Source organism: Scyliorhinus torazame, chromosome 17 (assembly GCF_047496885.1).
Source record: "Scyliorhinus torazame isolate Kashiwa2021f chromosome 17, sScyTor2.1, whole genome shotgun sequence".
NCBI classification, from domain to species: Eukaryota; Metazoa; Chordata; class Chondrichthyes; order Carcharhiniformes; family Scyliorhinidae; genus Scyliorhinus; species Scyliorhinus torazame.
The window spans coordinates 160,369,135-160,513,313 of NC_092723.1; the positions used below are offsets into that span (position 1 = coordinate 160,369,135).

Below are 144,179 nucleotides of genomic sequence, written 5' to 3' on the forward strand. Positions count from 1 at the left end.
AAAATATTATGTGCAGGGGTACGCACCCCTTGAGTTTTCTGGTCCTAGTATTCCATTATTCTGGTTTCTGAAGCTATTTAACTATCTAACTGTGTGTGTGGGATCCACAGAGCAACATTTTTCAGTGTTTGTCAGAGGCCACACTGAAACCCCCTCGAAGAGACAGGTATATTAAAACCTCATGGGACGCTTGATTTTAACTCTGTTCAATTGAGCGAGTTCTGAATGAGTTACAATCTCGCCCAGGTGAGTCATCATAGAATCATAGAATTTACAGTGCAGAAGGAGGCCATTCGGCCCATCGAGTCTCCACCGGCTCTTGGAAAGAGCACCCTACCCAAGGTCAACACCGCCACCCCATCCCCATAACCCAGTAATCCCACCCAACACTAAGGGTAATTTTGGACACTAAGGGCAATTTATAATGGCCAATCCACCTAACCAGCACGTCTTTGGACTGTGGGAGGAAACCGGAGCACCCGGAGGAAACCCACGCACACACGGGGAGGATGTGCAGACTCCGCACAGACAGTGACCCAAGCCGGAATCGAACCTGGGACCCTGGAGCTGTGAAGCAATTGTGCTATCCACAAGGCTACCGTGCTGCCCCAGTCAATTGAGTCAATGACTCAATTCAGCAGGAACCTGCTTTCTCTCATTCTCTAAACTCTCTGGCCAGAGTTCTTTACAAATAGAGCCTGGATCCACCCGGATTCTCACTCATACTGCACTTACTAAAGTTGTCTGCTGGTTTTTATTTCTGTATTTTCTGTTGAACTCCAGTGCAAGGTCTTTGCAAACTTGGCTCTTCTCCTCTTCGTTAGGCTGTGGGCAGTGGACAGAAAACAGTTAGACACAGAAGGGGAAGTTGGAGGGAGAAATTGAGAAAAGAAGATTTGCATTTTGGTTGAGGCTTTCACAATTACCAGACACTTTGAAATCAATTAAATACTTGTTGCGTAGTCACTGTTGTAATGTAGGAAACATGATGGCAATTTGTACAAAGAAAGCTCCCACAAAGAACAATTTGCCAATGGCCAAATAATCTGTTTCAATAATCTTTATTAGTGTCACAAGTCGGCTTTATTAACACTGCAATGAAGTTACTGTGAAAAGCCGCTAGTCGCCACACTCCGGCTCCTGATCGGGTACACTGAGGGAGAATTCGGAATGTCCAATTCACCTAACAGCACGTCTTTCAGGACACTGTGGGAGGAAACCGGACACCCGGAGGAAACCCACACAGAATAGGGGAGAACGTGCAGACTCCGCACATACAGTGACCCAAGCCGGGAATCGAACCTGGGACTCTGGAGCTGTGAAGCAACTGTACTACCGTGCCGCCACGTGTGACTAAGGTCAGAGCTTGCGCTGTCAGGGACAAGCAACAGGATGGATTGTGAACTAACTTCAAGACAGAAAGCCGTGTGTAAGGGGAAGGGATATATATTCAAAGTGGCAGAAGGTGGGAAATGGGGGTCCACAAGGGTTCATTGTTCACAGTTTACAATTAACAATTTAGACTTTGGAGTGAAAAAACACACTTTCTAAATTTGTGAAAAGTACTAACATGGACAGGATAGTTCATACTAAGGATGATTGCAACACATTAAAGAGGACATTATGAGTTTAAACACAAATAACTCTGAGGAATCATATTTTAATACAAAAAATAAGGTTCTGTTATGATCCCAGTACGGACTGATCATTTTTAAAAGAAAGGAATCTGCACTGAAGCCAATGGAAAGAAAATCGATGCAGAAAATTTAACTTGTTGAAACTTTTTACTGTAACAAACCAACTAAACTCAATCTAATTCAAACATTAATTAACGGGTGAAAGATATCTCGGGTAGAAAGGGAGTTGAGGAGCAAGGGCCGCAGAACCAAGAAATGGGGGTCGGGAAGTTGCCGTGCCAGGGAACCGAGGCCATCAAGAACAGATGTGTCAGGGAACAAGGTCCAGGCATCTGGAGTGGGCACCAGGCGAGCTGGAATAGGGTTAATAAGGGGATCAGGGGTTATGGGGAGAAGGCAGGAGAATGGGGATGAGAAATATCAGCCATGATTGAATGGCGGAGCAGACTCGATGGGCCAAGTGGCCTAATTCTGCTCCTATGTCTTATGGTCTTATGGTGAGGCAGCCAGAGTGGGGCTCAAGCAAACCAGACCAGGAGCAGGGCCCACTGGCATCTGAGTAAGTGAGTGACTGGAGACAGAGAGAGAGAGAGTGAAAGTATGAAGGGGCAGAGAGAAGAGGCTAAGGGGGGGAAAGACAGTGTGGGTGAGAAGAGAGCATGAAAGGGGAATAGAGACTGAGAGGGGGAAAGTATGAGGGGGCGTGAGAGTGTAGTTTTGCACATATTTTGAATTGCCCGAGAGCTTGTGGGACCTAATTTTATGTTGCTTTCTCTATGGCAACACCTTGGTTAATCAAAGTTGTCTCAATAACCAATCAGTTCCCTTTTCTCCAGTTGTGATCATTTGCAATTTGTCATTCTTGGATTTGTCCTGATGAGTGCAAAATGAAAAGCTTCAGCAACGTGTCTCTCTTTTCAGCAAGGTTCATGAAATTATAGGGGCACCCTGGTCTACATTCCAATGGATTCCAGGAGTGAGTTTTGGACCTGTAAAGAGCACTGGCTCCTTTATCCCACCCTCAAAGGGAAGATTCAATCATTTGTCATACCATTTCTCTATCTCCCTCTTACCAACTCTCAGGCAGGGTTTAAATTAAAATGGCAGGGGAATGGAAACCTGTGCAAGGAATCAAAGGAGGGGGAATCCAGCACAAAAACAAAAGACAGAGTGGGAATAAGAAAGGGCGGCATGGCGGCACAGTGGTTAGCACTGCTGCCCAGGTGGCACAGTGGTGCAGTGGTTAGCACTGCTGCCTACAGCGCTGAGGATCCGGGTTCGATCCTGGCCCCAGGTCGCTGTGTGGAGTTTGCACATTCTCTCCGTGTCTGCGTGGGTCTCACCCCCACAACCCAAAGATGTGCAGGGTAGGTGGATTGGCCACGCTAAGTTGCCCCTTAATTGGGAAAAAAAGAATTGGGTAATCTAAATTTATTTTAAAAAAAGAATGGGGAAAATGAAAAGTGATAGGCAGAGAAACCAAGGACCATTCAAACAGGGCCAGAGTGACAAACAGTGGGAACCGGACAAGTAATGTTAAAAAGACAAGACTAAAGGCTTCATACCTTAACGCACAGAGCATTCACAATAAAGTGGATGTTTTTATTGAGCAAATGGCTCTAAACGGGTTTGATACAGAGATTACGGAGATATGGCTGCAGGGTGATCAGGGATGGGAATAGAACATTCAGGGGTATTCAATAGATAGGAAGGACACGCAAAAAGGAAAAGGAAAGACCTGTGGGAAAGGCAGTTGCATTGCTGGTTAACGTGAGGAGGGATATTGGCTCCAACGATGTGGAATCTGCATAGGTAGAGCTGAGATACACCAAGGGGCAGAAAAGGTTGTGTATAGACCCCCAAACTCTAGTGGTGGTGTTGGGAATGGCATTAAACAGGTGAGGCAGCCGCGACAAGAGGGTCCCCCACGAGCGATGGTGGTACACTTTCACAGGTACCTGGACAAGGAACGGGTGCTGCAATGGGCAAAGAGCACATGAAGCTGTATTTGGGACAATACCACCCTGCGTGTGTGCCAGGATTTGAGCGCGGAGGTGGCCAGGAGGAGGGGAGGCTACAGGCAGGTGAAGGAGATACTGTATAAAAACAATACAGTAGGTGGGTGACGTATAAGGGTCAGCACCACTATTTCGAGGAACCCGAAGAGGCGATGGACTTCGTTAAGAAGCAAGGGCTGGCCCTGAGCTGAGGACGTTTGGACTCATGTTAGAGCTTTTAAGTATATGTGGTGTCTCTCCCGTTTTGGGATGTATCTTTTTTTTTGTGTGTTTGTTTTTTGCGTGCTCTTTGCATGGTTTACCTGAATGTTTCCTGTTTGGGCTTTTGCTTAGTTGCAGTTTGGCTGGGGGGGGAATTAATAAAGAAAACAGTTAAAAGGGTTGGGTTAAAATAGATGCTTCAGGGGAACTTTGTGCAATTTTTTTTCTGTGTCTGTATGGGAAGGACTGAAGAGGGCCTGTTATTTCTTATCTCTTTTTTTCTTGTTTAACTTGAATTGTGCTATTGTGGGGGTTGTTTATGACTTGTATAGAGTGTTTGCTTAAGTAGGGCTGATCTGGGGACGTGGTGTGGAGGGGTCAGGGGGAGGGATGACTGGGAACAATCGGTGGGAGACGGGCTGGAGCCGAGGCTGGGAGCCCCAGGCTAGCTGAGTGCAGCTAGTCAACGGGAGCCGAGGTGGGGGGTGTCCATATAGTTAGATTAGGGCAGGGGTTAGGTGATAGGAGGGTGTTGTTGGGGGGGGAGGGGGGAGTTGTTCTGCTGACGGGGAAGGGAACTGGGCATGGTAACAGTGAGGAGGTCATGTGTGGAGCTGGCCAGGGGCGGGCCAGAGGAAGCGCGACACATGGCTGGGGGACTGGCCAAGGAAAGGGGATGGCTGATCGGCAAAGGGGGGGGGGGCAAAGTGCCCCCAACCAGGCTGATCACCTGGAATGTTAGAGGGTTAAACGGGCCAGTGAAGAGCGCGCGTGTGTTTGCGCATCTGCGGGTTCTGAAGGCGGACATAGTCTTGTTGCAGGAGCCGCACCTGAAAGTGGCAGACCAGGATAGGTTATGGAAGGACTGGGTCAGTCAGGTCTTTCATTCGGGGCTTGATTCTAAGACGAGGGGGGTTGCGATCCTGATTAATAAAAGGGTACAATTTGAGGCGGAGGGCACAGTTGTGGATGGGGGTGGCAGGTTCGTTATGGTGAGGGGTAAGCGCGAAGGGGTGAGAGTAGTCCTGGTCAGTGTGTATGCCCCTAATTGGGACAATGTGGATTTTATTGGGAGGATGCTAGGGAAGATCCCAGACTTGGACTTGAGTAAGTTGATCATGGGCGGGGACTTTAATACGGTCCTGGACCCGAGCCTGGACCGGTCATGCTCAAGAACGGGCAGATTGCCAGCGATGGCAAAGGAACTGAGAGGGTTCATGGAGCAAATTGGGGGGAGCAGATCCGTTGAGATTTAGCCGGCTGACGGCGAGGGAGTTCTCGTACTACTCCCACGTCCACAAGGTGTATTCCCAAATTGACTACTTTGTTGTGAGTAGGGACCTGCTGGCCGGAATGGTGGGGGCAGAATATTCGGCAATTGCCATATCGGACCATGCTCCGCACTGGGTAGACCTGCAGTTTTGTAAGGACAGCTTTCAGCGCCCACCATGGAGGCTGGAAGTTGGACTACTTGCGGACGAGGCGGTGTGCGAGAGGCTGAGGAAATGCATGCAGAATTACCTGCAGGTGAACGATACTGGAGAAGTCTCGGCAGCGGTGCTCTGGAAGGCACTGAAGGCAGTGGTGAGAGGGGAGCTGATTTCAATCCGGGCATACAGTGACAGGACAGACAGGGCAGAAACGGACCGACTGACTAAGGAAATTCTACGGTCGGACAGGAGTTACGTGGAATCCCCGAAGCTAGAGTTACTCAGGAAACGACACAGGCTGCAGGCCAAATTTGGGGTGCTGACTACAGGCAAGGCTGTAGAGCAGCTTAGAAAGGTAAAAGGCGCGATTTATAAGCATGGTGAGAAGGCCAGTAGAATGTTTGTGCAGCAACTGAGGAAGAGGGAAGCGGCTAGGGAAATAGGGAGGGTAGTGGATGGGGAAGGTGATCTAGTGGGTCTTTAGGGCCTTTTATAGGAAGCTGTACACTTCGGAACCACCCGGGGGACCGGGGGGATGAGGAAATTCTTGGACGGACTGACCTTCCCAAGAGTGGGGAGGGGGGCTGGTGGACGGACTGGGGGCCCTGGTCAGATTGAAGAGGTGTTGGGGGGTCTGAAGGTCTTGCAGTCGGGTAAAGCCCCGGGGCCGGATGGGTATCCGGTGAAATTTTACAAAACATTTGCCGGGGTAGTGTGGCCGGTGCTGGTCAGGGTCTTTAACGAGGCAAGAGACAGAGGGAGTTTACCCCCGACGATGTCGCAGGCCACCATCTCGCTCATTCTGAAACGGGATAAGGACCCGGAGGCCTGTGGGCCATACAGGCCGATCTCTCTGATCAACGTAGACACCAAGTTACTGGCCAAGACTTTGGCGACTAGAATTGAGGGCTGTGTACCGGATGTAATTGCGGAGGACCAGACCGGGTTTGTAAAGGGGAGGCAGCTGGTGTCCAACATAGGAAGGCTGCTCAACGTGATTATGATGCCCCCCCGGAGAGTAGGGAGGTAGAGATAGTGGTAGCTATGGATGCTGAAAAGGCTTTTGACCGGGTCGAGTGGGATTAGCTGTGGGAGGTACTAGAACGGTTCGGGTTCGGGGCGGGGTTCATCGACTGGGTTAGACTATTGTATCAGGCCCCGGAGGCGAGTGTAAGGACGAACAGGACGACATCGGGACTATTTTACGTGGATGATCTGCTGTTATATGTATCGGACCCAATGGTGGGGATGGACGGTATTATGGCAACCCTGAGGGAATTTGGCCGGTTCTCCGGATACAAACTGAACATGGCTAAGAGCGAGTTGTTTGTAATTCAGGCGAGGGGGCAGGAGAGTAGGCTGAAGGGGTTGCCGTTCAGGCTGGTGGGGGAGAGTTTCCAATATTTGGGGATTCAAATGGCACGGGCTGGGGCAGGTTGCATAAGCTCAACCTGTCCCGACTGGTGGAACGAGTGAGGGAGGAGGTCCGGAGGTGGGATGCGCTCCCGCTGTCATTGGCGGGGAGGGTGCAGACTGTTAAGATGACGATTCTCCCGCGGTTCTTGTTTGTTTTCCAGTGTCTCCCCATCTTTATCCCGTGGTCCTTCTTTAAGAGGCTGAATAAAATGATTCTGGGATTTGTATGGGCAGGGTAGTCCCTGCGGGTGAAGAGGGTGATACTTGAAAGGAACAGAGGAGAAGGGGGGCTGGCGTTGCCGAACTTCAGCAACTATTACTGGGCGGCCAACATAGCGATGATAAGGAAATGGATGGTGGGTGCGGGGTTGGTTTGGGAGCGGATGGAGGCTGCTTCGTGCAGGGGCACTAGCTTAGCAGCCCTGGTCACGGCACCTCTGCCGCTTTTGCCGGCACGGTACTCCACCAGCCCGATAGTGATGGCGGCTCTTCGGATCTGGGGCCAGTGGAGGAGGGATATAGGGGAGGTAAGAGCATCGGTGTGGACCCCAATCTGTGGCAACCACCGATTTGCCCCGGGGAACATGGACGGGGGGTATCGACTGTGGAGGAGGGCGGGGATTGTGAGGATGGGGGATCTGTTCCTGGAAGGGAGCTTTCTGAGAATGAGGGCGCAGGAGGAGAAGTTTGGGCTGATGAGAGGGAACGACTTGAGATACTTGTAGGTGAGGGATTTTGTACGCAGACTGGTGCCGTCCTTCCCACGTCTCCCACTGAAGGGGAGGCAGGACAGGGTAGTTTCTAGGGGAGAGGTGGGAGAGGGTAGAGTTTCAGATGTCTACAAGGAGCTAATGAGAGCTGAGGATACGCAGACCGAGGACCTGAAGCTTAAGTGGGAGGAGGAGCTCGGGGGGGGAGCTGGAGGACGGTGTCTGGGCAGAAGCCCTGAGCAGAGTAAACACGACCGCAACATGCGCCAGGCTCAGCCTGATCCAGTTTAAGGTCGTGCACCGGGCCCACATGATGGTGGCCCGGATGAGCAGATTCTTTGGGCTGGAGGACAAGTGTGCTAGATGCGGTGGAGGGCCGGCTAACCATGTACACATGTTCTGGTCGTGCCCTAAACTCGGGGGTGTATTGGCAGGGATTCGCAGATGTCATGCCCCGGGTATTGAAAACTGGGGTGGTAATGAGCCCTGAGGTGGCAATCTTTGGGGTTTCGGAGGACCCGGGAGTCCAGGAAGAGAGAGAGGCTGACGTTCTGGCCTTTGCTTCCCTGGTAGCCCGGCGACGAATACTGTTAGCATGGAGGGACTCAAAGCCCCCCGAGGGCTGAGGTATGGCTATCGGACATGGCGAGCTTTCTTGGCCTGAGAAAGTCAAGTTCGCCTTGAAAGGTTCGCTACTAGGGTTCACCCGAAGGTGGCAGCCATTTATTGACTTCTCCGCAGAGGAGTAAGCATCAGTGGGGGGTGGGGGGCTAGGGTAGAGTAGAGTAGAGTAGGGGGATATTGAGGCAGGTCCGTGTGTGAACAGAGCCGTGGTTTGCATTATATTTAATGTGGTATTTGGGTCTTGACTTTTTTTTTTGTTTGTACTGTACAATGTCATTTTTTCTATATGCCTAAAATAAAATTATTGGGCAGCACGGTAGCATAGTGGTTAGCACAATTGCTTCACAGCTCCAGGGTCCCAGGTTCGATTCCCGGCTTGGGTCACTGTCTGTGCGGAGTCTGCACGTTCTCCCCGTGTGTGCGTGGGTTTCCTCCGGGTGCTCCGGTTTCCTCCCACAGTCCAAAGATGTGCAGGTTAGGTGGATTGGCCATGCTAAATTGCCCTTAGTGTCCAAAATTGCCCTTAGTGTTGGGTGGGGTTCTGGGTTATGGGGATAGGGTGGGGGTGTGGGCTTGGGTAGGGTGCTCTTTCCAAGAGCCGGTGCAGACTCGATGGGCCGAATGACCTCCTTGTGCACTGTAAATTCTATGATTCTAAAATTGTTTGTTAAAAAAACCCACAATGAATTGAGGTGTGAGTTGGTTATGAAAGGTTGGAAAATGTTACTTAAAGGATGACGGTGGATAGACAATGGCAAGCATTCAAGGAGTGCATGGATGAACTGCAACAATTGTTTATTCCTTCTGGCGCAAAAGTAAAATAGGAAAGGTGGCCAAACCATGGCTTACAATGGAAATTAGACGTAGTATTAGATTCAAGGAAGAAGCATACAAATTGGCCAAGAAAAACAACAGACCTGACGATTGGGAGCAGTTTAGAATTCAGCAAAGATGGACCAAGGGATTGATTAAGAAGTAGAAAGTAGAGTACGAGAGTAAGCTTGTGGGGATCATAAAAACTAACCGTAAAATGTTCTGTGTGTATGTGAAGAGGAAAAAATTAGTGAAGACAAATGTAGGCCCCTTAGAGTCAAAAACAGGGGAATTTATAATGGGAAACAAAGAAATGGCTGAGCAACTAAATTAATACTTTGGTTTTGTCTTCACAAAGGAGAACACAAATCAGGTACCAGAAATGTTGGGAAACACAAAGAGTTTTGTGAGAGGGAGGAACTGCAGGAGATCAGTATTAGTAGAGAAATGGTGTTCAGGAAACTGATGGGATTGAAGGCCGATGAATCCCCAGGGTCTGATAATCTACATCCAAGAGTACTTACATGGCCTGAGAAATAGTGGATGCATTGGTGGTCAACTTCCAAAATTCTATAGTCTCTGGAAGAGTTGCTATAGATTGGAGGGTAGCTAATGTAATCCCACTTTTTAAAAAGGGAGGTAGAGAGAAAACAGGGAATTATAGATCAGTGAGTCTAACATCGGTCATGGGAAAAATTCTAGAATTGATTGTCAAAAGATTCTATAGCAGGGCACTTGGAAAACAATGGCAGGATTGGAGAGAGTCAGCATGGATTTATGATAAAGAAGTTATGTTGGACAAATTTACTGGAATTCTTTGAGGATGTAACTCATAGAGTTGATGAGGAGGAGCGAGTGGATGTGGTTTATTACGGACTTTCAAAAGGCTTTTGACAAAGTCCCGCATAAGAGAAAGGTGGGTGGTAGACAGGAAAGAGAGAGTAGGAATAAACCAGTCTTTTTCCAAATGGCAGGCGGCAGGCAGTGACTAGTGGGATACCACAGGGATCGGTGCTGGGACCCCAGCTATTCGTAATATATATTAATGATTTAGATGAGGGAACTAAATGTAATGTCTCCAAATTTGCAGATGACACAAAGCTGGGTAGGAGGGTGAGCTGTGAGGAGGATGCAGAGATGCTTCAGTGTGATTTGAACAAGTTGAGTGAGTGGGCAAATGAATGGCAGATGCAATATAATTTGGATAAATGTGAGGTTATCCACTATGGTAACAGAAACGGGAAGGCAGATTATTATCTGAATGGCCATAAATTAGGAGAGGGGAATGTCCTCGTACACCAGTAGCTGAAAGTAAGCATGCAGGTGCAGCAGGTGGTAAAGAAGGCAAATGGTATGTTGGCCTTCAGAGCGAAAGGATTTGAGTGCAGGAGCAGCAATATCTTGTTGCAATTATACAGGGCCTTGGTGAGACCACACCTGGAATATTGTGTGCAGTTTTGGTCTCCTTATCTGAGGAAGAATGTTCTTGCTCGAGAGGGAGTGAAGAGAAGGTTTGCCAGACTGATTCCTGGGATGGCAGGACTGACACATGAGGAGTGATTGAGTCTTTTGGGATTGTGTTCGCTGGAGTTCAGAAGAATGAAGGGGGGGGGGGGGGTGGGGGGTGGATCTCATAGAAACCTATAAAATTCTATCAGGACTAGACAGAGTAGATGGAAGAGATATGTTCCAAATTTTGGAGGTGTACAGAACCAGGGGCAAAATTCTCCGGTATCGACGCGATGTCCGCCGACCGGCGCCAAAAACGGCGCAAATCAGTCGGGCATCATGCTGCCCCAATGGTGCGGAATCCTCCGCATCTTGGGGAGCCGAGCCCTAACCTTGAGGGTCTAGGCTCGCGCTGGACTGATTTCTGCCCTGCCAGCTGGCGCGGAAATGACATTGCCGGGCGGCGCATGCGTGGGAGTGTTAGCGGCTGCTCACGGCATCCCCGCACATGCGCTGTGGAGGGAGTCTCTTCCGCCTCCGCCATGGTGGAGACCGTGGCGGAAGGAAAAGAGTGCCCCCACGGCACAGGCCCGCCCGCGGATCGGTGGGCCCCGATCGCGTGCCAGGCCACCGTGGGGGCACCCCCCCAGGGCCAGATCACCCCGCGCGCCCCCCAGGACCCCGGAGCCCGCCCGCGCCGCCTTGTCCCGCCGGTAAGGTAGGTGGTTTAATCCACGCCGGCGGGACAGGCATTCTAGCAGCGGGACTTCGGCCCATTCGGGCCGGAGAATTGCGGGGGGGGGGGGGGGGGGGCGCCAACCGGCGCGGCGCAATTCCTGCCTCCGCCGAATATCCGGTGCCGGAGAATTCGGCAACCGGCGGGGGTGGGATTCACGCCAGTCCCCAGCGATTCTCCGACCCGGCGGGGGGTCGGAGAATCTCGCCCCAGGAGTCACAGTCTGAGGATACGCGGCAGACCATTTAGAACAGAGATGAGGAGAAATGTCTTCACACAGAGATTGGTGAGCCTGTGGAATTTACTGCCACAGAAAGTAGTTGAAACCAAAACATTGTATGTTTTCAAGAAGCTGTTAGATATGGAACTTGGGGTGAAGGGGATCAAAGGATATGGAGGGAAATCAGGCTGTTGAGTTAGATGATCAGCCATGATCATAATGAATGGTGGAGCAGGCTCGAATAGCTGGACGGCCTCTTCCTGTTCCTATTTTCTATGTTTTCCTCATATCAACTCTCTTTCTCTCCCTCTCTCCCCAACTCTCCCTCTCTCTCTCCCTGCTTACCAACTCTCCCTCCCTCTGTCCCCCGCTTCCCAACTCTCCCTCCCTCTCTCCCCCTCTTCTCAACTCTCCCTCTCATCCAATCTTTCACTCCCTCTCTCCCTCTTTCCAGCTCTCTCCATCTTACCCACTCTCCCTCTCGCTCGTCTGCTCTCGCACTCTGCCTCTCCCTCTTACGAACTCTTCCTCTCTCCCTTTTATCAACTTTCCCTTTCTCATCTGCTCTCATGATCTCCCTCCCTCTCTCACCCTCTTACTATCTTTCCCTCTCTCTCTCCTTCTTAATGACTCTCTCTTTTTTCATTCTGCCAACTCTCCCTCTTTCACACAACCACCGTTTTCTCTATGTATTCCTCTCTCTCTCTGGCTCCATCTTTCTTCTCTCCATTTCTCTCTCAAGGGTTTAATTTCACATAAACTTCCTTGGCAGTGTGGTTGACTCTGAAATGCCTCTGATCTGGTCTAGCAAGGGCAATTAATGGTGGCCCAAACAGCGATGCCCACATCCTATAACCACATTTAAAAAAAAGAGTTTCTGATGTAATTTGGACCTATACATTTCACTTGAGGGGGCAGTTGCATTGTGGTATTGTCACTGGACTAGTAATTCAGGGATCTTGGTTCTGGAGATCCAGGTGTGAATCCCACCATGGCAAGTTGTGAAATTTGAACTCAATAAAAATGGGGAACTAAGTTTCCATGATCATGAAATGAATTTTCGGGGCAGCAGGGTGGAGCAGTGGTTAGCACTGCTGCCTCACGGCGCCGAGGTACCAGGTTCGATCCCAGCCCCGGGTCACTGTCCGTGTGCAGTTTGCACATTCTCCCCGTGTTTGCGTGGGTTTCACCCCCACAACCCAAAGATGTGCAGGGTAGGTGGATTGGCCACGCTAAAATTGCCCCTTAATTGGAAAAAATGAATTGGGTACTCTAAATTTATTTTTAAAAATGAAATGAATGTTTGTAAAAACCCATCTGGTTCACAAATGCCCTTTAGGGAAGGGAATCCTTCTGACTCCAGATCCACAGCAATGTGGTTGACTCTTAAAATGCCCTCCGAAATAGTCATTGCAAGGGCAATTGGGGCTGGACAATAAATGCTGGCCCAGCCAGCAATTTAAAAAATCTTGTAGCTCTGTAGACAATACACTCTCCTACCAACTCACTCCCATGTTGAAATGAAGAGGGTGAATGGATTAAAGTGACTATAAGTGATGAAGGAGGTGAAACAGACATGTGGAGAAATCCTTTGTTCTGAGGGTTGTCTGTGGAATCCAGAGCTGATTCGTAACTGACAAGAGAGTCAAAGAGCATTGGGGGGGGGGGGGGGGGGGGCTGCAGACCGGAAAGGCCGCAATCAGATCAGTCATGATCTTAGAGCCGGTTCAAGGGGACGAATGTCCTCCTGCTCCTAAATTGTTTGCACAGATGTTTGTGTGCCAATGCTTGGGATGCTGTGGAACCAGAAAACTGGAGGGTCGTTTCCTGCCAGTCCTGGTTGGATCTGCACCTCAACCTGTTTGGACTGGATATTGGTTTACTTTATTCCCATTCATATTGAATGGGAATCTGCACATACACCCAGTGAGACAATGGATACCTTTGATTAGCTGATTGTAGTTTCGATGGAAATGTGTATGGAGCCCTGCCATTATTTGTTGAGGGGTAAACAAAGGAAAGCTTATTAAAAGTTGCAATCCTAACAATCCATCCTTGTGTCCCACATTGTTTAAACCACCTTCTAGTGTAGATTGGAAAGCAAACACTTCAACATTATAGAATCATAGAATTTACAGTGCAGAAGGAGGCCATTCAGCCCATCGAATGTGCACCGGCCCTTGGAAAGAGCACCCGACCTAAGCCCATACCTCCACCCAATCTCCCCACATCTCCACCCAACCTTTTTTTGGACACTAAGGGCAATTTAGCACAGCTAATCCACCCAATCTGCACATCTTTGGACTGTGGGAGGAAACCGGAGCACCCGGAGGAAACCCACGCATCTTGAAGACCGGCCCTTTTTGACAAAGTCCTTGATAATATGTCCTGATGTCTCCTCATGTGACTGGGGGTTAATAATGATCGCCTCGTAATCGCCTTCGGGATATTTTACTACCTTAAAGGCGCTGAATAAATGGAGGTTGCAGAAAGAGGACAGATGTAACTTGACACCTGGCTAACGTCAGCTAGGAGGCGATTAGAATAAAAGTTCCTTGTTCCTTCTGAAGTGTCTGGCTGCTGGATCGAGAGCTGGGACAGTGCAGTGGAAAAAAGATTTAAAAGAGATCGACGACTTATTTTACACAGGTATCCGCTCTTTTCTGTCCCCCCCCCCCCCCCCCCCCCCGATGAACACAGATCTAGGAATACATTTCAGCGGATGTTTTTTGGAGAAGGACAATAGGGGGAATTGGGCGTTCCGTTAGTTTCACAAATAAATTTGGCAATTTCACCTGCGGCTCATTTGCAAAATGCAACAATTTCAAGCATCGCCTTTATTTCAAGTGAGAGGGAGGTGTCAAATCTGCAGGGATTTAATTTTGCATCTCTTTCAGTGCAACAGTTAATTTACTAAACCTGCAAATGCGCTGCAAATGCAGTGCGCACATGCTCCAGAATATTAGCGACCACTTGGTAAATTTTAACCCCTATCTTGTAACAGATTGAACAGTGAATCGATTGTCTTGAATCCTTTTCAGGACTCGTTTCTCCTACCTTGTCTAAATTCCATTACAAACCTTAAAACAAATCAGATTGCTTTGCAATTCCACCTCCCATTTATCCCCTCGTTTACAAACCGACCACTGAAATATTTCGCTGTTCAGTGGAATATTTTGATTTATTTTCAGGTTTAAAAAAAAAGCGGTATTTTGTACAATTCAAGAACATTTGCAGTGGCCGGAGAATTCACTTTTTCTAAATCGAATTATTAATTTTCTTCATGATTATTCAGATATTGGGGCTGGTTTTATGTTTTGAGGTGTCGAAGGGATTTTCTTCTGCCAAGACGTGGGATTCACTTCCTCAAGCAGATTCAATAATCTTTCAAAAGAGAATTGATAAGTACTTGAACAGGGTGGACTCTTTGTTGGATGTTTCCAAGCAAAGGGTAGAAGATATTTTTGGACAATTTACCAAAAATACAGATTTAAAAATCTAATTCCGGAGGCTGAATTTATTAATGGATGTCGTTGGCCAACATTTCTTGCCCATCCTGAATTGCCCTGGTGGTGGCGAGCTGCCTTCTTGGGGTTGTGGCAGTCCCATGTGGTGTAGGTACTGGTAGGGAGAGTTCCAGGGTTTTGACCCAGTGACAATGAAGTAACTGTGATATATTGCCAAGACCGGATGGTGACGTGTGGCTTGGGAGGGGAACTTGCAGGTGGGGGTGTTCCCGTGCACCTGTGGCCTTGATATTCAAATGTAGGTGGTAGAGGTCATGGGGTTGGAAGGTGCTGTTGAAGGAGCCTTGCGGCAGTGCATCTTTGTTGATGGCACACTTAATGGAGGGATTGGCATGGTTTAGGCGAGGGGTGAAGTGAAGACCAAATTCTCTGGTTTGTGTTTTGTATGACAACAGACAGTGCTGGAAATCCACGGCAGGTCTACAATAACAAAGAGCAGAGAAGAAAGGCCCTAGATGATATTGTTTAATATTAGAAGGATTAATTTAACTTAAAGGGGTAAGACATGGCAGGAAAGCTCCAAGCTGCGATCTGCTCTTCTTGCTCCATGTGGGAGACCAGGAACGCTTCCAGTGCCCAGGACTAGCATGTGTGCAGGAAGTGTCTCCAGCTGCAGTTCCTGGAAGCCTGAGTCTCAGAGCTGGAGCAGTTTCTGGGGACACTGTGGGGCTTCCGCGAGGCGGAGAATATCGTGGATATATTCCGTTGCAGTGGAATTTGGGGAATTCACTACAACGGAAAGTAGTTGAGGCCAAAACGTTAGGTAATTTCAAGAAGGAATTAGATCTAGCTCTTGAGGCTAAAGGAATCCAGGGATATGCTGGGAAGGCAGATCAGGCTATTGAATTTGCCGATCAGCCATGAATAATGGCAGTGCAGGCTCAAAAGACTGAATGGCCTCCTCCTGTTCCTATTTTCTATGTATGTTTATGTTTCTAAGTATGTCTCGTATCATCTGGGGTAAAAGGTTGATGACCTTTCATCTGAACTGGAGATAGGTTAGAAGTGGAAATGATCTCAAGCAAGTGAAAGGGGTACGGCTGGGAAAAAAAGAACAAGAGGGAAGGTCTGTAATAGATTGGAAGGCAGGAGAGATTAAACAACAAATTAAGTTAGGGGGATAGAGCCAAAGGGAATGATAAGAGGACAAGAGAAAAAACAAAAGATGTCTGAGGGAGGGGTGAAAGGTAAAATAATGAACAGTTGCCATTGGTTCTGCCTCTTTTCTTATTGCTTTGACCTTGACGCTGTTTATCTTTTTAAGCAGAATATCGTCACGTTATCTTCAACTGAAGGATGGCTGATGCATTCTTCTTAATGAGTCAAAATAAATTCAAATGTTTTGTCCAGAAGTGTAGTCTTGATAAGAGACTGGAGAGCATAAACCAAATACTCAGACTTTGAGTTGTAATGATCATTTATTCATCATTCACACACATTTGTGATTCTCACCGATTTTCAGACAAATTCGGAGCAGGAGTAGGCCATTCGGCCCATCGGGCCTGCTCCGCCATTCAATAAGAGCATGGCTGATCTGACTGTAACCTCAACCCCACAAAGAACAAAGAACAAAGAAAAGTACAGCACAGGAACAGGCCCTTCGGCCCTCCAAGCCTGTGCCAACCAAGCTGCCCGTCTAAACTAAAATCTTCTACACTTCCTGGGTCTGTATCCCTCTATTCCCATCCTATTCATGTATTTGTCAAGATGCCCCTTAAATGTCACTATCGTCCCTGCTTCCACCACCTCCACCGGCAGCGAGTTCCAGGCACCCATTACCCACTGTGTAAAAAAACTTGCCTCGTACATCTCCTCTAAACCTTGCCCCTCGCACCTTAAACCTATGCCCCCTAGTAATTGACCCCTCTATCCTGGGAAAGAGTCTCTGATTATCCACCCTGGCTATGCCCCTCATAATTTTGTAGACCTCTATCAGGTCGCCCCTCAACCTCCGTCGTTCCAGTGAGAATAAACCAAGTTTATTCAATCTCTCCTCATAGCTAATGCCCTCCATACCAGGCAACATCCTGGTAAATCTCTTCTGCACCCCCTCTAAAGCCTCCACATCCTTCTGGTAGTATGGCGACCAGAATTGAATACTGTACTCCAAGTGTGGCCTAACTAAGGTTCTATACAGCTACAACATGACTTGCCAATTTTTGTACTCAGTGCCCCGGCCAATGAAGCATGGCATATGCCTTCTTGACTACCTTCTCCACCTGTGTAGCCCCTTTCAGTGACCTGTGGACCTGTACACCGAGATCTCTCTGACTGTCAATACATTTGAGGGTTCTACCATTCACTGTATATTCCCAACTGCAATAGACCTTCCAAACTGCAATACCTCACATTTGTCCGGATTAAACTCCATCTGCCATCTCTCCGCCCAAGTCTCCAAACGATCTAAATCCTGCTGTATCCTCTGACAGTCCTCATCGCTATCCGCAATTCCACCAACCTTTGTGTCGTCCGCAAACTTACTAATCAGATCAGTTACACTTCCTTCCAAATCATTTATATATACTATGAACAGCAAAGGTCCCAGCACTGATCCCTGCGGAACACCACTAGTCACAGCCCTCCAATCAGAAAAGCACCCTTCCGTTGCTACTCTCTGCCTTCTATGACCTAGCCAGTTCTGTATCCATCTTGCCAGCTCACCTCTGATCCCGTGTGACTTCACCTTTTGTACTAGTCTACCATGAGGGACCTTGTCAAAGGCCTTACAGAAGTCCATATAGACAACATCCACTGCCCTACCTGCATCAATCATCTTTGTGACCTCTTCGAAAAACTCTATCAAGTTAGTGAGACACGACCTCCCCTTCACAAAACCATGCTGCCTCTCACTAATACATCCATTTGCTTCCAAATGGGAGTAGATCCTGTCTCGAAGAATTCTCTCCAGTAATTTCCCTATCACTGACGTAAGGCTCACCGGCCTGTAGTTCCCTGGATTATCCTTGCTACCCTTCTTAAACAAAGGAACAACATTGGCTATTCTCCAGTCGTCAGGGTCATCACAGTGAGGATCCAAAGATTTCTGTCAAGGCCTCAGCAATTTCCTCTCTTGCCTCTTTCAGTATTCTGGGGTAGATCCCATCAGGCCCTGGGGACTTATCGACCTTAATATTTTTTAAGACGCCTAACACCTCGTCTTTTTGGATCTCAATGTGACCCAGGCCATCTACACACCCTTCCAGACTCAACATCCACCAATTCCTTCTCTTTGGTGAGTACTGATGCAAAGTATTAATTTAGTACCTCGCCCATTCCCTCTGGCTCCACACATAGATTCCCTCCCCTGTCCTTCAGTGGGCCAACCCTTTCCCTGGCTACCCTCTTACTTTTTATGTACGTGTAAAAAGCTTTGGAATTTTCCTTAACCCTATTTGCCAATTACTTTTTGTGACCCCTTTTAGCTCTCCTGACTCCTTGCTTAAGTTCCTTCCTACTTTCCTTATATTTCACACAGGCTTCGTCTGTTCCCAGCCTTTTAGCCCTGACAAATGGCTCCTTTTTCATTTTGACGAAGCCTACAATGTCTCTCGTTATCCAAGGTTCCTGAAATTTGCCGTATTTATCCTTCTTCCTCACAGGAACATGCCGGTCCTGAATTCCTTTCAACTGACATTTGAAAGTCTCCCACATGTCAGATGTTGATTTACCCTCAAACATCCACCCCCAATCTAGGTTCTTCAGTTCCTGATAAATATTGTTATTATTAGCCTTCCCCCAATTTAGCACATTCACCCTAGGACCACTCTTATCCTTGTCCACCAGCACTTTAAAACTTACTGAAATGTGGTCACTGTTCCCGAAATGCTCCCCTACTGAAACTGCTACCACCTGGCCGGGCTCATTCCCCAATACCAGGTCCAGTACAGCCCTTTCCCTAGTTGGACTATCTACATATTGTTTTAAGAAGCCCTCCTAAATGCTCCTTACAAACTCTGCCCCATCCACGCCCCTGGCACAAGTTGAGTCACAGTCAATATTGGGGACGTTAAAGTCTCCCATCACAACAACCCTATTGCTTTTACTCCTTTCCACAATCTGTCTACCTATCTGCTCCTCTATCTCCTGTTGGCTGTTGGGTGGTCTATAATAAACCCCCAACATTGTGACTGCACCCTTCTTATTCCTGATCTCTACCCATATAGCCTCGCTGCCCTCTGAGGTGTCCTCCCGCAGTACAGCTGTGATATTCTCCCTAACCAGTAGTGCAACTCCTCCACCCTTTTACATCCCACTCTATCCCGCCTGAAACATCTAAATCCTGAACGTTTAGCTGCAAATCCTGTCCTTTCCTCAACCAGGTCTCTGTAATGGCAACAACATCATAGTTCCAAGTACTAATCCAAGCTCTAGGTTCATCTGCCTTACCTGTAATACTTCTTGCACTTCAGGCCACCAGTCCCCCTGTTTTCAGCAACATCTTCCTGTCTGCTCTTCCTCAGAGCCATACTGGCCCTATTCCCTAGTTCTCCCTCAATTTTTTCACCTTCTGACCTATTGTTCTGGTACCCACCCCCCTGCCATACTAGTTTAAACCCTCCCGTGTGACACTTGCAAACCTCGCGGCCAGGATATTTATGCCTCCCTAGTTTAGATGCAACACGTCCTTATACAGGCCATACCTGCCCCGGAAGAGCTCCCAGTTGTCCAGATAACTGAAACCCTCCCTCCTACACAAGCTGTTAGCCACGTGTTTAGCTGCTCTATCTTCCTATTTCTAGCCTCACTGGCACGTGGCACAGGGAATAATCCCGAGATTACAACCCTAGAGGTCCTGTCTTTTAACTTTCTGCCTAGCTCCCTGACCTCCTGCTGCAGGACCTCATCCGCCTTCTTCCTATGTCGATAGTATTAATATGTACCACGACCTCTGACTGTTTGCCCTCCCCCTTCAGGATGCCCGCTACCCGTTCTGAGACATCCTGGACACTGGCACCAGGGAGGCAACGTACCATCCTGGAGCCTCTTTCACGTCCACAGAAGTGCCTATCTGTGCCCCTGACTATAGAGCCCCTATGACTATTGCTCTTCTGCGCTTTGACCCTCCCTGCTGAACATCAGAGCCAACCGGGGTGCCACTGCTCTGGCTGCTGCTGTTTTCAGCTGATAGGCTATTCCCCCCAACAGTATCCAAAGCGGTATACCTATTCGAGAGGGGGACAAACACAGGAGATTCCTGCACTGACTGCTTGCCCCTTCTGGTGGTCACCCATCTCTCTGCCTGCACCTTGGGTGTGACCACATCTCTATAACTCCTATCTATGCTGCTTTCCGCCACCTGCATGCTCCTACATGCATCCAATTGCTGTTCCAACCAAACCACGCGTTCTGTGAGGTGCTGCCATTGGTTACACTTGCTGCAGATGTCGTCGACCGGAACACTGGAAGCGTCACAGATTTGCCACATCTCACAGTTGGAGCACTGCACCCAGCTGAGTGACATTTAAGCACTAGTTAATTAATTTAAAATAAACTCTTGAATTATTATTAGATTGAGTTACATTAACTATATGGCCCTGACGCTAGATTTTTATTGTAAAGTTAAATGCTAAATACCGATCTCTGCCCTCAGGTTTAGTTACTCCACTATCTAGTTAATTAATTAGATTTGTTTTGCAATATTATTATTTTTTTTAAATTAACAGATTCCCAACCAGCCAATCAGGTCACAGCTTTACTGTGATGTCACTTCAGCCCCCCCCCCCCCCCCCCACACACAATTTGAAAAGGTAATAAAAATCACTTATCTTCCCAGGATGCTCTCTGGTTCTTTCCCTGCAGATTAACACCACATTCCTGCCGACCGCAGATAACCCCTTCTTTATCAAGAATCTATCACACTCTACCTTAAAAATATTCAAAAACGTTGTTTCCACTGCCTTTTGAGGAAGAGAGTTCCAGAGACTGGGGATCCTCTGAGAGAAAGAATTCTCATCTCCGTCTTAAATGAGTGACACTGACAACAGGAAACATCCTCTCCACATTCACCCTGTCAAGACCCCTCAGGATCTTAAAAGTTTCAATCAAGCCACCTCTTACTCTTGTAAAACTCTAATGGACACAAACCTAACCTCTTTAGCCTTTCCTTACCTTGTCTGGGTCTATATGTGAATCCAGACCTTGAGCAACGTGATTAACTCTTAACTGCCCTCTGAAATGGCCGAGGAAACCACTCGTCCACATCAAACCACTACATCATGAAGAAATGGGCTCACCCCCACATCCTGCGGGTACCAAATGGCAGTCTTGCTAGCGATGCCCACATCTCGAGAATGAAAATTCAGCAATGGTACAATATTAAAGGGGATGAAGGGACAGAGGCACCTACCTCAGGGTTCACTTACTTGATCCTTTGAATGTGGCAGGACAAGCTGAGAAGGTTGTTACTCAGCTAAGCTGTCTACCTAACATGCCGGACCCTTGGCCAATCCACCTACCCGCCACATCTTTGGATTGTGGGAGTGAGACCCACGCAGTCACGGGGAGAATGTGTAAACTCCACATGGACAGTGACTTGGGGCCGAGATTGAACCCGGGTCCTCGGCGCACTGAGGCAGCAGTGCTAACCAATGCACCACCGTGCCCGCCTGATCCTTGGCTTCATTGATAGAGTACAAAAGAAAATAATTGTCAGCCTTTTGATATCACTGATTCGGCCCCAGATAGAGTATTGTGTCCAATTCTGGGTACCACATCTTACTATGGATGTTAAGTCGTCTGAGAAGGTGCTGAAGATATTTATAAATTCATAGACATTTACAGCACAGAAGGAGGACATTCGGCCCATCGTGACCATGCCGGTAAACAAAGATCTGACTGCACTAATCCAGCTTTCCTGGGGGTTATTGCAATGCAAGTGAATATCTAAATATTTCAAAATGTTACAAGTGTTTCTGACTCCACCATCCTTTCAGGTAGTGAGTTCCAGACTCCCCTACCTACAGAGTGAAAAGTCTCTCCTCAACTCCCCCCTTAGCCTTCTACTTCTTACCTTAAATCTTTGCTCCCTTGTGATTGCCCCTCTACTAATGGAAAAAATGTCTTCCTTTCCATTCTATCGATACCCCTCATAATCTTATAAACCTCTATCAGATCCCCTCTGCTGCTCCAAGGAAAAGAGCCCAGCCTTTTCAATCTTTCCTCATAGCTCAGGCCCATTAGTTCAGTGGTGGGCAACCTGAGGCCCGGGGGCCACATACGACTCGTCTGGGATCTCTTTTTTAAATATAAATATAGAGTACCCAATTCATTTTTTCCAATTAAGGGGCAATTTAGCGTGGCCAATCCACCTAACCAGCACATCTTTGGGTTGTGGAGGCAAAACCCACGCAAACACAGGGAGAATGTGCAAACTCCACATGGACAGTGACCCAGAGCCTGGGACCTCGGCGCCGTGAGGCTGCAGGGCTAACGCACTGCGCCACCGTGCTGCCTCCCGTCTGGGATCTTAGTGCGGCCCGTGAGATATTTTGTTGACCATTACCCATACGTAGGGTTTCCACATTCCGCTGATTTCCACCCATGTTTTTTTTTCCCACCGGTATGACTGAAGTGAGTTGCACTAAAGGCAAGTGTAAGTGAAGTGATGTCCGTGTTGATTGCTCACAACATTGACTGTGAGAGCTGCGCACTCCCTCTACGTCCAAAGTGTAAATATTTATTTAGTTTTTACCTTTTTGAAGTTGATGATAGTTCTATTACTGATTTATTCACAAAGTCTTTGGGAGAGAAGCTTTCAGAACCCAGTCTGAGAAACACAGCTCCTTTCAACTCTTAAGAATGAAACTAAAAACACAGATACAGGGCAGGGCTGAAAACAAAACTAAAACAGACCCAGCCCCTCCCATGAGTAACATCACAACCTAACTAGCTGTTAATCCCTAAATCACAGCTTCAGTAGACATATAATCTGTAGATTTTAACCTAAATGTAGCACAGTGGTTATCACTGTTGCTTCACAGCGCCAGGGTCCCAGGTTCGATTCCTGGCTTGGGTCACTGTCTGTGCGGAGTCTGCACGTCCTCCCCGTGTCTGCGTGGGTTTCCTCCGGGTGCTCCGGTTTCCTCCCACAAGTCCCGAAAGACGTGCTGTTAGGTAATTTGGACATTCTGAATTTTCCATCTGTGTACCCGAACAGGCGCCGGAGTGTGGTGACTAGGGGCTTTTCACAGTGTGGTATTAGGGGTATTACGGTACCTAGGTTGAGGCTGTAAGATCATTGGTGTGGGAGGTACCTGAGACAGGAAGATCATTGGTGAAGCCTGCCTGCTGGTTCCGCCCAGTAAGGCGGAGCATAAGAGTCTGTGTCTCCCTAGCAGCTGCATTCTGTACCTGCGCTGCTGGGGGGAAACATCTAGCCCAATAAAACCTTCAATTGTCATCCAATCTCGCTTCTGGAGTCATTGATCGAGCATCAATTTATTGGACTAGATTTTAAAGAATGGAGCTCCGAATCAAGTGGGAGTGTCTGCAACTCAGCTCAGCCCCCACGTGGCAAACTCAGCGGCAACCTTCAAACACTGGCTGGCGTGCTTCAAAGGGTACCTCAGGACGGCGACGACTGCGCCCACGGAGGACCAGAAACTGCAAGTTCTCCACTCGAGGGTGAGCCCAGAGATCTACACCCTCATCGAGGATGCGGACGATTTCGAGGCCGCGATGGCCCTGTTGAAAGGACACTACATTCGCCATGTAAACCAGGTTTATGCCCGACATCTGCTAGCAACAAGGCGACAAATCCCGGGGGAATCACTGGATGAATTCTAGCACGCGCTCCTGGTACTGGGTAGGAACTGTGACTGCCCGCAAGTTTCAGCCAGCAACCACACAGAACTTTAATCCGGGACGCATTCGTTGCAGGTATGCTGTCCTCCCAAATCCGTCAGTGGCTGCTGGAGAAAGCGACACTAGGCCTCAAGGAGGCACGGGCCTTTGCTAGCTCCCTGGATGTGGCCTCCCGAAACGTCCGCGTGTACGTCCCCGACAGCGCGGCAACCCCTTGGGCAGTGTGGAACCCACCCGCAGCCGGCCCCGATGCATCCCCCATCCCCCCACAAGCTTGTGCCGCACAGCTACCAGGAAACCCCGGGGGGCCCCGCTATTATTTTTGCAGGCAAGCCAAGCACCCCCAGCAGCACTGCCCGGCCCGCTCCTCCACCTGCAAAGGTTGTGGCAAAAAGGGCCATTTTGTGGCGGTATGCCAGGCCCTGGCGGTCACCGCTGTCTTCGGGGGCGAACCGGGGCCGCCACCACAACTCTCTCCACGGGCCACTTGCGGGCCGCGGGCGCCGCCATCTTCATATCCCCGAGCCATGTGCAGGCCCCGGGTGCCGCCATCTTGTTCCCCAGGGACCACATGCGATGCGTGGGCGCCGCCATCTTGCCCACCCCAGCCATGTGCGACCCGTGGGCGCCGCCATCTTGGCTGGAGTCTCAGGACCCCGATTCAGGTGACCACACACCACCCGAGGAAAATCTTCAACTTTTTCCACGACTCGCCTCGGTGACCCTGGACCAGTCTAGGCTCCGAACGCTCTCGACCGCGATGACGACTGTGCTCATCAACGGGCGCAAAACATCCTGCCAGATCGACTCCGAGAGCACAGAAAGCTTCATACACCCCAACACAGTAAGGCGCTGTTCTCTTCCCATGCACCCAGTTAACCAAAGAATCTCTCTGGCCTCCGTGTCTCACTCTGTAGAGATTAAGGGGTTCTGCGTAGCGAACCTCACGGTCTAGGGAAGAGAATTGAAAAATTTCCGACTCTACGTCCTCCCTCACCTCTACGCTGCCACTCTCCTGGGATTGGACTTCCAATGCAACCTCCAGAGCTTAACCTTTAAATTTGGCGGCCCTATACCCCCCCCCTCACTGTCTGCAGCCTCGCGACCCTCAAGGTCGACCTGCCTTCCCTTTTTGTGAACCTCACCCCGGATTGCAAACCCATCGCCACCAGGAGCAGACGGTACAGTGCCCAGGACCAGACCCTCATTAGGTCGGAAGTCCAGCGGCTACTGAAGGAAGATATTATCGAGGCTAGCAACAGCCCCTGGAGAGCTCAAGTAGTGGTTGTAAAGACCGGGGAGAAGCACAGGATGGTCAGCGATTATAGTCAGACCATCAACAGGTATACGCATATATACGCGTACCCTCTCCCCTGCACATCTGATTTGGTCAATCAGATTGCACAATACAAGGTCTTTTCCACGGTGGACCTCAAATCTGCCTACCACCAGCTCCCCATCCACCCGGGTGACCGCAAGTACACTGCATTCGAAGCAGATGGGCGGCTCTACCACTTCCTAAGGGTTCCCTTCGGTGTCACAAATGGAGTCTTGGTCTTCCAACGGGAGATGGACCAAATGGTTGACCAGCACGGTTTGCGGATCACGTTTCCGTACCTCGCCAACGTCACCATCTGTGGTCATGACCAGCAGGACCACAACACCAACCTCCGCAAATTCCTCCATACCGCAAATAACCTTAACTTAACCTACAACAAGGACAAATGCGTGTTCAGCACCGACTGTCTAGCCATCCTCGGCTACGTAGTGCATGATGGAGTCATAGGCCCAGATCCCAAACGCATGCGCCCCCTCATGGAGTTTTTTCATATTACGCCCAGTGGGTCCCCAATTATGCGGACAAGACCCACCCACTAATCCAATCCTCGGTTTTCCCCCTGTCGGCAGAGGCCCGCCAGGCCTTCAGCCGCATAAAGGCGGACATTGCAAAGGCCACGATGCACGCAATCGATGAATCCCTTCCCTTCCAAGTCGAGAGTGACGCGTCCGACGTAGCTCTGGCGGCCACCCTCAACCAAGCGGCTAGGCCCGTGGCCTTCTTCTCACGCACCCTCCATGCTTCAGAAATCCGTCATTCCTCCATTGAAAAGGAGGCCCAGGCCATAGTAGAAGCTGTGCGGCACTGGAGGCATTACCTGGCCGGCAGGAGATTCACGCTCCTCACTGACCAACGTTCGGTAGCTTTCATGTTCGATAATGCACAGCGGGGCAAGATAAAGAATGATAAGATCTTACAGTGGAGGATCGAGCTCTTCACCTACAACTATGAGATCTTGTATCGTCCCGGGAAGCTAAACGAGCCTCCTGATGCACAAGTGGACCGACTCCGAGCCCTCCATGAGCACCTCTGCCATGCGGGGGTCAGTTGATTCTTCCATTTTATCAAGACCCGCAACCTACCCTATTCCCTCAAGGAGGTCAGGACAGCCACCAGGAACAGCCAAATCTGCACGGAGTGCAAGACGCACTTCTACAGGCCAGAGAAAGCGCACCTGATAAAGGCTTCCCGTCCCTTTGAACGCCTCAGTATGGACTTCAAAGGGCCCTTCCCCTCCACCGACCGCAACAAGTACTTCCTGAACGTGATTGATGAGTACTCCCGGTTCCCATTCGTCATCCCCTGCCCTCCACAGTATCTTTGCCCTGTTCGGTTTCCCCTACATACACAGTGATAGGGGGTCCTCCTTCATGAGCGACGAACTGCGTCAATTCCTGCTCAGCAAGGGCATTGCCTCGAGCAGGACGACCAGTTATAACCCCCGGGGAAACGAACAAGTAGAGAGAGAGAACGGAAGTCTGGAAGACCGTCCTACTGGCCCTATGGTCCATGCAACTCCCAGTCTCCCGCTGGCAGGAGGTCCTTCCTGATGCATTCCTCTCCATCCGATCACTGCTGTGTACCACGACAAACGAAACACCTCATGAACGTCTCCTTGTCTTCCCTAGGAAGTCCTCCTCCGGGACCTCGCTCCCAACCTGGCCATTCTGCTCTGTAAACACGTGCGGGCGCACAAGTCGGACCCATTGGTAGAGAGGGTCCACCTCCTGCACACTAACCCTCAGTATGCCTACGTGGCGTACCCCAACGGCCGGCAGGATACGGTCTCCCTACGGGACCTGCTGCCCGCTGGATCCTCACCCCCCACCCACCCCCCACCACCCCCACCCTCCCTCCCACCAGTGCACCCCACGGCTGCCCCCTTCCCAGGTGGATCAGTTCTTCCACTAGTCCCACCCAGGGGTGATGAAGCTACCGAAGAAGCCAAAGTCCCGGAGTCACGGATGCCCAAGCCGACGCCTGCATCACCGCCGAACCTGCGACGATCACAGAGGACGACCAGGGCCCCCGATCAACTAATTGCCTCATTCTGATTTGTACATGTAAAATGAATACTGTAAATAGTTGTTACATGTAATGAGGCAAAACACTGTACTACCGACGGGTACCACCATAACCTCTACCACTTTATGACGCGAGACCACCACCCCCGCCGGACTCTTTTTTTAACAGGGTGTGAATGTGGTAGTCGGTATTAGTGGCATTACGGTACCTAGGTTGAGGCTGTAAGGTCATTGGTGTTGGAGGTACCTGATACTGTAAGATCATTGGTGAAGCCTGCCTGCTGGTTCCGCCCAGTAAGGCGGACTATAAGAGTCTGTGTCTCCCTAGCTGCTGCATTCTGTACCTGCGCTGCTGGGGGAAATATCTAGTCCAATAAAGCCTTCAATTGTCATCCAATCTCGCTTCCGGAGTCATTGATCGAGAATCACATGGTAACTTCTTTGCAGTGTGAATGTAAGCCTACTTGTGACAATAAAATATTATTATTAAAGGTCGGGGGAAGCAGATTTGATAGCAACTTTCAAAATGGGAATTTGTCAGGTACTTGCAACGAACTGTGTGGAAAGAACAGGGGAATGGGACTGATTGGTGAGCTCTTTCACAGAGTCACCACAAACACAATGGCCAGAATGGCCTCCTTCTGTACCATTTGAGTCCATTTGGGCATCTGCTAAAATAATAGTGTGGAATTAAAGCCACTGGTGGTTTGGTTTACCTTGCCGAGCTTGGACCAGCTGAATGGAATTCCTGACTCTCTGATCTTTTTGTGGTGAATCTTCCCATTACCTGATTCTGCGAGAGTTGCTTCCTGTTATGTTCTGTGTTGTGGCCCTGGTAATGAACATCTAGTTCTTTGACTAGTAATATAGTTTATTAACAAATGAACATGTGGAAAGATCACTAACGAACTATAATACAAACGATAACAAATAATTGAACTCTCCTGGAACTACTTCTAATGCGACTGTCCTCTAGTATTACTTAATACCAACTCCCAGTTCTGTGGAGTCACATGGGGGAATCTCTGTCCCCACCTGCTGGTCGGAAGTCGTATATCTAATTATATGCATTACTATGCATATACACATCACCACATTTCCCATAAAATTGTCTGTCATAATTGTTCACAGCAACACCACTGGAGGAACAGGGTGGCGCTGCGTAAAGATGCAACCAAACTTCTGGATCTGGCTGGTCGTCCTGAACCTTTGGCGAGCTGGCTTCGTTGTTGGGGAAGATCCAGGCGAAAGTAAGAAATAAACCTTTTAAATTTGTTTTTCAGGCACCTGGCTTTTAAATAATCTTTATATTAACCCAGGTCAGTGCAGGATGGGGGGGTGGGGGGGAAAGAGTTTTAAAGGTGCCTTAAATAACATGAAAATAATTCATACTGAAGTGCGATTATTTGCTTCACCTGGTTAAATCTCCATTTGAACCCGAGGTGTATTTGTAAATTTTTTTTTTAATTTTTCCCTTTCTGAGTTACCAAGCCAGGGCTCAGAGTGTGGGTCAGGGGCGAACCCCTAATCCAGCTCCTCGCCTGCTCCAAAAAACTAATTCAAATTGAATCGAATTCATGGTCCCCACAAGAGAGACATACCAGATCTGAACCCAAAGGCTCAATCTACAGACACTTGATCTTAGCCAAAAGGCCGAGAAGCGATCGTATTTGTACTTTTTAAACGTTTCTGACACCTTGGGTGAAATTCTCCGGTATCGGCGCGATGTCCGCCGACTGGCACCCAAAACGGCGCAAATCAGTCGGGCATCGCGCCGCCCCAAAGGTGCGGAATGCTCCGCATCTTGGGGGGCCGAGCCCCAACCTTAAGGGGCTAGGCCCACGCCGGACGAATTTCCGCCCCGCCAGCTGGCAGGAAAGGCCTTTGGTGCCCCGCCAGCTGGCGCGGAAATGACATCTCCGGGCGGCGCATGCGCGGGAGCGTCAGCGGCCGCTGACGGCATTCCCGCGCATGCGCAGCGGAGGGAGTCTCTTCCGCCTCTGCCATGGTGGAGACCGTGGCGAAGGCGGAAGGGAAAGAGAGCCCCCACAGCACAGGCCTGCCCGCCAATCAGTGGGCCCCGATCGCGGGCCAGGCCGCCGTGGGGGCACCCCCCGGGGCCAGATCGCCCCACGCCCCCCCCCCCCCCCCCCCAGGACCCCGGAGCCCGCCCGCGCCGCCTTGTCCCGCCGGTAAGGTTGGTGGTTTAATCTACGCCGGCGGGTCAGGCATTTTAGCAGCGGGACTTCGGCCCATCCGGGCCGGAGAATCGCGGGGGGTGGGCCCGCCAACCGGCGCGATTCCCGCCCCCGCCGAATATCCGGTGCCGGAGAATTCGGCAACCGGCGGGGGCGGGATTCACACCAGCCCCCGGCGATTCTCTGACCCGGCGGGGGGTCGGAGAATCTCTCCCATTGTATCTGCCGATAGTCCCACTGATCTTTTTGGCTTAAAAAAATGTAATTTTTCATACAATGAGTATAAAACCGGACCTAGTTTTTCAGGGACTAAAGCCCAAGAATGTCAGAACCGAAGGGTATGTGGGGCTGGGAAGAGAGAGGCCATCGCTTTAAATGATCAGGCTGCAATTGAAACTGGACAAATACTTCTTAAATTAAAGCAAAATAATGCAGATGCTGGAAATCTGAAAGAGAAACAGAAAATGATTGCTGGAAACAGTCAACATCTGCGGCAAGTGAAACAGAGTTAATGTTTCAGGTCAAGGTCCTTTCCTTAAAAAGTACAGTAAGAAGTCTTACAACACCAGGTTAAAGTCCAACAGGTTTGTTTCGAATCACTAGCTTTCGGAGCGCTGCTCCTTCCTCAGGTGAATGAAGAGGTGAGTTCCAGAAACATATATATAGACAGAGTCAAAGATGCAAGACGATACTTTGAATGCAAGTCTTTGTAGGTAATTAAGTCTGCAGGTCCAGACGGAGGGAGCAACTGCAGAGAGGGGTAACCCCAGGTTAAAGAGGTGTGAATTGTCTCAAGCCAGGACAGTTGGTAGGATTTCGCAAGCCCAGGCCAGATGGTGGGGGGGTGAATGTAATGTGACATGAATCCAAGGTCCCGGTTGAGGCTGTACTCGTGTGTGGAACTTGGCTATAAGTCTCTGCTCGGCGATTCTGCGTTGTCGCGCGTCCTGAAGGCCGCCTTGGAGAACGCTTACCCGAAGATCAGAGACTGAATGCCCTTGACTGCTGAAGTGTCCCCCGACTGGAAGGGAACATTCCTGCCTGGCGATTGTCGCGCGATGTCCGTTCATCTGTTGTCGCAGCGTCTGCATGGTCTCGCCAATGTACCACGCTTCAGGACATCCTTTCGTGCAGCGTATGAGGTAGACAACATTGGCCGAGTCGTACGAGTTTAACCTGCGATTATCCCTCTCTCCAGTTGCTCCGAATGGACCTGCAGATTTAATTACCTGCAAAGACTCGCATTCAAAGTATCGAATTGCATCTTTGACTCTGTCTATATAAATGTTTCTGGAACTCACCTCTTCATTCACCTGAGGAAGGAGCAGTGCTCCGAAAGCTAATGATTCAAAACAAACCTGTTGGACTTTAACCTGGTCTTGTAAGACTTCTTACTTTGCTCACACCAGTCCAACGCTGGCATCTCCACATCATGGCTATCCTCAAAAAGTAGGTAAAGATGGCAAAAGATAAATCCTGGTTGTTATAGAAGTTACAAAGAGTTAATTACGACGGTGGATTAGTAGCTGAGATAAATGCTGATTTATTTTCCTTTTCAAAATAAAAGGAGAGAATATTGTCCGGAACTTTGAGTAGTGCAAGATTAGAAGGTGGACTCGTTGATATATCACTCTAAATCTGTTTTTCAAAAAAAGGAAGGATATTTTTATAAAACGCAGTATAATTGTTATTGCAGACTTGGTAGTTTTTGTAGCAGTTCCGGTGGTATACGATGAATAACATTGAGTGGAGGGTCAGGGTTTTAAAATATATTTTATTTTAACAGACTTAATTTAGCAATACCTCGGCTTCCTAACCATTCAATGTCACCTCTTCAATGTGGCCCAAATTTTAAATGTGCCAACCCTTCGAAAACATTACCTGTGGAAAAGTTGACCCCATGACCTTTGGCTAAAATCTGGCCTAAAATAACTGACTTCTACATGAATAAATATGGTAAATCTTGGGAGAAGGAAGTAAAGGCCAACAGAAGATGTGGAGAGTCCCCAGAGGAAGTGCTTGTAAAAGAGGAAATGCTTTCCAATTCTTTATGTCCTTTGCCCTTCCCTCCTCCACAACATTGCTGCTGTTAACTTGATGCTTACTTTCAGGTATTTCCAAAACAGGTTCCTGGATTGTTTTGAGTTATTAACTTGTGGTTCATCCCCCTCCACTGCTGCTTCTTTACTCGCCCTTCCCTGTCTCAGGAATATCTCCTTGGGCGATGGGAACATGTGAGCAGTGACTCTCAAGTGAGAGAGAGAGAGAGAATAGAGTTGGCAGAAAATGTGTTTCTTCTGTTTTAGAATGTAAGAAAGACTTGCATTTCTGTAGCGCCTTTCTCCACCTCAGGGCGCCTCAAAGCGCTTTAAAGCCAATGACGTAATTTAGGAATTGCAGCCACTATTGTAATGGAGGAAACATAGCAGACAATTTGTCACAGCAAGCTCGCACAAAGAGCAATGGGATAACAACCAGATATTCTATTTGTGCGATGTTGGTTGAAGGATAAATATTGACCTGGATGCCAGGGATATCTCCCTTGCATTTCTTCAAAAAAATGCCATGGAACCTTTTAACTTGAGTGGGCCTTGGTTTAACATCGCATCTAAAAGGCGGACAACACTGCAACAATCAGCACTGCACTGGAGTGCCTCGATTTCTGAACCCATAGAAACATAGGAAATAGGAGAAGGAGACAATTCGGCCCTTCAAGCCTGCTCCGCATTCATTATGATCATGGCGGATCATCCAACTGAATAGCCTGATCCTGCCTCCCCCCCCCCCATATCCTTTGATCCCCTTCGCCCCAAGAGCTAGATCTTTTTCTTTTAAAAAAAATTTAGAGTACCAGATTATTTTATTTCCAATTAAGGGCAATTTAATGTGGCCAATCCACCTAACCTGCACATCTTTGGGTTGTGGGGGTGAAACCCACGCAAACACGGGGAGAATGTGCAAACTCCATACGGTCAGTGACCCAGGCCCGGGTCCTTAGCGCTGTAGGCAGCAGTGCTAACCACTTGCCACCCTCCCAAGAGCGATATCTAACTGCTCTTGAAAACATACAATGCTTTGGCCTGAGCTACCTACTATGGTAGCAAATTCCACAGGCCAATCACTCTCTGGGTGAAAACATTTCTCCTCGTCTCTGTCTTAAATGGTCTACCCCATATCGTCAGATTGTGACCCCTGGTTCTGGACACCCCCGTCATCTGGGACATCCTTCTTGCATCTACTCCGCTTAGTCTTGTTTGACTTTTATAGGTTTCTATGAGATTCTCCTCGTACTTCTAAACTCCATAGAATACAATCCTAACCAACTCAATCTCTCCTCATTTGTCAGTCCCGCCATCCCAGAAATCAGTCTAATAAAACTTCTCTGCACGTGGATAGAATGGGTATAGAGAGATACGGCACATGGAAGTGCTGAGGGTTTTGGCAAAGGTTGGTATCATGACCAGTACAGGCTTGGAGGGTCGAAGAGCCTGTTCCAGTGCTGTATTGTTCTTTGTTCTTTCTATAGCATAAACGTCCTTCCTCAGATAAGGTGATTATATCTGCACACAATATTCCAGATGTGATCTCACCAAGGCCATGTATAATTGCAGCAAGACATCCCTGCTCCTGTACTCGAATCCTCTCACTATGAAGACCAATATACCATTTACCTTCTTTACCGTCTGCTGCATGTGCATGCTTCAGGGACTGGTGTACAAGGACACCCAGGTCTCGTTGCACATTCCCCTCTCCTAATTTATGGCTATTCAGATAATCTGCCTTCCCATTTTTGCTACCAAAGTGGATAACCTCACATTGATCCACATTATACTGCATCTGCCATTCATTTGCCCACTCGCTCAACTTGTCCAAATCACACTGAAGCATCTCTGCATCCTCCTCACAGCTCACCCTCCCACCCAGCTTTGTGTCATCTGCAAATTTGGAGATATTACATTTTGTTCCCTCATCTAAATCTTTGATATATATTGTGAATAGCTGGGGTCCCAGCACTGATCCCCCCATATCCCACTAGTCACTGTTTGCCATCTGGAAAAAGACCAGTTTAATCCTAATCTTTCTTTCCTGTCTACCAACCAGTTTTCTATCCATCTCAATAGACCCCAATCCCATGCGTTTTAATTTTACACATTAATCTCTTATGTGGGACTTTGTCGAAAGCCTTCTGAAAGTCCAAATAAATCACATCCACTGACTCTCCCTCGTCAACTCTACTAGTTAAATCTTCGAAGAATTCCAGTAGATTTGTCAATCATGATTTCCCTTTTGTAAATCCATGCCCCTATTTTCCAAGTGCATCTTTTATAATGGACTCTAGCGATTCCCTACGACTGACGCCAGGCTGACAGGTCTAAAATGTCCCTGTTTTTCTCGACCTCCTATTGAATAGGATTGACACCTTAACTCGCAAAAACTATCTCACACTTCGTGCAGAGGATTATTGAAACATTTTGAACATTTTTTTCTCTCTGCCATGTATCTGTTTTAACTGATTGTTCCTCTTACAGATTTACCAGCTGCATTGAGACAAATACTGGTTAGTGACCGGATTTTTTAAAGTTCAATTTTCCTTTGTTTTCTGCAGCTGATGCTATGGGTTTAACAGTTTTGTCTCTTACTTTTAGGATAAGTTGTTGGATGGGAAATACATCGAAGGTAAGATTCTCCCATTTTTACTGGGATCAAACTGCTTGAAATGTACTCTGCCAGATTTAGTTTTATTACATTTAAATTCTTCCCCTTCATTTTGTCAGGAACTGTTGAAGCTCTTGAATACTTCAGGTGAGATCTGTTGCTCCAACTTAAGATGACTGAAATAATGAACACGCTTTCTTTATATAGTACCTTTTCCACCCTCAGAATGTCCCAAAGCGTTGTTTTGTAGTCAATAAAGGTACTTTCTGAAAGTTCAGTCACTGTAGCAAGCTCCCACATACAGGAATGAGATAATAGCCAAAATCATCATCTGTTTTTGTGATGTTGGTTTAGGAATAAATATCGACCAGGACACTAGGGAGAACTTCCCTGCTCCTCTTTAAAATAGTGACAGAAGAGGTTTTCTTGCATCCACTTCCCCTCAGTGCTGCACTGGGTCAGCCTGGATTTCATATTGAAGTCACTGGGGTGGAACTTGAACACACAGCCTTGTGATGTGGAGGGGAGAGTGCTCCAGGTCAAACCATGGCTGTCAGCCACAAGTCCTATTAGTATGGGAAATGTGGACTGAACTCCTGAGGCTGGATTAAAGTGCACTGCTGGGGCAACGCAGAAGCGGTTTAGCCTGCATCTGGCAGTGGTATGATTGATTAGAGGATTGACACCGGGTTATCCACAATTGGGGTCCTCTCTCGATAATTTATGGGCCAACACAATAATATAGTATGGGCGGCACGGTGGCACAGTGGTTAGCACTGTTGCTTCACAGCGCCAGGGACCAGGTTCGATTCCCGGCTTGGATCACTATCTGTGCGGAGTCTGCACGTTCTTCCTGTGTCTGGTGGGTTTCCTCGGGTGCTCCGGTTTCCTCCCACAAGTCCCGAAAGACGTGCTGTTAGGTGAATTGAACATTCTGAATTCTCCCCGTGTACCCGAACAGGCACCAGAATGTGGCGACTAGGGGCTTTTCACAGTAACTTCATTGCAGTGTTAATGTAAGCCTACTTGGGACACTAATAAAGATTTTTAAAAATTATTTAAATAAAATTAGATTATACGACACATTTAAAAAATAGACAGCAGATTGGAAAATCTTTGGTAGACGTTTCCATTCCACTCCGATAGGAAGGGCAGGATTCCCATAGGTTCAACTCGAGAGAAATAATAATGTGAAATGTTTTTTTCAAACCGCGAGCTTAATGATGTGTTTTCTGGGTTCTAGGGATAACTCTGTTACTGAATATTATGCAGACATACTGCGATATCTTCATTCAAAGGGGTCTAGTTTGCATTCGCTTCAGGTTTGATCTATACTTTTCTTGTATGATTACACCTCAAATGTATTTATGTGTGTCAGTACATTTGTATCTTTGTGGACAACAATGACAACTTGTCTTTATAAAGAGTTTTAAAAATGGTTTAATTTCCCAAGCCCATGGGAAACGCTGACAAGTCAAATTTGACACCAAGCCACATAAGGAGGTATTCGGGCTGAAGACTGAAAGCGTGGTCAAAGTAGATTTGAAGAAATGGCTTAAAGTGGATGTGGAGAGGTTTAAGGAGGGAATTCCAGAGCTTGGGACCCAGGCAACAGCAGTAGGCACAACTATCAATGGTGGAGCTGAAGGGTAGGTCTACGGTATTTGAAGGACACAGTACCAAGAAGGGAGAAATGAAAGGAGGCATCGAAAACAGGAGGGAGGGGTAAAGAGAAAAAAAAAGGGGGGGGAGAAGAAAATTGGGTTCAGGTTCAGAGCAGCAGCCAAAACAGCCGCAGGAGTGGGCACATGCAGATACGCGGGGGGGGTGCATCCAGAACGAGGGGGCTTAACCTTACAATTAGAGCTAGGACATTTAGCGGTGATGCCAGGAAACATTATTTGATACAAACTGTAGTGGAAATCTGGAACACTCGCCCTCCAAAAGCTGTTGGAAATTTACTAAGATTGAGAGTTTTTTGTTGGGTAAAGATATTGAGGTTTATGTAACCAAGGTGCATGAACGCAGTTAAGATCTGGATCAGCTATGATCTCATTGAACAGCAGAATAGACTTAAGGGACTGAATGACCGCCTCCTGTTCCTCTCTTCCTAAATATCACAGAATTCTTTCAGTGCAGAGGGAGGCCATTTGGTCCATCGAGTCTGCACTGGCTCACTGAAAGAGAATTCTTCCCAATCCCACTTTCCTGCCTTATCCCTGGAACCTTGCAGATTTGATTTGATTGGATTGGATTTATTGTCACATGTACTGAAGTACAGTGAAAAGTATTTTTCAGCAGCCAAGGGAACGTACACAGTAGACAAAGAAGAAGAATCAACAGAGTACATTGACAAATGGTACATCGACAAACGGTGATTGGTTACAGTGCGGAACAAGGGGCCAAACAAAGCAAATACATGAGCAAGAGCCGCATAAGACATTGTGAATAGTGTTCGTACAGGGAACAGATCAGTCCGAGGGGGAGTCATTGAGAAGTCTAGTAGCTGTGGGGAAGAAGCTGTTCCTATGTCTGGATGTGCGGGTCTTCAGACTTCTGTATCTTCTGCCTGATGGAAGGGTCCAGAAGAAGGCAAAGCCTGGGTGGGAGGGGTCTCTGATAATGCTGTCTGCCTTCCTGAGGCAATGGGAGGTATAGACAGAATCAATGTGCAGGTGGCAAGCTTCTGTGATGCGCTGGGCTGAGTTCACCACACTCTGCAGTTTCTTGCGATCTTGGACTGAGCAGTTGCCATACCAAGCTGTGATGCTGCTGGATAGGATTCTCTCTATTGCACATCTGTAGCAGTTTGAGAGAGTCGATGCAGACATGCCGAATTTCCTTAGCTTCCGTAGGAAGTAGAGACGTTGGGCTTTCTTGACTGTTGCATCAACGTGAGTGGACCCGGACAGACTGTTGGTGATGGTGACCTCCAGGAACTTAAAGCTATCGACCATCTCCACTTCGGAGCCATTGATGCAGATAGGGGTGGTGTGTGTGTGTGTGGGGGGGGGGGGGGTGGGGGGGGGTGTCGTGCTACGCTTCCTGAAGTCGATGATCAGTTCCTTGGTCTTTCCGCCATTTAGAGAGAGGTTGTTTTCGGTACATCATGTAACCAAATGATTTTTTCCCTTCTGTAGTCTGATTCGTAGTTGTTTGAGATACAACCCACCACAATCGTATCATCCGCAAACGTATAGATTGAATTGGAGTTGAATCTTGCCACACAGTTGTGTGTGTTTAGGGAGTACAGTAGAGGACTGAGCACACATCCTTGCAGGACCCTGGTGTTGAGGACTATTGTGGAGGAGGCGCTGTTGCCTATCCGGACAGATTGCAGTCTGTTGGTGAGGAAGACAAGGATCCAGCTGCACCTGGAGGGGTCAAGTCCAAGATTGCAGAGTTTGGTTATAAGTCTTGTTGGGATAATGGTGTTGAAGGCGGAGCTGTAGTCTATGAACAGCAGTCTCATGTAGGTGTCCTTGTTGTCAAGGTGTTCGAGTGTTAATTGTAGAGCCAGGTAGATAGCATCTGCTGTGGACCGGTTGCGGTGATAAGCGAACTGCAATGGATCGAGACTGTCTGGGAGGTTGGCGTTGGCCCGTCTCATGACTAGCCGCTTGAAGCATTTAATGTTAACAGACGTCAGGACCACCGGTCGGTAGTCATTGAAGCAGGCTACCTTGTTCTTCTTTGGTATTGGTATTATGGTGGTCTTCTTGAAGGAGGTGGGGACTTCGGAGTGGAAGAGTGAGGTATTGAAGATGTCTGCGAATACACTCGCCAGCTGGTCTGCGCAGAATCTGAGTGCTCGCCCAGGGATTCCGTCGGGGAAAGCCCGTCACTTTCCGTGGATTCACTTTCAAGAAGGCAGCTCTTACCTCTGAGGCTGTAATAGTGGGTATGGGTGTGTCCAAGGCTGTTGGTGGGGTGGCACTGATGCATTCGCTGACTGCTCAAAGGGGCATGGAACATGTTCAGTATATCGAGGAGCGATGCTCCAGCCCCAGATATTCCGCCTGGCCTTGCTTTGTAGTCTGTTGGTTTCAAATACATCAAACTGTCCTGTTATATTTTCATATAATTTCTAAATGAGGTTGGTCTAAGGTTCTTTTTGCTTTTCATCCCCCCTTTCTCGCCCACAAAATATCCTCTGCTCCAGCCTCAGCTGATGGTTACCTATCAGTCATCACTGATGTGGTTATTCAGTCATAGAATCATACAGCACAGAGAGACGCCCATCACCCCATCGTTTCTGCGCCAGCCATCAAGAACATATCTTTTCTAATCCCATTTTCCAGCAACTTAGTCTCTAGCCTTGTAAGCTATGGCGTTTCGAGTGCTCATCTAAATGTTTCTTAAATGTTCTGAGAGTTCCCGCCTCGACCACCCTTTCAGGCAGCGAGTTCCAGATTCCCACTACCTCAAATCCCCTCTAAATCTCCTGCCCCTTACCTTCAATCTGGTTATTGACCCCTCTACTAAGGGGAAGAGTTTCTTCATATCTACCCCATCCATCTCCTTCATAATTTCATACACTTCAATCAGGTCCCCCCTCAGCCTTCTCTGCTCTGAGGAAAACAACCTCTCTTGATAGCTGAAACGCTCCAGCCCAGGCAACATCCTGGCGAATCTCCTCTGCACCCTCTCCAGTGCAATCACCTCCTTCCTATAGTGTGCGACCAGAATTTCACACAGCACTCTAGCAGTGGCCTAACGAGTGTTTCATACAGCTCCATCATAACCTCTCTGCTCTTATATTGAATGCCTCAGCTAATAAAGGCAAATGTCGCGTATGCCTTCCTAACCACCTTATGTACCTGTTTACGTAGTGTGAGTCACCCTGGTCAGCTGAAGTCTGTATAAAAGACAGACAGAAAGCACACTCAGTAAGCTTTGCGCAGGTCAAGGAGACACAGCCGGAGTGAGACACATCCAGAGTGGGAATTTGGAACTTGGTAATTTGGTGCAGTGAGGTAATTCAGTGCAGAGTGGGAGAAGGTGCTTTTTCCTGTTTTGTTCTCTCTTTCTTCTGGCCTGTAACTTTTAATCAGCAGGGAGAGAACCAGAGAGCATCTGAGACCCTCGGAAGGTAAGTAAATGATTTTTACTCATTTTTACTTTTATTACCTTTTCAAATTGTGTGTGTGTGTGGGGGGGGGGGGGGGAGAAACTGAAGTGACATCACAGAAAAGCTGTCAGAAAAGCTGTGACCTGATTGGCTGGTTGGGAATCGACACTAAATTTTAAAAATTAAGCATTGGTAAACTAATTAAATATAATTACTTAATTATAATTTAGAGGGGTATCTAAGCCAGAGATCGGAGAGTACTGTATTTAGCTTTCACATTTATAGTAGAAATCTAGTGCTAGGAAACATATAGTTAACAGTAACTTTTAAAAAAACTTTTAAATTTAATTTATTAATTAATTGATGCAATGTCAATTAGAGGGGTGCAGTGCTCTGACTGTGAGATGTGGCAGGTCCGGGAGGCTTCCAGCGTCCCGGATGGCTTCATCTGCAGAAAGTACACCCAACTGGAGCTCCTCACAGACCGCATGGTTCAGTTGGAACAGCAGTTGGATGCGCTTAGGAGCATGTAGGTGGCGGAAAGCGCATAGATAGCAGTTATATAAATGTGGTCACACCCAATGTGCAGGCAGAGAAATGGGTGACCACCAGAAAGGGCAGGCAGTCAGTGCAGGAATCCCCTGTGGTTGTCCCCCTCTCAAACAGGTATACCCCTTTGGATACTGTCGGAGGGGATAGCCTCTCAGGGGAAAACAGCAGCAGCCAGAGCAGTGGCACCACGGCTGGCTCTGATGTTCAGCAGGGAGGGTCAAAGTGCAGAAGAGCAATAGTCATAGGGGACTCTATAGTCAGGGGTACAGATAGGCGCATCTGTGGACGTGAAAGAGACTCCAGGATGGTATGTTGCCTCCCTGGTGCCAGGGTCCAGGATGTCTCCGAATGGGTAGAGGGCATCCTGAAGGGGGAGGGCAAACAGGCGGAGGTCGTTGTACATATTGGTACTAACGACATAGGCAGGAAAGGGCATGAGGTTCTGCAGCAGGAGTTCAGGGAGCTAGGCAGAAAGTTAAAAGACAGGACTTCTAGGGTTGTAATCTTAGGATTACTCCCTGTGCCACGTGCCAGTGAGGCTAGAAATAGGAAGATAGAGCAGCTAAACACGTGGCTAAACATCTGGTGTAGGAGGGAGGGTTTCCGTTATCTGGACCACTGGGAGCTCTTCCGGGGCAGGTGTGACCTATATAAGGACTGGTTGCATCTAAACTGGAGAGGCATAAATAGGTTTGCTAGTGTCACACAGGAGGGTTTAAACTAGTATGGCAGGGGGGTGGGCACGGGAGCAATAGGTCAGAAGGTGAGAGCATTGAGGGAGAACTAGGGAATAGGGCCAGTATGGCTCTGAGGCAGAGCAGACAGGAAGAAGTTGCTGAACACAGCGGGTCTGTTGGCCTGAAGTGCATATGTTTTAATGCAAGAAGTATTACGTGTAAGGCAGATGAATTTAGAGCTTGGATTAGTACTTGGAACTATGATGTTGTTGCCATTACAGAGACCTGGTTGAGGGAAGGGCAGGATTGGCAGCTAAACGTTCCAGGATTTAGATGTTTCAGACGGGATAGAGGGGAATGTAAAAGGGGTGGTGGAGTTGCGCTACTGGTTAGGGAGAATATCACAGCTGTACTACGGGAGGACACCTCAGAAGGCAGTGAGGCTATATGGGTAGAGATAGAGGAGCAGATAGGGAGACAGATTTTGGAAAAGAGTAAAAACAACAGGGTTGTTGTGATGGGAGACTTCAACTTCCCCAATATTGACTGGGACTCACTTAGTGCCAGGGGCTTAGACGGTCCTGTGGTGGTTGCCACATTGAAGATTTAGAGGCAATTTCGAAAGCTATTTAGGTTGGGGGCGGGGTCATGGCTGATGCCGATTGAGCGGAATCATGGATTTAAGCTGGTGGGGGGGTGGATGCAAGGTTTTGGGGATGGGAAGAGAGAGGGGTGAAGGAGGTGAAGGATTTATTTCTGGAGGGTGGTTTTAAGCTTCGAGGAGTTGAGAGGGATGTTTGGAGTTCTGTGTGAGGAAGGTTTTCGGTATATGCAGGTGCGGGACTTTGCTACAAAGGTTTTTCTGACCTTTCCGATTGCGCCTGTCTCCTCGATGTTGGAGCAGGTGCTTGTGGTAATGAGATTGGAGGGTGGGGTCATCTCAGCAATTTATGGGAGGATTTTGGAAGAGGATACGGTTGCTATGGAGGTGTTTAAAGCCGTGGGAGGAGTAGTTGGGGATGGTGCTGGAGGAGGAACTGTGGTGTGAGGCGCTGTGGAAGGTGAATGCCTCAAACTTGTTTGTGAGGCTGGAGTTGATACAGTTGAAGGTGGTGCACAGGGCGCATTTGATGAAGTCAAGCATGAGCCGGCTGTTTGAGGGGGTGGAGGATACTTGTGAACGGTGTGGGAGGGGCCCGACTGATCATGTGCACATGTTCGGGTCCTGCCCAAAGTTGGAGAAATTTCGGAGGTTGTTTTTCAGCACCATCTTGGCAATCTTGCATGTGATTTTGGATGTGGGTCCCTTGGGGTCCATATTCGGGATGTCAGACCTGCCGGAGTTGCAGACGGGGAGCGGGGGCAGATGTTTTAGCCTTCGCTTCGTTAATCGCTCACAGGCGGGTTCTGTTGGGGTGGAGGTCAGCTTCTCCATCCTGTGCTTCGACATGGCTGGGGGATCTAATGGAATTCTTACATCTTGAGAAGGTGAAATATGCCCTAAGGGGGGCAAATGAGGGGTTCCACAAGAGATGGGTTTGTTTATTTTGCATTTCGGAGAGCTAGTTACCGTCAACTGTTGGGAGGGGGGGGGGCGTTGGTGCAGAATTTATTGTATTTGGGGGTGTAATGTTTTTGTTTCGTTTTGTAAAATATTAAAATGCAAAATATTTGAATAAAAATATTTTTAAAAAAAGATAAAGTCGCAAAGCGGCGGTGTGTACAACCAGTTCCAACTGGGACTATCCCCCAAGGTCCCTCTGTACTTCCTAATGTCCTACCTTCAATCCGGCACCATAGCAAATGAACCTTGGGCAACTTATTAGCATGGACTCAAGATAGTGACTACCCAGTGACACCCACATCAGGTGAAAGAATAAATAAAACCAATATGTCAATGTCAGGTAGTGCCCCAGGTTCAGTCTTTGAGCAAAGTTGAGTTAGCTGATCCTAACTGGGTTGGCAATATTCTTGATTTCTGTCATTTCCATGTATTTCAAGGCTAGCGATTGGAACAAAGTTGGGGGAGGGCATGTGGCGGTGACAGGAGCATGAGCCGGGAATTTCTTTTTGGTGGTGGTGATCCCATGGGACTTGCTCCCAAATGTGCATGGGAGAGTGGGGTCTCAAGGATGGGCCTAGCCTTGAGGGTGGAGGTGGAGCTGGAGGAGTCTGATCAGGGAGCCAGGGCCAGGACCAGACCTGCTTGTGGGAGCTTGTGCAGAAACAATGGGATTGGGGTTGATGTTATGGAGATGGGTTCTGGCTGTGAGGGCAGGGTCTGGATTAGTGGGTGGGCCCAAGGCTGTGGATGGGGAGGGCGGGGCCTTCCCTGCCCATGGGGTCAGGGAAATGGTGAGCAAAGACTATTGGAAGATGGATAATGGGACCTGGAAATTTGTCATAGATAGTTACAGCACAGAAAGGGGACAATCGGCCTGCCAAGACCACTGTGGCTCCCTGCCAGAGCAATTTACTTACTCCCAATCCCTTGCTTTTGCTCTTAGACCTGCAATTTCTTTCTCTTCGGGCGCTTATTTCGTTTTGCAAACCACAATTGGCGCAACCTCCACAACACTCCCATGCAGTGCACTGCAGATCCTAACCACTCTGTAAAAAGTAAAAGTTTTTCCGCATGTCACCGTTACTTCTCTTTTTAAAAAAAATATATTTTATTCAAATTTTTCGGCCAAACAAAATACAAAGGTTTTCCTTTTTACAACAATAAAACAGTATAAATAACAGTGCCCGTTTTTAACAAATAAATAAATATATATATAAACTAAATGGCAACTGCCATATCAAAAATAATAACTCTCCAAAAATAAAATCAAACAATCCAATATACATAGCCTAATACAAATATCTACACAAAAACACCCCCGAGGACCCGCCCGGGCTCCTCTCCCCCCCCCCCCCCCCCCCCCCCCCCCCCCCCCACCACCCCCTCCCCCCTGGGTTGCTGCTGTTACCTTCCCATTTCCTTTATCGTTCTGCGAGGTAGTCAATGAACGGTTGCCACCGCCTGGTGAACCCTTGAGCCGAACCCCTTAGTGCGAACTTTATCCGTTCTAGTTTTATAAACCCCGCCATGTCATTTATCCAGGTCTCCACGCCCGGGGGTTTGGCTTCTTTCCACATAAGCAATATCCTTCGCCGGGCTACTAGGGACGCAAAGGCCAAGACATCAGCCTCTTTCGCCTCCTGCACTCCCGGCTCTTCTGCAACCCCGAATATAGCCAACCCCCAGCCTGGCTCGACCCGGACCCCCACCACCTTTGAAAGCACCTTTGCCACCCCACCCAGAACCCCTGCAGTGCCGGACATGACCAAAACATGTGGGTGTGGTTTGCTGGGCTTCTCAAGCATCTCCCACACCTATCCTCTACCCCAAAAAATTTACTGAGCCTTGCTCCGGTCATATGCGCCCTGTGTAAAACCTTGAATTGTATCAGGCTTAGCCTGGCACACGAGGACGACGAGTTTACCCTACGTAGGGCATCAGCCCACAGCCCCTCCTCAATCTCTTCCCCAGCTCTTCTTCCCATTTCCCCTTCAGCTCATCCACCATGATCTCCCCCTCGTCCCTCATTTCCCTGTATATATCCGACACCCTACCATCCCCCTCCCATGTCCCTGAGATCACTCTATCTTGAATCTCCTGCATCGGGAGCTACGGGAATTCCCTCACCTGCTGCCTCGCAAAAGCCCTCAGTTGCATGTATCGAAATTCATTCTCTTGGGGCAACCCATATTTTTCCGTCAGCGCTCCCAGACTCGCAAACGTCCCGTCTACGAACAGATCTCTCAGTTGCTCAACCCCAGCTCTCTGCCATGCTCCAAATCCCCCATCCATTCTCCCTGGGACAAACCTATGGTTATTTCTTATCGGGGACCGCACCGAGGCTCCCGTCCTTCCCCTATGTCGTCTCCACTGCCCCAAAATTTTTAGTGTTGCCACCACCACTGGACTTGTGGTGTATTTCTTCGGGGAGAACGGCAACGGCGCCGTCACCATTGCTTGTAGGCTGGTTCCTTTGCAGGACGCCATCTCCAATCTCTTCCACGCCGCTCCCTCCCCTTCTCCCATCCACTTACACACCATTGAGATATTGGCGGCCCAGTAGTATTCACTTAGGCTCGGTAGTGCCAGCCCCCCCCCCTATTCCTGCTACGCTGCAAGAACCCCCTCCTCACTCTCGGGGTCTTCCCGGCCCACACAAAACTCATGACACTTTTCTCAATTCTCTTGAAAAAATCCTTCGTGACCATCACCGGAAGGCACTGAAACACAAAAAGGAATCTCGGGAGGACTACCATTTTGACCACCTGCACCCTACCCACCAGTGACAGGGGCACCATGTCCCATCTCTTAAAATCCTCCTCCATCTGTTCCACCAATCTTGTTAAATTAAGCCTATGTAAGGTTCCCCAACTCCTGGCTATCTGAATCCCTAAGTACCGGAAATCTCTTGTCACCTTCCTCTGCGGTAAGTAACCTATTCCCCTGCTCTGCTCCCCCGGATGCACCACAAACAACTCACTCTTCTCCATATTCAATTTGTACCCCGAAAATTCCCCAAACTCCCTAAGTGTCTGCATTATCTCAGGCATCCCCTCCACTGGGTCCGCAACATACAGCAATAAATCATCTGCATACAAAGATACCCGGTGTTCTTCTCCTCCCCCGAGTACTCCCCTCCACTTCCTGGAGCCCCTCAGTGCTATGGCCAGGGGCTCAATCGCCAATGCAAACAGTAACGGAGACAGGGGACACCCCTGCCTAATCCCTCTATGAAGACGGAAGTAGTCAGACCTCTGTCTGTTCGTGACCACGCTCGCCACCGGGGCCCTATACAGCAGCTGTATCCATCCAATATACCCTTCTCCAAAACCAAATCTCCTCAGCACCTCCCACAGATAATCCCACTCCACTCTGTCGAATGCTTTCTCGGCGTCCATCGCCACCACTATCTCCGCCTCCCCCTCTGGTGGGGGCATCATCATTGCCCCTAGCAACCTCTGTATGTTTGTGTTCAGCTGTCTCCCCTTAACGAACCCAGTTTGATCCTCGTGGACCACCCCCGGGACACAGTCCTCTATCCTCGTCGCCATCACCTTAGCCAGAAGCTTAGCATCTACATTTAAAAGGGAAATTGGCCTGTAGGACCCACACTGCAGCGGGTCTTTTTCCTTCTTCTAAAGGAGCGATATCGTTGCCTCCGACATAGTCGGGGGCAGCTGCCCCCTTTCCCTGGCCTCATTAAAGGTTCTCGTCAAAAGCGGGGCCACTAGGTCCATATACTTCCTATAAAATTCCACCGGGAATCCGTCCGGTCCCGGGGCCTTCCCCGCCTGCATGCTCCCAATCCCTTTTACCACCTCCTCCATCTCAATCTGTGCTCCCAGTCCCGCCCTCTCCTGCTCCTCCACCTTAGGGAATTCCAGCTGATCCAGGAAATGCATCATTCCCTCCTTCCCTTCCGGGGGCTGAGCCTTATATAACCTCTCATAAAATGCCTTGAACACCCCGTTCACTCTCTCTGCTCCCCGTTCCATCTCTCCCTCCTCATCTCTCACCCCACCTATCTCCCTCGCTGCTCCCCTCTTCCTCAATTGGTGGGCCAGTAGCCGACTCGCCTTCTCTCCATACTCATACTGTACACCCTGTGCCCTCCACCACTGTGCCTCCGCCTTACCCGTGGTCAGCAGGTCAAATTCCACATGTAGCCTTTGTCTTTCCCTGTACAGTCCCTCCTCCGGTGCCTCCGCATATTGCCTGTCCACCCTCAGAGGTTCTTTCAGCAATCGCTCCCTTTCTTTACCCTCTTGCTTCCCTTTATGTGCCCTTATGGATATCAGTTTCCCTCTAACCACCGCCTTCAACGCCTCCCAGACCACTCCCACCTGAACCTCTCCATTGTCATTAAGCTCCAAGTACCTTTCGATGCACCCCCTCACCCTTAAACATACCCCCTCATCCGCCAATAAGCCCATATCCATTCTCCAGAGTGGGTGCTGTTCTTTTTCCTCTCCTACCTCCAGGTCTACCCAATGTGGAGCGTGGTCCGAAATGGCAATGGCCGTATATTCCGTCCCTGTCACCTTCGGAATCAGTGCCCTTCCCAAGACAAAAAAGTCTATCCGTGAGTAAACTCTATGAACATGGGAGAAAAATGAGAACTCCTTACTCCTAGGCCTACTAAATCTCCAGGGGTCTACCCCTCCCATCTGTTCCATGAAGTCCTTGAGTACCCTGGCCGCTGCCGGCCTCCTCCCGGTCCTGGACCTCGATCGGTCCAGCCCTGGATCAAGCACCGTATTGAAGTCTCCCCCCATTACCAACTTTCCCGCCTCCAGGTCTGGGATACGTCCCAACATACGCCTCATAAAATTTGCATCATCCCAGTTCGGGGCATATACGTTCACCAGAACCACCGCCTCCCCTTGCAATCTGCCACTCACCATCACATATCTACCCCCACTATCCGCCACTATGGTCTTTGCCTCAAATAGTACCCGTTTCTCCACTAAGATAGCCACCCCCTGTTCTTCGCATCTAAACCCGAATGAAACACCTGCCCCACCCATCCTTTACGTAGTCTGACCTGGTCTATCAGTTTCAGATGCGTCTCCTGCAACATAACCACATCTGCCTTTAACTTCTTTAGGTGTGCGAGTACCCATGCCCTTTTAATCGGCCCGTTCAGCCCTCTCACGTTCCACGTGATCAGCCGGGTTGGGGGATCTTTACCCCGCCCCCCCTTGTCGACTAGCCATCCCCTTTTTTAACCCAGCTCCTCACCCGGTTCCCACGTACCCGTATATCCCCCCCGACGGCGCCCTCCCGCCTCGACCACCCCATCCCATAACAGCTCCCCCTTCTCCTTAGCAGCAGCAACCCAGTTAACCCCCCCCTCCGCTAGACCCCCCTCTAGCGTAGTTGCACCCCCCATGTTGCTCCCAGAAGTCAGCGAACTCTGGCTGACCTCGGCTTCCCCCCTTGTCCTCGGCCCCCACTGTGTGAGGCCCCCTCCTTACTGCGTCCCTGTTCCCGCCATAATTACCATAGCGCGGGAACAAAGCCCGCGTTTCCCACTCGGCCCCGCCCCTAATGGCCGTCGCCCACAGTTCCTCATACTCTCTCCCCTCTCCCCCCCCCCCCTCCAACATGGGGAAGAGAGAAAAGTTCCAGGATCGCAAAATTAACAAATTGAAAAAAACACTCAAGTTTGCAGTCGACACAAAGGTTGGTGGAATTGCGGATAGCGATGATGACTGTCAGAGGATACAGCAGGATTTAGATTGTTTGGAGACTTGGGTGGAGAGATGGCAGATGGAGTTTCATCCGGACAAATGTGAGGTAATGCATTTTGGAAGGTCTAATGCAGGTCGGGAATATACAGTGAATGGTAGAACCCTCAAGAGTATTGACAGTCAGAGAGATCTAGGTGTACAGGTCCACAGGTCACTGAAAGGGGCAACACAGGTGGAGAAGGTTGTCAAGAAGGCATACGGCATGCTTGCCTTCATTGGCCGGGGCATTGAGTATAAGAATTGGCAAGTCATGTTGCAGCTCTATAGAACCTTAGTTAGGCCACACTTGGAATATAGTGTTCAATTCTTGTCGCCACACTACCAGAAGGATGTGGAGGCTTTAGAGAGGGTGCAGAAGAGATTTACCAGGATGTTGCCTGGTATGGAGGGCATTAGCTATGAGGAGCAGTTGAATAAACTCGGTTTGTTCCCACTGGAACGATGGAGGTTGAGGGGCGACCTGATAGAGGTCTACAAAATTATGAGGGGTATAGACAGAGTGGATAGTCAGAGGCTTTTCCCCAGGGTAGAGGGGTCAATTACCAGGGGGATAGGTTTAAGGTGCGAGGGGCAAGGTTTAAAGTAGATGTACGAGGCAAGTTTTTTACATAGAGGGTAGTGGGTGCCTGGAACTCGCTACCGGAGGGGGTGGTGGAAGCAGGGACAATAGTGACATTTAAGGGGCATCTTGACAAATACATGAATAGGATGGGAATAGAGGGAAACGGACCCAGGAAGTGGAGAAGATTGTAGTTTAGTCGGGCAGCATGGTCGGCGCAGGCTTGGAGGGCCGAAGGGCCTGTTCCTGTGCTGTACTTTTCTTTGTTCTTTGTTTTGTTCTTTGCTGCCTTCAGGGATCTATAGACATGCACCCCAAGGTCCCTCTGTACTTCCTAATGTCCTACCTTCAATCCGGCACCATAGCAAATGAACCTTGGGCAACTTATTAACATGGACTCAAGATAGTGACTACCCAGTGACACCCACATCAGGTGAAAGAATAAATAAAACCAATATGTCAATGTCAGGTAGTGCCCCAGGTTCAGTCTTTGAGCAAAGTTGAGTTAGCTGATCCTAACTGGGTTGGCAATATTCTTGATTTCTGTCATTTCCATGTATTTCAAGGCTAGCGATTGGAACAAAATTGGGGGAGGGCATGTGGCGGTGACAGGAGCATGAGCCGGGAATTTCTTTTAGGTGGTGGTGATCCCATGGGACTTGCTCCCAAATGTGCATGGGAGAGTGGGGTCTCGAGGATGGGCCTAGCCTTGAGGGTGGAGGTGGAGCTGGAGGAGTCTGATCAAGGAGCCAGGGCCAGGACCAGACCTGCTTGTGGGAGCTTGTGCAGAAACAATGGGATTGGGGTTGATGTTATGGAGATGGGTTCTGGCTGTGAGGGCAGGGTCTGGATTAGTGGGTGGGCCCAAGGCTGTGGATGGGGAGGGCAGGGCCTTCCCTGCCCATGGGGTCAGGGAAATGGTGAGCAAAGACTATTGGAAGATGGATAATGGGACCTGGAAATTTGTCATAGATAGTTACAGCACAGAAAGGGGACAATCGGCCTGCCAAGACCACTGTGGCTCCCTGCCAGAGCAATTTACTTACTCCCAATCCCTTGCTTTTGCTCTTAGACCTGCAATTTCTTTCTCTTCGGGCGCTTATTTCGTTTTGCAAACCACAATTGGCGCAACCTCCACAACACTCCCATGCAGTGCACTGCAGATCCTAACCACTCTGTAAAAAGTAAAAGTTTTTCCGCATGTCACTGTTGCTTCTCTTGCTATTCACCTTAAATCAGTGTCCTCTGGTTCCCAACTCCTTTGCCAAAGGGAACAGTTTCTCCTTTTCTACTCTATCCAGAGCCCTCAAGATTTTGAAGATTTCTGTAAAATCCCCTCTGAACCTTCTCTGCTCGAAGGAGAACATCCCCAGCTTCTCCAATCTCCCCACACATTTGAGTTCTCTCATCCCTAGGAACATTCTTGTGAATATTTACTGCGTTCTCCCTCTCTCTCTCTCTTTCTGTCTCTCTCAATACCTTTACATCTTTCCTAAGATGGGCAGCACGGTGGTACAGTGGTTCGCACTGCTGCCTCACAGTGCCAGGGACCCGGGTTCAATTCTGACTTTGGGTGACTGTATGGCGTTTGCATGTTCTCCACATGTCTGCGTGGGTTTCGTCCGGGTGCTTCAGTTTCCTCCCACAGTCCAAAGCTGTGCAGGTTAGGTGGACTGGCCATGCTAAATTGCCCCTTAGTATCCAAAGGTTAGGTGGGGTTACAGGGATAGGGGAGTGGGCCTGGGTAGGTTGCACTTTCGAAGGGTCGGTACAGAATCGATAGACCAAATGGCCTCCTTCTGCACTGGAGGAACTCTATGAAGATGTGGTGCCCAGAATTGAACACAATACTCCAGTTGAGCCCAAACCGATGTTTTATAAAGGCTTGTTGTAACATCTTGGGTTCTGCACTCTATGCCTTAATTTGTAAAGTCCAGGATCCAGGACACTTTATTAACCATGTCCTCAACCACCACTGCCGCCTTCAACAATTTCTGCACATATGGGCAGTATGGTGCCGCAGTGGATAGCACTCTGCCTCACGGCGCCGACGTCCCAGGTTCAATCCCGGCTCTGGGTCACTGTCCGTGTGGAGTTTGCACATTCTCCCCGTGTTTGCGTGGGTTTCACCCCACAAACCAAAGATGTGCAATGTAGGTGGATTGGCCACCCTAAATTACCCCTTAATTGGAAAAAATGAATTGGACATTCTAAATTTATATTTAAACAAAAATTATGCTCATATACACTAGGGCCCTTCAGTTCCTGCATCCCATTTAGAATTTTACCCTTTATTCTAAATTGCCTCTCCTAGGTACCAAGATGTTTTTCAGTTCCCTTCATTAAATTTAATCTGCCACATGCCCACCCATTTCACCAGTCTGCCTGTGTCCTCCTGAGGTCCATTGCCCTCCTTCTTTCAGTTCATAGTACTTTCACATTTTGTGTTATCTTCAGATTTTGTAATTGTGCCTTGTACATGCACCCAGGTCGAGGTCATTAATGTAGACCAAGGAAAGTACTGATCCTAGCATTCACCTCTGGGGAGCATCACTATATTTCTCCCTTCCATCATTCACTAGTACTCTCTATTTCCTGACACTCAGCCAACTTTATTGCTATGCAGCCACTGTCCCTATAATTGTACGCCAAAGAGTTTGGAGCCATGATGTAGCGGCTTGTTAGATTTTGGTAATGAGCTCTCTGGGATGTTGCTTTCTGACTTTTTTTTCTTTGCAGAATTCATTCTCCAATTATTTCCGAGAAATCATCCTTCAGCCAAGACTACTGGCCACTGACCTACAACAGATGGACACCTCAACCTTCTTAATCAGTATCAAATATTTCTACAGTGGCAAGATCATAGAGGTTGGAGCAGTATGTTTGTGTTATCTGTAGCTGTTTGTTCTCGAGTGCAAATCTCTCCATGGTCTCTACTTTATCAAATACCTTTAATGTTTTAAACACTTTTATCAGATCATGCTGCACTTTGAGTTATGCAACCTCTCCTCCTGACGTAACACTGTGTTTATCTCTCTAATTTCCCCCATCCCCACAGCCCTCTGCAATCTCAAGCTCCTCCAATTCCGGCCTCTTGAGCATCCCCAGCTTTAGTTGCTCTACCATTGATGGCCGTACCCGTCAGCTGCCCTAGGCCTTAATCTCTGGAAATTTATCCCTAAACCTCCACCTCTTGCTCACCAACCTTCCCCCCACCATCCAAGCCACAGATGCACACTGTCCAGTAGGGAGCAGGAGCTGTGCCTGATGTATTTCACTGGCTTAGCAATGCAAAGACAACTTGCAGTACCTCTGTAATTGAGTTGGCTGAGATCAGTTAACCCAGCACAGGTCCAGGATTAATCCTTGCTGAGTTTGATGACCATTTACCCTGCTGACAAGTGGACAGTGACCATTAAAGGACTCCCTAACCCCACTCTGCCAAGTGTTTTTTCATTGGCCTGTCACTGTATAAAGTCATTTTATTTTAAGTGTTGCTGATATTTTTCAGTTAACGTGCCTCTGTAGTACCTTTCAGCAAACATATTTCTCACTGCTCTTGTTTTTGTTTAATAAATTTAGAGTACCCAATTCATTTTTTCCAATTAAGGGGCGAATTTAGCATGGCCAATCCACCTTGCCTGCACATCTTTGGGTTGTGGGGGCGAAACCCACGCAAACACGGGGAGAATGTGCAAACTCCACACGGACAGTGACCCAGAGCCAGGATCGAACCTGGGACCTCGGCGCCGTGAGGCAGGAGGGCTAACCCACTGCGCCACCGTGCTGCCCTCACTGCCCTTATTTAAAAGCCAGTCACCAACATGCGGCTTCAAGAATTCAATTAAAATGAGGGTGTATAAACTAAGTTTGTATTGGCATGAGCTTAGGGGAGTGATCTGAGCAAGGTGTTTAAAGTGTAATAGAAATTCAAATAAGTAGATTCCTTTGATAGGGAAGCCAGAACAAGGGGGAATAATCTTAACATTATTACTAGGCAATTTGCAAGTGAAATCGGGAAGTAATCCGAGTTGTGTTAATCTGGAATTGTCTCCCGTAAAAGCCTGGGGGTCAGTTCAAAACTCCGATCAATATGTTCCTGTTTTTTTTTCTTCTTTTTATAAATTTAGAGTACCCAATTAATTTTTTCCAATTAAGGGGCAATTTAGCGTGGCCAATCCATCTAACCTGCACATCTTTGGGATGTGGGGGCGAAACCCACGCAAATGCAAAGAGAATGTGCAAACTCCACACGGACAGTGACCCAGAGCCAGGATCGAACCTGGGACCTCGACGACGTGAGGCAGCAGGGCTAACCCACTGCGCCACCGTGCAGCCCATGTTTCTGTTTGATATAAGGAGCACAGGCAGATTAGTGACTGAGATGCAGAGAAGCCATGATGTAACTGAATGGTGGAATAGATTTGAGGGACTGAATCACCTCCTTCTCTGGGAGGGATAGGGTTGGTCTTCTGGAAGGACAGCATCAAATAGGCTGAAGAGCCACTATTTTGGGACCAGAAACAGGAGGAGGCCACTTGGTCTCCCAAGCCTGTCCTACCATTCAGAGAGAGTCACCATTCGTTGAGGTCAAGTCGATTCCAGAATCTAATTCCATATTCCCAACGTTTCCCTATATCCCTTAATACCTTTGGCTAACAAAATCTATCAATCTCAGTTTTAAAATTCACAATTAATCCAGCGTCAATTGCCACTTGCAGAAGAGAATTCTAAACTTCTGCCAACCCAGGGGTGGAATTTATTGCAAGCGACACAAAGTGAATTTACCCATTGAGTCATCAGAGCAGCGCATTTGTTGTTCCCTAGTCTCCTCCCCTGGTTACCTCCTTTGGGAAAGGCTCACCTTGCTAATCAGGCATTTCCGTGGCCAGCAGTGGACCTTCATGGAGATCAAGGATCCTGGTGGCAGAAATCCATTAATTTCCCACGTAAGGGCTTCAATGGGCATCAAGATGGGAAGGCTGCCTACAAGCCTTCCAGGCATCCTCAAGGGGAGGCATTAAGTTCCACCCTTATGTGGGTAGAAGTGCTTCCTGATTTCACTCCTGATAGGTCTGTCAATCATTCTTAGAATTACCCTTGATTTCCCAACCAGTGTAAATAGTTTCTCTCAATTTACTCCTCCTTCACATCTTGCAAATGTTGATCAAATCATCTCTCGACCTTCTAAATGCCAGGGAATGCAACCCTAGTGTGTTCAATCACACCTTGTAGAGTAACCCTTGGAATCCAGGTGTGACTTTGTTCTGAAACTTGAGCTTTTGTGCTGCTCTGTGACATGATGATTGTATTAACAGTCTCGCTCTCTCTCCCCGTTTAATTTGCCCAGATTGCATTCATTACCATCGACTTTGGGTTTATTAAAAACCAGATAATGCAGATACCTGGAGGGAACCGTTCTCTCTTTGAGACCAGCTGGCAAAAGTGTTTACCATTGATCAGCTCCTCTCTGTGTTTGGAGCTGTTGATCACGGCACTGAGACGGTCTTCAGCCATTTACCTGCAACCAGAGATGATTGTGGACGTGCCAAAAGATCTTCCAGAAGAGACTTTTAAAAATATGTAAGATTTAACTTATCCTTTGTACAGTGTTTTCTAACCTATTACCGTATTCCTTGAGGGAAGGTGGGTATGTTTATAGATTTTTATTTTCTCATTGCTTTGTGCTGGGGTGCAATACCCCATAGGTGTGGCTGCCAATTTCAAGTCTGCCTTGACAGTGAGCGCCGATGCAGGGGTGCCTCAGTTTCCCCACCCTGTCCTTTCTAGCAGCACTCACTAATCTGGTTGAGGAAGCTCGAAAACACTGGCTAATGTTTCCGTCCAGAACCCCGCCCAAATGACCACAGTTATTCTGAACACAGACCAAAGCATTAGACTTCTCTGGGTTGGCACGGGTCATTTAACCATTGAGCCCTCAGAGCAGTGCATTCGTCATTCCCTGGCCAATATTACTCCTCAACTAATATCATAAAAACAGATCAAGAACAAAGAACAAAGAAATGTACAGCACAGGAACAGGCCCTTCGGCCCTCCAAGCCCGTGCCGACCATACTGCCCGACTAAACTACAATCTTCTACACTTCCTGGGTCCGTATCCTTCTATTCCCATCCTATTCATATATTTGTCAAGATGCCCCTTAAATGTCCCTATCGTCCCTGCCTCCACTACCTCCTCCGGTAGTGAGTTCCAGGCACCCACTACCCTCTGCGTAAAAAACTTGCCTCGTACATCTACTCTAAACTTTGCCCCTCTCACCTTAAACCTATGCCCCCTAGTAATTGACCCCTCTACCCTGGGGAAAAGCCTCTGACTATCCACTCTGTCTATGCCCCTCATAATTTTGTATACCTCTATCAGGTCGCCCCTCAACCTCCTTCGTTCCAGTGAGAACAAACCGAGTTTATTCAATCGCTCCTCATAGCTTATGCCCTCCATACCAGGCAACATTCTGGTAAATCTCTTCTGCACCCTCTCTAAAGCCTCCACATCCTTCTGGTAGTGTGGCGACCAGAATTGAACACTATACTCCAAGTGTGGCCTAACTAAGGTTCTATACAGCTGCAACATGACTTGCCAATTCTTATACTCAATGCCCCGGCCAATGAAGGCAAGCATGCCGTATGCCTTCTTGACTACCTTCTCCACCTGTGTAGCCCCTTTCAGTGATCTGTGGACCTGTACTCCTAGATCTCTTTGACTTTCAATACTCTTGAGGGTTCTACCATTCACTGTATATTCCCTACCTGCATTAGCCCTTCCAAAATGCATTACCTCACATTTGTCCAGGTTAAACTCCATCTGCCATCTCTCCGCCCAAGTCTCCAGACAATCTAAATCCTGCTGTATCCTCAGACAGTCCTCATCGCTATCCGCAATTCCACCAACCTTTGTGTCGTCTGCAAACTTACTAATCAGACCAGTTACATTTTCCTCCAAATCATTTATATATACTACAAAGAGCAAAGGTCCCAGCACTGATCCCTGTGGAACACCACTGGTCACAGCCCTCCAATTAGAAAAGCATCCCTCCATTGCTACCCTCTGCCTTCTATGGCCTAGCCAGTTCTGTATCCACCTTGCCAGTTCACCCCTGATCCCGTGTGACTTCACCTTTTGTACTAGTCTACCATGAGGGACCTTGTCAAAGGCCTTACTGAAGTCCATATAGACAACATCTACTGCCCTACCTGCATCAATCATCTGGTTGTCAGCACATTGCTGTTGGTGGGAGCTTGCTGTATGCAAATTGGCTGCCATATTTCCTACATCTGATCAGTTACTACACTTCAAAAAGCATTTAATAAGCTGTTATGCGCTTTGGGAAATTTTGATGTTGTGAAGGGGTGCTATACAAATGCAAGGCTTTCTTCTTTTCATTGTTATACACCACAGGCAGTGGCATATTGGTATTGTCGCTGGACAGGAATCCAGGGACCCAGGTAATGCTCTGGGGACCTGGGTTCGAATCCCACCAGGGCACATGGTGGAATTCAAATTCAATAAAAGATCTGGGATTAAAGGTCTAATGATCATGGAACCATTGTCGATTATCATTTTTAAAAAACCTATCTGGTTCACTAATGTCCTTCAGGGAAGGGAATCTTTTATCCTTACCTCGTCTGGCTTACATGTGGCTCTAGACCCACAGCAATGTGGTTGACTCTTAAATGCCGTCAGGGATGGACAATGAATGCTGGACCAGCCAGCGACGGCCATATCCCATAAACAAATTTTTTTTAAACTCTTGCCTGTGTCAGAAGGGTTCCAGGCCCATTCCAGAGACTTGAACAGTAATCCAGGTGGTCGATTGTGCAGTTCTGAGGGTGTATCTCTCTGTTCATTTACTACTAAACCAGGTCCTGAAGTAACAAATGTGGCCAGAATGTCTGAACTCTTTACTGGCCTAGAACAAGGACTCGACTCTCCAACAAAACTAGGGTATCCCACAGTCGGCATTGCTGTTAATGGATACAATGTCCGCAAACCCCCTTTCCAATTTTCACCAAGTGATAAATCTTGCCTCCTGTGATGTATCTGGTATCCCTGTTCTGTCTAATTTTAAAAAGAACAATTACTTTGGTTCTTCCAGAACAATTGTTCTTAAGGAGCTCTACGACAAAATGGCCGCTCGTACACAAAGAGCAATATACGAATGGATGAGGCAGAGCCTGCAGCAATCCTACAAACCACCTGGTAGGTTGACCTGAATGGGATGGGACTGGGCCTTTATGAGAAGGGTGGACTTATCACAACTAAGAATCTTTGTTCATTTTCCCCAAAACAGGGGCGAGTGGAACCGATTCGTGGATCACAGCAGAGAACCTGTGGTTTTTGGGGAGGTACATTGTCCACCTCCCTTTGGAGGAGATCCAAAAGATTAGTCTCAATGAGGTGAGCAAAAGGGAATCAAAGTGAAAGGCTGCAAGACTCGACTCTCTCTTCCAAATTGATCAAAATCAGTCAGGCCAGCAGGTTTGAGGGGCTGAAAGGCCTTTTCGTGTCCCTTGCCCTCTTGTGCCCTTTAAATTGATCACTGAAAGTGGAATCCGTAGCCATTAATTAACTTCTTGAGTCAAAATGGATGGCGACCACCCAGGCCATTGCTCCAGCGATCCTGTTTGCAAAGGTTTCTACTCCTTCGAAGATGGTTCTTTACTGATTCAGCGCTTGAAGACTTGGAAAGGAGCCTCATTGATCCCCACTAACACCCCAGTTCAGTAAAGAGATTCTCACCGTGGAATAAAGATGGGGGGGTTGGACTGGAGGCCAGCATTGGAGAATGCCCAGTAATCCTAAAGGGTTATAGGGAGCTACAGAGATGGGGGGTGGGATTTTGTGTGTCGCCCCTTTAAGGGCAGGGTGGGTACCTATAAAATATCCATTCTAATTTAGTGGGTGGATGTGCGTGTGATTTTTTTTTAATATCTAGATTCGACTGTTCATTAATTACGACAATGCGACAAAGCAGCTAGACTCTGTGTATGACATCACACCGGCTACTGCCAAAGCTTTCCAGGAAAGGATCGATGCCAGTGGATTTGACATGGCCAACACCTCTACAGTGTACAGGTAAATGGCAGCTTCCCCGCCACCCATCACTCACACCAGCCATTCTGATAACATTAGGCTTATCTCTCTTAAACACACGCGCATTGCCAAGCTCATCCCACTCTCTCCTCCTCTTTATTAAAGCACATCTCAGCCGTCAGGAACCTGACCTCATATCGTTTGCACAATCTCACTCATTTTCTTTTTAAAATCTTTTCCCAGGCTGGGTCTTCTGGTTTGTTTCTTCGACAATGTCCAGGAGCTGGACGCAGGAGAAGCTCGCAGTTTACTCCACCAGATGATTAAGTGCAGCCGTCTCAAGGGGTTCCAAGTTGCAGTGAGGAAGGTAGGACATCTCTCGGGAGCACGTATTCCCGCCTAGACATAGAAAGGATGTTTGGTTCCATTTGTATCGGAGATCAAAACCAGGGGCTATAATTATAAGGGTGTAACTAAGAAATCCAATATGGTGGGAATGTGGAACTCACTACCACATGGAATGGTTGAACTGAATAGTATAGATTTAGGGCAGCACAGTAGCATTGTGGATAGCACAATTGCTTAACAGCTCCAGGGTCCCAGGTTCGATTCCGGCTTGGGTCACTGTCTGTGCGGAGTCTGCACATCCTCCCCGTGTGTGCGTGGGTTTCCTCCGGGTGCTCCGGTTTCCTCCCACAGGCCAAAGATGTGCAGGTTAGGATTGACCATGCTAAATTGCCCTTAGTGTCCAAAATTGCCCATAGTGTTGGGTGGGGTTGCTGGGTTATGAGGATAGGTGGAGGAGCGGACCTTGGGTAGGGTGCTCTTTCCAAGAGCCGGGGCAGACTCGATGGGCCGAATGGCCTCCTTCTGCACTGTAAATTCTATGAAGATGCATTTTAGGGGAAGCTTGGTAAACACATGAGGGATAAGGGAATAGTTGATTATGCTAAAAGAATGAGATGAAGAGTGGAGTGGGAGGAGGCTGGTGTGGAGCATAAATGCCAGCATGAACCAGTTGGGCTGAATGACCTGTTGCTGTGCTGCACTTTGCTGTAATCTCTTAACCCAGTGTTCTTCAAACTTTTTTTCCGGGGACCCATTTTTACCAACCGGCCAACATTCGGGACGCAACCTGGCTGACCTTCGCGACCCACACCGGCCGACCTTCGCGACCTATGCCGGTCGACCTGTGCGACCCACCATTTTCTCTTACTTTGTTTGCTGCTGACAAAAATGGAGGAAATGGTTTTGGGTCCCTTTGGCCCTCGTACACGCTCCGCCAATGGACTCTGTTGGATGAAGGTGAAGCCTTCTGGTGTCGGAAGTTCTGTCCAAAGTTCTGAATTTTTTTCCTGTAAAATGTTATCAAATAAACCCCCCCCCCCAAACTTGTAAAAAAAATAAATAAATAAAATGAGTAAAATAAATGAAAAAAATGAATAAAACCCCCCCGAACTTGTAAAAAAAAAGAAAATAAATTTTTTTAAAAAATGAATAAAATAAATGAATAAAAACCACTACAGAACTTGTCAAACAAAAAGCTGCAACAGTTTTTTAAAAAGCGGCCGCACTGCGCATGCGTGCCCGATTATCGGCGCGCCATAGTGCGCGCATGCGCAATGCAGCCAAATTTTTTTTTTAACATGTTCGCGGCCGCTTGCAGCCGCCGTTATGAAGAGCCGGCTGCTGCGCGGGGATTTGCGCGGTCGGGAGCGCCGCGGACAACGACTCCGCAACCCTCCCGACACCCACCCGCTACCCACCCGCGAGTCGCGCCCCCGACTTTGAAGAACACTGTCTTAACCTCTCTTGTCGACAGGCCTCTCTGTACCCAGTATAGCTTTTCACTGACTCCAGGGGTTTGCAACGGTTATACAGTGATGTTAGAGGGAGCTCCAGTTCCCACGTCAAACATTTTCTGCCACAAGAAGAAGACATTTAAGGCAAACTGGTTCACTTCCAGCCTCTACCCTCATTGGGGCTTGGCATGTTCCCTAAACATTGGCCTGTCCAGTGGGCAACTAGAGATTCTCAGCTCAGAGATCCGGACAGAGTTGGGGTTCAGGGACGACTCTTTCCCCTTTTGTGTGCCAGCCATGCCTCAGTCACCTCTGAGTCAGGAAGTGATGGGTTCAAGCCATCAGCCCCTAACTGATACTCCCAGTGCAGGACTGAAGGAGTGCTGCCCTATTGGAGGTATTGTCTTTCAGGTGTAATGTTAGATTGAGGCATCATTGGCCCACTCCGGTGAAAGTTTCATTGCACTATTATGAAAAAGGGAAGCTCAGTTCTCTAGCAAATGCATCACTACCAGATTGTCTGGTCATTATCACATTGCTATTTGTGCATAAATAGGTTGCTGCACTTCCTATATTCCAACAGTGACTACACTTCAAAAAGTAGTTCAATGGCTATACTTTACAAAGTTTTGAGATTGTGAAAGGCACTATGTGAATGCAAGTTCTTTATCAATGCCTTCTTGAGAGAAGACTACCGGATATGGGGTTGAGCTCACCTAGGTAGACTTTTGAGGAACTGTGATTGGCCCCAGTACCCTTCTCAACATGGGGGTCGGGGAACAATCAAGCAGTGTTCCATTGCTGGCTGCCATGCAGCAGCCACTGCAGGCCGACATACAGCTGGTGAAAATATGATTCATCAGTGATGAATGTCTTTGCCAAAAAGCCCACTGAAACTCACTTTCCAGGTTCACAACCCCAGTTTAGGTCGTTGATGGTTGCACCAGAGAGTTGCTTGTTTCCATCAAGCAGGACACCAAAAACAGGTGACAGCGACAGAGGACAATGGGGTAATATAGTCCAGCTACTTGTAAGTTTTAAACAACAATTTGCATTTATATAGCACGTTTAATTTAGTAAAATGTCCCAAGGCATGGGTGTGATTTATAGAATCTCTACAGTGCAGAAGGAGGCGATTCGGCCCATCGAGTCTATACCGACCCTCTGAAAGAGCACCCTACCTAGGCCCACTCCTCCGTCCTATCCCTGTAATCTCACCTAATCTTTGGACAATTTAGGTAACCTTTGGACACTAAGGGGAATTTAGCATGGTCAGTGCACCTACCCTGCACATCTTTGGTCTGTGGAAGGAAACCGGAGCACCCGGAGGAAACCCACGCAGACATGGGGAGAATGTGCAAACTACATACAATCACCCACGGCCGGAATTGAATCCAGGGGCGGGATTCTCCCCGGGTCGGAGAATCGCCAGGGACTGGCGTGAATCCCACCCCCGCCGGTTACCGAATTCCCCGGCACCGGATATTCGGCAGGGGCGGGAATCGCGCCAGTTGGCGCCCCCCCCCCCCGTCGATTCTCTGGCCCGCGATGGGCCGAAGTCCTGCCGCTGTCAACCCACGCCAGCCGGCGTGGATTGAACCACCTTTGGGACGGCGGCGTGGGCGGGCTCCGGGGGGGGTCGCGGGGTGATCTGGCCCCAGGGGGGGTGCCCCCACAGCACAGGCCCGCCCTGCGATCGGGGCCCACCGATCCGCGGGCCAGGCCACCGTGGAGGCACTCTTTTCCTTCCGCCTTCGCCATGGTCTCCACCATGCGCGGGGATGCCGTGAGCGGCCGCTGATGCTCCCGCGCATGCGCCGACCGGCAAAGTCAGTTTCGCGCCAGCTGGCAGGGCAACAAAGGCCTTTCCCGCCAGCTGGCGGGGCGGAAATCAGTCCGGCGCGGGCCTAGCCCCTCAAGGTGAGGGCTCGGCCGCTCAAGATGCGGAGACTTCCGCACCTTTGGGGCGGCGCGATGCCGGACTGATTTGCGCCGTTCATGGCCCCGGTCGGCGGACATCGCGCCGATATCGGAGAATCCCGCCCCAGGTTCCTGGCGCTGTGAGGCAGCAGTGCTAACCACTGTGCCATTGTGCCGCTCTATTGAACAGAATTTGACATCCAGCCAGATAAGGAGATACTGGGGCAGGAGATGTAAAGCTGCGCAGGTTTCTGAAGAGCCTGTTAAAGGAGAGGGATGAAGAAAGGTTCAGGGAGGGAATTTCAGAGTTTAGAGGCAAGGCGGTGAAGGCGCAGCCACAATGGTGGATTGATTTAAATTGGGGATGTTAAAGAGGCCAGAGTTAGAGGAGTGTGGAGATCGTGGCGGGCTGTGGGTCTGGAGGAGATTACTGAAGTAGAGAGGGGCGAAGCCATAGATGGATTTGAAAATGTTAAAATGGAGGTGTTGCTGGATTGCGAGTCTATGTAGGTAAGGGAACGCCCAAATGCCTGCCCAGTGTAGGACACTGTGGAGACCTCCCGTGCTCGTGGCCACTTTCATTGTCACTATGAGACCAAATTTATCATTGCCTATGGTGGAAGCTTGATTCTGTACTTCGGGTTCCTGATTCTTCCGGTTTCTCTTTTTCTTCAGCTGAAATCGCAGCTCCTAGAGTTGGTCCTGAAAAACCAAACGCTGAATGAAACGTTGGACTCCATCTCCGATGCTATTGCAGGGCTGCCCTTCATGCAGCTCGAGTCACTGTCCCCACAAGCGGTGCGGAGCGCCATCTCTGTCCTAAGGACAGTGAGCGGGTGGACAAAGAGCCAGATGATCATACTCGCCGACAAATTTATTGGAGACAGCAAGGTAAAAGGGAGGCCCAACCGGGGAATATTGTACGGACTGAATGTTTGTGTTGAAGATTGAACCCTTGTCTTTTGGATTTGATAAATTACTGAGAGTAACTGTATAGAAACTGTTTCCATTAACGTGTACGTGGGTAATCAGACGTTTTGCATTTAAGATAACTGGCAAAAGAGCCCGTGAGGAGGCAAGGGGGAATTGTTTTACACAGAAATTGTAACACAGAATGCACAAACCTGGAAGGGTTGCAGAAGCAGATTCAATCGTAACTTCAATTGGATATATATTTGAAAAGAAATAATATTTGAAACTGGAAAAATCTGCAGGGATAGACGGAAAGAGCAGGGGAGTGGGACGAATCGGATACCTCTTTTTCTAAATAATAGAGGCACAATGGGCTGAATGGCCTCTTTCTCAATGGGGTAAGTTGAACTCCAGGGGAAGGGCATGTTTTCAGTGGGATTGCACTCACACCTTTTATGTTTCATTCCCTGCACTTTGCAGCAGTTGTCATTCTTTAACATCAGCCAACTGGGTGAGTTGGTGTTGGGGGTCAGTGCAGATGTGTTCTACAGCAGCAGCGCCGATGAGCTGGCTCAGGCTTTGAAAGGCACTTTGTCTGATCATGCAGCAAAGCTTTCAGCAGCCCAACGATTGGCTGTAGTCACTAAGGTAACGTGCGATCTTTGATCACTGAATTACCCAGCTTTATAACCCTTGTTATTAGGTTTTTCTTCTCTTCCTGATCCTGAGTGTTTCCTCTCTGATTTACAGGTTGTTGAAACCAGGGATATCTCCTCTGTGCTGGACCTGTTGAATGGGTCCTTCTTAAAAGAGTTGCCTCTCTCCAGCCTGCTTAAAACAAAGAACTACAACATTACCCAGCTTGACCACAAACAGTTGAGGCGAAGTCAGGTTAGTTCACCATCCTAACCTATGGGTTAAACAGCCTCTTGATACCTTGCAGTAACTGAACTATGAATTTATAAACAGAACAAGATGGATCGCAGTTTCTTCCTGAACCTCCATACGGTTTATTTCACACAAAGCAGGATTAGGCCTGAAATATCTCACTGCCCCTGTCTCTGGCTTGCTTTGCTGACTTGACTTCACAGCCCTGTTGGCAACGAATAATTTGTACTTGTGTGACATTACTTCACTGCAGTTGGCTGAAAGGTCAGATTTATGATCTTGTTCTAATAGGGTGACACCCTCCAGGATTGGCCTGAAAAGCCATGAATGAATCTCTCCGGACAATGCAGTGAGCATAATGGGGGAGATGGTGGTATAATGTCAATGGACTATAACGCTAGTCTCAGTAATGGTGACCATGAAGCTATCATTGGTTGTTGTAAAAACCCATCGGGTTCACAAATGCCCTTCAGAGAAGGAAATCTCCCATCCTTACTGGTCTGGCCTGTGTGACTCCAGGCTCACAGCAACATGGTTGACTCTTAACTGACACCCGAAATGGCTTCAGAAACCACTCCATTCGAGGGCAATTAGACATGGGCAACAAATGCTGGCCTTGCCAGCGACACCACTTCCCATGAGAGAAAGCAAGGGAGCGTTTTTAAAATGTTTTTCACTTCCTTTGAAGGCTTTTGTTGGTCTTAATAAGATTGGCGATTGAGCGGGCGGGAAATGGTTGCTTCACCTGATCAGGTAAGGAAGAGTCTGTTTGCTTTCCTGATGGAAGGCGGGACACTTTGAAGATTTGCCGGCTGACCAATTGCAGGAATGTCTCGAGGGGCGGGGCGGGTTGGATGTCAGGTGATGAAACCTCCAGGAATATGTTCAATCAGATTTGGCAAACTAATGGATAGACAGGTACCTGTACAAGCCCATGATTAGGTTAAACCCTCTGCTGTGGTTCACCACACCTTGATAAACATCCCATTGAGAGCAGTAATCCCTTTCCACATTCCTCAACTCGACCTGCATTAAACGCACCAATGAGATGGGGGAAAAAAATCCTTGTCTTTTGATTCACCTTCTGTGTTGTGTTACTGAATTAGCGGCAGTTTGTTTACTGACCTCCTTATTGTTTACAGGCTTTGTTTCTGTACGACATGGTGTCTGATGGGGAGCCTGCTAATGAAGTAATCAGGTAATTAAGCTGTTACAAAAAGAAAAATATGTTTTTAATGATCTCTCCCCAAAGCCTCTTGGGGCCCTTGGCTGAGATAGATAACTCTGCACAGGGGGCAGCACGGTGGCGCAGTGGTTAGCACTGGGACTACGGCGCGGAGGACCCAGGTTCGAATCCCGGCCCCGGGTCACTGTCCGTGTGGAGTTTCCACATTCTCCCTGTGTCTGTGTGGGTTTCGCCCCCACAACCCAAAGATGTGCTGGTCAGGTGGAATGGCCACACTAAATTGTCCCTTAATTGGAAAAAAACAATAGGGTACTCTAAATTTAAGAAAAAAATAACTCTGCACAGACTAGGGAACAAAATTGGGTTTGTATATGTCTATTTGTTTTCTCTCTCTCTCCCTCTCTCATTTCTCCCTTCTGCTTCTCTGTCTCTTTTACCCCCTGTCAAGTTTATTTTAATGTGTCTGTTAAATGCCAGGGTTTAAGAAGATAAAAGCCAATTATTTCTCACTGGGGAAGGAAGGAATATTGGAGAGGTTATTGGGATCTCTGAAATAATGCCCGCAAGATCTTCCGCATGAGAGGGAGCCTCATTTGGGGGGGGGGGCGGACACCCCGCCCCCTCCCCCCGTCTTGGGGATGGACACCCGCCCTATCTTGGGGGTGGACACCCCCGCCCTCCCCCCATCTTGGGGGTGGACACCCCCTCCTCCCCCCGTCTTGGGGATGGACACCCTCTCCTCCCCCCCCCGTCTTGGGGATGGACACCCCCCCTCCCCCCGTGTCTTGGGGATGGACAACCCCCCACCCGTGTCTTGGGGATGGACCCCCCCCCCCCCCGACCCCCCCCCCCCCCCCTGTGTCTTGGGGATGGATCTCTCCCCCTCCCCCCATGTCTTGGGGATGGATACCCCCCCCCGTGTCTTAGGGATGGCCCCCCCCCCCCCCCATGTCTTGGGGATGGATTCCCCCCCCCATGTCTTGGGGATGGATTCCCCCCTCCCCCCTCCAGTGACGTGCTGCTGCTCCCAAGTGTTTACAGCCTGGTAACTGTCATGATATTCAAACACACATATCATGATAGACACACCAACAGACAAATCAGCACACACAACACGACAACCAATCACAGACAAGGACAGAGACAGTATAAGAGAGGAAACACGACACCTGGTGGCCAGTAGAGCTGGAGACCAGGACAAGGACAGGACCTGTTACACTACACACACAGGGAGTCACCACGTGCAGAGTATCCAGACCGAACTGTAAATAGCAGTTGAAATAAAATAACGTTGCACCAAGTACAATTGTGTTGGTTCATCTGTGCATCAGAGCACCCAACACCACAGTAACGTTGCAGAACTCCGAGGGAGCCTCATTTTAAATGCAGTTTGAAAGACGGCACCTCTGTCAGTACAGCACTCCTCAGTACTGCACTGACTGGCTATTTATTTTAGTTGCTGTTTGCGGGATCTTACTGTCCAGGGGATGGTAGAATCACTGGCCTACATCACAATAGTAACTGCACTTCATAATAATTTGGCTGCGGAGTGTTGAAGGTGTAATGTAAATGTTGGTTCTTGCTACTATTTCAATCATTTCTGCTGTTTCCTATTTTCATAGTTTTGGGGAGTTAGTGAAAGGTTTAACCTGTGAACATATCCAATCCTTGGACAACACCACGTTTCTCGCAGTTGCTGAACTCTTAGAAAATAACTTGGACCTTCTGTCGTCATATCAGGTAACCAATACAATACACCTGAAGGAAAGAACTTGCCATAATATTGCACCTTTCTCAACTTCAGGATGTCTCAAAGTGCTTTACAGTTAATGAAGTACTTATTGAAATGTAGTCACTTTTGTAATGTAGGAAATGCAGCAGCTACTCTGCACACAGAAAGATCCCACAATCATCAATGAGGAAATGAGCAAGTAATTAGTTGTTGTGATGTTGATTTGAGGGACAACGGTTGACAGGGGGAGGGGTGGGGGAAAAGCTCCCTGCTCTTCTTTAAAATTGAGGCCATGAGATAGTTTAGGCCACCTCAATTCTTACCGAGGACAGCACCTCTGATGGTGCAGCACTTTCTCAGTACTGACCCTCTGATAGTACAGCTGACTCAATGCTGACTCTCCAACATTACAGTTTCCCCCTCAGTACTGACTGACGACCCTCTGACAGCGCTGACCCTCCGAAAATACAGTCCAACTTCAGTACTGACTTGAAGTTCCTAATGAACTAATGAACCATGACACCGAGTGTCTTTCTTGCAAATTCACCTTTTATTTTGGGAATATTTTGATTTTAGTGAAAACTAAACTTGTTTATGAAGCTAACTCCACTCTCTGGTGACCTGGCCAATATTTATCCCTTCACCGATACCACTGAAAATAGACCATCGCATTCTAGATATCATTTTGCTGTTGGTGGGATCTTGCAATGCTGTAGCAATTCTTTCCAAAAATAGTGTGTAATTCAAAACTATTCTACTGGTTGCAAAGTGCACCGGAGTGTACTTGATGTGAGTGTTTTATACACAGACGGGGGAAATCAAAGCTTGAGACTGACATGACTTGTTATATTTAGTGCGACCCCATTGCGTTTGCTTACCCTGCCACTGGTTGGATTTAAAGCTGTTGTAGTCACATATAATCATTCATAAAATATGCAGCACAGAAACAGGCCCAACTGGTATATTAGTCCCACTTGAGCATTCTTTCCCCATAGACCTGTAAATGTTTCTTTGTTTATTTTTTCCAAGTGTATCTATCCAATTCCCATGGCATTATTTTGAAGAACAGGGGAATTATCCCCAGTGTCCTGGCCAATATTTATCCCTCAGTCAGTACACTAAAAAAAAAAAAGATTATTTGATCATTATCACATTGCTGTTTGTTGGAACTTGCTGTGCATAAATTAACTGCTGTATTTCCTACATTACAACAGTGACTAAACTTTTTTAAAAATGCTTTGTTGGCTGTAGAACACTTTGGGACATGCTTAGGTCGGGAAAGAAGCCACGTGATTGCAAATCGTTTTTTGAAAACACCATTATTGAATTCACTGTATATAAAAAAGTCCATTACTATGATCAGGGCACAACAGGAAATGAGCAGGCAGATGTTCCCCAACCTGGAAAAGGTGGAATCCGGTGCATGCCGGGTGGGAAGATCCTGACATCAGTTTGGAATCCTGACAGCACCCTGTTCTGTTCCGGCTTTCCCCCAAGGAGGGATTAAAGGCAACTGTGGAACTGGCTGAAGCTATGCCGAGTAAATGATTAAGAAGTGATTGCAATTTTATGCAGCGAGTGGTTAAAATCTGGAATTCGCTGTCTGAATGTGTGGTGGAGGCAGATTCGATTGGGGATTTCAAAATGGAATTGGAGAAGGGCATAATACGAAAGAAATGTTGCTGTGGGGAAATTGGACTCTCTGAGCTGCCCTTGCAGGCGGTTGGCACAGACATGACAGGCCAAATGGCCTCCTGTGCTGTAACCATTCTCTAAATCTAACCGGGTATTTGTGTAAAACTGTATTGTATGTGCACGTGTATGTTTGTGTGTGTGTATGTGTGTGTGCGCGCGCATGTATGTGTGTGCACGTGCGTGTGTGTGCATGCACGTGTGTGTGTGTACATGTGTGTGCATGTGCATGCACGTGTGTGTGTGTGTGCACGTGTGTGCCTGCGTGCGCATCATTCTTGTCTTGGTGATATTGCACACAGAAACTTCACCGTCATGTACATCATTGCCTTACACATTTGCTGTCGCAAGGTCACTGCACCTTTGAATATTCTTCCTGCCGTTTCAGCTGAACTGCCTGGCATGGAAGTACCAACAAGAACTGCCCAAGTTGACGCCACCTCTTCTTCTCACGACCCTCCCGTGAGTACACGTTTGGGCGCCTAGGGCTAAGTCTAACATTTTGTCGTGTAAGAATGGCAAGAGTAAATCTTGAGATTTGTTTTCTTCCTGCTCTCTCCAGCACTGCTCTCCTGGAGAATGCTGCTCAATCTGTTTGCAGACCGTTGTTAGTCAGCCTGGGCAGAGCTGAGCTACCTTTAATAATTCCCAACTCCGCAAAGAGGAACAAGGTGGTCAGAAGGGCACTGCAGTGTCTGGTAAGGGAACTGCTGGCACGGACTTGGCTTAGTAATATAACCAGTCCAGCACTTCAAGACTCTAACCCAACTCGCATATGTAATGCAAACATTCAAAATAGGAGCAGAAGTCAGCCATTCAGCCCCTCAAACCTGCTCTGCCATTCAATAAGATCATGGCTGTGGGGGGGTGGCGGCACGATGGTTAGCACTGCTGCCTCACGGCACCGAGGACCTGGGTCTGATCCCGGCCCCAGGTCACTGTCTGTGTGGAATTTGCACATTCTCCCCGTGTGTGCGTAGGTCTGTAGCCATCTTACAAAGGGAAATATGGCCACTTGCAAAGAATCACGGGAAATATGGCCAATGCAGGATCCAGACAAACTCAGAGCTTAAGTGTATATTGGCCACTAGATAACCAGACGCGATCAAAACCCCCAGCCGATTTGCATTCTAATGGCCCATTTCCCCAGAACAAAAGACTTGTACTCAGGTATCAGATACAGATACAGACTCATCGGCGCCACTCTCTTCCACCCAGGAAGCCCAAACCTCAAGTCTTTGAAATGGGACAAAAAACATCTAATTCATGGTATGGTAAGCCATGTCAATGTCCACTCAGGACACCCCCAGCCATCAAGGCACCCGCCACTTTATTGGCTAAAATCAAAGGCGTAATCGAAGCCTGCCAAATTACTGGGTCCAAAGCTAAGGACCGCCCAAAAGAGCGCGAAACCCCTGAAGCATAAAAAGAGACAGTGCCATGTGTTCGGTCACTTTTGGCCTCGGCGCACCAGCACTCTCTTGGCCCGGCCTACGCCTGATACCAATTGCAGCACCACGACCAGAAGCAAGTTCAAGACCAACGATCGCTACCAGATGGTTGAGCCCAGCAGAAACGAAGTCACTTCTCCAGACCCAGCCACGCAAGATCCGAACAAAGGCCTTGTTCCTGTGCATAAAGCCGGGTGCCTGAAGGTAAGTACAGGTCGTTGTAGTGTTAGGTGTAATTTAGCTTGTAGTGTTTTATGTTGCATGTCGAAGTAATTCTTGTGTGTAAATAAACTATAATTGAACTTGAACTAACTACTGGTTGTTGGGTCTTGATCGATATCCGGTTAAACCTTGTGGTGGTATCATCTGATACCTGGCGACTCTGAAAGCAATATCATCATTAATAACTATCAGTATCCAGTTAAATAGAGCAACATTATTGGCGTCACCGGTGCAAATTGGCAACATTATTGGTGACTCTGACGGGACTCGATTTAGAAGTGATTTTGTCACTCCGAGAGAACCCACAAAACGTTGAATTAGAAATCCAATTGGGAATAATGAAAGAAACCACAAGTGTAAAGCCCGTATCGATCAAATCTCCAAGATTCGGAAGTGTGTATTAACTTGCATGCATACTAACAGGGATATAAGGTAACCTCGTTAGATTTTGTTGCATAAACTATCGGGAGTATTGTGAACCGGAAAATAGCTTAGGTCATACCCGCTATTCAAATCACCGCCTTATTCCCCCTGTCCCAAATTTATTGTAGACAAACAGAGATTACGGTAAGAAAAGAGATACTAGTAGCAATGGCAGCAAAGGCAATGGAACGCCTAATGAACCCGCAGGAACCCGAGGTTGCAGCGACCAGCAGAGCAGTGCCCAATATGGGAAGGGGAATTATGGAAGTATTTGAAGGGGAAAGGATGGCCCCTTTGGTCCGAGTTTTGTTCAAATGATGAGTCAGGTTCAGGAAGCATAGGACAAACCTGGTGGGACAACCTGACCGGGGTACATAAAAAGAACGTAGGGAAAGTTCGTAAGCCGATGGCAATCGTGTCCTGTCTGGCAAAATTGCGAGGCACAGAGGAGGTTGTGAGGATGTTCCGCAGACAGCTTGTTTGAGAAACAGGAGAAGAGTGAGGGGAATTTTAGTGAATGTTTAATTTTAGTTAATGAGCAACTCCGAGAGAAGCTAGCAGCTGAAGACAAGGAGCTGGCTGGTGTCAAACAGGCACACGAATCTTGTTTAGTTCATCTTAGCAGCTTTCAGACACAATACGATAAGGCCTACCAAGATACACAACGCACAGTTTTGGTCAGAGAAGAGACAGCACAACAGGTAGAACAGTTAAAAAAACAATGCGCAGATTTGAAGGCAGCTTTACGAGCACTCCATAGTTCCACAACGGAACAAAGGCAGAGTTCAGTAGACCACGCCAAATGTAGCCAACAAATATCCAGGTTACAGTCACTGCTCTCAGTGCACAACGGATTCAGAGACATCATTGGACCGAATTTAGATCAGGAAAATGGCCCCAATTGGCAGGAACTCAATGAAACTGCCCATAGATATGTAGAAGACACTGAGAATCAGAATAGAGCTCCCCAGACCCCGAAAAGGAAAGCACCCGCACCACCGACTGCACAGGCAGCACACAACCCCATGAATCTGGTCACCACGCAGTGCAAGTCACCGATTGACGATGAGCCCGATTTCGTGTACACCACCCCATCATCCATCACACAATTGAGAGATGCCTGTGCCAAAATTGAACCATTCCAACCCACAGCAGACCCACACCATTTCTTTGAGCGAGTAAGACAACAGACAGTTATGTACGGTCTGGACGAACCGGAGGAAGTGAAGCTTATAGTAATGAGCCTTGACCCATCCGTTAGTTCAGCATTACCCGATCCACAGAATGTAGGAGGAGGAAGCCTCCAGGAGATGAAGGCAGCTATTCTAGACGCAATTGGTTACAACAGAGGAGACCCCATAGAAGGTCTAAACCGTTGTAGACAAAAGAAGGGAGAGCATCCGACTGCATACGCAGGACACCTTTGGATACACTTTAAAGAGGTCTTTGGGGATTTAGTCCGCGCACACTTAGATAATGACAACACAACCAAATGGGCCCGCACTTTAGTCTCCCACGCCACAGAAGCAGGTCAAAAAGCCTGTGTGAATTACGACCCTGCAGACGCCACACATAATGAAGTGTGGGTTTTAAAGAGACTCTCCAGAGCTTGGGAACAATCCCTACATAGAAAGGCAGATCAGGAGAAGGCAGGAGCCAATATGAACCCAGTAAGGACACATCAGCACCCCGCATGGGTAAATGAGGGAAGAAATGAAGGACAGGACCCCAGAGTACAGACACCACGAGGATGCTATAATTGTGGACAGCAAGGACATTACGCCCGTGAATGCAACGCCCCCCCCGAACCAGCAACGGAACCAGCAATCGAACGCCCCATCTACGAACAATGTTAGGCCCACACATAGCATTAGCGCCCGATCAAATAATGCAGCGACCAATAGCACAGATTGACTCCCCAACTTGATTCTGCGACACACTCTGGGACAAATCAGGCAGACCAATAGTCACAGGCACAGTCCGGGGACATCCAGTAGAGTTCCTTTAGGACACAGGAGGGTCCCGTACCACTTCTAAACTCCTCCACAATGTTTCAGCGCGACAAATGGCCCACCACAGACACCATCACTCTTAGTGGGTTTACAGGACATGTACAGCAGGGATATTCAACTCGGAAACATAAATACCAAGCACCCCGTTGTTTTAGTGGATTTGCCCCAAACAGCAGAGCACATTTTAGGAATCGACTTCATGCGCTCACACAACCTTTCCTTTGACCCCGTGAATAAGTGTGTTTGGAAAATGGCCAGAACAGCAAGAGCTCCCGCCACCGCTCACAGGAGACTACGAACACAAAATCTGCTCAGTAGGTGACTGTTGGTTTGATCCGCAAGCCATTAGCACAGATAAGACGATTAGAGAGGTCCTAAGGAATCATAAAACATCCTTCGCCCAGCACAAGCACGATTGTGGAAAAATTCCAGGAACAGTCACTATTACAGGTCCCGATCCCAAGCCCCAGAAGCAATATGGTTTCCCACAGCAAGCCGAGGGAGAAATTGCAAAAGTAATTCAAAGTTTGCTAGACCAAGGCGTAATTTGGCCCGTAGCCTCAACAAACAATGCCCCAATTTGGCCCGTAAGAAAACCAGACGGTTCCTGGAGAGTAACCATAGATTACAGAGAACTCAATAAAGTAACTCCATTAATAGCCCCAACTGTTGCCACGAGTCCCGAAACAATGCTAAAGCAGGGAGTACATGCTAAGTATTTTATGGTACTGGACATTAGCAGTGGCTTTTGGTCCATTCTTTTCGATAAGAATTGCCAATACAAATTCACCTTCACATTCCAAGGACAGCAATATACATGGACATGCCTTCCGCAAGGTTTCCACAACTCCCCCTCCATTTTTCACCGGCAATTGGCAAACGGACTATCCAAATTTTCCTGACCTGAATGCCTCATTCAGGATGTGGACGACTTGCTCCTACAAACTGACACAAAGGAAGAGCACGTTAAGCTTCTTTCCGAATTATTAGGTCTCCTACACTCAATTGGCTGTAAAGTTAACCCGAAAAAAGCCCAGATCCTAAAAGAAAAGGTACTTTACTTAGGCACCATTATCACACACGGGAAAAGAGAGAACAGAAACGGATTGAATCGATAGTTAAATTGCCCTTGCCCCACAATGTCACTGCACTCCGGTCATTTTTAGGATTAGTTGGGTATTGTAGGAACCACATAGATGGTTTTGCCACAAAGGCAGCCACACTTTCTGAGCTCCTTAAAAAGAACGTCCCATGGGAATGACTTCCTCAACACATGGACGCCATTGATGAATTAAAACGCGCCCTAGGTACAGCCCCCGCTTTGCAGGTACCTGACCCACACTCTCCATACACCATAGAAGTAGCGACCATCAACCAAACCCTATCAGCCGTACTACTCCAAGAAAGACATGATCGTTTAGGACCCATAGCTTATGCCTCACGAGTTTTGGGTCCAGTGGAGAAAGGATTTTCAGCCTGCGAATGGCACTTGCTTGCAGTTTTTTGGGCAGTTCAATATTTTGCATATATTACAGGCCTCAACCCCGTAACGATTTTAACCAAGCACACCCCAACGCAGCTACTGTTAGATGGTAGGTTAAAGGACGGTTCACTTAGCCAGATCAGAGCAGCTCGCTGGACCCTGCTCCTACAAGGAAGGGACATCACAGTTAAATGGACAAAGACCCACACATTTTTAGCGGATAATTTACAGTATGAAGGAAACCCACATGAGTGCCAGATCATTGCAGCCAAACACCACACAGGACCCTTTATTCAAAATCGCTACACCCACGTGTAGGTAGTAAAGCACAGAATCCCCCGACCACGGATAACTCTTAAAAAATTTATGTAGGTGGTTCTGCCACCAAAAGAATAACAGGATGCGGTATTTATGTGGAAGCCGCGCAGGGACGCGCATTAGAGGAGATATCACTAAAATTGCCAGGTCATTTAGGATCGCAAGAAGCCGAATTGGCAGCAATTGCATATGTAGCGCAGCACCCAGATTCTTTCCCGACCCCCGCAGATATATATTCAGACAGTTTATATGTCGTAATAGTTTGACGGAATTTCTGCCCCTGTGGGAATCTAGAGGATTTATATCCGCTGACGGTAAACCCCTACACTCAGCCCCATTATTGAAGCACATTCTTGAAACAGCTAAAGACCGAACATATGGCATAATAAAAGTCAGAAGCCATCATCGTTCGTCCCCACCCGGTTAATGTAAAGGCAGACGCCCTAGCAAAGGCAGGATCACGACACGGTCACTTTTGGCAACCCCCCGAGAATGAGCCGATACACGCAGTCCAGGTCTCACAGACAAGTATCGAATTTACAGCTAGATTATATTGGTCCCATCCCCCCCCCTGCAGAAATGTTTTTAAATATGTGTTTGTAGTGATCGACACCTTCACAAAATGGGTGGAAGCATTTCCCTCCAGGACAAACACGGCTAAGGCAACAGCCAAGATTTTAACGTAGCAGATATTTACACGATGGGGACTCCTCCGCAGTATTGAATCGGACCAAGGTTCTCATTTTACAGGCAGAGTTATGCAGAATGTCCTGACAATTTTCGGCATCAAACAGAAGTTCCATATTGCTTATCACCCACAATCCAGTGGCATTGTGGAACGTATGAATCGGACCCTGAAAGCGACTATTAGGAAAGTGGTGCAACAGCACACCACCACATGGGACATGGTTCTCCCATTCGCCCTTATGTTTATTAGGAATACAGTATCCAGTTCCACAGGATTCACCCCCTACACCCTCATGACCAGACGACCCATGAAAGGAACTGAATATTTATTAGGACTTGATTTGGCCAGTCCCACAGTCACCTCCCTCACCCACGAAAAAGCAGTCCAACAGGTCACGGAAAATATTAAAGCAGCCCAGCTCGCTGCAGCTGTCCGACTAGGCGCTAGGAAAAAGCAGAGTAAGGCCTGCTTTGATAAAACAGTCCACCCAGTAGAGTATACAGTCGGTCAGCAAGTGATGGTTTCCCTATATAATCCCAGTTCGTTCCTCTCCCCTAAATTTGCAGGACCCTACTCCATTTCGGATAAAGTGAGCCCCTCGGTGTACAAAATAATGTACCCTAATGGACAATCAGGTTGGTTCCATATCATCCAGCTTAAAGTTTATGGAACCCAATGCAGCCACTCACACCACGTCTCCCTGGCAATGGCAGCCAAGTACGCCCCGTCCACTGACAACCTAGCCCAACCCTTCCCCAGCCAGGACAGCACGTCCACAGACCCGGCCGTGTCTCCACCCACAGGTACGACTTTCCACCTTGAACTTGATTCAAACGCTAGTGAGAGCACTCCAGACTTATTGGAAATCAACGAGCAATGGCACAACCACCCAGGCTCCAGTCGCTCCAGCCCCTGGAACCACAACCAAGACATGTTTGGCCCCCTATACCCCCTTTCATTGCCACAGCTAGAGCCACCGCCACCGCCCGATGAGAAAAATTTGCCCTTTGCAGCTACCGCCCCTTATGACCAAAGAATTCCCCATTGGCACCGCAATAACTCATATCGATTGATAAGGAACGACCCACGCAGCCACGGCATGAAAACGCTAGACACGACTTTGGCAACCGGGAGATGGTGATGACTCAGAGTCTAACTCCCGTTCCGGTAACCTTTTTTGATACTGAACCCTGAGGGTGGCCAGTTGATGAGAAAAAGGAACCAACTGAGATTTACAGTGTCCTATTTTCTGATGGAGCCTGCCCGCTTTCTTTCTGACCTTACATGGTTTTAGTTAATGCCACTTCGACATGGAATTTTTTGATACAGTTTATTCTTCCGGTCTCACATGTTTTAATTAATGTCGTCCATTTACTAAATTCCTTGATGCAGTCATGATTATTCTTCTGCACATTGTTGGAGTCCATATGTTACAAATTCTTTCTGCTCGTGTAAGATCACCCAGGCAGTGGAGTAACGGCACTAATCCCCGCCCTGCCTGAGGACCCCCTATATATTCAGTCAGCCAAGCTCGGGTAGAGGAGCAACGGCACTGATCACCGCCCTACCCGAGGAACTCCACCCATTCTTGCCCTGCCGCGGCTCACATGCACCCCATGTTCCCGTCATTGCGAGTAATTTGGAAAAGTTCTTAACACTCCTTACTGTCCTTGGCAGGTCTTTGTTTCCCCTTATCTGCTCTTTTTGCGTGTGGTTTAATGAATGCTTTTTATCACAGTCTCTGCACTCAACTCTTTACTTTCAGTGACTCTTTGGTCGCTACCCCAACTGCTATTTACATGTTCAACACACTTGGTTGTAACAAAATTTGCTGCCATACGCATCGACCACAAGCTGCGAGATTCCTTGCTCTTTAACAGAATTTTTTTTTTCTCGGATGTCTTATCTCCAAAATGTTTTTTTTTAAATGAAGGAGTCACACATGGTGACGATTCTAATGGGTAATTGAAGTTCAGAAGAGAAAGACAAATAAAACAAGATATTAACCAAAGGTAATAACAGATATTATGCTTGCACCCCCAGTAATATACGAAGAACGAAGAACAAAAAGACAAGAAAATGAAGACAGAACTGATGACCTCCATTATGATCATCGTTGGATCCCTACAACTGTGCGCGTTACAAGCTTTTTTACCCTACGCCACACCAGCCCTGAACATGATCACACAACATGATACCCCTAGACCCGGACACCACACCACACATAGAGATACACACTGATACCCCTACATGGTGTGAAAACATTGTAAAATGGTATTCCCTCTCCTATACAGTAGAAGCCCTTTTGGTAATAGCAATATTCTGCAGTGTCGTTCAGACACTCAGACTCCGCAAATAGCGAAGGAGAGCCTCCCGCTCCCCGATATATACACTCCGAGCACCTTTCCTTGGAATCCACCAAACACCACAAACCTTTTAAACCTTTTTTTTCTGACGAAATAAAGATTGTATTTTTCTGTGAGTGTAATGACTTAAGTAGAAATGTGCTGCTGCTGTTGTTTAAAATGTCTGTATTGTACATAAGTTCCATTTGATATGTGCCAGCAGCATGAGTGTAGCTTAGGTAATGACAGTTAGAGGTTCCCTTGTGTAAATAAGTTAAATGCATGATTAAATGTTTACAGTGGCCCCTTAGAATTTATGAATGTGTGATGTATTAAAAACTTAGGTAAATGCTCCAAAAACATAGGACTGAGTAGTGTAGAACCTGTCCTTGACCAAGGGTAACCGGCATACCAAAGAAGGATGAGGGACCAATAGTGTGATCCACCACGCTTCGCGTTCAGAATCAAGAGGACGGGACGTAGCCATCTGGGATGGCCACTTACAAAGGGAATTATGGCCACTTGCAAAGAATCACGGGAAATATGGCCAATGCAGGATCCAGACAAACTCAGAGCTTAAGTGTATATTGGCCACTAGATAACCAGACACGATCGAAACCCCTAGCCAATTTGCATTCTAATGGCCCATTTCCCCAGAACAAAATACTTGTACTCAGGTATCAAATACAGATAGTTTCATCGGCGCCACTCACTTCACCCAGGAAGCCCAAACAGCCACGGTCAATGACCGCTCAGGACACCCCCAGCCATCAAGGCACCCGCCCCTTTATTGGCTAAAATCGAAGGCAGTAATCGAAGCCTGCCGAATTATTGGGTCCAAAGCTGGGGACCACCCAAAAGAGCGTAAAACCCCTGAAGCATAAAAAGAGACAGTGCCATGTGTTCGGTCACTTTTGGCCTCGGCGCACTGGCACTCTCTTGGCCCGGCCTACGCCTGATACCAATTGCAGCACCATGACCACAAGCAAGTTCAAGACCAACGATCGCTACCAGACGGATGACAGAAACAAAGTCACTTCTCCAGACCCAGCCACACAAGATCTGAACAAAGGCCTTGTTCCTCTGCATGAAACCGGGTGCCTGAAGTTGAGTACAGGTTGTTGTAGTGTTAGGTGTAATTTAGCTTGTAGTGTTTTATGTTGCATGTCGAAGTAATTCTTGTGTGTAAATAAACTATTATTGAACTTGAACTAACTAACTGGTTGTTGGGTCTTTGATCGATATCCGGCTAAACCTTGTGGTGGTATCATCTGATACCTGGCGACTCTGAAAGCAATATCATCATTAATAACTATCAGTATCCAGTTAAATAGAGCAACATTATTGGCGTCTCCGGTGCAAATTGGCACCAGGTCTCACCTCCACAACACAAAGATGTGCAGGGTTGGTTGATTGTCCACACTAAAATTGCCCCTTAACTGGAAAAAAAGTATCATAGAATAGAATTTACAGTGCAGAAGGAGGCCATTCGGCCCATCGAGTCTGCACCGGCTCTTGGAAAGAGCACCCTACCCAAGGTCAACACCTCCACCCTATCCCCTTAACCCAGTAGCCCCACCCAACACTAAGGGCAATTTTGGACACTAAGGGCAATTTATCATGGCCAATCCACCTAACCTGCACATCTTTGGACTGTGGGAGGAAACCGGAGCACCCGGAGGAAACCCACGCACACACGGGGAGGACGTGCAGACTCCGCACAGACAGTGACCCAAGCCGGAATCGAACCTGGGACCCTGGAGCTGTGAAGCAATTGTGCTATCCACTATGCTACCGTGCTGTCCTATTGGGTACTTTAAGTTTTAAAAAAAGAAAATAAGATTCAGAAAATAAAGGCAGCACGGTAGCATGGTGGTTAGCACAATTGCTTCACAGCTCCAGGGTCCCAGGCTCGATTCCCGGCTTGGTTCACTGTCTGTGCGGAGTCTGCACGTTCTCCCCGTGGGTTTCCTCTGGGTGCTCTGGTTTCCTCACACAGTCCAAAGATGTGTAGGTTAGGTGGATTGGTCATGCTAAATTGCCCTTAGTGTCCAAAATTACCCTTAGTGTTGGGTCGGGTTACTGGGTTATGGGGATAGGGTGGAGGTGTTGACCTTGGGTAGGGTGCTCTTTCAAAGAGCCGGTGCAGACTCGATGGGCCGAATGGCCTCCTTCTGCACTGTAAATTGGCTATGGCTACGGCTATGGTAAGAACATGGCTGATCTGTCTTTTTTTTTAATTTAAAGCACTCAATTTTTTCCAATTAAGGGGCAATTTTTTCGTGTGGCCAATCCACCTACCCTACACATCTTTTTGGTTGTGGGGGCAAAACTCAAGCAAATACAGGGAGAATGTGCAAACTCCACATGGACAGTGACCCAGGGCTGAGATCGAATCTGGGACCTCGGCGCCATGAGGCAGCAGTGCTAACCACTGCACCACTGTGCTGCCCTCTGATCTGTCTGTGTTGAGTTCCACATTCCCATCTATCCCCAAGAACCTTTGATTCCCTCACCTAACAAGACTTTATTTACCTGTGCATTAAAAATCTTCAGTGACCCTGCTTCCATCGCGTTCTGAGGCAAGAGTTTCAAAGTCTGAGAGAAAATATTTCACCTTGTTTGTCCTGTAAGGGCGATCCCTAATTTTTTTTTAAAGTGCCCCCTAGTTCTGGACTCGCCCACAAGAGGAAACATCCTTTCCACGTCCACCGTGTCAAGACCATTCAGGATCTTATATATTTCAATCAAGTCACCCCTCACTCTTCTAAACTCCAGTAGAAACAGGCCCTGCCTGTCCAATTCCAGTACAAACAGGCCCTGCCTGTCCAACATTTCCTCATAAGACAATCCACTCATTCCAGGCATCAATCAAATAAACCTCCTCTGAACCACCTCCAACGAATTTACACCCTTCCTTAAATAAAAAGAAAAAACTACATGCACTATTCAAGATCTATTGGAAACCAGTGTTCCTGATTCAGGACAATCTGCTTATGTCAATGATCACTGGTTTAACTACCTAACTAGAAAGTTAACAGGACCAGCCAAATAGATACTGTGATGACCAGAATTAGTCAGAGGCTGGGAATTCTGCAGCGAGTAACTTGTCTCTGTATTTTCCCAAACCCTATCCAGCATTGACAAGGCACATATCAGGAGTGTGATAGAATACTCTGCACTTGCCTGGATGAGTGCAGCTCCAACAACACTCGGAGCTTGACGCCATCCAGGAATAAGCAGTCTGCTTAATTGGCACCCATCTACCACCTTTTAAAAAAATCTAAAGTGCCCTGTTTTTTTTTTCCCAATTAAAGGGCAATTTAGCGTGGCCAATCCACCTACCCTGCACATCTTTGGGTTGTGGGGGCGAAACCCACGCAGACACGGGGAGAATGTGCAAACTGCACATAGACAGTGACCCGGGGCCGGGATCGAACCCGGGTCCTCGGCGCTGTGAGGTAGCAGTGGTAACCACTGCGCCACCGTGTTGCCCCCCCAACCCCCATCTACCACTTTAAAACATTCATTCCCTCCATCAGTGATGCACAGTGTCAGCAGTGTGTACCTTCTACAAGATGCACTGCAGCAGCTCACCAAGGCTCCTTCAACAGCACATTCCAAACCCTTGACCTATACCCCCTAGAAGGAGAAGGGCAGCAGATACATGAGAACCACCACCTGCAAGTTCCCCTCCAAGTCACACACCATCCTGACTTGGAAGTATATTGCCATTTCTTCACTGTCGCTGGGTCAAAGTCCTGGAACTGATTCCTAAACAGCACTGTGGGGTACTTATAACTCACGGGTTACAGCGGTTCAAGAAGGCAGCTCATCACTGCCTTCTCGAGGGCACTAAATGCTGGCTGAGCCAGTGACACTCGTGTTCATGAATGAACTTAAGAGTAGCACGGTGGCACAGTGGTTAGCATTGCTGCCTACGGCGCGGAGGACCCGGGTTCGAATCCCGGCCCTGGGTCACTGTCCACGTGGAGTTTGCACATTCTCCCCGTGTTTGCGTGGGTTTCGCCCCCACAACCCAAAGATGTGCAACTTAGGTGGATTGGCCATGCTAAATTGTCCCTTAATTGGAAAAAATAATTGAGTACTCTAAATTTATTTAAAATAAGATTGAATTTAAAAGAAAAAGTGTATATATATATATATATATATATACACACATTTTAATTTGATAATCCCTATTGCATCTGTATCTTTTCTGTAGCAAACATAAAATCGAGTTATGAGGTGGCCAAACTCACATTGATTTGAGGAATTATGTCACCTTTTAATCATAAACGGTCTTTGCATTTTCAGAATTACACGCTACGAGATGAGTATGACGTGGATATCTTGGGCAGAATGATTTGCAATCTGTCACCACAGATCATCAAGACAAATATATCCCTCAAAGCTCTGGCAGAAGCATTCATGCAGTTCAGGTCCTGCAGAAAGCTCAGCAATGACCAGAAAAGAGAAGTTCGAAATAAAATTAGAGAATATTATGGGTAAGGCAATGGAGCTTTAAAACATTAATGGGACTTCCCAATGGCACAGTGAAGGATGGTATGTGGGTTTTGTATCTCTCTGATTCAATGAGTAAATTAAGGCACTAATGATATAAGGCAATCATTCCTCTGTACACCCAGGTTTGTCCCTGCTCTGTGTTGATTCAATTGATGTCAGGTCAGTTTTCAATTAATGTCAGATCAGGGATAAGGGGACCATTACAACTGGTCTCCATCCGTCTAGGCCAAAAAATAGAAAACATCAGCCAAGGTTCCCAACCTTGACTGCTATCTGTTGCCTTCCTTCCCACCTTGACTGCTATCTGCTGTCTTCCTTCCCACCTTGACCTCTATCTGTTGCCTTCCTTCCCCACTCCCCCATGTGAAAGGGCAGCTGGTGAAGGCATGGTTTGATTCCGCTGTGTTGCCTCTTGATGGTACCACCGATCAGCAGTGGTAATCTGGGCTCATGGGCAAGATACCAGAGAATGGAAGCTATCAGTGACACATTAAACAAGCAAGAGTCAGCATTCTGATGAGGAAAGAAGAGAATGCTCTGGGGGAGGATGAACGAGGGGGGGGGAACAAAACATAATATCAATTGAATTATAATTGAAAGTTCCATGGTGCAGAATATAGAGACCGAAGGAGGCCATTCAGCCCCTCCGGCCTGTTCCATAATTCAACAGATCCTAACTGATCTGTGATAAAACACCATCTCCAATGCCTCAACGTCTCACACGAGGCTGGGGTTGATTCAACTAAAAGTGGTGCACAGGGCGCACTTAACAAAGGCGAGGGTGAGCCGGTTGTTTGAGGGGATGGAGGATAGCTGTGAGCGGTGTGGGAGGGGCCCAGCCAATCATATCCATATGTTTTGGTCCTGCCCAAAGTTGGAGAAATTTTGGAGATCGTTTTTCAGTACCCTGTCTGACGTTCTACACATGGATTTGGAGCCGGGTTCCCTGGAGTCCCTATTCAGGGAGTCAGACCTGCAGGAGTTGCAGATGGGTACAGGAGCAGATGTGCGAGCCTTTGCCTCGTTGATCGCTTGCAGGCGGATCCTGTCGGGTTGGAAGTCAGCTTCTCCCCCCATTGCCTCAGTGTGACTGGGGGATTTAATGGTGTTCCTGTATTTGGAGAAGGTGATATTTGCTGTGAGAGGGACAGATGACGGGTTCCACAAGAGATGGGGTTTATTTATCTTACACTTGGGGAATCTGGTTGCCATCAAGGGATGGCGGGGGTTGTATTTATTGGTTTTAAAAACGTTAAAGTGTTGAAAATTTGAATAAAAATATTTTTTAAAAACAGCATATCCTTTTGGTAGCTAATCAGTCCAATGAATTCTAATGTTCCCGGCGTGTGTTTAAATTCCCAGTTTTCTAACAATCCTTATTTCTACTCTAGGAATCCCACTGCCTGGCAACCCGAACTGATACAGGATCTGGGACCTTTAGTTACACTCTTGTCAAAGGAAGACCTGACCATTCTTGCTGAAAAGGTACCCGAGTCTGCACCACTTTGTTCGGTTGACCATGTGCTGTGCCTTGGCACAGCTATCGAACCATCCTCCTTGCCCGTGTCTGTCAGCTTTGCCACCTTGTAGCTGGCCAGAGAGGTGATTTTTAGATTTGCGGCTGGATCTCTATAAAACGAATAACCATTTGAAGCAGGGGAAGGTACGAGGGTTGTGGCAAGAGAGGGTTAGTTTTAGATTAGAAGCAAAGGTCAATCATTGGCATGATAGGTTGAATGGTCTCTCTCAGTCATCAACCTCTACATTTCTTGTGCAGGTACACCATCACCATTTGCCGCAGAAGGCTGTGGAGGCCTGAGTGTCTTTAAGACCGAGACAGATAGGTTTTTGATCAATAAGGGGATCAGGGGTTATGGGGAGAAGGCAGGAGAATGGGGATGAGAAAATATCAGCCATGATTGAATGGCGGAGCAGACTCGATGGGCCGAGTGGCCCAATTCGGCTCCTATGTCTTATGGTCTTAAAACAGATCATACTCGACAGTTATACGCCCCAAATGTCTGAAAAATTATTTCTACAGTTTCATTCAGTGAATTTAAATGCTTTCATACATTCTATTTTTCCTTTTTCCTCCCCCTTTCTCCTCAGTTTCAGGATATACTATTGCAGTTAGCATTGGAAGTAGAGGGGATGGTCATTAATCAGGACTTCCTGGCTGTGGTGTTCCATGCTCTCAGAAAAACAAGTGGGAATGGCAAACCCTCCAGTCTGTCACCAGGTGAATTTCTTTTCCTTTACAGAGACCTGAGTCTACCTTGAAAAATGGCTCACCTCTCCGTGTGCACCTGTAACAAAGTCTTTCTTTCTGGAAGAGCTTTCTGCTTGGGTTTGGTTGATTTTTAAATTGCTTCTATTTTTCCCCAACCAATGTTAAATTTAATCCTGTCTGGTGGCGCCAACCTTGAAAGCAGTGGTCATTAGTCACTGCTATCTCAAGCTAGTTAAACAAGTTTGATGTCTGGAGGAGGCCATTTGACCCATCAAGCGGGTGCTAGCTCTTTGACAGAGCTGTATGGTTAGCCCAATTCAGCCACCCTCCAAAAGTCCCTTTTATTGAAAACGATTATTCAACCTGATTCCGCCGTCATTCAGGCTGCACATTCCAGTTCATAACAATTCGATCCTTTTTTAAAAAGGGGGGGGAGGGGCTAGAGGCAGTGCGAGAGTGGGCCCAGGAGGATTGAGAGGCAGTGCGAGAGTGGGCCCAGGAGGATTGAGAGGCAGTGCGAGAGCGGGCCCAGGAGGATTTAGAGGCGGTGTGGGAGTGGGCCCAGGAACATTGAGGGGCGGTGCGAGAATGGGCCCAGGAGGATTGAGAGGCAGTGCGAGAGTGGGCCCAGGAGGATTGAGAGGCAGTGCGAGAGTGGGCCCAGGTGGATTGAGAGGCAGTGTGAGTGGGCCGAGGAGCATCGAGAGGCAGTGTGGGAGTGGGCCCAGGAGCATTGAGAGGCAGTTGCGAGAGTGGACCCAGGAGGATTGAGAGGCAGTGCGAGAGTGGGCCCAGGAACATTGAGAGGCAGTGCGAGAGTGGGCCCAGGAGGATTGAGAGGCGGTGTGGGAGTGGGCCCAGGAGGATTGAGAGGCAGTGCGAGAGTGGGCCCAGGAGGATTGAGAGGCAGTGCGAGAGTGGGCCCAAGAGCATTGAGAGGCAGTGCGCGCGTGGGCCCAAGAGCATTGAGAGGCGTTGTGGGAGTGGGCCCAGGTGGATTGAGAGGCAGTGTGGGAGTGGGCCCAGGAACATTGAGAGGCAGTGTGAGAGTGGGCCCAAGAGCATTGAGAGGCGGTGTGGGAGTGTGCCCAGATGGATTGATTCCGCCGTCATTCAGGCTGCACATTCCAGTTCATAACAATTCGATCCTTTTTTTAAAAAGGAGGGGGGGACTAGAGGCAGTGTGAAAGTAGGCCCAGGAGGATTGAGAGGCAGTGCGAGAGTGGGCCCAGGAGGATTGAGAGGCAGTGCGAGAGCGGGCCCAGGAGGATTTAGAGGCGGTGTGGGAGTGGGCCCAGGAACATTGAGGGGCGGTGCGAGAATGGGCCCAGGAGGATTGAGAGGCAGTGCGAGAGTGGGCCCAGGAGGATTGAGAGGCAGTGCGAGAGTGGGCCCAGGTGGATTGAGAGGCAGTGTGAGTGGGCCGAGGAGCATCGAGAGGCAGTGTGGGAGTGGGCCCAGGAGCATTGAGAGGCAGTTGCGAGAGTGGACCCAGGAGGATTGAGAGGCAGTGCGAGAGTGGGCCCAGGAACATTGAGAGGCAGTGCGAGAGTGGGCCCAGGAGGATTGAGAGGCGGTGTGGGAGTGGGCCCAGGAGGATTGAGAGGCAGTGCGAGAGTGGGCCCAGGAGGATTGAGAGGCAGTGCGAGAGTGGGCCCAAGAGCATTGAGAGGCAGTGCGCGCGTGGGCCCAAGAGCATTGAGAGGCGTTGTGGGAGTGGGCCCAGGTGGATTGAGAGGCAGTGTGGGAGTGGGCCCAGGAACATTGAGAGGCAGTGTGAGAGTGGGCCCAAGAGCATTGAGAGGCGGTGTGGGAGTGTGCCCAGATGGATTGATTCCGCCGTCATTCAGGCTGCACATTCCAGTTCATAACAATTCGATCCTTTTTTTAAAAAGGAGGGGGGGACTAGAGGCAGTGTGAAAGTAGGCCCAGGAGGATTGAGAGGCAGTGCGAGAGTGGGCCCAGGAGGATTTAGAGGCAGTGCGAGAGTGGGCCCAGGAGGATTTAGAGGCAGTGTGGGAGTGGGCCCAGGAACATTGATGGGCGGTGCGAGAGTGGGCCCAGGAGGATTGAGAGGCAGTGCGAGAGTGGGCCCAGGAGCAGAGAGGCAGTGCGAGAGTGGGCCCAGGAGGATTGAGAGGCGGTGTGGGAGTGGGCCCAAGAGCATTGAGAGGCGGTGTGGGAGTGGGCCCAAGAGCATTGAGAGGCAGTGTGAAAGAGGGCCGAGGAGCATTTAGAGGCAGTGTGAGAGTGGACCCAGGAATATTGAGTGGCGGTGTGAGAGTGGGCCCAGGAACATTGAGAGGCAGTGTGAGAGTGGGCCCAGGAGGATTGAGAGGCAGTGTGAGAGTGGGCCCAGGAGCATTGAGAGGCGGTGTGAGAGTGGGCCCAGGAACATTGAGAGGCGGTGTGGAAGTGGGCCCAGGAACATTGAGAGGCGGTGTGAGAGTGGGCCCAGGAGGATTGAGAGGCGGTGTGAGAGTGGGCCCAGGAGCATTGAGAGGCGGTGTGAGAGTGGGCCCAGGAACATTGAGAGGCAGTGCGAGAGTGGGCCCAGGAACATTGAGAGGCGGTGTGAGAGTGGGCCCAGGAACATTGAGAGGCGGTGCTAGAGTGGGCCCAGGAACATTGAGAGGCTGTGTGGGAGTGGGCCCAGGAACATTGAGAGGCGGTGTGAGAGTGGGCCCAAGAGCATTGAGAGGCGGTGTGGGAGTGGGCCCAAGGGCATTGAGGGGTGTGTGGGAGTGGGCCCAGGAGTATTGAGAGGCGGTGTGGGAGTGGGCCAAGGAGCATTGAGAGGCAGTGCGAAAGTGGGCCCAGGTGGATTGAGAGGCAGTGTGAGATTCTGCCCAGGAGGATTGAGGGGCAGTGCGAGAGTGGGCCCAGGTGGATTGAGAGGCAGTGTGAGTGGGCCGAGGAGCATCGAGAGGCAGTGTGGGAGTGGGCCCAGGAACATTGAGAGGCAGTTGCGAGAGTGGACCCAGGAGGATTGAGAGGCGGTGTGAGAGTGGGCCCAGGAGCATTGAGAGGCAGTGCGAGAGTGGGCCCAGGAACATTGAGAGGCGGGTGTGGGAGTGGGCCCAGGAACACTGAGAGGCAGTGTGAGAGTGGGCCCAGGAGGATTGAGAGGCGGTGTGAGAGTGGGCCCAGGAGCATTGAGAGGCAGTGTGAGAGTGGACCCAGGAGCATTGAGAGGCGGTGTGAGAGTGGGCCCAGGAACATTGAGAGGCGGTGCTAGAGTGGGCCCAGGAACATTGAGAGGCTGTGTGGGAGTGGGCCCAGGAACATTGAGAGGTGGTGTGAGAGTGAGCCCAAGAGCATTGAGAGGCTGTGTGGGAGTGGGCCCAGGAACATTGAGAGGCGGTGTGAGAGTGGGCCCAAGAGCATTGAGAGGCGGTGTGGGAGTGGGCCCAAGGGCATTGAGGGGTGTGTGGGAGTGGTCCCAGGAGTATTGAGAGGCGGTGTGGGAGTGGGCCAAGGAGCATTGAGAGGCAGTGCGAAAGTGGGCCCAGGTGGATTGAGAGGCAGTGTGAGATTCTGCCCAGGAGGATTGAGGGGCAGTGCGAGAGTGGGCCCAGGTGGATTGAGAGGCAGTGTGAGTGGGCCGAGGAGCATCGAGAGGCAGTGTGGGAGTGGGCCCAGGAACATTGAGAGGCAGTTGCGAGAGTGGACCCAGGAGGATTGAGAGGCAGTGCGAGAGTGGGCCCAGGAACATTGAGAGGCAGTGCGAGAGTGGGCCCAGGAGGATTGAGAGGCGGTGTGGGAGTGGGCCCAGGAGAATTGAGAGGCAATGCGAGAGTGGGCCCAGGAACATTGAGAGGCGGTGTGTGAGTGGGCCCAGGAGGATTGAGAGGCAGTGCGAGAGTGGGCCCAGGAACATTGAGAGGCGGTGTGGGAGTGGGCCCAGGAGGATTGAGGGACAGTGTGAGATTCGGCCCAGGAGGACTGAGAGGCAGTGCGAGAGTGGGCCCAGGAACATTGAGAGGCAGTGTGGGAGTGGGCCGAGGAACATTGAGAGGCGGTGAGAGAGTGGGCCCAGGAGCATTGAGAGGCAGTGTGAGAGTGGGCCCAGGAGGATTGAGAGGCAGTGCGAGTGTGGGCCCAGGAGGATTGAGAGGCAGTGCGAGAGTGGGCCCAGGAACATTGAGAGGCGGTGTGAGATTCGGCCCAGGAGGATTGAGAGGCAGTGTGAGAGTGAGCCCAGGAGGATTGAGAGGCGGTGTGAGAGTGGGCCCAGGAGGATTGAGAGGCAGTGCGAGTGTGGGCCCAGGAACATTGAGAGGCGGTGTGGGAGTGGGCCCAGGAGGATCGAGAGGCAGTTGTGAGAGTGGGCCCAGGAGGATTGAGAGGCAGTGCGAGAGTGGGCCCAGGAGGATTGAGGGGCAGTGTGAGATTCGGCCCAGGAGGATTGAGAGGCAGTGTGGGAGTGGGCCCAGGAACATTGAGAGGCAGTGGGAGTGGGCCGAGGAACATTGAGAGGCGGTGCGAGAGTGGGCCCAGGAACATTGAGAGGCGGTGCGAGAGTGGACCCAGGAGCATTTGCAATAACCCTGGAGTTGGAGAGATTTAGAATGCAATGCTGGGGCTTGTAAGATAAGGTCCTGAGATCCTTATTTCATTCCTTCTCTCCAGATATAGGGCAGCACGGTAGCCTTGTGGATAGCACAATTGCTTCACAGCTCCAGGGTCCCAGGTTCGATTCCAGCTTGGGTCACTGTCTGTGCGGAGTCTGCACATCCTCCGCACATCCTCCCCGTGTGTGCGTGGGTTTCCTCCGGGTGCTCCGGTTTCCTCCCACAGTCCAAAGATGTGCAGGTTAGGTGGATTGGCCATGATAAATTGCCCTTAGTGTCCAAAATTGCCCTTAGTGTTGGGTGGGGTTACTGGGTTATGGGGATAGGGTGGCGGTGTTGACCTTGGGTAGGGTGCTCTTTCCAAGAGCCGGCGCAGACTTGATGGGCCGAATGGCCTCCTTCTGCACTGTAAATTCTATGATATCCAGCTTTTATCACGTCTGCTTTAGCCCCAAATCCTTGATGGACATGAAAAAAGGGAGGAATGGTGTGTAGGATTGTGGAGCCATGTGAGAGGAGTGGGCGGAATTGGATAACCTTTGGATGTGTAAATGTGATGGGGGCCAGAGCTTTTGGATCACCCGAACAAGAGGACCGCAGATATTTAACATGTGTAATTTTTTTTTAAATTGCAATGTAAAAATTCAAGCCATTCTGCCCAACATTGGTGTTGATCTCCATAAAGCCGCCCTTCAGGGTGACCAACCATCACTCCTGGATTGTTCTGTATCTGAGTCCTGTGTCCCGGGCTACAAGCTGCCAGGATGCAGTTTGTTCTGAAATGGATATTAAAACCCCGCCCTCCTCCCATCCTCAGCACTCTCTCTCAGCTCTGGACTGTACCCCCCCCACTCCCTGCCTCTCCACCTTTACACCCCCATCTCCCACCCCCCTCCAGCTGTGGACCATCCCCAACCCCATCTCATTGCTCTGGAACCCCACCACCACCATCCCCCTATGGCCACCTGCCTCTTAATATTTGCACGAGAGATCATCACCTTGTCACCCTGCTACCAAAACCCTGGATTCCCCTTACCTTCAGCAAATTATCTGTTACATTCTGAAATGTATTGGGCAGCACAGTAGCACAAGTGGATAGCACTGTGGCTTCACAGCGCCAGGGTCACAGGTTCGATTCCCCGTTGGGTCACTGTCTGTGCGTAGTCTGCACATTCTCCCCTGTCTGCGTGGGTTTCCTCCGGGTGCTCCGGTTTCCTCCCACAGTCCAAAGATGTGCAGGTTAGGTGGATTGGCCATGCTAAATTGCCCTTAGTGCCCAAAAATGTTAGGAGGGGTTATTGGGTTACGAGGATAGGGTGGAAGTGAGGGCTTAAGTGGGTCAGTGCAGACTCGATGGGCCGAATGGCCTCCTTCTGCACTGTATGTTCTATGTTGTCATAATCACCAATTATGAAGTGAATTCACAGCCTCGCAGCCCTCTTGTTCTTTATTTGAACAATAACCAATTCAAGGAAAACTTCCTGGCTGTATTTTAAGAATCCTGGGGATGGTGGGCGGCATGTGGTGCAGTGGATAGCACTGGGACTGCGGCGCTGAGGACCCGGGTTCGAATCCCGGCCCTGGGTCACTGTCCGCGTGGAGTTTGCACATTCTCCCCATGTCTGCGAGGGTTTCACCCCCACAATCCAAAGATGTGCAGGTTAGGTGGATTGGCCACGTTAAATTGCCCCTTGATTGGAAAAAAAAAATAATTGGGTACCCTAAATTTATGAAAAACAAAGAATCCTGGGAATTAACTTTGCGATTTTGAGACACAAGGGATGTTTGAATATCATCCCTTGTGTCTCAGTGACCAGAACTGAGCATGGTGAAGGAATCTGACCCAGCAATGTTCAGACATGATTTCCAGCTCTGCTGGGCCCATTGCCATCGAGCATTGAGATTCCCTGGGACTGGATTTAATGCAGCCCATCACGATGGGTACCATGGTGGCCAGACCCACTTAATTGTGGAAGAGGCCCCAGACCAGCCTTCCAGTCTCCTCCATGGAACTGACGGGGCATTCCTGCTGGTTCCACTACCGCGGTGGGCAAGTACCCCATGGGACTGACAAAATCCCAGCCCAGGTCCCTTTCAGATGGCACCCACGGCTATTTCCTGGAGAAAGTTTATTGGCTGATTCATTTTTATCCCCCGCATTCCATTTTTTTGCTACCGGTTGCAAAGGAAACCTCATCAACCAACGCCTTAATGTTGAATGTAGCCACTACCTGATGCTGATTACAGCAGAACTGACGTGGGTTAGTTTCAGTTTCAAGCCTGTTGCTGGTGTCAGTTTCCGTCACTGGTGGGATTGGCAACCCCACACACACACCTGAATCCTGCAAAGCTGCATGATTCATGGGGAGCATTTACATATAAATTGTTGACCTTTAAGTGAGCTGACTGCGCAGCCTCCTGGACCCTGGGGAGTGCTCTCTATCTGTCCCATTCACCAGTCCCAGAGCTAGAAATCTGGGATTTGACAATGATTGGGTTTGTTTTCTGCTTCTTTTCAAACAATGTTCAATTACCAGGTAAAAGCCAAATATTGTGGATGCTGGAAATCTGAAATAACAACTGAAAATGCTGGACAAACGCAGCTGGTCTGGCAGCATCTGTGGCAAGAGAAAATAAGTTCATGTTGTGAGTCCAGCATTTTCAGTTCACTTATCAGGAATTCTTTAAAACACATTCAAAGTAGGCCATTAGGTCCAACAAGTCCATGTTGGTGTTTGTTCAAAGAAAAAAAAGACTTGCATTTATATAGCACCTTCCATGACGATCAGGCTCCCAAAGCTTTTTTTTTTGTTGAAGCATAGTCACTGTTGCAAGGTAGGAAACATCACAGCCAATTTGCACACAGGAAACTCCCACAGACAGCAACGTGATGAATCATAGAATTTACATGCCGAAGGAGGCCATTCGGCCCATCGAGTCTGCACTGGCCCTTGGAAAGAGCACCCTACTTAAACCCACGCCACTGCCCTATCCCCGTAACCCAGTAACCCCACCTAACCTTTTGGACACAAAGGGGCAATTTAGCACGGCCAATCCACCTAACCTGCACATCTTTGAACTGGGGGAGGAAACGGAGCACCCGGAGAAAACTCACGCAGACACTGGGGGAAAGTGCAAACTCCACACAGTCACCCAGGACCCTGGAGCTGTGATGCAGCAGTGCTAACCACTGTGCCACCAGTTGATGTCCAGTTCATCTGTTTTTCGTGATGTTGGTTGAGGGATAGATATTGGCCCGAAGACACCAAGGACAACTCTTTGTCTTTGAAATAGTGTCATTGGATCTTTTATATCCTCCTGAGAGGGCAGATTTTAACATCTCATCCATAAGATAGCACTTCTGGCATTGAAATGAAATGAAATGAAAATCGCTTATTGTCACAAGTAGGCTTCAAATGAAGTTACTGTGAAAAGCCCCTAGTCGCCACATCAGCACTCTCGTTGCTGGAGCGGAGTGTCAGGCTAGATTTCTGCGCTCAAGTTCTGGAATGGGACTCGAATGTTCAACTTACTGGTCAAAGAGGCGAGTGTGCCACATGTTCTAACCTCTTTCTTGGGTGATCACTTGCTAATGACCATGATTGTCCACCTAAGAAATTCTGTGTCACTGTCACGGGTTCTGTGGGCCCTTGCATAACGGATGAGTCCGATCCTAGAGTCGCATCTCCAACCTCTGGTGTTTCCTGGAGGTGGGATTGTTCCTTGGACTTGAGGTCACCGGTACTCCTTTCTCTGGCCCCTTTTCTGGACTTCCTCTTGCCGTCGGACATTCTCGAAAAATTGTGTCCCTTCAATCAGAAGGTTCCTCCAAGTAGGTCTCTTCTGATCAAGGATATTCCAACATTGATGTCTATGTTGCATTTCTTGAGGTAAAGCTTCAGTGTGTCTCTGAAGCACTTCCCTTTGTCCTCCTCTTGTTCAGGAACTATCCTTGAGCTTGGTGAAGATTTGCTTTGGCAGTCGCGACTCTGGCATCCTAAGCAAATGGCCGGCCCAGTGGAGTTGGTTTCGGATGATCATGGCCTTGATGCTGGTGCTCTTGGCTCCTTCAAGGAAGCTGGTGTGAGTACACCTATCCTCCCAGGTGATGCGGAGAATCTGTCTCAGACAGTGTTGATGGTACCTCTCCAGGGCCTTGACGTGGCACTTGTATGTAGTACAAGTATATGAGCCAGATAGACGAGTTGGGACAATAGGGGCAGCACGGTGGCGCAGTGGTTAGCACTGCTGCCTCATGGCGCTGAGGACCCTGGTTCGGTCCCGGACCTGAGCCACTGTCCATGTGAAGTTTGCACATTCTCCCCGTGTTTGCGTGCCTCTCACCCCCACAACCCAAAGCTGTGCAGACTAGGTGGATTGGCCACGCTAAAATGCCCCTTAATTGGAAAAAAAGATTTGGGTATTCTAAATTTATTAAAAGAGTTGGGAGGATGACTGCTTTTTACACTACGATCTTGGTATCAACACAGATGTCATGGTCGTTGAAGACTCTCAAACTTAGGAGTCCGAAGGTGGCACTCACAGATTGGATACGCTGTTGGATCTCAGCATCGATGTCGGCCTTGGATGAGAGGTGGCTCTCCAGATGGGGAAAATGTTCCATACGTTCTATGTAAAACATTCTGAAATGTTTAACATCTTGGGTGTGATGGAACAGCCTCATTGCACCCACCTTGGTAATGCGATGAGGCCATTAAATCTCTCGAGAGGCTTCTCATGAGATTTGTGATGCTCAGAACGCCTCGGAGATCAACAACAACACAATAAACAATGTACATGAAACTATAAACATAGTGCAAAAGGCGTCTCCCTCCCTTACAGGTCCCACTTTTATTAACTCCATACTCTAAGCTAAACTAAACCCCCCCCCCCCCCCCCCCCCGTCTCCTGACGATTAATTTTCCGCGAAGAAGTTGACGAACGGTTGCCACCTCCGGGCGAACCCTAACAGTTACCCTCTCAAGGCGAACCTGATTTTCTCTGTGGTGATGTGAATCAATGTAAATACATGTAGGCTAGCTGGACACTAGAGGGAGCACCAGAAACATCACACACACACACTCAATCAGTAGATCAGTTAGATAGGACACGACCAATGGACATTCACGATACACACAGAGGTGACACAACCACAGGAGGGCATTACACCAACCCATATATAAAGGACACCACACTGTAGAGGGTGCCATCTCTGCTACTCCACTACTGGGCCGATATCTGGGGTTTGAGTATCTGTGTGTGTCTCTCTCCAGCTGGCACTGGAACTTCAGAGGCCAGGGGATGCCGCACTGGGACACCTCCACGGGAGAGAGCACTGAATCAAGCCTGCCGTTTATCCCTAACCGGAAGCCTGAGGCTTATATCACACAGATATCCAGACCCCCACCAATGCCCAGGTGATTCTCTCTCTTGCCGGTGGTGCAACACCCACCCGGTTCCTACTTCGCTGGAGTAGCTTTCCCAAGAGAGAGAATAGGACACTGCTGTTTATTACCTAACCAGCAGCCTGTCCTGAGTGAATCGTTCAAGATGACCCTAGATTCTCGAACCCGGAATTAAGGTGAGAAATATCTTAACAATGACTTGGTCAGAGATCGCTGGTGAGAGATTGAAGAATTTAAACGACTCCAATTATCAGCAAATCAAGGTTTATTGCAAAACCCAGGTCAAAATCATCAAACAGAAGAAATTATAATAAAATCTTAAACTCTAACACAAACTAAGTCTATTCAGAAAGTACTATAACGGACACAACGTTAAATCTTATTGTTACACAGTTTTAGCAATGACACAGAACACAAATCAAGTCCCCTTCCCCAAAGCCTCAACCACTATCAAGGTCAAGGGAGTTTCGCAAGCTGCTGCAGGGTACTTACAGTCACAGGCTGCAGGAGGTCAAGTCAAAGGTGGAGAGGTCAAGCCAAGAGACCCTCAATCGAAACACAGCCCCTTTTATATCCGTTTTACCTGGCCTTTTCCTGTGTTCGGCCAGCCCCTTTTGCATTGAATTGGTAAGGTTTAAAGTTCCCGCTGGTCCCGCCCCCTTTGAGCCGGTCAGAGCTGTCGACTTCCGGGTTTTCCTCCCCCTTTGCGTTGTATCGGTCCAAGTTTAAAGTTCCCGCTGGTCCCGCCCCCTTTGAGCCGGTCAGAGCTGTTCGCTTCCGGGTTCTCCTCGCAGGTCCGCTCCTTCCAGCCAGGCAGACCTGCCGCGATTTGAATTTGGCGCCGACTCCGCCCCCTCCACCCAGTGAGTTCCTGCCGGTGGCTTCTGTCAGGATTGGAGTACCTCCCCCAGGTCCGCCTCCAACTTGGTTTTTTTCTACCGTTTATCTTCAAGGGGCTTTTCCAGCGCAATATACTGAGCCCAGACAGTCTGCTTTTTGGGATAACAAGGTTAAGCTCTCTTGTGAAGATTTTCAAAGTCTTCCAGCTGCTCCGGAGATGGCTGCTATTCTCACCTTGCTAGGTTGATGGGGTGTTAATTGGATTCTGCTCTGGTGGAGGCCAAGTCATTTACATCTGCATGGGGCTATGACCATCCCATTGTCCTGCTTGCAGGCAGGCCCCTTACAGCATTACCATGCCCCTTTGTCTGTGTTTTAATCTCATCTAGTTGTCTGGCTCCTTCTTCCTTGTAGCTCCTGGGGGGGTTTGTAAATACCTATGCCCCTACTCAGCTCAGCGGACCAAGCCTGCTGGGAAGTTTTGTTACGTTCCCTTGGCTGAAAAGTGTCCAGTTTACAGTCTCTGGGTTTTATCCTTGGGCAGTCCAAAAAGGGCCGAATTGCCCGAAAACCTTACAACACACATGATCTGCCTCTTTCCAGTGGAGACAGTCAGTGAGTAGAGACACAGGGTTGATTCAATTTCATTCCCACCACGTGGATTGCAGCAACTGGTTAGTCAGTCTGGGTAGCTATAGTAGGATTAGCAGTAGTGTCGAAACCGAGTAATATAAGTGTAAATAGTTTAATAAACGTGTTGAAGTTATCTCCATGTCTGAACTTTCCTTTGTCAAGTGCACCACAAGGAAGCCGCTTATGTTACACCTAGAACATAACAAATCATTCTCCAAACATAGAAAGCTAGCCATGTCCGACAGCCAGGCCTCTGACTTTGGGGGCTTTGAGTTCCTCCAAGCTAATAGTATTTGTCTCCGGGCTACCAGGGAAGCAAAGACCAGAACGCCTGCCTCTTTCTCCTCCTGGATTCCCGGATCTTCCAACACCCTGAAAATCACCACCTCTGGACTCAGCCCCACCCTTGTTTTTAACACCGTGGACATGACGTCTGCAAACCCCCGACAAAATCCCCTAAGCTTCGGACATGCCCAGAACATTTGGACATGGTTCACTGGTCCTCCCGCACATTTTGCACACCTGTCTTCCACCCCAAAGAATCTGCTCATCCGGGCCACTGTCAGGTGAGCCCGGTCAACGACCTTAAATTGTATCAGGCTGAGCCTGGCACATGTTCCGGACGCGTTGACTCTACTCCATGTGTCCGCCCATAGACCATCCTATATCTCTCCTCCCAGCTCCTCCTCCCACTTGCGCTTCAGCTCCTCGGTCTGTGTCTCCTCTGACTCCATAAGTTCCTTGTAAATGTCCGAGACGCTCCCTTCTCCTATCCACCCTCTGGAAACTACCCTGTCCTGAATCACCCTTAGCGGTAGGAGCGGGAAGGTTGACACCTGTTTACGTAGGAAGTCCCGCACCTGCAGATACCTGAATTTGTTTCCCCTCGCCAACTCAAACATCTCCTCCAGCACCCTCATACTCGGAAATCTCCCCTCTATAAACATATCCCCCATCCTCTCAATCCCTGCTCTCCGCCATATCCGGAACCCTCCATCCATACATCCCGGAGCAAACCGGTGATTATTACAGATTGGGGACCAGACCGATGCTCCCTTTGCTCCTACATTTCTCCTCCATAGAGCCAGACTCTCAGGGCTGCCACCAGCACGGGGCTGGTGGAGTACCTTGCCGGCGGGAACGGCAGAGGCGCAGTTACCAATGCCCCCAAATTGGTGCCCTTGCATGAAGCCGCCTCCATACGCTCCCATGCCGACCCCTCCCCCACCACCCACTTCCTGATTGTGGCTATATTAGCCGCCCAGTGATAGTTACTAAAATTTGGCAGCGCCAGCCCACCCTCTCCCCGACTCCGCTCAAGCATTACCTTAACGCCTCGGAGATCTAACGAGGCATCACATCTGGATCTCGCCCAGCAAGGGCGATATCCAGGTTTACATATTTAAATGAGTGGTTGGGTTCACTTAAATATGTCGGCGCCCGTGCTCCCGAGGCCTGGGGACGAATACTTGTGCCTGGGAGATTGCGCCATGGCGCCATTTAGCACTGGTCCTCACAAACGTGGACCAGGTGTAACAGCTTATGGGGGAGAGGCGTTTCCCAGGCCATCGGAGACCCTGGGTGGTCAGGCTCTGGGCACTTGACACTCCCGCTGCCACCTGGGCATCCTGGCAGTGCCACCTTAATGATGTCAGCCTGGCAGTGCCAAGATGCCTGGGTGCCAGGTTGCCTGTGTCAGGGATGTGGCCTGGGGTGCCTTACCCTTATGAGCTGGGGTGGACGGGTTCGAGGACCCCCGACCAAGTATGCTGGACCATTGGGGGGGTCCGGAGGCTGCAGTGGCGAGTCTGAGGGGGTGAAAAGAACAGGGCAGCAGTTAGAAATGGAAATGAAGGTAAGTGTGCCTTGGCGGGGCATTCCTCATCGAGGCCAAAAAAGAGTCCCGCTTAATAGTGGAGTCATTCTCGGCGATACAGGCGCTGGGAAACACCCCGGTAAATGTGCCAAAAGGGGTCTGTTAGAACATAGAACATTACAGCGCAGTACAGACCCTTCGGCCCTCGATGTTGCGCCGACCTGTGAAACCACTCTAAAGCCCATCTACACTATTCCCTTATCGTCCATATGTCTATCCAATGACCATTTGAATGTCCTTAGTGTTGGCGAGTCCACTACTGTTGCAGGCAGGGCATTCCACGCCCTTACTACTCTCTGAGTAAAGAACCTACCTCTGACATCTGTCTTATATCTATCTCCCCTCAATTTAAAGCTATGTCCCCTCATGCTAGACATCACCATCCGAGGAAAAGGCTCTCACTGTCCACCCTATCCAATCCTCTGATCATCTTGTATGCCTCAATTAAGTCACCTCTTAACCTTCTTCTCTCTAACGAAAACAGCCTCAAGTCCCTCAGCCTTTCCTCATAAGATCCTCCCTCCATACCAGGCAACATTCTGGTAAATCTCCTCTGCACCCTTTCCAATGCTTCCACATCCTTCCTATAATGCGTCGACCAGAATTGCACGCAATACTCCAAATGTGGCCGCACCAGACTTTTGTACAGCTGCAACATGACCTCATGGCTCCGAAACTCAATCCCTCTACCAATAAAAGCTAACACACCGTATGCCTTCTTAACAACCCTCTCAACCTGAGTAGCAACTTTCAGGGATCTATGTACATGGACACCGAGAGCTCTCTGCTCATCCACACTGCCAAGAATCTTACCATTAGCCCAGTACTCTGTCTTCCTGTTATTCCTTCCAAAATTAATCACCTCACACTTTTCTGCATTTAACTCCATTTGCCACCTCTCAGCCCAGTGCTGCAGCTTATCTATGTCCCTCTGTAACTTGTAACATTCTTCCGCACTGTCCACAACTCCACCGACTTTAGTGTCATCTGCAAATTTACTCACCCATCCTTCTATGCCCTCCTCCAGGTCATTTATAAAAATGACAAACAGCAGTGGCCCCAAAACAGATCCTTGTGGTACACCACTAGTAACTAGACTCCAGTCTGAACATTTCCCATCAACCACCACCCTTTGTCTTCTTCCAGCGAGCCAATTTCTGATCCAAACTGCTAAATTACCCTGAATTCCATGCCTCCGTATTTTCTGCAGTAGCCTACCGTGGAGAACCTTATCAAACGCTTTACTGAAATCCATATACACCACATCAACTGCTTTACCCTCATCCACCTGTTTGGTCACCTTCTCAAAGAACTCAATAAGGTTTGTGAGGCACGACCTACCCTTCACAAAACCGTGTTGACTATCTCTAATCAAATTATTCCTTTCCAGATGATTATACATCCCATCTCTTATAAACCTTTCCAAGATTTTGCCCACAACAGAAGTGAGGCTCACTGGTCTATAATTACCGGGGTTGGCTCTACTCCCCTTCTTGAACAAGGGGACAACATTTGGTATCCTCCAGTCTTCTGGCACTATTCCTGCAGACAAAGATGACTTAAAGATCAAAGCCAAAGGCTCAGCAATCTCCTCCCTAGCTTCCCAGAGAATCCTAGGATAAATCCCATCCGGCCCAGGAGACTTATCTATTTTCACACTTTCCAGAATTGCTAACACCTCCTCCTTATGAACCTCGAGCCCTTCTAGTCTAGTAGCCTGAATCTCAGTATTCTCCTCGACAACATTGTCTTTTTCCTGTGTGAATACTGATGAAAAATATTCATTTAGCCCCTCTCCTATCTCCTCGGACTCCAAGCACAACTTCCCACTACTGTCCTTGACTGGCCCTACTCTTACCCTAGTCATTCGTTTATTCCTGACATATCTATAGAAAGCTTTAGGGTTATCCTTGATCCTACCTGCCAAACACTTCTCATGTCCCCTCCTGGCTCTTCTTCGATCTCTCTTTAGGTCCTTCCTAGCTAACTTGTAACTCTTGAGCGCCCTAACTGAACCTTCATGTCTCATCTTTACATAAGCCTCCTTCCTGCCTGACAGGTACATACTTATCAAGGACACACAGTAGCTGTTCCTTGAACAAGCTCCACATTTCCATTGTGCCCATCCCCTGCAGTTTTCCACTCCACCCGATGCATCTTAAGTCTTGCCTCATCGCATCATAGTTGCCTTTCCCCCAGATATAACTCTTGCCCTGCGGTATACACCTATCCCTTTCCATCACTAAAGTAAACGTAATCGAATTGTGGTCACTATCACCAAAGTGCTCACCTACCTCCAACTCTAACACCTGTCCCGGTTCATTACCCAGTACCAAATCCAATATGGTCTCGCCTCTCGTTGGCCTATCTACATACTGTGTCAGGAAACCCTCCTGCACACATTGGACAAAAACGGACTCATCTAAACTACTCGAACTATAGCGTTTCCAGTCAATATTTGGAAAGTTAAAGTCCCCCATAACAACTACCCTGTTGCTTTCGTTCCTATCCAGAATCATCTTTGCAATCCTTTCCTCTACATCTCTGGAACTTTTCGGAGGCCTGTAGAAAACCCCTAACAGGGTGACCCCTCCTTTCCTGTTTCTAACCTCAGCCCATACTACCTCAGTAGACGAGTCCTCATCAAACATCCTTTCTGCCACTGTAATACTGTCCTTGGCTAACAATGCCACCCCTCCCCCTCTTTTACCACCTTCCCTGAGCTTACTGAAATATCTCAACCCCGTCACCTGCAACAACCATTCCTGTCCCTGCTCTATCCATGTCTCCGAAACGGCCACAACATCGAAGTCCCATTTTTTCCCCGTTAAATCACACCCCTTGTTTCAACCACTCAGTGAATTCATAGCCTCTGTTTTGGTTGTTGAAACATTGACATTTTGCTCTTGCTCCTTATCCGAAATCTTTTACGTTTCATCTTCTACCCATGGGGGGAATCATGACTTTCTGCAGTCATTTCCAACACGTGCTCGTGAGTCAGTCACCCACTTTAGATATTCTCCATTCTCACTTCATTTTCAATGCGTTTTCAATGGTTTTATGCTTCCTTTCTTAAATCCACTTTGGCTGCTTCCAATTATTTTCTATTGATTGATTGTTAAAGATGCATGTTGAATTTAATATTTTTCTGAATCATGTTCAAAGGTTCAGAGTTCTGAAGTGTTGAAATGTCGCCCCTGTTCTGTTTTCCTGCAGATTGCAGCAGTGTAAGAGAACCTTCCTTTGATCACATACTCAAGCTGGCTGATGCCAACTCATTCTGGTCAGTCCAAGAGCTGAACTGCATGTCCGCACAGACTTTCGTAAAAAGTGTCGAACTCCTCGGTGCCCTGAAGAGTTTCAATATGATGCAGCTCGCAGCTCTAAAGGACAAAGCCAAGAGGGTACGTGAGCACATCAACACAACTCATTGCAACTTGCACAGCAATTTGTACAGCACCTTTAGGATAGTACAATATCCCAAGGCACTTTGCACTGAGCAACATTAGGAGAGGTTAAGATTTTAATGAGCATCTTAACGGAGGAGGAAAATAGAGGGATTTAGTAGGGGATTCCTGAGCTTGGAGCCCAGGAGCTAAAGGCATGGCCAAACAATGGTGGAGTGATGGGAATCAGGGGTGCTAAAAAAGGCCAGAAATAGAGGAGTGCAGAGGTCTTCGAGAGTTAAAAGCAAATTACTGCGGATGCTGGAATCTGAAATGAAAATAGAAAATACTGGACAACCTCAGCAGGTCTGATAGCACCTATGGAGAGAGAACGGAGCTAATATTTTGAGTCTGGCTGACTCTTTATCAAAGGTGGAAAGAGTTAGGGTTAGAATTATATGTTGTGGGAGGGTGAGGTGTGGAGCAGTGGGGCTGGGTCGGGGCCAGTGATAGGTGGAGATTGACAAAGATGTTGCGGACAGAAAGACAAAAGGAATGTAAATGTATGTGATTAAGGTTAAAAAGGACGCTAATAGTGGCACATAAAGAGATTAGAATGTGTGTATGGCAGAATAAAGGTGAGCAGTGTGTCTAAGGCCAACTAGGAACAGATGGCCCAAGTGGGGTGGGGGAGGGAGGGGGGGGGGGGGGGGGGGGGGGAAACAATGGTGAGAGAAAAACAGATCAATGGAAGAAATGAAAATAAATTGATAGAAATTAAAATGAGGTGAAGGTGGAGGTGGGGAAGTGAGATCACAGTCTGAAGTTGTCCAGAAGGTTGTACCGTGCCTAATTGGAAAATGAGGACTATGGAAGGATGGGAAATCTAAAATCAAGATGTTGCTTAATCAGGAGTGAATGGCGTGGGCGTGGGTGCGGGGGGGGGGGGTTAAAGTGAACACAGGGGTGATGGATGAATGGACCTGGTATGAGTTAGGGCACGGATCTACAGAGTCTAGGATGAATTGAAGTTTGCTGAGGGTTGGAATCTGACGGGAGAGAGGTGGAGGAGGTGAGCCTGATTCAGCCTGGCTGATGTTGTGGGATTGGGGGCTGGATTAGCTAAATTGGCTGGACAGCTGGTTTGTGTTGCGGAACAAGGCCAACAGCGCCTCACACCTCCAGGGACCTGGGTTCAATTCCGGCCTCGGGTGACTGTGTGTATGGAGTTTGCACTTTCTCCCCGTGTCTGCCTGAGTTTCCTGCGGGTACTCCGGTTTCCTCCCACAGTCCAAAGTTAGGCAGATTATGTCGACTGGCCAGCATAAATTGCCCCTTAGTGTCCAAAAAGGGTAGGTGGGGTTACTGGGTTACGGGTATAGGGTGAAGTCGTGGGCTTAAGTAGGGTGCTCTTTCAGTGGGTCAGTGTAGACGCCTTCTGCACTGTTCTATGACCTTGCCCCTCGCCTGAGGTGTGGTGATCCTCAGGTTAAATCACCACCAGTTAGCTCTTCCCCTCAAAGGAGAAAGCAGCCTATCATCCTCTGGGAAGGGGCAACTTTACTTTAACTGCTGTGGGATAGTCTGCTCTGCTTCCACAAGACCAGTGCAGCTCCTGTAATATGGATGTGACATTCCCCTGTAATGGTGATGTGTTGAATGGTGCATGAAGTGTTTTCATTTTGGTGAGGGGCCAGTAGCAACTTCATGTTCACAAATACTAATTGTCCTTTCACAAGGCTTGGGGCCCAGTTCGAAGTTGGAAGAAATACCAGGTCGTCGCACTTGGGCGCATTGCATTGGCTCTCAGCGAGAGTGAAATCAAAGAGCTGGAGCTTGTTTCCATCGACACCATCACTGTCCTGAGCCAACAGACAGAGTGGACTCCAACGCAGGTAAAGGAATGTCTTCAATCACACGGGAGTCAGCCAAGAAACTTGGGGACCATCGTAATTTTATTTTCAGGAGGGGTTGCATACAATAAAGAAATTTGCTTTCATAGCTGGGAGAGGGAAGGTTCCTCGGTTGTTGATACACCCCCAGGATACTATTCATCTGGAAGCCAAGAAGGGCAGTTCCACCAGGGAAATACCATGAAAGCAAGCCTCATCTAGTCCTTGTCTACCCCTTCCCGGACAGCTCCCAGGCTGGTGAATGTGGGTGAGAACCTTGCTTGATTACTGCCACTGAGGCCCCGCGCGCGGGCCCATAAGACATAGGAGCAGAATTAGGCCATTCCGCCCATCAAGTCTGCTCTGTCATTCAATCATGGCTGATATGTTTCACATCCCATTCTTCAGCTTTCTCCCCTTAACCCATGATCCCTTTACTAATCAAACCTATCTATCTCTGCCTTAAAGACACTCGGTGACTTGGCCTCCACAGCCTTCTGCGGCTAAGAATTCCAAAGACTCACCACCCTGTGGCTGAAGAAATTCCTCCTCATCTCTGTTTTAAAGGATCGTCCCCTCAGTCTGAGGCTGTGCCCTCAGGTTTTAGTTTCTCTTACTAGTGGAAACATCCTCTCCATATTCACTCTATCTAGGCCTCTCAGTATTCTGTAAGTTTCAGCCTTGGGTCACTACCTGTGTGGAGTTTGCACATTCTCCCTGTGTCTCCATGGGTTTCTTCCGGGTGCTCCGGTTTCCTCCCAAAATGTGCAGGTTAGCTGGATTGGCATTGTTAAATTGCCCCTTGAAAAAAAGCTTCATGAGATCCCACCCCCCTCATCCTTCTACTACAACCCAGAGTCCTCAACAGCTCCTTATATCATAAGGTCTTAATTCCAAGAATCATTCTTGTGAACTTCCTCTGGACACTTTCCAAGGCCAGCACATCCTTCCTAGATGCTGGGTCCAAAACTGTTCACAATATTCCAAATGGACTCTGACCAGAGCCTTAAACAGCTTCAACAGTACGTTCCTGCTCTTGTATCCGAGCCCTCTCGACATGAATGCTAACATTGCATTTGCCTTCCTAACTGCCACTGAATCTGCCCAGTGAAGCTGTTGGACTGGCTGAGATCAATAAACTCTGAATGAAGGCCTGGTAATCAAACTCGAGACCTGTCTGGGGATGTGGGAAACTTTGCCATGTTTTAAAAGTATACTCCGAACACGCTCTGCTGAATAGCTATCCACTATTTTTCTTATAAATTTAGAGTATCCAATTCATTTTTTCCAATTAAGGGGCAATTTAGCGTGGCCAATCCACCTACCCTGCACATCTTTGGGTTGTGGGGGCGAAACCTACGCAAACACAGAGAGAATGTGCAAACTCCACACAGACAGTGACCCGGGGCCGGGATTGAACCCTGGTCCTCAGCGGCGCGAGGCAGCAGTGCTAACCACTGCGTCACTGTGACGCCACAGTTTATTTGTGATGTTGGTGAAGGATAAATATTGGCCAGGACACGAGGATTAACTCCCCTTCTCTTTTTGAAAGAGTGCCATGGGATCTTTCACATCCACTTGTGCAGGAAAATGGAGCCTCAGCATTGATGTCTCATTTGAAAGATGTCTCCTCTGACATAGAACATACAGTGCAGAAGGAGGCCATTCGGCCCATCGAGTCTGCACCGACCCACTTAAGCCCTCACTTCCACCCTATCTCTGTAACCCAATAACCCCTCCTAACCTTTTTGGTCACCAAGGGCAATTTAGCATGGTCAACCCACCTAACATGCACGTCTTTGAACTGTGGGAGGAAACCAGAGCACCCGGAGGAAACCCACGCAGACTCGGGGAGAACATGCAGACTCCGCACAGACAGTGATCCAGCAGGGAATCGAACCTGGGACCCTGGCGCTGTGAAGCCACAGTGCTATCCACTTGTGCAACCGTGCTGCCTGTGCATTGCATTGGAGTGCCAGTGTGGACCTTGGTATTCAAGTCCTGAAGTGGGATTATGAACCTGGAAACTTGTGAATCGGAAACAAGAATACTACGCGCCCACGCTAAAGAGATTAGGGGGACATAGGAACTGAAGGAGGCCAGTCAGCCCTTTGGTTCTTTTCTGCGATTCAGTTAAATCATGACCGATCTACATTTCAACTCCATCTACCTACTTTTGTTCCATATCCGTTTGTGCACTTGCCTAACAAAAATCTATCCATCTCTGGACTGAGAGTCAAAGGTAATGTTTCATCAGAACAGAACTCTGCTTCAATCTATTTTTGGGGGCGAAAGAGTTCCAGATTTCCACAATGCTTTGTGTGAAGAGATGCTTTCTAACATCATCCCATCACCCCTGGGTCCAATTTTAAGGTTATGCTCTTATGTTCTGGATTCCCCCAGAGGAAATAGTTACTCTCCATCTACTCGATCAAATACTTTAATCATCTCAAACACCTCATTAATATCACGCCTTGGTTTTCAATAAGCAGGAGTATGCAAAACTAATCTATGCAATCTATTCTCATAATATATCCCGGTATGATTATTGTGAGATGGCTATTTAACCATGAGAGGATCACAGCCAGGCATGATTGTGCTCTCGCATTTTCTAGCGAGGGTGAAAACAAGCAGTTACACTGAAGTGCAATGGGATATAGCCCTTCTCACAACAGTAAACCATCCCTTCATATAATCATGGTTCACAAAAGAGGTTGAATGTCTTGTCAAGAGGAAAAAGGAAGCGTATGTAAGGATGAGAAAACAAGGTTCAGTTGGGTCACTTGACAGTTACAAGGTAGCAAGGAATGAGCTGAAAAAAGGGCTTAGAAGAGCTAGGAGGGGGCATGAGAAGTCCTTGGCGGGGCGGATCAAGGAAAACCCCAAGGCTTTTTACTCTTATGTGAGAAGTAAAAGAATGACCAGGGTGAGGGTAGGGCCGGTCAAGGACAGTAGTGGGAACTTGTGCATGGAGTCAGAAGAGATAGGAGAGGCGTTGAATGAATACTTTTCTTCAGTGTTCACCAAGGAGAGGGGCCATGTTTTTGAGGATGAGAGTGTGATACAGGTGGGTAGGCTGGAGGAGGTAGATGTTCTGGGGAAGGATGTATTAGCAATTTTGAAAAACCTTAGGGTCGACAAATCCCCTGGGCCAGATGGGATATATCCTAGGATTCTTTGGGAGGCAAGGGATGAGATTGCAGAGCCTTTGGCTTTGATCTTTGGGTCCTCACTGTCCACGGGGATAGTGCCAGAGGACTGGATCGTGTCGAATATGTTCCTCTGTTCAAGAAAGAAAATAGGAATGACCCTGGTAATTATAGGCCGGTTAGTCTTACTTCGGTGGTCGGTAAGTTTTTTTTTAAATTTCCTTTTCTGAGTTACCAAGCCAGGGCTCAGAGTGTGGGTCAGGGGCGAACCCCTAATCCAGCTCCTCGCCTGCTCCAAAAAACTAATTCAAATTGAATCGAATTCATGGTCCCCACAAGAGAGACATACCGGATCTGAGCCAAATGCTCAATCTCGGTGGTCGGTAAGTTGATGGAAAGGTCCTGAAGGATAGGATTTATGACCATTTGGAAAGATGCAGCTTAATCCGGGATAGTCAACACGGATTTGTGAAGGGTAAGTCTTGCCTTACAGATTTGATTGAATTCTTTGAGGAGGTAACTAAGCGTGTCGATGAAGGTAGAGCAGTTGATGTCGTATACATGGATTTTAGTAAGGCGTTTGATCAGGTTCCCCATGGTCGGCTCATGAAGAAAGTAAGGAGGTGTGGGATAGAGGGAAATTTGGCCAATTGGATAAGTAACTGGCTATCACATAGAAGACAGAGGGTGGTGGTGGATGGAAAATGTTCAGACTGGGGACCAGTTACCAGCGGTGTATCACAGGGATCAGTGCTGGGTCCTCTGCTATTTGTGATTTTTATCAATGACTTGGAGGAGGGGGCTGAAGGGTGGGTCAGTAAATTTGCTGATGACACCAAGATTGGTGGAGTAGTGGATGAGGTGGAGGGCTGTTGTAGGCTGCAAAGAGACATTGATAGAATGCAGAGCTGGGCCGAAAAATGGCAGATGGAGTTTAACCCTGCTAAGTGCGAGGTGGTTCATTTTGGTAGGAAAATTTTGAATGCGGATTACAGGGTCAACGGCAGGGTTCTGAGGAATGTGGAGGAACAGAGAGATCTTGGGGTTCATGTCACAGATCTCTGAAGGTTGCCACTCAAGTGGTTAGAGCCGTGAAGAAGGCCTATAGTGTGTTAGTGCTTATTAACAGGGGGCTTGAGTTTAAGAGCCGCGGGGTTATGCTGCAACTATACATGACCCTGGTGAGACCACATTTGGAGTATTGTGTGCAGTTCTGGTCACCTCACTATAGGAAGGATGTGGAAGCATTGGAAAGGGTGCAAAGGAGATTTACCAGGATGCTGCCTGGTTTGCAGGATAGGTCTTATGAGGAAAGGTTGAGGGAGCTAGGGCTTTTCTCTTTGGAGCGGAGGAGAATGAGAGGCGACTTAATAGAGGTTTATAAGATGATGAGGGGGATAGATAGAGTGGACGTTCAGAGACTATTTCCTCGGGTGGATGAAGCTGTTACAAGGAGGTTCATAGGAGGTTCACTATAAGGTTCATAGGAGGAAGGTCCGAGGTAGGTTCTTTATCCAGAGAGTGGTTAGGGTGTGGAATGGACTGCCTGCTGTGATAGTGGAGTCAGACACTTTAGGAACTTTCAAGCGGTTATTGGATAGGCACATGGAGCACACCAGAATGACAGGGAATGGGATAGCTTGATCTTGGTTTCAGACAAGGCTCGGCACAACATCGAGGTCCGAAGGGCCTGTTCTGTGCTATACTGTTCTGTGTTTTTTCTATGTTTTCTATAATCACAGGGCTTTTAAAAAAAAAAACTAAAGCCAAGTATGATAGTTGCCCACACGAGACTTATTTTCTAAGGGATCTGTTTATTTTTAGGCAAATATTTGGTGCAATTTTTTTTAATCTAGAAAGAAAAAGCCATTTTCTCAATTTTATTGATAACTATTTTCCTCTTGCCAAAAGGATGGAAGCAGCATAAAATCAGTTATTCAATGAGGAAAGTTAATATTATTATAAAAATTATTTCATAGCAAATGAGGGAATTAAGCCCCGTTTTACTGAATCATCACAGGGAAACTGTGTGAAGCAGACGTGTTAATCATGCCTTCTGTTGAAAGCAACCAGTTAACCTGGATGCCATGAGGTGCTGAATTCTGACTACAGGCAATCCTCAGACATACGACACAATTGGTTGGACAGTGAGGTAATCCAGAGCAACCACCTCTTTCCCCAGAGATCTGTTGGCCTTCACTGTTTGAGCATGCGAGGTTTAATGATATTGGATGAAATTTGGGACAAAATGGGTGAACCAAAGTATACCCTGAGTTTCATAGAAACCCAGTCCTCAGTGGGGATATTTCCAGTCAGTTTATATAAAAACTAAAGTATAGTCATTGCATTTTTTTAAATCCTCAGCCTTTCATTTTCATGGCTTCGCCCCTCCCTATCTCTGTAATAATCCCCTCCAACCCACAACCCTCTGAAATCTCCGCACCCCCTTAAATCTCCGCACCCCCTTAATTCTGGCCTCATGTGCATCCACAATTTTAATTGGTCCACCATTGGTGATTCTTTCAGCTGCCAGTTCCTTAGCTCTAGAATTTGTTTGTTAAACCTTTCCATCCCACCCCACCTCTCTTTACCCCTCCTTTTAAAATGTTCCTTAAAACCTACCTCTGCTCTTTGTCATCAGTCCTAATATTTCCTTATGCAGGTTAAATGTTGTCTGATTTATACACTCTGAAGCTCTTTATGTTGTTTTCTTACTGTTGTATAATTAAGGCTTCTTTCTTGACAGGCTCGATCTATTTTGGAAGTCTTTCTGCAAGATTCTGGTCTGACTGTTGATGCTATGAAAGGATGGGACCTAGTGGGATCAGGGAGCTTGCTGTGTGCCATGAATGACCATGAAGTCAACTCCTTGAGTGCTGCCACCTACAGGTAGAGCCGATTTTACACAATCAACAGCGTGTCTAATGGTTTATTGGGAGCATGGAATGGGGATTTAATTTTTTTTTTGGTTAATGTCATTTTTGAAATCTCTGAAAACAGGGGACATGTGGGATACTCTTGATTTACAGTGTATATGTAATGTGATCTGTGAGAAATATACATCCATCTCCGGACACAGCTGTAGGAAAAGTCCTCCTTGTTTTGTTTTTGGCTTCTTGTGACTTTACATTTTTTATGAACTGACCCGGGGGCCCTCGTACTCTGCCTATTTGGGTTCAGCCACACGAATCCCATGTGGGTAAGACTGGGTGGAGGTGGCAGGTTCCCATCCCTGAAGGACTTATTGGGAATGGTGGTCAGCGTGTGCAGTCGCTTATAGAAGCAAGAGGAGCTATTCAGCCCCTTGAGCCTGTTCCACCATTCAATACGATCAGCCCTGATCTGCAACCGAACTCTATGTGCCCACCTCTGACCCAAATACCTTAATATCATATCTCAACCAAATTAGCAATTGGTCTGGCAGTTCAAACTAGTTTTGACAAAGGCAAACGAGCTTTGGCAAAGAGTCATCGGACTCGAAACATTAGCTCCTTCTCTCCCTACAGATGCTGCCAGACCTGCTGAGGTTTTCCAGCATTTTCTCTTTCAGTTCAAACTAGTATTCTTATTTCCCTGTTTTACTGGTGTTCCATTTCAAAGTCTACAATACCAGTCCAGACCACTTTTCCTATTTCCCTGTTTTACTATTTTTTCCTTGTGGGAATCAATTGCCTTTTGCGGAAGAGAGTTTGTGTGTAGAAGTATTTTCTAATTTCACTCCTGAAAGATCTTCCTCTAATTTTTAAATTATGCCAGCCCCCAGTCTTCGACTCAACTCAACCACGAGTCTAATTCTGAAAGAGGGGCAGGTGGTCTGGGTGAGTGACCTCCGCTCACATGCTAGAAGCAGCAGAGACTATGGTTTTATTTTTGCATCCAAAGGTACCTTTTTTATTCTCATTCTCTGGTGCCTATGCCCAGATTACTGAGTTCATTTTCACAGTGTGCTATGATTGGGTTTGAATCCATGGCTTCTGGGTGCACCCTGACGGTTCTTAAATTTTACCCTAGCTGTTAAATTACACTCAACTGTTGTGTTGCCTGCAGTGCTGCAGCTGTGAGGATTGGCGAGATTGTCTGCAAGGTGGAGGTCCTCCAGGAATTGCTAAAGAAAGCCAGAAACAGTTTTGGAAATGTCGAAGATTGGTGCCACTTCAATCTTCAGGAGTTTGGAACAATAGCAGGTTAGATTGGTGAGCATGTGTGGGAGCGAAGGAAAGCATTGTGAAGGAATAGCCTAAAGGGTAGAAAAGTAAGTAGCAATGGAGTTTCAGGATTTAAGAGATCAAGGAATGGCAAGAAGTAATTGATCCGATCAAAGCTCATTCCCCTCCATACATCATTTTCTCAGTGACAGATTCAATCCTTCCACTTAATCTCCTGATGGACATAGCAGGAGATAAATCTCAAAACACCCCCTCAAAGGGGACAAAGAGCAGTTGGATTTTTTTTTAATGGGAGGGAATTAAGCAAGGTTTAAAAGCAAAAACTGAAATGGTGCATAATGATGGAGAAAATTTAAAAATATAAAATTGGTTTGCAAAATAAAAAAATAGACGACTATAACAATTAATTGAGGAAAGATTGAAGCTTAGGAACAGAAGAGGTGAATAACTCTAGGGGTGCCACGGTGGTGCAATGGTTAACATTACTGCCTCACGCCACCGAGGACCCGGGTTCAATCCTGGCCCCGGGTCACTGCCCGTGTGGAGTTTGCACATTCTCTCCGTGTCTGCGTGGGTCTCACTCACACAACCCAAAGGTGTGTAGGGTAGGTGGAATGGCCATGCAAAATGCCCCTTAATTGGAGAAAAAAGGATAACTCCGGTATTATTTTAAAAATAAATTTTTTCCAATTAAGGGGCAATTTAGCGTGTTCAATCCACCTACCCTGCACATCTTTTTGGGTTGTGGGGGCGAAACCCATGCAAACACAGAGAGAATGTGCAAACTCCACATGGACAGTGACCCAGAGCCGGGATCGAACCTAGGACCTCGGCGCTGTGAGGCACCAGTGCTAACCACTGCACCACCGTGCTGCCCTTATAACTCCAGTATTATTACTGAGTTATACACAACAGGATCTTTTGGGTTCAATCCCCAACCTATGCTGTGTTAACTTTTATCCTGGCTTTGGGGATGGGAAAAGTGGTTGGTGGATGTGGGGTGCAATGGTTGATGAGGGCAGGAGTGCATTGGTTGGTATGGGGAGGGTGTAGTGTGCTGTGCGGTCTGTGAATGTGTGTATCGGAGTGTGAGAGAGAGTTCGGAATGTGAATTTGGGTGTGGGTAATACTGGAATTTTCCGCTCCAAGTATCCTTGAAGAATTGAATCAACCACATATGGGAGATCAAGTTACATATAGAATAGACAAGTTTCCTTGAAGGACACAAGTGAACCCATTGAGTTATCATGAGATCCCAGCAGTGGTTTTTTACCTGGTGTGAAACACAAGCCTACAGACTTCCAGAATTACTGACCTGAATTACACAGCTTTGAAATGTAATGGGCATGGACCAGCAACAAGTGGTGGAGATGATTGGCTAACCCATGCAAGGATACTATTAGGGAGGTGAAGTTTTGTATTAATACAGAGAACAATCCTCTCCCTATAGCCAAGAATCAATTCACACAGTCAAACCGTTGTACGTTAAATGAACCCAAACATACTCTTTGTTAATCAACAAGATAAGGGCAGTAACAGAGGATATACACTCCAGCCAACCCACCGACCAACTCTTGATTTTAAGTATGGTTAAAAGGCCATTTCACCATCTCCTCTGTGGCTCTAGTCCCTGCCTCAACCTCCATTCTGACATCTCACATTGCACGGATAAACATTACTCAATGTGACACATGCCCCCAAAATGGCAAGATCAAGTCTCCCATTTAGGTGTTAAAGCAAATCCAGTATAAACATATGAAAACCTGACCTTTGGCATAGAGACTGTCGATCTTTCAATTTGCGATTCAACAGCAGAATTTGAAATGAATGAAATAAAGTATAAAATATAAGAACCGGCATGGTAGCCAGTGGTTACCACTGTTGCTTCACAGCTCCAGGGTCCTAGGTTCGATTCCCAGCTTGGGTCACTGTCTGTGTGGAGTCTGCACCTTCTCCTCGTATCTGAGTGGGTTTCCTCCGGGTGCTCCGGTTTCCTCCCACAAGTCCTGAAAGACGTGCTGTTAGGTCATTTGGACGTTCATTTCATAGAATTTACAGTGCAGAAGGAGGCCATTCGGCCCATCGAGTCTGCACCGGCTCTTGGAAAGAGCACCCTACCCAATCCCACACCACCCTATCCCCATAACCCAGTAACCCCACTCAACCAACGCTAAGGGCAATTTTGGACACTAAGGGCAATTTAGCATGGCCAATCCACCTAACCTGCACATCTTTGGACTGTGGGAGGAAACCGGAGCACCCGGAGGAAACCCACGCACACACGGGGAGAATGTGCAGACTCCGCACAGACAGTGACCCAGCCGGGAATCGAACCTGGGACCCTGGAGCTGTGAAGCAATTGCGCTAACCGCTATGCTACCGTGCTGCCCCACGTTCTGAATGTTCCCTCTGTGTACCCGAACAGGTGCCGGAATGTGGTGACTAGGGGCTTTTCACAGTAACTTCATTGCAGTGTTAATGTAAACCTACTTGTGACAATAAAGATTATATTTTTAAAAAATATTTGGCATTAAAATGGATTTCTTCACTAATTCTCAATTTTTAGAGGGAGTAGTTGTAACTGGGGAGTATTTGGAACTGGATAGAAACCCCCATTTTGATGAACGGTCATCAATGTGAAACTTTAACTTGCTTTCTCTCTTCACAGGTGCTGCCTGACTGCTGAGTATTTCCAGCATTTCTTACTCCAGATTTCCAGTATCCTTGTGTTAGAATTCCTACAGTGCAGGAGGCGATAATTCGGTGCACCCGCCCTCCGAAAGAGCACCCTGCCTAGGCCAATCACCAGCCCTATACCCCATAATCCCACCTAACCTTTGGACACTAAGGGACAATTATTTTTCATTGTCACAATCCACCTAACCTGCACATCTTTGGACTGTGGGAGAAAACTGGAGCACCCGGAGGAAACCCACGCAGACATGGGGAGAACGTGCAAACTCCACACAGTCACCCAAGGCCGAATTGAACCTGGATCCCTGGTGCTGTGAGGCAGCAGTGCCAACCACTGTGCCACCATGTGATCCCGCAGTATTTTGATTAGGGAAGGGGTACTATTGTTTTTATATCCTGCCCAGTACTGCTCGCTATCCAGTTCAGTGGAGAGTTCAAGCTATCTGAGGTAGAAAGCCAACATTGTACCAGACTCCAGTTTCTTAATGAGTGGAATAGGTTAAGATGAACCTCTAATAGCACCACCACAACTGACTGGCTAATACTAGCGCATGTTGAGACAGCAATGAAGCATAATTTAATTTCAGTGACTGCCCTTGGTATGACAGGAGCCCTATTGTCACTGGTCACTTCTTGAGGGAATCCATGCTCAGAGACATCAAGCATTGATGTTTAGTCAGGTGGAGGACAGCATTGCAACCAACTGGCCTCTGAAAACAACCACCTGAACTGCAGTCCCTGGAGTAAGAAAGGGGAAGGTTTAAAGTTGGGGAGAAGTCTGCAAAATTGCTCTATTTATAATTTAAAAAAACATTTATCCATGGCTCAGTAGGAACTTGGACCAACTCGTGTTGTACAGTTTGGGGTGGTTCCAGGGATGATGCTTTATTTAGCCTCGGTCAGATGCCCTGTTGGAATGTTTCAGTGTTCACAATGGGTGGGAGAGTGAGAGAATCAATTAGGGATTCCATGGAACTGTGGACCCAAGTTCCAATCCCACCACAGCAGATGGTGAAATTTTCATTCAATAAAAAAATCTGGAATTAAAATTAAGACGATGAAACTATTGTTGTAAAAACTAATGTTCTTTAGGGAAGGCAATCTGCTATCCTTGGTCTGGCCTTCATGTGATTCCAGACCCACAGCAATGTGGTTAACTCTTATCTGCCCTCAGTTCAAGGGTAGTCGAGGATGGGCAATAAATGCTGGCCCAGCCAAAGACTCTCATACCCCATGAATGAATTGAAAAAAGACCATTTAACCCAACAGGTCTGGGCTGTTTTTTTATGTTCCACACGAGTAGGAGGGAAAATCTGTAAGTGGTGCACAAGTAAAACTCACTCTTGAAATAATCTGTTGTACTTCAGCATAAGAGTTAATTAAAATGGCTTGTTGAACATCCAGAAGTAACTGATCCAACCAAGGGAGGGTCCATGGCCAGGTCTTGCTTAGAGTTTAGGTTGCTCACTGTATATTGTGCATCTCTCCTTCACAGCTGGGATGAGCAAAGAAGAGATAAGGATCTTGAATGAAGACCTGATGCCCTACTTTCAGCCAGCGGCAATAGCTGCTCTGCCCAGTGAAGTATTTAAAGTGAGTAGAGAAAGTCGTATCCAGCTGCTCCAAACCCTGACCTTGCTGTCAACAGAGGTTGGGTATTGGATCAAGACCATTATTATTGAAGCTTCGCTTTAACAGAGGCATATATTTGAAACCTGAATGTCAACTTGATTAATGTTGACGATACTCTGTCTCCTTGTGATTTAGTGAGGTATGGCTAGCAGTGCGAATGGATTTGGCCATCTTAGCTCGGTAACGCTGGACATAGCCACACATAGCACTCAGACACGGGCAATAGATAAAGGACAATCCCATGGGACAGGGGATGGTGGTTCATGTCTGTACACTGGTTTCCTAAAACTTTGTTCAAGAGGAAGAAAGAAGATTATGGAGAGGTGGGAATGTATAAAGATGGTAATTTTTTAACACAAACAAGATGAGTAATAATGTTGTCATTCCAAAGAGTCAATTGGGCCTCGATGGGTAGCACTCCCGCCTCTGAATCAGAAGGCTGTAGGTTGAAGGCCCACTCAAGAAAGAAATGATTGTTTCTGAGGTACACTCTCATATTGGCAGCATCCCCCCCTCATAACTTGTAAAGTTGCCCAGTTCACATGGGAGAGTCTAGACATTGAGTAATTTGAACATAGTGGGAAAATCAAACACAGCGCAGATCTGCAATCATTTCTGTGGCGCTCAGCACCACACTGCCGCACAGTGGGTGTAGATATCCATTGGGCAGCTAACCCTTATCTAAATATAAAAAGAAGCATGTCAAATTAGAAAGTTGTCAGAGATAGCGGGGGCGATTCTCCGAGCCTCGCGCCGGTGGGCAATTCTCCAAGGTGCAGAGAATTGACGCCATTTGCGCCGGTGCGTTTGACGCGCGCTGGCCGCGGGCCGCTGGAATCGGCGGGGCCGCCGATTCCCTGGCCTGGATGGGCCGAGCGACTGTGCGGATATGACTGAGTCCCGCCGACGCCATTCACCCCTGGTCACTGCCAGCGGGAACTCTGCGCAAAGGGTCGGGGGCGGCCTGTGGGGCGGGGAAAAGCGCTCCTTCACGGGGGGGGGGGCCTCCAATGGGGTCTGGCCCGTGATCGGGGCCCACCGATCAGGGCCCACCTGTCCCTGCCATGTTGAGTCGGGGCCGGCGCGCTGAAGAGGTCCCCTGCCCATGCGCAGCTTGCCGCGGTCGAACTGCGTATGCGCTGGTTGGCGCGGCACCCATTTGGTGCCGGGAAGGGAGGCTGGGGTGGCGTGAACCGCTCCAGCACCATGCTGGCCCCCTGTGGGGATAGATTCGGCCGTCCCTGTACCCGTTTCACGCCATCGTGAAACACAACGGCATTCACGACGGCGCAAACACTTAGTCTCCATTTTGGCGAATTGCCCCCAGCGTGTGGAGAAATAGTGCCATGGGATCTTTATGTCCACCCGAGAGGGCAGACAAGGTTTCTCTCTACTAGCAACACCTCTGAAGTGTGGCACCTCTAACAATGCAGCAGTCCCTTAGTTCTGCAATGCGAGTGTCAGCCTGGACATTGTGCTCATGTTTCTGGAGTGAGACACACAATCGTCTGACTCAGAAGCAAGACCCAGTGAGCCACGGCTGAATTCTAATTCATGATCGACATACCAGTAATTTATGTGTGGTTTTTCTTATAGGAATTTTCCCCGAGGCAGCTAGCAAGACTCGGACCTGAGAATGCAGCCGTTGTCACAGAGTCCCAGAAAGCTGCACTGAGCCCAAAACAGATTTCCAGCCTGCAGGCAGCAGTGAATGGAGCTGGTTTAATTGAGATGCCGCCCTCTATTTCCCCAACCATAGATGGTGAGTGTTTAACTCTGTCTGAGCTGAACTGTAAATATGAAATGAAATGAAAATTAAAATCGCTTATTGTCACGAGTAGGCTTCAATTAAGTTACTGTGAAAAGCCCCTAGTCGCCACATTCCGGCGCCTGTTCGGGGAGGCTGGTACGGGAATATCCTGCTGTGTGTGCATCTTTCTGATATTCCTGAACTTATTGTCAGATATGTTCTCGTGTCTACAGGCACAAAACAGGCTCATAATTGAAATTAATTTCCAAAGCTCTGCAGCCTATCTCTTAACTTGCACCAAGTCCCATTTATCCATCACTCTTCTGTGCTCACTATCCTACATTGTCTCCTGGTCTGGCAATGCCTCCACTTTAATTGTTTCTTCACTTTAAATGTCTCATCCTTATGTACCATCGCTCCATTGCCTTCTCTTTCCTTATCTCTGTAATCTCCTCCAGCCCAACAACCCTCTTGAGATATATGTGTCCTTCTGGACAGCACGGTGACGCAGTGGTGAGCGCTGCTGCCTCACGATGCCGAGGACCCGGGTTTGATCCCGGCCCTGGGTCACTGTCCATGTGGAGTTTGTACATTCTCCCGTGTCTGTGTGGGTCTCACCCCAACAACCCAAAAGTTTGTGTAGGATAGGTGAATTGGCCACGCTAAGTTGCCCCTTAATTGGAAAAAAATAGAATTGGGCACTCTAAATTTTTTTTTTAAATATGTCCTTCCAACTTTGGCCTTTTGCACATGGCCGACAGCCATTGATTGCTCCACTATTGGTGACTGTGCCTTTAACTCTGCCTTAAATTCTGATATTCCCTCACAAAATCTCTCCACATCTCTCCCCTTCTTTAAATGCTTCTTAAAGCCCATCTCTCTGACCAAGCTCTTGGTCACCGGTGGTCATCACCAGTCCTAATGTTTCTCCTTTTTGTTTTTGGCTTGGTGTCAACGTTTGCATGAACATGTCCCTGTAATATTTTATTACATTTAAATGTACCATATGAATCTAAGTTGTTCTTGGAGCCTCCATCAACAGCTAATGGTTTTATAAAATGAACAGATATGATCTGGAACGCATTACCTACAAGGGTGATGGAAGTAAATTCAACAGTAACTTTCAAAAAAGAATTGGATGTATACTTAAATAGGGAAAAGGCAGGGGGAGTGGTGCGTGCTGAACGACTCAGCACAGACCCAATGAGTCAAATTACCCCCTTGACTGCGTTTATAAGATTCTAGGATTATGAAAGATAAATTGATTTTGGATATTAAAAGAATCAAAGTACTAGAATTGTGAAATTATTATTCTGTAGGATACATTTCTGTGTTGCAGTGGTTAATACCATAGTGTTTCTAATACCATTTTTGTGCTAATTACATCTCTTAACAGGTTCAACTGTCTGTGGGGGACACTATTTCTTACTTTGGGCAACCTCTACCATGTTGTTTATTGCCTGATGATCAACTTACTGATGATTATGCACAACATTTGTCCATTGTATCTAATGTGTAGACACAAGTGTGAATGTATCACTTCTAAACTATAAAGTAGTAGGTTAATGAGTTTTCAGAGAGCTAAATGAGCATGTTGTGATGTTCTTTGTTTGTTTAAATTAATTGCGACAAAGAACATGCAGACTTTGTCTGAAACCAAAGTCAATTTATTTACACTACACTATAAATTGTGAATTCTTAAGTATGCCGAAAAAGCTAAGTATTAGATCAAATAACTACAATATACAGAACTACTGAAAAACACAACTGTCTACAACCCTCTCTCCTAACTCACTTCCAAATCACGTGGACCACCATGTGGGTTGTGAGATGTGCTCTTACTCCATCTAGTGGCTGGATGCTTTCATGCACACTATTCTACCTGATCATTCATATATACAAAGATGATATACTAGATATCATTACACATGTCAATATTTGTGCTCAGAAATGCCCACCACTTCTTGATTTTCATTATGATTTTCATTTGTCAGTGCAGCAGGAACAGATTGCAGCCTAGCTAGAGACTAGGAAGATTTTTATTTGTATGTTGGATGTGGGCCATGATGGCCATGTGTTGTTTATCCTTAGTCGTTTTGAGGGTATTCAAAGTCAGCTACATAATCCAGCACAGGAGTCATGTGTAGGCCAAAACGAGGGTTGGTTTGGAAGTTGGCAGGTTCTCTCCCTGAAGGATATTAGATTTTTTAATTCATTCATGGGATGTGGGTGTTGCTGGCTAGGCCATCATTTGTTACCCATCCCTAATTGCCCCTGAACTGAGTGGCTTGCTAGGCCATTTCAGAGGCCAGTTAAGAGTTAATTGGTGGATCTGAAGTCACATGTATGCTAGACCAGTTAAGGATGGCAGATTTCCTTTCTTAAAGTACATTAGTGATCCAGTTAGTGGATTTTTTTTTTAACTTGCTAAACAAACAGATTTTATGGATGTTTGCTGATGTTGGTCCAGAAACTACCAGATTTATTAAATTAATTTCTGCAACTAGAGGCGGCAGAGGGAGCCTCGGTTTTCAGTCTCCTCCTCAAATCAGCAAATTAAAACAGTGCAGCACTCCTTCAGTATTACACCCTTAGCCTAGATTATGTGTCCAAGTCTCTGGGATGGAGTTTGAACCCATGACCTTCTTACACAGAACCTGGGGCCAAAGCAGCTGAAGGTATTACTGCCAATGGTGGAGTGATTAAATCCGGGATGCTTTAAAAAACAAAATTTGGAGTACAAAATTAATTTTTTCCAATTAAGGGGCAATTTAGCATGGCCAATCCACCTAACCTGCACATCTTTGGGTTGTGGGGGGCGAAACCCACGCAAACACGGGGAGAATGTGCAAACTCCACACGGTCAGTGACCCAGAGCCGGGATCGAACCTGGGACCTTGGTGCCGTGAGGCAGCAGGGCTAACCCACTGCACCACCATGCTGCCCCAAATCCAGGATGCTTAAGACCAATGTTGGAGGAATACAGAGATCAGAGAGGGTTGTAAGCCAGAGGATGTTTTTAACACTAAAAGCTATAATTGTATTAATAGAAGTATCAACAGCCCGTAACCTCACTCAGCAAAGAATGGTTGGTCTGGGGCACAAAGATCTTGTGGCTTCCAATTGAGAATGCTCTTCCTTCCTTTTTTACAAAAATATACTTTATTCCGAAAGTATCTGAGAGAACATTACAAACATTTAAAGATAGACATCTCCCAGAAAGTGCGACAATATTCAGGCTTTCTACATCGAGAATGCACTTCCCCACAGGACTGCCTTCAATTCCCCACCAAGTGATGACAAAATGGATATGCTTTCTACTTACTGTTCCAATTTAAGAATCTGATGGACAAGATTTTTTTCCACCTATTTGAAATCTGAAAGGTTGGCAGAAGACGCAAATGGACTTTAGCTTTGCAGTCTCAAACTCTTCCATCTGCATGCTTGTAAATAATCATTAGTTTATCACAACTGAAAATGTGAGATGACCTGTAAATCATGCTGTAAATATAGCTTAACATTCAAACTTTTTGCATTTGTTTCTTTGTTGTACTAACTGTTTTTCTGCTGTTAAATCATATCTAAAGAATGGGATTGAACCTCCCCAGGTGTAAAATACACGGCAAGTGCCAGTCTGGGTTGTGTTCTCATGCCTCTAATGTGGAATTTGGATCCATGACCTTCTGCCTCATGGGGTGATGTAACCCAGAGCTTCCCCACTGAGGGGCGGAGGCCCAACGGCGGGGTTTGTTAATTTCTCCAGGTAAAAGCCGGCCCAGAAGGGAACTGGCATCTTTTCAAATGGTCCCAGTTGGGATTGGTTGTAAACCCCGCCGCTTTGTGGCTTTGCTTTCCTTTACGTTGGAATAAAGTACTCTGTCTCTAACCTTATTGTGACTCCTCGTGATTACAATACTGGCAACAAGGACAAAAGGGAACTACAGGTGACGCTGCTGGACATCCAGACCACGGCTGAATCTCGTTTCAGAGGAGCAAGGTTAGCACAGATTTGAAAATGCTTCTCTTCAGGAGATCGATGCTTTTGACGTGAATATAGAAGACTGGGCCCAGTACGCTGAGCGAATGCGTTATTTTTTTAAAAATTAAGTTAGAGTACTCAATACTTTTTTTCTAATTAAGCGTGGCCAATACACCTACCCTGCACATAGTTTCATAGTATTTACAGTGCAGAAGGAGGCCATTCGGCCCATCGAGTCTGCACCGGCTCTTGGAAAGAGCACCCTACCCAAGGTCAACACCGCCACCCTATCCCCATAACCCAGTAACCCCACCCAACACTAAGGGCAATTTTGGACACGAAGGGCAATTTATCATGGCCAATCCACCTAACCTGCACATCTTTGGACTGTGGGAGGAAACCGGAGCACCCGGAGGAAACCCACGCACACACGGGGAGGATGTGCAGACTCCGCACAGACAGTGACCCAAGCCGGAATCGAACCTGGGACCCTGGAGCTGTGAAGCAATTGTGCTATCCACAAGGCTACCGTGCTGCCCCACAATCTTTTTGGGTTGGCCCACACAGACATGGGGAGAATGTGCAAACTCCACACAGACAGTGGCCCGTGGCCGGGATCGAACCCTGGCCCTCAGCCCCGTCAGGCAGCAGTGCTAACCACTGTGCCACAATGCTGACCATGTGTTACTTTTTTAGGGCAAACACCATTATAGGGCAAACACCATTATAGGGGGTGACCTCCAAAAGGTGATATGCCTGACTGTCTGTGGGGCCCCATGCTTTTACCTTCACCAAATGCCTGACCTATTATGCTCCCCAGACTCCCAATCTTTTGACAAACTGGTAGCACTTGTGGAAGACCACCATGACCCCAAACCGTTGGCCATTGTGCAAAAGTACCAGTTCAATATGGCTTGGAGAACCCAGGGGGAGTGAGTTAGAGTTTTTGGCAAGCTAGCTGATCACTTCAATTATGGGCCATCCCTACTGGAGATGCTGAGGGACCACCTTGTGTGAGGAGTCAATACCATGGTGACCCAGTGGAAATTGTTAGCTGAACGGTCTCTTCACCTGAAAAGGGCCATGTAAGTCTCTCTTTTTTTAATAATCATTATTGTCACAATTGGCTTACATTAAAGTTACTGTGAAAATCCCCTAGTCGCCACATTCCAGTGCCTGTTCGGGTACAGAGGGAGAATTCAGAATGTCCAATTCACCTAACAGCACGTCTTTCAGGACTTGTGGGAGGAAACCGGAGCATCCGGAGGGAACCTCACAGACCAGGCAATCAGTGGCGAAGGCCACAACATTGCCCCCCCTCCCCTGAGTAGTTCCAGCAGCTCCAACACTCCGAAGATTGCCACCAGCGGGCAACGTGACACCCTCACCCCCAAGATCCCCAACAGTACCTCAAAAATCGAGGTTCAAAAACACACTAATCTCAGACATGACCATAATATATGGATATGTGTTAACAACCTGTCCAGCATGGTATGCTCCAGCAGTTCAGGGAATGAGGGTAGCTCCTTCCGCACAAAGTCCTGCACCTACATATACCTGAACTCACTCCCTGTCGGCAACTGGTATCTCTCCTGCAACTCTCCCAACCTTGCAAACCTCCCTTCCACAAACAGATTCCTAACCCGCTCCCCCCCTTCCCTCTGCCAACACCAATACGTTGTGTCTATCTCTGCAGGAGAGAATCTGTGAGTCTCACCCCCACCCCCCCACCTGTTGTTCCTTCTGCAAAAAAAACCCTGCAAATCCACAACATTTTGCCTGCCCATACAAATGCCAGGATTAATTTGTCCAGAAGAACGCCTTTGGCAGGAATATCGAGTAGGACCGAAAAATAAACAGAAACCTCGGGGGGACGTTCATCTTGACTGTCTGTATCCTACGCGCCAGTGACAGCGGGAGGGCATGCCACCTCTTCAAATTCCCTTTAACCCCCCACCAAACTGGCCAAATTCAACTTATGCATCGTGGGCCCCCTGAGTACCCAAGTATCTCATCTGCTTTTGGCCAGCATGAATGGCAGGGCAATCAAATTTGCACTCCTCCCTGGGCATTCCCAGGAAACACCACATTTTGTTACATTCAATTTGTATTCCGAAAAAGTGCCAAACATCCTGAATATGCCCATTATCTTATCCATATACTCCAATAGATCCAAAATGTACAGCAGCAAGTCATCTGCATATAGCGAGACCCAATGCTTCCTGCCTCTTCTTTCACTGCCCGACCACTCTCTTGATACCCAAAGCGCAATGGCCAAAGGCTCGATAGCGAGTGCAAACAGCAGCAAGGACAGTGGGCACCCCTGCCTTATGCCCCTATATAGCCCAAAATCTCCTGGGCTCATCAAGTTTGTCCTTCAACTAAGCAAGGGGGCAGCATACAGGAACCATACCCAGGAGATAAATGTAGGCCCGAACCCAAACCTCCCCAGGACCTCAGACAGATACCTCCACTCTACCCTATCACGCCATCTCCGCATCCATGTACACAATAACGTCCAGCACCTTGTCCTTCAACAGAATCATAACCACATCCAACAATCCTCTAATATTGCTTGATAACTCGCCTTTTAACAAAATCCGTCTGATCCTCAGAGACCACCACCGGCACACACCCCTCCAGCAGCCTAGCCAACACCTTAGCCAGCACCTTCACATCTGTGTTTAAAAGGGAGATGGTCCTGTGTGACCCACACTCCTCCGGGTCCTTATCCTTCTTAATAATAATAATTTTTATTAGTGTCACAAGTCGGCTTACATTAACACTGCAATGAAGTTACTGTGAAAATCCCCTAGTCGCCACACTCCGGCGCCTTTTCGGGTACACAGAGGGAGAATTCAGAATGTCCAATTCACCTAACAAGCACGTCTTTCGAGTCTTGTGGGAGGAAACCGGAGGACCCGGAGGAAACCCACGCAGACACGGGGGAGAACACGCAGACTCCACACAGACAGTGACCCAAAGCGGGAATTGAACCCGGGTCCCTGGAGCTGTGAAGCCACAGTGCTAACCACTGTGCTGCCTCTTTGGATTAAAGAAATCGACGCCTGAGACAACCTGGCCAGCAGCTCCCCACATTCGTACCCAACAAATCATTAAACATCCTCAAAAGATGTGGGGCCAACTCCGCCAAAAGCTGTTTGTAAAAATCTACTGGGAAGCCACCCGGCACCTGTGCTGTCCCCGACTGCATCAACCCAATCGACTCCATTACCTCTTGTAGTTCCAGTGATACCTTCAGTCCCCTTCCCCCCCCACCCCCCACCTCTGGGAGCACCAGCCCATCACCGCCTTCCCCCTTTGGGGCTTGGACCTGTACAGCCCCCTGTAAAAGGCCTCGAATGCCTCATTAATTTTCTCCGGCGCTATCACCAGTAGCGGACCTACATTTTTGGGGCCCTGAAGCTTGAACTGTTATGGGGGCCCCTTCGCAACCAGCAACGAGGTCTGTGTAACCACTGTTATCTTCTTCAATGGGGTTGTTCCACGACAGATCACCACAAATTTTAAAAACATTTAACCACTCCATCTCAAATTTTGATTAAAATTGCTGTACTGGATTATCTCACATGTCAAAGTCACTGGTGTGAATAAAAATTTCCTGTGCCTTATAGTTTTCGAGTTATGGGGGGGATGAAAATTAGAGAAATGTTATATACATGCATGATGCATCATGGAAAGATGAAATAAAACATAGAAAAGACCACAGTCAATATAATCTTTTATTTTAGACACCTATGAGAATACATACTACATGAAGCACATTTTACAAAATACTCTTTTTCTGTTTTTTTCTAGCAACATATTCACGCACAGTTTTGTCATATGAGAGCTTCCTTGCAATGTCATTTTCTAGAGACAATATGCATAAAGAATTTAAGCGCTCTTCAGTCATGGTAGACCAAAATTTGTTCTTTGTAAAGGATAGCTTTGAAAAATTCCTTTCTGCTCCACAGCTCGTGATAGGCATTGTCAAGTACAGCTTGAGCGCAGTAGTAATATTGGAGAACACTTCAATTTGGTGTTGCTCACAAATAAGCTGAAGAACTTCTGCGCATTGCATTTTAGATGGCGTGTTTTCTTCTGTGTTCTGGAATTTCCTAAGGTGCAAATATTCTTTAAACTGATAACACTTGTTTGCTAATTTGTGGTCAATATCATCTTTGTAATACGATATAAGTTTAATACTGTCCTCATCAATTTCAGAATTGTTCACCAATTCTGAGAGGAACTTGAACCTTTTCGCAATCTGCTCATATGGGTCAATCCTCTTGCGTAACTGGATTATCAAGCAGTCAGAGTTGATATAGAACTTCTATCCTAAATTTGTCAGCTCCTCTCAAAGAAGCAATACTACTTGTTCCATCTGAAAATTTCCTTGTAACAATGCGTTTGGAAGCATTAGAATAACCTGAGGTGATATCTTCACACAAACCTTTTGCTTCTGATTCATAGTGTGCAATCCTATCGGCTGAATTGAGTTCTTTAACAAACGAAAGTAAAGATGATAGCAGAAGAGAACCTTCAAATATATCAAAACCAGGGGTTTGGAGTTTCTTACTTGTTTTGTTGAAACGGCTCCAGCACTTCTTCCCAAACGATTGTTAAAATAGCATATTCCAGCTTTACCAACTTGTGGTATAAATTCTTTGCATCTCGTTTACATTCAGGCTTCTCTTCTGAGTCTTCAAAAATATGTTTGAGTTTGTAAAATACCTATATATCCATTTTTAATTGCCCGGACTGCTTCATAGTGTGCAGACCATCTAGTTACACTTAAGCTCTTTAGAGAAAAATGTAGATTGCCCTGTGTGTTTAAAATCCCCCATCTTTGTGGAGATCCAGAAAAGAAAACATACAGCTCCTGCAAAATGCCAAAATAGTCAACAACTTTAGGTACAGTAGACACTACCTTTTCTCCAACAAGGTTAAGTGAATGGGCTGCACATGGTACATAGTCTGCGTACCTGTTAATGGTTTTAAAGAGTGCTCGCAGTCCTTTCTCCGAGCCCTTCATGTTAGATGCATTATCGTAGGACTGACCATGGATATTTTCAAGTGAAAGCTTATGTTCACCCAGGACTTGTTGTATTTTGTTGAACAAGGTCAAGGATGAATGGTTTTCTATCGGTAAAAATCTCTCACATTACAGCAGTATCGAACCACAATTACCAGCTGGTCAACGTGTGTCAGGTCAGGCGTAGAGTCAACAATAATAGAGTAGTATTTGGTGTCTAGGTTGTTGATTTGATTCACAATTTCACCTTGCACATGTTTTCCCATGATTTCTATCAATTCTTCATACACGGGTTTGGATAGGTAAGGAGCATTTACTTTTTCATTTTTACATTTCTCGAGATGTTCATGTAAAAATGGGTCGAACTCTGCAATGAGTTCAATGGCCCCCATGAAGATTCCATTATTTGGTGAGCCCCACTTCTCCTCATCCTTCATCTGAACGTTTTTCGTTTACGGCTAGCCTACATGATACTTTAATAACCTTTTAATTTTTATTTGAACTATTATTTTTTATTGAATTACACTATTATTATTAATATTATTATTTTTTTAACCCCTTCTCATATACCCCTTCTACACTGTAAATTCTATGATATACAGTACACCCAAAATGTATAAGCAATGTGGACTAAAGTCGCTTCTGGGGCCCCTCCGTGATTAGGGGCCATGAAGCTTAAGCTTCATTAGTTTCATAGTAGATCCACCCCTGGCTAACCCCCCCCCCCCCCCCAAAAGTCTCTCACTTGCAGTATCTCCCATGTGGTCGCTTGTCGTCTCAACTGATGTGCTGATAGGCGACTAGCTTTCTCCCCATGCTCATACAGAACCCCCCTAATCTCCAGAGCTGGCCCACTGCTGCCCCACCAACGGAGGTCTCTCCATCCTCTCCATCTTATCTCTTTGGACTTTGTATGATATCACCTCCCACCCCCTCGGATGACTGCCTTCAATGCCTCCCAAAATGAGGGCGAGACCTCCCCATTTTGGTTGAACGCCACATACTCCTTTATCACCAAAGCCACCTTACCACAGAATTTTCTATATGCAAGCAACGACGAATCCATCCTCCACTGAGGAGTTCTGAGCCTTGCACCCATTTAGTGCAGCGCGTGGTCAGAGAACATGATTGCTGCATATTCTGCCGCCCACTATCGCCAGGAGCACCGATCTCCCACCACTGAAAAATCTATATGGGAATATACACGGTGCACATGGATGAAGTAGGAAAACTCCCTCTCTCCCGAATGCCTAAACCTCCATGGGTCCACGACCCCCCACGCCCAATAGCCTACGCATTGAATGGTCACTGGACCATTCAACCCCCACACATTCCAAGTCACTATCCTATTGGGGGTTTCTGAGCTGTAATGTTCTTGTCGGATGGCCTGATTTATTACAAGAACACTTGTAGCTAAAGCTATGAACAATTTATTAATATTAACTGTGGATAAGCAATATACAAGACAATAGATGAATAACACTGAAATCATGCACAAGCAACCTCTCTCTTCTGCTTCCTCCAGCCAGTCTGAGATCAGCTGACTTTAACATTCACTTATATACTAGTGTGACTCCTAGCGGTCAGTCGATGAATTACAACACAACCATGATATCACGACATGAACCCCCCCCATCAGGTCTGCCATTCTAATCTAACGCAAATCTATCCCTGACCCTAGTTCCCTTCTCTGTCCAGGCCCACTCAAAAAGGCCACCCTCTCCTTTCTCCCCTTCATCCACCCAATGAGCTACCTGCGTCACCAACCCAAACCACCTCCCACACGCCTCCAACTCCTACCTCCCCCCAACTACTTAATTTCACCCCCTCTCTCTGCTACCCATCACAGCCCCCTCCCCCACACTGCTTCCGTTCACCAGCATCCCTGTTAGTGTGGTAACTCCCACCTGGAAATAAACACAAAGGCCCCCATCCATATTGCCCAAACTGCCCCTACCCCCACATCACCTCCACTCTACAGAATCCCTGCCCAGGCCCCCACCCCCTCTCCCGAACCCCAATCCTCCCCCAGCAGGAGAAAGACACCCAGGACTCAACCATTTTTCCCACCCCCAGCACCATAATGAAATGCCAAAAAGGCCAACATGCCCCAGAAAAGACAGGACAAACGTATCAACAACCAAAACATTCCCACCATTAACCCTCCTCCAAACCATGCTCTCGCATAAAGTCATTCATCTCCTCTGGCATCGTAAAATAATGTTCCTTCCCCTTAAAGGTCACCCAGAATTTGGCCGGGTACAACACCCCACACCGGACCTTGTTACGTAATAGCACCGCTTTGGCCTGATTAAAACCCGCCCACCGCTTGGTCAGGTTGGCCCAATGTCCTGATATATTCTGATCCACTGACCCTCTCAACTGAGGTCTCACGTCATCTACATCCATCTCAGAATCTTCTCCTGGAATTTATGCACTTGGACTATCACCGCTCGCAGCGGCTTCCCAGCTCTCAGCCTCTGTCATAGTGATCGGTGTGCTCCGGGGCCCTCTCGAAAATCCCCTCCTCAACCGGCTTCACAAACATCTTTGAAATGAGTCCATGGCACTCGCTCCCTTCACCCCTCCCTCTGATCCATCATTCTTAAATTCTGTGGCCTGGACCGGTTCTCCCGATCGTCCACCTTCACCTTCAACTCCTTAAAGGCCACTCCTAACATCGCCACCTCTGCCTCCAATTCCACGATCCAATCACTGTGATCCATTAACGTCCTTTCCACCTCACGGATTGTCGCACCTTGCAATTCCAGTCGCTTCTCCACCCACTCCAAAGTCCTGCGAAGAGTGGCTCTGCTCCCTCAATCACTTTGGACCAGCCCTCTTGCATCTCCAGTCGATGCTGCCGGAGCTCCCCTTGATCAACACCACCAACTGTTCCACAGGCAGTGGGGTGGACGACGATGATGCTCCCGACTCCACCATGCTCCCGTCTCTGTTACTGCGCCACGCAGATTCTCCACCTCTGGAGCCGCCGCCTTATTCGGTTTCTGCCGGGTGTGGTAACCCGCCGACATTCCACTTTGGAGGAGAATTCAACTCCCACCAGTTATTTTTCACAATCTACAACAAAAGTGCCCACTAACCGGATAGAAAGGGCCAAAACCAACGCCTCCAAGCAGGAACCACCTTATGTGTGACCAATCAGCTCATGGCTACCACCTTCAAGGCCATTCTTGATCACATGTGATGCCCCCCCATATGGAATTGGGGCAGTGTTATCCCACCAGATGGACAACGGGATGGAAAGGCTAACGCATCTCGGGCTTTGGTCGATGTAGAGCTCAAATACGCTCAGATCGAGGAGGGCTCGCTGTTGTTTTTGCAGTGAAGAAATTCCACCAATATGTTTGCGGATGACGTTTTATGATCATATTGGACCTCAAGCCATTGCTAGGGTTGTTCAGAGGACAGGGAAATTCCAACAATAGCATTAGCCCAGACACAGCATTGGGCATTACTATTGGTGGCATACGGGTAAGTGTTGGAGTATTGCCCAAGCATGCAGATCGCTCATGCGGATGCTTTGAACCAACTCCCGTTCGAAACCCCCCCACCCACCTCCATCTCCATCAGTGACTGATGAAGTCGTATCGGCCTTTAATAGACACCCTGCCAATCACTGCCACTCAGATTCATGAATGGACATAATGGATCTGACCTTAGTGAAGTTCCGCCATATTGTCCTGCACGGGGGTCTGCAGGGAAAACTGCCTCTGGAGCTAAAGGTTTTATTGACTAAGCAGCAAGAGCTTAGCTTGGAGGATGGCATCCTCCTGTGGGGAGCTCGGTTTTGATTCTGAGACAAGACAGAAAGTCTATATTACAGGGCCTGCACAATTGACACCCGGGAGTATCAAAGATGAAGATGCTCGCCAGGAAATAGTTATGGTGGCCAGGCCTGGATGACGACGTCGAGCGGATGGCACAGCAATGAACTGCGTGTCAGGAACATCAAAAGCTCCCACCAGTAGCACTCCTCCGCCTCTGGGGATGGCCAGGCTGACCTTGGGTACACTTGCATGCTGACTTTGCCAGACCTTTTCAAGGCTTGATGTCCCTGCTGATAGTGGATGCCCATTCCAAACGGTTAGACGTCCACCAAAAGTCCTCCACCATAAGGGCAGCATAGTGGCACAGTGGGTTAGCCTGCAGCTTCACGGCGCCGAGGTCCTACGTTCAATCCCGGCCCTGGGTCACTGTCCGTGTGGAGTTTGCACATTCTCCCCGTGTTTGCGTGGGTTTCGCCCCCTCAGCCCAAAGATGTACAGGCTAGGTGGATTGGAGACGCTAAATTGCCCCTTAATTGGAAAAAATGAATTGGGTACTCTAAATTTATATTTTAAAAAGGTCCTCCGCCATTTTGAGGGCTACTGACAAGATGTTGCACCTCTCATTTAGTACCCATGGCATCCCAGAGGTCCTGAACATGGATAACGGTACCCCTTCTATAAGCAAGGAGTTTGGGTACTTCATGAAGTCAAACAGGTTAAAGCATATCACCACTCTTCAAATGGCCTAGCAGAACGGGTGTGCAGATGTTCAAGAAGGGCATGAAGAAGCAGACCATGGGATCTGTGGAGGCGAGGTTGGCGTGTCCCTTATTCTGCTACCATAAGACCCCACAAATAATGATCGGAATGGCACTGGCGGACACAGGACTGAGGTTTTCAGCCAGGGGACACAGTTTATGTCCGGAACTTTGAAGACAATGCCCGGTGGATACCAGGGACCGTGGTGGAAAGGGCTGGACATGGTGAAAACACGGGAGCGGATGGTGTGAGAAGCAAAGAGACCACCTTCGAAGCAGGGAATCAGGACCAACCCTGGTGGGTGAGTCAGCCCTTCAACCCTCCTGCCCTTCACTCAAGGGCCTACGGGCAACAGCGCCCACCCCTCACCCCAAGGGTCCCAGACACTGAGATGTACGAGGTGGAAGACTTGGGGTCCGACATGGAGACATCAGTGTCCATGGTTTCAGACGACAGTCTCACCAGGGAGCGATCAATGGCGCCCCCAGACGATCGATGCAGAAGTGACGCTCCCCAATGCCCCCAGCCCAGCCTGCAACCACCAGAGGTGCAACCACAGGTGGAGCGAAGGAGTCCTCCTCCACCCTGTGTGACAGAGGGGCTTGTGGACTTTGGGGGGGTAGTGGGGAGGGATGTTGTAACCCCCAAGGTGATGACTCGATTGATTTCTCCTTGGGGCTCGTGGAATACAAGCTTGTGGAGGCCCAACAGTGGGGCGGGTTAATTTCTCCAGTTAAAAGCCGGCCCAGAAGGGAATTGTCATTTTCGGATAGTCCCAGTTGGAACTGGTTGTACACACCGCCGCTTTGTGACTTTACCTTTTTTTTAAAATATTTTTATTCAAATATTTTGCATTTTAATATTTTACAAAATGAAACAAAAACATTACACCCCCAAATACAATAAATTCTGCACCAATGCCCCCCCCCCCCTCCCAACAGTTGACGGTAACTAGCTCTCCGAAATGCAAAATAAACAAACCCATCTCTTGTGGAACCCCTCATTTGCCCCCCTTAGGGCATATTTCACCTTCTCAAGATGTAAGAATTCCATTAGATCCCCCAGCCATGTCAAAGCACAGGATGGAGAAGCTGACCTCCACCCCAACAGAACCCGCCTGTGAGCGATTAACGAAGCGAAGGCTAAAACATCTGCCCCCGCTCCCCGTCTGCAACTCCGGCAGGTCTGACATCCCGAATATGGACCCCAAGGGACCCACATCCAAAATCACATGCAAGATTGCCAAGATGGTGCTGAAAAACAACCTCCGAAATTTCTCCAACTTTGGGCAGGACCCGAACATGTGCACATGATCAGTCGGGCCCCTCCCACACCGTTCACAAGTATCCTCCACCCCCTCAAACAGCCGGCTCATGCTTGACTTCATCAAATGTGCCCTGTGCACCACCTTCAACTGTATCAACTCCAGCCTCACAAACAAGTTTGAGGCATTCACCTTCCACAGCGCCTCACACCACAGTTCCTCCTCCAGCACCATCCCCAACTACTCCTCCCACGGCTTTAAACACCTCCATAGCAACCGTATCCTCTTCCAAAATCCTCCCATAAATTGCTGAGATGACCCCACCCTCCAATCTCATTACCACAAGCACCTGCTCCAACATCGAGGAGACAGGCGCAATCGGAAAGGTCAGAAAAACCTTTGTAGCAAAGTCCCGCACCTGCATATACCGAAAACCTTCCTCACACAGAACTCCAAACATCCCTCTCAACTCCTCGAAGCTTAAAACCACCCTCCAGAAATAAATCCTTCACCTCCTTCACCCCTCTCTCTTCCCATCCCCAAAACCTTGCATCCACCCCCCCACCAGCTTAAATCCATGATTCCGCTCAATCGGCATCAGCCACGACCCCGCCCCCAACCTAAATAGCTTTCGAAATTGCCTCTAACTCTTCAATGTGGCAACCACCACAGGACTTCCCGAATACTTCCCTGGGGCAAATCGGCATCAACCCTGACCCCCTCCATTCTCACCCATTAAGCTCATCATACCTACTCCAGCCCCACACCTTCTCCGTCCAGTAATAATACATGTTCGGAAGGCCCAAACCCGCACCCCCCCAACCCCCCATCCCAAGTACCAGCCCCTCTGAAGTGCTGACCTTGCTTTACTTTACTTTGGAATAAAATCATCTATCTCTAACATTTATGTGACTATTCATGATTACAATATGGGGAGAGTGCAATCAACTGAACCAAGGCTAACAATTTAAGAAGACTACAGGTAGCCATGCAAACACTCCAGAACCTGATTCACAATGATGGGCATTGGTGTAATTGAAGAAGGACGGACGGATTAAATTTAAATTGCAAGATTCAACCAGTTTCTATCACATTTGTTTCTGCAGCCACCAAGTATGTCCTACAGTGAAATTGGATGTACTGGCTGCCGTCATCAATTTCACACCTTGTGCTTGCTCCATACAACCCACAAAAACTCACAAAGTTTTCAGATGGGCCTGAATTCTCCGCTATTGGGATTCTCCATTGGGCCGGCAGCCCGGGGATTTCCCGACGGCATGAGGCTGCCCACAATGGGAAACCCCATTGGCTGGCTGGCGAGACAGAGAATCCTGCCCATGGTATTTCAAGAGAAATTGGTGTCAGCATGCAATTGGGAAGACAAGTGGTATTAGACTTTATTACAAAAGAGTTTGGAGTATAAGGCTAAAGAATCTTGTTGCAATATTACGGGGCTTTGGTGAAACCACAGCTGGGGTACCTTGTACAATTTTGGCCTCCTTTATCTAAGGAAGGATATACTTGTTGAAGAGGGAGTGCAACAAAGGTTCGCTAGATTGATTCCTGGGAGGATAGGGCTGTCCTGTGAGGAGAGATTGAGTAGAACTGTCTAGACTAGAAGATGAATAAGAGGTAATCTCATTGAGATAAGAAATTATTGAAAACTTGACAAAAATTATTGAGAACTTGACAGGATAGATGCTGAGATATTGACTGGGATTCTCCAATCTGGGTTCGCCCCACCACCAACGAGAACAGAGAATTTAATGCCAAGCCAAAACTTCATTCACTGCAGCAAGAATGGAAAATCAGAGGGAGGAAATCCGACTATTGTTTCCCCCTGGTTGTAGACTCTAGAACTAGGGACCACACTCTTGGGGTAGGTGGTCACCCATTTTGGATGGAGCTGAGAAATTTCTTCACTCAGCGATTTGTGAATTATTGGAATTTTCTACCTTGAGAGCTAGGGATTCTCCATCAGTGAGTATATATTCAAGATGTAGATCGATAGATTTTCAGGCGCTAACAAAATTAGGGGTTATAGGGATAGAGCAGAAAGGTGGAGTTGATGTAAAGATTCAGTTAGTTTTACTGAATGGTCGAGCAGCCTCGAAAAGCCGAATGGCGTATTCCCGCTCTTGTTATTTACATTTGTTCTAATCCCAAAATGCTTTACAGCTGATGATACTTGTTTGAAGTGTGGTCAGCTATTACAATGTCGAAAATCCCATCACAATGTTTACATGTGAGAATCAAATTCAGTTCAAAAGTGGTTGGTGAGTTATTTTAAGAGAGTTGCCTTTTTGACCACCTCTTTGAATGTTACAGTTCTTTTTAGACAATCAGATGACCTTAATCTTCCCTTGATAAAGATTAAGGGAATGAATAGCATACATGGGTTTTCAGAAAACATGACAGAAGCAAGACAGGTAGTCATTCCTGATGAAAGGTTAGCTCGACTTGAAATGCCTTCTTTTCTATCCACATATGTTGCTTGAACGCATAGAATCCTTACAGTGCAGGAGGAGGTCATTTGGCCCAGCGAGTCTGCACTGACCCTTGGAAAGAGCACCCTACTTAAACCCACACCTCCACCCTATCCCCATAACCCCACCAAACCTTTTGGACGCAAAGGGGCAATTTAGCATGGCCAATCCACCTAACCTGCACACCTTTGGACTGTGGGAGGAAACCCACGCAGACACGGAGAGAAAATGTAAATACCACACAGTTACCCGAAGCCAGGATGGAATCTGAGTCCCTGGAGCAGTGAGGCAACAGTGCTAAGCAACATGTAACCTTTTAAAAAAAAACTGTTCAGTATTTTTAACAAAGTTTTTATTTCAACTTTCCATCATCCAGAATACATACACACAAAGATACACATTAGGATCAGGAGTATAGATCCTTTGAGCCTGCTCCAGTAAGCTCATGGCTGACCTGATTGTGGTCTCAATACCACTATCCTGCCTCCCCTTTGATTCCCTTGCTAATCAAGAATCTATCTACCTCTGTATTAGTAATATTCAAGGACCCTGCATCTACCACTCTCTGGGTTAGAGAGTTCCACAGACCCATGAACTTGGAGAGAAATCAAAAATCTCAGGCTGGACTCTCCTGTCTGCCAGCCTCATGTTTCTCAATGGCGTGCTGTTGGATGGCTGTGGGATTCTCTACTCCCGCTGCTGGTCAGTGGGATTTCCCATTAAAGCCATCCCATGCTGCTGGGAATCCCGTGGGCGGGAGTGCGCTGCTGGCAGGAACAGAGAATCCCAACAGCCGGAGAAGCCGGCCCTCATCTCTATTGTAAGTGGGAGACGCTTGGTTCTGGTCTCTCTCACAAGGGGAAACATCCTCTCAGCATCCACTCTGTTAAGTATTTTTGTCTGCAGACATTTCAAATGTACTTGGCCATTAAAGATGATTTATCTTATCTGACCTTCTGAGAAAAAGGTCTGTGCTTTTTGTTGCCGCCTTATTGTCTTTCAGTTTGTACCTGGCTAAAACCACCTATAGTTTGGACTCCAGCCATTTAAAATTACATAAAATAAAGGCATAAACTCCCAATGTTGCCAGACTTCCTACAACTGGACTTAAGTTCACCTGCTTATAGAATCAGATTTCCCCACCTCACTGGCCCACATCTCAATTTTAAGTAACCAAAACATAGGATACCCCAACACCTGAGGAATTGGTTTTGATTGCAGTTAGTTATTGAAGACATTAATCAATGATTCATATATGACTGCCCCATTCTCTTAAGTAATCTAGGAAAAATTAAATCCTGTCCTGTGACACTATTGCTCTTAAGTCCATTAACCTTGGTCCGCAATCATGGAACACATGGTTTCTAACTTAATCCAAACAGAGATCCTATAAAACATAATTCTTTTCAGGTGTGAAAACAGTTGCAAGATATCTACTTTGCAACAGTTGCAAAATATCTACTTAGCTCATTAGCCATCTACTTATCCTTGATAACAATCTATCCTTATGTTTCTTTTTTTGAATACTAAATACAATTTCAGTTTAATGGAATTCCCAAACAGTTGAGGCAGAATAAAGTAATGAATGGTTTAATTACTTTACTTGACTTCAGTAATGAATGGTTTAATTACTCTATTTGACTTCCTTCATGTGACCACCGAAGAGAAAGATATGCTCAATAATGATGGTTCGACTCTCCTTTTCTAATTAATTTATGAAGCTCCCTGTCCTTTTCGGTGTGTTGTGCTGCCTGTTTAAAGAGATACTAGGTATCAGCCTGGCTCTTAACCTTGGTTCCATTGTATCAAAACTGTTTCCACTGATCACTTTTGATGAATCAATTCCTCTTTTTCAAATAGAACAGAAACACCTCACCATTTACTGCCTAATCGATTCCTCTAAAACCTTTTATAACCCTTTACTTGCACTATTTTATTACATACAAGATGCAGCAGAGAAACAGAATCAACCAGTCCATGCTGATGTGTATGCTCCATTTGAGTTTCCTCTAGTAACTATCAGCCTAATCTTTAATTCCCTTCTTCTTGATGTGTTTGTCTAGCTCCCCCTAAAATACATCTGTAATATCGACCTTAACTACTCTCTATGTCTGCAAATTACTCCTAACCTAGAGTCGTATTTCTTTGATACCTAAAAGATCAAATTATTTATCACAGCATTTATCTTCCAGCGGTTGTTCTTGATACCTTTTGTACTTCCTATTGATGGTTTATTAGGACTCTCTTTGATACTAGATCTGTTGCAAGAACTATATTCCCAAGTTATTTAAACTAATTGATGTTTTAAATTAGAAACAAGTGTAAATGTGATAGGGCAATACGCTATGTTTGGCAGTTGTCATTCAATATTGATAAATGTTGAACTATAAACATGGTGAGGCATAGCCAAGCATGTGTATGTTATATGCAGGCTTGTGAAGTATATAAGAACAAGGAGCTGAAGTAGGCTGTTATGTCCTTCTGACCTGCTCCTCCATTCAATAAAAGCATAGCTGATCATTGACCTCCACTCTCCTATACGACCCCCATTTCCATTGATTTCCTCAGTGTCCAAAAATCTATCACTCTCTGTATAATAAATATACTTGAGGGCAGGGCAGCCATAGTTTTCACCTGAGGAAGGAGCTGCGCTCCAAAAGCTAGTGATTCAAAACAAATCTGTTGGACTTTAACCTGGTGTTGTAAGACTTCTTAACTGTGCCCACCCGAGTTCAACGCCGGCATCTCCACATCAGTTTTCTGAGGTAGAGAATTCCAAAGATTCATGACCCTTTGAGTGAAGATATCTCTCATTTCAGTCCAAACTGGCTGCCCTATTATTCTGATGGAGACCGTGACCCAATTCCCCAACAACCAGAGGGACATGTTTGAAGGTGGGAAGAGCCTCCAGCTGAACAGTTTGGCATGTTTCTGTGTTGCAAGATTCGACGAAAATCAAACTTATGATTGTCTTTGATGAAGCGGAAGCACAACGTCGCGTGAAGCAGGAAATGGCCCTTTCGAGGTTGGGGTTGTGTGTGTGTGGGGGGGGGGGAAGAGGTTGGCTGGGGTGGTTGGTTAAGGGCGTGGCTTTCTCCACTGAGGGGCGTTGCTTTTCCATGGGGGGAGGGGCGAACCGTTCCCGGGCAGGGACGGCGAAGAGCTGGAGGCGATGACGTTGGCACGTATCCCATGATGCGGCGCGCTGCTGGCCACGTCCCCGGGCCACGTCGCCGCCGCCGCCATTTTGAGGGGGCCGTCCGTCAGAAGGAGGAGCTTTTCCTGCTCAGCTGTCGGACGAGCTTTCGGTTCGGGCTCTTTCTCTGTTTCTCACTCTTTCTGCTCGCCCCACCATGAATATCTTTCGGCTGGCTGGCGATGTGTCGCATTTAGTGGCTATCATCATCCTGCTGCTGAAGATATGGAAGACCCGGTCGTGCGCTGGTAGGTTCCTTACTCGCACCTTCTGTTGCTATGAGAGGTGGGGGGGATCGCAAGGCCCTAGGAGTGGAGGAAGAGGGAGTTAATTTTAAAAAGTAATAATTAGCATTATTACTCTGTGCTAGCATGTTACACTGTTAATAATTAATTTTAAGCCACAATTCCGTGATACCAACAGGATCAATCATAATATATATCCCTTAATTCCATCGGTTTGTTCTAAATACTTGTTGACGTGTAGAAAGTGTGGGTGATGTGGCGAGGGGTGGGTGGTCGGAATTGTGATGCCCGATGTCTCCCATCCTCTTCTGGGCCGGGGGTTCGCCTCATTTCCCCCTCGGTTAGTGCAGTGAGCCCGGAGCAACTGCACATGAGCCTTGTTACCTGATATAGTCAGTGTCCCACCCATAGCCACTCCGAGTCAATTGACTCATTCTCAGACTGTCATATTACTACCACTCCATTTTTGTAATAGGCGCTATCATTTTTTCTATAAAATATTTATTCTTGTAGCTTTTTTAAAAAGTTGGTAAGATGGAATTATTTTGCACATAATTCGTTACAAAGTTAGAAGAGACAAATGTTGGAAGAACTCACTGGCAGTATATGTGGACATGATGTGGAGATGCCGGCGTTGGACTGGGGTGAGCACAGTAAGTAGTCTTACAACACCAGGTTAAAGTCCATCAAGTTTAACCTGGTGTTGTAAGACTTCTTACAGTATCTGTGGAGAGAGAAAAACAAGAGTTTACGTTTCCAATCAGTATCACTCTTCAGACCTGAAGAATCGGACTCGAAACCTTCTGTCTTTCCCCACAGTTGCTGCCCAGACCTATTGAATTTCCCCTGCATTTTCTGTTTTTATTTTAAATTTCCAGAATCCGCAGTGTTTTGGTTTAGCTAGTTTAGAAATTAATTTCTCTTCAAGTTCTGCTTTTGTGGCATGCGTGGAAATAATAACTCCGGTTTGTGCTCAAAAGGGGCTAACTGTCACTGTACAACGATTGCTCGTAAAGGTTTTGTACTGTTTAATCCTCGGAAGTTTTATTTCTGCTCTCTCTCCATCTTGTGACCAGTAGTTTGCCTGTCCTGCTCTGACGTGGCAGCCGTTTGTAGGTGTGGCGAGGCAGCTGAAAGTCTCCCACACCATGCAAAGGAAAATACGTGTGCACATCGTATGAGAGATTTCAACTTTCATGTTGATAAGTGTTTAGTACGGCAAACCTTTGGGTTGATGTGGGCATTCCACGGTGAGAAGTGAAAGCTTCGCGGCATTTTGTAAATCATAGTCTTTGTTGCTTCCCCATCTCTGATTGACACTTATAACGCATGCGTATAAACTGCATCCGATTCACTTCGGAATGTTCAGGTTTAAAACATGCTTGGAGACTCTTTTTCTCAGTGGTAAAATTTTCTGCTGCACCACTAAGTTGTTGAATTGCTTAAGTGAACAGCTTGGTTTTGGCCTCCCAAGTGAATCTGAGTACAATTAGGTAAAACTGCAACTGCCAGCATAATTTTCTCGCTGCTTGTTCAGCTAGGACAACCTGACCAATTGGAGCACTGCAGCTAAGTGGATAAAACCGCAAGTCCTTGGTGACGGGTTATCCCTTCAGGTTCCATCAATGAGTTATACAATATGCTGTCATTTTCAAAGAACCAAGGAAAATACAGCACAGGAACAGGCATTTCGGCCCTCCAAGCGATGCTGCCCATCTAACCTAAAACGTTCTGGTCTGTATCCCTCTAATTGGATTGGATTTGTTTATTGTCACGTGTACTGAGGTACAGTGAAAAGTATTTTTCTGCGAGCAGCTCAACAGATCATTAAATACATGAAAAGGAAATACATACTAGGGCAACACAACATATACAATGTAACTACATAAGCAATGGCATCGGATGAAGCATACAGGTGTAGTGTTAATGAAATCAGTCCATAAGAGGGTCATTTAGGAGTCTGGTGACAGTGGGGAAGAAGCTGTTTTTGAGTCTGTTCGTGCGTGTTCTCAGATTTCTGTATCTCCTGCCTGATGGACGATGTTGGAAGAGTGAGTAAGCCGGGTGGGAGGGATCTTTGATTATGCTGCCCGCTTTCCCCAGGCAGCGGGAGGTGTAGATGGAGTCAATGGATGGGAGGCCCATCCTATTCATGTAGTTGTCAAGACGCCCCTTAAATGTTGTCACTACCGTACCTGCTTCCAACACCACCTCCGGCAGTGAGTTCCGAGGAACGACTAGCTTGGTCTTCCATCTATCCTTGCGTGGATCTTGAAACATGTCTCAGATAAAATCCAAGATTCTGACTAATCTATCTGTGAGGCATAAGCATGAAAGTAACTGTATAGTTCAAGGAAGCATATGTATGGATAGAAAGCAGCCCACTCCTTTTTGATTGTATTGTAGATCTCCATTGCCTCCTATGACAGTCTAAAGAACTTGAATTACACTGTTTCTTATCACAAGCTATTTTCTTATCACCTTGCAATTCTGTTTTCTGTGAGAAGCAGAAATGTTTGTGTAGATTAAAGTCAGGGGTTGCAACTCTGATCTGGCAACCACTATCTGCTTCAAACTCAAAGCATTTTACCGTACCCAAATATGTATTTTTTCTTGCATTAATTGAAGCATTAAAGATACAAAATATTTGCAGTTCTGGAATGTTAGTGTCCACCCTGAAAGGTATCACTTCATCTCCTGACCGCTTTATCTCAGTGGCCCTTTTTATAGGGACAGAAGTAGGCTGTTAAGCCCTCTAGCCTGCTCCGGCATTCATCATGGTTGATCGCTAGTCTAACTCCATATACCTACCGTTGGTTCATGTCCCTTTAATACCTTTTGCTTAACAAAAATTTAACTATCTCTGATTTAAAATTAACAACTGATCTAAGATCAGGTGCTGCTTATGGAAGAGAGTTCCAAACCTCTGCCACCCTTTGTGTGTAGAAATGCTTCCTAACATCTCTCCTGAATGGTCTGGAACAAAGCTTTATATTAGCTAGTTCTCAGCTGAAGTACCTCAAGTCCTGTCAGCAAGGTGTTTGCTGGGGGGGGGGGGGGGCTGTTTTTTTTTTTAATGAATAAAAAAGTTATGGCTGTCCTTGTGGTGGCGTATATATTTAAAACACAAAATATTGGCTGTGAAAATTTATAGCAGCTGCATACTTCCTAGACACATTATCTGGAGACCTGGTTAGATTTGCCTGTAATCATGTACTTCCAGTTTAACATTTTTGTTCTGTTTACAATAAATTGTGTATTTATACATTTATCAGCTGGCTTAAAGCGCTAATACTTTTGCTCACAGGGAACAATGGGGATGTTGCTTTGTAGGTTAATGTCCCTATTCCAAAGACTACTGAGTCATAGAATGATATTGTTGGGTATCATTGATCACCTTCTGATGCGACTCTCCCAGGTACTGGAATTTGCTTATTCCTCAGTTGTCATTAACATATAGCATGTCACATTTTAAATATGCCAATGTTTGTGTTCATCGCTGACCAGTGGTTAATGACCATGTGGATTTATTTTCTGGTTGGCAAGTGTAAATATGATGTATGAATTTGCTACCATAAACTATTCGGGGAGTTGGACTGTTTTGGGTCTGTATATAATTGAGTGACAGTTGTTGCACCATGTGTTACTGGTGTTACTGAAAGAATTCCATTTCCTGCTCTTAGATAATTTGAGCGATATGACAAATTTTACTTTTGGCCAATTGTCAAACTGACCCTTGGCTTCTTCTGTTTTCCTGATGTCTAGTGATACGGCTAATGTTGAACACATTTGGAAGGTTCGTTTCTCAAAAGAGCCTGGGTGGAGTAGCTTCCTGATATGCAAATTTAAACAGGCTATGGGAATTAAGCATTTCGCCCCTCCGGTTCTAATCCGGTTTTGAGATTTCGGAGGAGTATGTTTGAGTTCCATCTTCAGTGTTGCTACAGTGCGACTGATCCAAATGCGCAGTCACCAACACCTGGTTTCAGGCTAAAACAGCATATCTAGGCTGATAACCTAACATTTTTTCTCAGTATGGATTACAAAAGGCAAAGTTCAACTGGGGTAAGAAAGAAGGAAATATTGTTCCCCAATTGATTATTTGCCTTAACAGTATTTGTTAAATATCTTTAATGGTGATGGTTATCCAAGATGGATGTGTACATCTATTGCTAAAGTGTAGCATCAGTAATGTGATTTGCCCTTGCCCTGTACCAACAATCTGACAGGAATTTGTTCATATTCAAGGGAGCATTTTTCGCGTCATTGGGATTGGAGAAAATTATGGGTGTATTTTGTTGCTTTGGACTGTTTGTGTCGTCTGATCTCTGGCAACTGCAGAATGTTAATTAATGAGAGTTCGCAATTCCCTCAAATGCTTGTGAAGCACCTCAACAAGCATTTCTAGTCCTCCTTGCCATAACTATTTGCAGATAATTTAACAACTATCATAATGTCTATCACAATGACAGCATTTTTATGTGTTGGTAGGTTGTGGGTTTAAGCCCCGTTTGCACGATCTAGACTATTCAATGTTAACATTGAGAGCTCGTCTGTTCTCATGGTAGATGTAAAATAATAATCTTTATTGTCACCATTAGGCTTACATTTACACTGCAATGAAGTTACTGTGAAAAGTCCCTAGTCTCAACATTCCGGCAGCTGTTCGGGTGCACTGAGGGAGATTTCAGAATGTACAACAGCATGTCTTTCGGGACTTGTGTGACGAAACCCAAGCACCTGGAGGAAACCCATGCAGACACGGAGAACGTGCAGAACCCACACAGACAGTGACCCAAGCCAGGAATCGAATCTGGGACCCTGGCGCTGTGAAGCGACAGTGCTAACCACTGCTACCGTGCTGACCCTATAGATCCCATTATATTATTTTGAAGAGGAGCTGGAGAGTTTTCCAGTGTCCTGGCCTATATTTACCCTCAACCTGTATCAATACAAAATCTTCTGAAAAATGATAATGTCAGTGGAAATGCTTTGATGTCCAGAAGATGAAATGCGTAAAAATGCTTCAACTCCCTCTTTTCTTTCCATGGGTTTGGTCGGTGTCAGTTCCTATTTTTTCTTCGGGATTAGGCATAGTAGCTGACTGAAGCAGGGCAGTTAAATACCGGTCAGTGACTCTGTCATGTTTATGCACTTGCACTTTTTCTGCCATTACTATTATCAAGGGGAAAAAAACTAAGCTGACTTCCTGTTCGAACAATGATTACACAAAGCACACTGCTTGCTTCTGGGGCTTCCTCTGGCGATCAGTATACAGTATCCCTGAACAGTTTTTCAGTGGTTTTGGTGCCAGCCATATCTCATCTGTGCAATACAGGCCCTTGTTACATTGCAATGAGAGGGATTTGAAATTGGCTTGAGAGAAGAGTTAAGCCACTTTGTTAATTAATCTGGGTCCCAGTTTTTAAGTATTTAAATCGTATGCATGCATTGTGAAACCAAAGCAGTGCAGCTTCTGTTTTCTCCACTTATCCTAAGTAGATATTCTCACTATTTATCATTCCCTCTCTATTACCATGGAACATATTTTTCTCTGAAAATGCTTTGCAACAGAAAGCATTTTGTAAATCCTGTGCTAAAGCTACATATTGTAAAATGTCACTTTGTTACCACTGGATTCACTTTCCATGTCTGGTTGATTTATTTTAATGCCATTTTGTACTAAAGTAGTTGAGATGTCTGCTCCAGCTCTGGAAGCTAGCCAGGTGAGCATCTTTCCCTCCTTACGCGTATTGAAGATTAAATACTAAATTACAACCAGAAAGCTAATCTGACCCAGGATTTAAAGACTAATACAGATCCCAGGTCTGATCTCCAAGTTAAATGTTTTAATTATTTTCCTTCGCTACTTTAAAATCAGACTAGTTTCAAAATGTCCATAGCAGCTGCTGCACGGCATCAGATTGAATTAAATCCTGGATATATCCGAATAAATATGCGTTGCAAAAAGGCATATATTATGACCCATGATAGTTGAGCCTGTATTTATGAAGTGACAAGTCATTGTCATGTGTTTCATTGCTGTTGCTTTCAATATAAATGTTTCCAACTACATCGCATTGCTTGTAAAATACAGGTGTTGATCATTGCATTTCAGTTGAATAAAGTTAGAATAAATTCTCCCTATTGCTCCCTGAAATAAACCAATCTTTATGTACAAAAGCAGTTCTCAAATTAAATCCATCTAGGAACGAGTGAATATGCTCACTGCAGTTTATTTTCTCGACGGGTACCGTTTCAGGCTGTATGTTTGCATCTGTTTATGTAAGGTTCCAATAAATTATGTTTAAGTATGCATCACTCAAATTCTTCTTATTTAAAACAGTTTATGTTTTTATTAATGCATGTGTGAATCTTTTATTTTGACTGATTGGTTCGAAGCTAGGCTGTCTCGGCAGAGAGCTAATTTGTGAAATTTAGCGCTGTTTAATGAACAATAGCTTTCAATGCTTTGTGTTAAATTTAATTTTCCATAGACTTTGCCAAGTGAGGTTAGTCGGCAGGCCTAAATACTCTTTAAACTAGAGACTGAATTTACCTAGAGTTCTGCTTGAATTTCTTAGCTGCTCACCCAGTAACAGTGTACAGTTCAACTGAAGGATGCAGTGAGAGTTTGACGAGAGGAGACTGAAATATCTCAGGCTATCTCAGCTGTAGAAAAAGAGAAATACTAGCCAGAATTCCCTTTGATAGGCAATGCCTTTGTAAGGGTGAGATGTGGGGAAGGCAAAAGCTGGGCTAGTTGAACACTTCAGTTGAGGATGTTTGTTGTAAGTTCATAATAGTTTGGCCTCTTCAGGTGTCAGTTAGAAATATAGGACTAACCTAAATTTAATGTATATGGTTGACCCTAACTCTCTTTCTCTACTGTAAAGCTCTGACTTTATGACCAGTTAGAATTTGAAGTGAATGGGTAATGCAAATCACGCCAGTAGCATGATTATTATTGATCAAAAGTGCATTGGTGTATGACGGTGATAAAAGCAGTTTTATTGACCCATTGGCTAAATCCTGATAAATAATTTGCTAAATTATTGATGAACTGATGTGCTGAATAATTTAAAATAACTGAATGAGTCTCTACATGCTACCCCTGCTGTGTTTGAGGTCTGAGATTGAGTATGCGCACATGTTGATCCCCTGAATTGAGGTGAGGAGGTAAATGTTTCAGTAATGTTTCTACATTTCCTTTCGGTTTGCAATACTTTATTTCTACCAACTAAATTATCCAGTTACTGTAAGCCGTGGCTTGCTCAGCAATGCAGACATCACTCCGATGATGCTAGCAGCACCAGGTTGTATTTGCAACTTGATTTGCACAGCCAACTAATGATTATGGTTTTACGGTGATTCTGTTTGAATAAAGTCATTAGGAACATTCTTCTAGTTCAGCTTCCTTGGACATCAATGTAAATTGGATTAAGTGCAAATGTTCTTATTGGTGTAAATAGAAAAATATACTTAACAGAAAACATGATGATCGAGCAGCACGGTGGCGCAGTGGGTTAGCACTGCGGCCTCACGCCGCCGAGGTCCCAGGTTCGATCCCAGCTCTGGGTCACTGTCCGTGTGGAGTTTGCACATTCTCCCCGTGTTTAGCGTGGGTTTCGCCCCCACAACCCAAAACATGTGCAGACTAGGTGGATTGGCCACGCTAAATTGCCCCTTAATTGAAAAAAATGAATTGGGTACTCTAAATTTTTATTTTAAAAAAGGGAATATGATGATCAGTGAGCAAATGCCTCTGAAGTTAAAGCTTGAGTTTGATTAGCTACCCAGTAATAACTTCAATTTTTTTCCTTGGACTACATTATGTTCATAGTTGCTGTCCTTTTCATTGCAATGTTCATTGTAGTGTATCTCTAAATCTCTTGTACTCTGGACTGCATTCTGTTACAAAATGGCAAACCCTGGAGACACACACAAATCAAAGTCTGTAATCTCAGCTCCTGACCTAACAAACAAGTCAAATCAATGCATTTTCCATGCAGTAGGCAGATTTTGATTTTTGTGCACAAGTGGACAGACTGCCAGCAATCCGCATTGTATCTGGCTGCAAAAAGATCTCAATTTCTCACTTGTGTAGCTCAGGAAGCTATGACACAGAACATCAGTTTTACATGACAGTCCACTTGTAACATTTTAATGTTTTGAATAACCCCATGAGCAATCTAATAAAATATAACCACTGTTTAGATTCATTTGCATTTTTCTCCTGAAGGGGCCAGCAATGTTTCCGTAGATCAAACAGATGTTGAGAGATGTAAGTTAATTAACACGGGCAGAAATCAGTAAGGGACTATTACATGATCTATGATGGGATCTTAGTCCAATTAACAATAAATGAAGGAATCACAGCAGGGCTCAGCAATGAGAAAAGCAATTTGGATGTTGGGATGTATTAAAATGTCAATATTGAACAGAGGACAGCACGGTAACACAATAGTTAGCACTGTTGCTTCACAGCGCCAAGGTCCCAGGTTCGATTCCCGCTTGGGTTACTGTCTGTGCGGAGTCTGCACGGTCTCCCAATATCTGCGTGGG

At 47.5% G+C, this 144,179-nt stretch overlaps 2 protein-coding genes, 1 long non-coding RNA gene and 1 other non-coding gene across 4 annotated transcripts in view; 2 read left to right on the plus strand and 2 right to left on the minus strand.

Moving 5' to 3' along the window:
• The first annotated feature begins 13,805 nt into the window (after positions 1-13,805).
• LOC140394326 (otoancorin-like) lies at positions 13,806-118,747 on the plus strand. Its single transcript, XM_072481502.1, has 29 exons — positions 13,806-13,903; positions 28,078-28,196; positions 33,674-33,702; positions 33,791-33,821; positions 33,920-33,947; positions 35,044-35,122; positions 50,716-50,844; positions 53,327-53,559; positions 56,091-56,194; positions 56,286-56,392; positions 56,931-57,070; positions 57,272-57,395; positions 61,426-61,641; positions 62,143-62,310; positions 62,413-62,553; positions 63,693-63,748; positions 65,359-65,476; positions 67,549-67,622; positions 67,723-67,858; positions 80,420-80,610; positions 82,021-82,114; positions 82,739-82,868; positions 99,404-99,591; positions 101,313-101,468; positions 107,361-107,503; positions 108,662-108,798; positions 112,970-113,067; positions 114,703-114,868; positions 116,253-118,747. Exons 2-29 carry the CDS (start codon positions 28,115-28,117, stop codon positions 116,318-116,320), a joined length of 3,366 nt encoding a protein of 1,121 aa, XP_072337603.1. The 5' UTR covers positions 13,806-13,903; positions 28,078-28,114; the 3' UTR covers positions 116,321-118,747.
• Positions 28,417-28,611, minus strand: LOC140394641 (U2 spliceosomal RNA). Its single transcript, XR_011935942.1, has one exon. It is a non-coding gene; the product is annotated as a U2 spliceosomal RNA (small nuclear RNA).
• A 16,670-nt stretch (positions 118,748-135,417) lies between the features above and the next one.
• LOC140394328 (uncharacterized) lies at positions 135,418-136,274 on the minus strand. Its single transcript, XR_011935851.1, has 2 exons — positions 136,212-136,274; positions 135,418-135,674 (listed from the first exon to the last, which is right to left on the minus strand). It is a non-coding gene; the product is annotated as an uncharacterized lncRNA (long non-coding RNA).
• The window catches only part of kdelr2b (KDEL endoplasmic reticulum protein retention receptor 2b), a 17,889-nt gene continuing 9,127 nt past the window's right edge, over positions 135,418-144,179 (plus strand). The window contains exon 1 of the mRNA XM_072481504.1: positions 135,418-135,617. Within this exon, the coding sequence (XP_072337605.1) occupies positions 135,527-135,617 (91 nt within the window). The 5' untranslated portion in view covers positions 135,418-135,526. The remainder of the gene's footprint in view (positions 135,618-144,179) is intronic.

Excerpts from the sequence above, each read along its gene's own strand:
- LOC140394326 (XM_072481502.1), top strand. The coding sequence starts at position 28,115 with ATGCAACCAAACTTCTGGATCTGGCTGGTCGTCCTGAACCTTTGGCGA. Across the intron at positions 65,477-67,548 it reads ACCTTCTGTCGTCATATCAG|CTGAACTGCCTGGCATGGAA; the intron begins GTAACCAATACA and ends CTGCCGTTTCAG. Across the intron at positions 67,859-80,419 it reads GAAGGGCACTGCAGTGTCTG|AATTACACGCTACGAGATGA; the intron begins GTAAGGGAACTG and ends TTGCATTTTCAG.